At 44.1% G+C, this 126,370-nt stretch overlaps 4 protein-coding genes across 14 annotated transcripts in view; 1 reads left to right on the plus strand and 3 right to left on the minus strand.

The window, feature by feature from the left end:
- sema4d (sema domain, immunoglobulin domain (Ig), transmembrane domain (TM) and short cytoplasmic domain, (semaphorin) 4D) overlaps positions 1 to 14,651 on the minus strand; it is an 82,685-nt gene extending 68,034 nt beyond the window's left edge. For 5 of the 11 annotated variants that reach the window (XM_036936874.1, XM_036936876.1, XM_036936875.1 and 2 more), the window contains exon 1: positions 14,398 to 14,651. The gene's annotated coding sequence lies outside the window, so the exon portion shown is untranslated. Of the gene's footprint in view, positions 1 to 3,233; positions 3,639 to 3,718; positions 3,740 to 14,397 lie in introns of those variants that run through there. The other 6 variants (XM_036936873.1, XM_036936869.1, XM_036936867.1 and 3 more) reach the window with 6 other exon arrangements.
- A 5,460-nt stretch (positions 14,652 to 20,111) lies between these two features.
- On the minus strand, positions 20,112 to 26,373 carry zgc:86839 (CDC28 protein kinase regulatory subunit 2). Its single transcript, NM_001165235.2, is given in 3 exon segments — positions 20,112 to 21,020; positions 22,884 to 23,011; positions 26,192 to 26,373. Coding segments are annotated over 3 exon segments (264 nt in total). The 5' UTR covers positions 26,284 to 26,373; the 3' UTR covers positions 20,112 to 20,976.
- Positions 26,374 to 51,101: 24,728 nt separating this feature from the next.
- shc3 (SHC (Src homology 2 domain containing) transforming protein 3) lies at positions 51,102 to 111,244 on the plus strand. The gene is made up of 12 exons (XM_036936877.1): positions 51,102 to 53,550; positions 76,596 to 76,666; positions 81,340 to 81,403; positions 83,605 to 83,724; positions 83,848 to 83,913; positions 84,501 to 84,552; positions 84,636 to 84,765; positions 95,432 to 95,573; positions 96,967 to 97,069; positions 101,612 to 101,809; positions 106,802 to 107,097; positions 107,859 to 111,244. The coding sequence occupies exons 1-12, from the start codon at positions 52,831 to 52,833 to the stop codon at positions 107,985 to 107,987; spliced, it is 2,091 nt and encodes a 696-aa protein (XP_036792772.1). The 5' UTR covers positions 51,102 to 52,830; the 3' UTR covers positions 107,988 to 111,244.
- Positions 111,245 to 114,789: 3,545 nt separating this feature from the next.
- LOC110536942 (sphingosine 1-phosphate receptor 3) lies at positions 114,790 to 120,990 on the minus strand. Its single transcript, XM_036936878.1, has 2 exons — positions 119,481 to 120,990; positions 114,790 to 115,971 (listed from the first exon to the last, which is right to left on the minus strand). The coding sequence occupies exons 1-2, from the start codon at positions 120,125 to 120,127 to the stop codon at positions 115,482 to 115,484; spliced, it is 1,137 nt and encodes a 378-aa protein (XP_036792773.1). The 5' UTR covers positions 120,128 to 120,990; the 3' UTR covers positions 114,790 to 115,481.
- Positions 120,991 to 126,370: the final 5,380 nt, after the last annotated feature.

Consider the following 126,370-nt stretch of genomic DNA (forward strand, 5'->3'; position numbering starts at 1 on the left):
GCATATGGTTAGCAGTGTGGTTAAGATACATTTTAAAATCTGATTTTAAGAAAATAAAATGTAGAAATAGGCAGGTTTAGCCATAATTAATGAGATTGATTGATGTGTGGGAAGTTCCTTCTCAATATTAAAAGTTCTCACCTCCAAGTCCCACTGTAGAACAATACAGTGAATTCAGAAAGTTCTCAGACCTGGACTTTTCCCACTTTGTTACGTTAAAGCCTGATTCTATTTTATCTTTTTAAATACAAACATCTACACACAATACACCATACTGATCAAGTGAAAACTGGTTTTTAATAACTCATTTACTTAAGTATTCAGACCCTTTGCTATGAGACTTGAAATTTAGTTTAATTGATCATCCTTGAGATGTTTCTACAACTTGATTGGAGTCCACATGTGGTACACATTCAATTGATTGGACATTATTTGGAAAGGCACACCTGTCCGTATAAGGTCCCACAGTTGACAGTGCAAAAACCAAGCCAAGAGGTCTAAAAACATTGTCCGTAGAGCTCCGAGAGAGGATTGTGTCGAGGCACAGATCTGGGGAAGGGTACCAAACAATTTCTGCAGCATTGGAAGGTCCCCATGAACAGTGGCCTCCATCATTCTTAAATGGAAGAAGTTTGGAACCACCAAGATTCTTCCTAGATCTGGCCAAACTGAGGGACTGGCCAAACTGAGGGAGGAAGTCTCTGAAAGTCCTTGAGGACCAGCCAGAGCCCGAACCCGATGGACATATCAGGAGAGACCTGAAAAATATCTGTGCAGAGACACTCCCCATCCAACCTCACAGAGCTCGAGAGGATCTGCAGAGAAGAATGGGAGAAACTCTCCAAATACAGGTGTGCCAAGCTTGTAGCGTCATACCCAAGACTTGAGGCTGTAGTCGCTGCCAAAAGATGAAAAAATGTCTAAAAACCCATTTTTGCTTTGTCATTATGGGGTAGTTTGTGTAGATTGGAGGGGGGGACTATTTAATCCATTTCACAATAAGGCTGTAAGGTAACAAAATGTGGAAAAAGTCAATGCGCTGTAAATCCATATTGTCCACACCATATTTTGCACCTCTGAGAAACAGGGCAGGATCAACTAGAAAATCATCATGTAAATGTGAGCACCCACATCCTGGGGTTGAGGATGAACTGAATGAAAGATCTGGGACAAGAAAACATTTATTAGGGAAATATGTGGGCAAGTCCAAGTTGTTACGATTTTAGAGGTTGTGTATGCCCAGTATAAAAAGCAAAACAGATCCTACTCAGAGGCTTGATAAATACAGACCCAGACAGCCTCTAGCTGTGGAACCTGGAGCTAATGACTGGTTCTCAGGGGAGGAGAACCAGCCTGGCTGGGTTGCCTGGCTGTCATCTAGTGTTCCTGTCTGCCTCCGTCCACCTCGTTAGTGAGTTTAGGATTTCTGGTGCAGTCTGCCTGCCCTGGGACATGGCTTGAGATTAGATTCCTATGGCGTTCCAAATTAACAGCCATGTCTTAGGGCAAGTGGTCTGCCTCCAGTCCCCTCGGTGCTCCTCCCCGTCAAGACAGGCCCTCTCTTTACAATAACATAAGGCAGCAGAATGGCTGACATTCTTCAACTAGGTCTATGCTCCTGGTCCTACCTCTAACTCAGTAAAGCTCAAATCTTCTCAGCTATAGACAGGCCTCCCTTTTGTCTTTACGTCCAACCCAGCCCCTCCCCATAAGCAATTAAGCATTCAATTCTTCTGTTAAAAAAACAAAAAACATGTAAGAAAAGAAACTGTGCCTGCCAACATTTGTATGGGTCTCTTGGGCAGGCAGATTAGACTACCCCAGAACGTGTGGGGCGATAAAATGTGCGGCAACCACTATTTTCTCCAGTCAATTTCCTACTGCCCATCATGGAAAAGTTTGAAATATGCAGAGATAGCAGAGGGTTTTCCACAATGCAGTTGTTCATGAACCAATTGTCAAAGTGCTCAGTGCTGCAGACACTAATGAAAAAAGGCCAACGCTGCAGTTTGCCTTGCGGAGAGGAAACTCCATTAAAGAATGCCCAAGGGGGGAAAAGCAACTTAAAAGGGTAGGCCTGTGGAATTTTAACAATATATCTTGAAATCTGCATAGATGGAATGCGTAAATTAGTTTCAGGTATCAAAGAGCTTCCAAGGAAACTCTGCAGACGTTGAAGTCAATTCCGTTGTTTTCCTCTACCTTAGTTCAACCATCATCTAGGTGATTGATAATGTTCTATTTTATAAAGATCTGTCCAATAGAATTCATGGAGGCTCGTCAAGAAATGTGAATTTCACTACCACAGCAGGAATTCAAAAGGAGCATCTATCTATCTATATCTATCTATATCTATATCTATATAATTAATTAACAAAAGAGGGGAACCAACCTACATCTCTGATAAACAGACATCCACACAAAAAAAAGATGCAAATAAAAATTGACATTTTCCACTCTGTACAATGTAGGATTAAATGGAAAAGAATGATGTGGTGTCAAATCACACATCACTTGATCCTTGTGATGTTTAAAGATGGCACATGAATGACAAAAGGCTGCATGGCTATCTGCTCTGTGCTACCACTGCTATTGTGGGGAATTGAGAGCTCCGAGGCACGAGCCCAGAGTCTTTGAAGTGCGGCGATAGCACTTGAAAAGACGTTAACTGGCTTTGATCTTGTGAAGCAAGGCAACACTGACTGGGCTGGCTGCTGCCAACGAAGAGTATCCCCCCATACCGAATAATGAGGTGGAAAAGAAGCATCTCTACAGGGAGAGACCAAAAAAATACCAGCTTCCTTGTCAGGGTAAAATAATAAACACACAGCAAGTAGCTTCACAACTTTTTCCATGTCCTGCCGTAACAAAACCTCAAATAGGAATAGGTCACTTTAGAAAATAAATCACATCTGTATAGCCTGGTAGAGGAAAGACAGAACGGCTGTTTCCTTTTAGATCCTGTACAAATGTACCCCTTGCAGATCTAACTACCGGTAAATCAACAGTCAATAAGCTCATTTAAAAAAAGGCATAAATATTATTGTAACTAAAGAGTATAAGAATCATGTGGAATACCTCAACACCGATAGATAGTACAGTAGTGCTAAACAGTTTGAAAAATCACATGCAGGCACCAGATTTCATTAGAAACAAAAACACTGAATAATTCAAAATCCAGACAGAGAAAATATGTTTTAAAAAAAATACTAAAACCATATGCATAAGCTTACTTCGAATGTGGAGCGTAGTAGTCGACTTCCAAAGACAAACTGATCATGTTCTCAACAAAGAGTTATTGGTCACGTTATGCTGCTTCCGTTCAGTGTCTGTTGTCCCATGCAAGTCCTGGTAGTATTTATGATAAGGGACTCTTACCAAGCTCTGTAGCCCAGTCAGAAGCTCCTCCAGCTGGGGAGAGTAGCAGTTGGAGGTGGCTCCACTCTTCACAATCCCCTACCAAGATGTTAGCATGACCAGTGACAACACTGCTGACCATGACAAAGAGAAAACAAATACAAGCATCCACCAAAGGCAGTAGCCACCTCTATCTAGAGACGGTAGTCACCTCCTCTTTCCAGACATACCGCTCCTTCCTTCTCACCAGCAACAATAAATTATTCAACCCAGTCTGTCCAAAAAATGCGACAGAAATAAGAATAGGAGAGAAAACCCCTCTCATCCAACACACCGAGATGTGCCTCTTTGGCAGCCCTACCTTAACAATAGGAGTATCTAGTGGACTTGCCTGCCTTCTCTCTGTCAAGGCAGTCAAGCGGTGCACGTTGTGGAGCGATAGCGCTGAAATCTCTCTCGCCTCTGGAATGCACACAATTTCAGGAGGAGGAGGGGGAAGGGGGGTTTCTCTGAGTGAGTGTCTATTGTTTAAAAGGGTCGTTTCTGCGATCCTTAGCAGGCAGGGTGAATAGGGATCAGTATTCCAGCTGCCCTCTTTCAGCAGTAAATCCTATTGTAACCCAAGGTGCTCTGGTGCTGCCACAGTGAGGGAAACAGGAGGGGGTTATATCGGAGCATAATTTAACAGAGGTTAGTGTCCACCCACATGTGTAGAGCACTTGTTATAGGTTAAAGATTGACATGTTGTATGACAACGGTGTGGACTTCAGCTGCAAAGAGAGGTGGACATGCCAGTGACGGAATGTAGTGTACGTACACAACTCCACTTCTTTCAGCCCCACTGGAACCTTTTCAAAACAGTGTCAACAGTACTGTGCTTCACTGAGCTTTGGTTTCTCTCCCCTACCCTCAGTGATATCCATCCTCTTGGCTTCAGCCGTTGGATCTCGGAGACTTTTCAATTTCGGAGTTCTGTTTTCCTTCGGGAAGGGGGCCAGGAGTTGCCAGGACAACCATAAATACTCTTGGAAATGGAAACCATTGTTACACCGACTGAAGGCATTTGTAAGACTGAATGTTGCGATAATGGCCATAAAGTATAACACATGACAGTTGGGTTTCCTTCGCACATTTGCATCAAGCGGTTTTACACTGGATATAGGCTCTTACGTTAACTCAACGGTATTCACAGCATTTAAGTTTGATCCCCCTTGGCTTATACCTATAGGCTCAATGTAGACTAATAACCTCATACCTATAGGCTCAATGTAGACTAATAACCTCATACCTATAGGCTCAATGTAGGCTAATAACCTCATACCTATAGGCTCAATGTAAACTAATAACCTCTTGCTGTCCCCTCCGCTTCAATCAATCTGATGAGCATAACGCCTAAACCACCATAATGTTGTTTTGATGCTTCATTGATCCTGGACAATTCATGTCACATGCATGGAAGTCACTGAGGGGATTTCATAGAAATATTTCAGATTTTCTAAAAGTTGCCAAAACATATCAATTTGACAAGTGAATTTGAGCCTAGATGAAAAATAAATAAATAAATAAATAGGGAGTCGCGGTGCTGAAATGAGTTCTGCCGCAACTCCACAGAGCAACTTCTCAAATAAAAGTAGTCGTACATACAACATACTGTGTCAATATGAGAGCTCCACGCCAATGTTTTTTTGGCTGTGCAGGAAACCGAGATCAATCTTCAATATCTAGCTTCTTATCATTTGATATGAAATCATATTTCTGCTAAATAGCAAGACAAACATTAAAACGGAATATTGAAGGATTCTGGAATGCAACGCAACACACTCTTCCCCGAAGGCTCCGACAACAATGTAATTGTGTCTGTTGCAAGGAGCAGATGCTCCTCATGTTTGTGCCAATAGGAAATTATTCAAGCCTGGGGATGTTGGGTTTTGTGGGTGTGGCGGGGGTAGTTCTGCTTCTTCCAGAAGATTCTTCCAGAATCTTGTTGGAATGCAACATATTACCTAGAAATAGCTACAGTAAGTTATCCTGTTGCTCAGGTCCTTGAGTGCCAGGGGAACAGAGGTAATGCATATGCAAATAGGTGTGTATGATGACTTCATAGCACCGTTTACAGTGGCCTCCACAGCTGGGGGTTGAGGGCAGCTCACAACTGCTCTGGCTATTGCCAGTCTAGCCTGGAATTCAAACTGATATGAAACTGCATATTTTGGTCCGCAAACCCAGCAGACCCAGTCCATTAAATGACCTGATGCAGGTCGACTTACTGCAGCAGGAAAGCTTGCGAAACACAAACCTGTGATCCAACTTGGCCGTGTTAAGTACCAAGCAGAAGAAAATACTAAAACCTGAACTTGTCCAATAAGACCCTTGTTTCTGTTTTCCATTGCAAAATGTTTAAAAGTGATTTCAGTCTTGTACCCTAATAAACATGACCTTGTCCTCTGATTTTGAGGTAATTACATTATTGCGGTTTGCCTCACTGGTAGCAGTGACATAGAAAACCCTTGTGTGCCAATGGCATATCCATGCAACCCTGCACAAGCCCTCTGTCAGAGGCAATTTGAGCACTCATAAGTTCTGACAAATAGTCTGGTCTCACAGACAAGGAATACATAACTCCTAACAAGCAAAAACAAACGCCATTTTTTCCCCCACATTTGTCTAGTTGGAACTAAGATGTTTTTGAGTGATATAGAGCATTCCATTTCAGTCTTATTCCAACTAGCCGTAAATCAATTACCGGTGAAAAGTCCCTGAAGTCTGGGTCGCGTGCTTCAATAGAATACTTTTGCTTGTGAATAGAACCTACGTAATTCGATCAACTCGTTTGCGAGTCCTGTGCTTCCAATGATGTTGTTAACAACGTTAACCTCAAAGTCAAGACAACACACTAGAGGTCGACCGATTTTGATTTTTCAACGCCGATACCGATAATTGGAGGACCAAAAATGCCGATACCGATTAATCGGCAGATTTATTTTTTATTTGTAATAATGACAATTACAACAATACTGAATGAACACTTAAGTTAACTTAAGTTAATACATCAATAAAATCAATTTAGCCTCAAGTAAATAATGAAACATGTTCAATTTGGTTTAAATAATGCAAAAACAAAGTGTTGGAAAATAAAGTAAATGTGCAATATGTGCTATGTAAGAAAGCTAACGTTTCAGTTCCTTGCTCAGAACATGAGAACATATGAAAGCTGGTGGTTTTAACATGAGTCTTCAATATTCCCAGGTAAGAAAGTTTAGGTTGTAGTTATTATAGGACTATTTCCCTCTATACCATTTGTATTTCATTAACCTTTGACTATTGTATGTTCTTATAGGTACTATAGTATTGCCAGTGTAACAGTATGCTTCCGTCCCTCCTCCCTGGGCTCGAACCAGCAACACAACGACAACAGCCACCATCGAAGCAGCGTTACCCATGCAGAGCAAGGGGAACAACTACTAGAAGGCTCAGAGCAGGTGACGTTTGAAACGCTATTAGTACGCGCTAACTAGCTAGCCATTTCACTTCGGTTACACAAGCCTCATCTTGGGAGTTGATAGGCTTGAAGTCATAAACAGCGCAATGCTTGACGCACAACGAAGAGCTGCTGGCAAAACGCACGAAAGTGCTGTTTGAATGCCTACCACCGCTCAGTCAGATACTTAGATACTTGTATGCTCAGTCAGATTATATGCACCGCAGGACACGCTAGATAATATCTAGTAATATCATCAACCATGTGTAGTTAACTAGTGATTATGATTGTTTTTTATAAGATAAGTTTAATGCTAGCTAGCAACTTACCTTGGCTAACTGCATTTGCGTAACAGGCAGTCAGTCTCCTTGTGGAGTGCAACGAGAGAAAGGCAGGTCGTTGTTGCGTTGGCCTAGTTAACTGCAAGGTTGCAAGATTGGATCCCCCGAGCTGACAAGGTTAAAATCTGTCGTTCTGCCCCTGAACAAGGCAGTAAACCCACCGTTCCTATGCAGTCATTGAAAATAGTGTTCTTAACTGACTTGCCTAGTTAAATAAAAGGTATATAAAAATGTTTTAAAAAATACAATATATATATTAATTAAATAAATAATAATCTGCAAATCGGCGCCCAAAAATATCGATTTCCGATTGTTATGAAAACTTGAAATCTGCCCCAATTAAATCGGCCATTCCGATTAATCGGTCGACCTCCACAACACGCAGATGTTTAGTCAATGAAAGGATTGCAAGCGTTCAAAACATCATCAGCGTGTTTGAATTAAGGAGTCACTGAATAAACCAAAACAACCTACTACAATGAAGACCCAGAATAACCTTTCCTGACCTTTACTCTGAAATAACAAGACCTCGGGAAAGCAACTTGATATTGGAATTCAAGAAGTGAAACAAAATATTAAAGCAACTTATTTGTGCATCAATGTTCTTGCATGACTTCTTCACTGCAGTGAATTACCAATGTAATATAGCCGAAATCCATTTATTGATCCATCATTTGATGACTACGTGCGTGTTGTTTTGAAGTAGCCTCTCGAGTCTAGATAATTTACCAGCATGCATTTCAATGTTAAAGCGGCATTCAGCCTCTTCTCCCGCTGGGAGGATTAAAGTAGAAGTTCACACACATAATGTTGCGGATACAGTTCGGAATTACACAATATCGTGTGTACAACATCTAAAAAACCTGAACCACTATACGGAGAGATTAGATGTTTCTAAAATTACATCTGTTCTTGGAGTCTTTGATCATCCGTGGCCGCCATACTGCAGAACAAGCTATGAGGAAGTCTACTGTTGGTGGGATAAATTTCCCAAACCCAAGTGAAAAAAAATTAGATTTGATTCAAATCAGGAGAACTTCTCCTTTAAAATGGCAGCACTGTATTCTGATGGAGGCAGAGCCCAGTAAGAGACTCTTCTCTTCCCTGGAGTACCTGACACTATTGATGAGCTCTGAAAGAACTTGGCACACACAAGTTGGCAGGAGTCAACACAGCCCTTATGTCACTAGTTTGTCTGTTGACAGACAGGGTCCTACATTGTCTAGTTGGGTTCACCGGGTGTGCTGAGAATCATAAGTCGTCATCGATATTCTAGATGTTTGAGTAGACAGTTCCCCATTCAAACCAAAGTTACCAAAAGCTATCATATACTGTCCATAACCAGCTGATTAGTCTGTTTTCCAATGCCTTAGACTTGGCTCGTCAGATGTTGGTTTCGTGTACAGTACCAGTCAAAAGTAGACACCTACTCATTCAAGAGTTTATTTTTACTATTTTCTATATTGTAGAATAGTGAAGACATCACAACTCTGAAATAACACATATGGACTCATGTAGTCTTTTTTTTTTTAAGTGTTAAAAATCTAAATATTTTTTTATATTTGAGATTCTTCAAAGTAGCTACCCTTTGCCTTGATGACAGCTTAGCACACTCCTGGCACTCTCAACCTGCTGCAAGAGGAATAGTTTTCCAACAGTCTTTCCAGTTCTCACATATGCTGAGCACTTGTTGGCTGCTTTTCCTTTAATCTGAGGTCAATTTGGTTGAGGTCGGGTGATTGTGGAGGCCAGGCCATCTGTTGCAGCACTCAATCACTCTTCTTCTTGATCAAATAGCTCTTACACAGCCTGGAGGTGTGTTGGGTTATTGCCCTGTTGAAAAACACATGATCATCCCATCTGGTTCGCTCTCAGTGGGACTGCATATCGCTGCAGAATGCTGTGGTAGCCATGCTGGTTAAGTGTGCCTCAAGTTTTAAATCACTGGCAGTGTCACCAGCAATGCACCACCACACCTCCTCCATGCTTCACGGTGGGAACCACACAAGCTGAGACCTACTCTGCATCTCACAGACAGAGGTTAGAACCAAAAATCTTCAATTTGGACTCATCAGACCAAAGGACAGATTTCCACCAGACTAATGTCCATTGCTCGTGTTTCTTGGCCAAAGCCAATCTATTCTTCTTATTGGTGTCCTTTAGTAGTGGTTTCTTTGCAGCAATTCAACCATGAAGGCCTGATTCATGCAGTCTCCTCTGAACAGTTGATGTTGACATGTGTTGGTTACTTGAACTATGTGAAGCATTTATTGGGACTGCAATCTGAGGTGCAGTTAAATAACATGTCACATACGCCGAATACAACAGGAGTAGACCTTAGCGTGAACCGCTTACTTACAAGCCCTTAACCAACAATGAAATTCAAGAAATAGAATTAAGAAAATATTTACTAAATAAATTAAAGTGAGAAGAAACATTTTATATCTAAAAGTAACAAGAAAATTACATAACGAGGCTATATACAGGGGCTACCGGTACCGAGTCAATGTGGGAGTACAGGTTAGTCAAGGTAATTTGTAAAGTAAAGTTTTAGGGTAACGGAGGTTGGATTAGGAACGTTGTTTGAAGTGTTTGGACCAAGTTTACAGGTAACTTATTAGATACTTTGTAGGCATGTTGGGCGAGTTGAAACCGGTGTATTTCTGAATCAAATGTGCCAAATAAATGGACATTTTTGGGACATAAAGGACATTATCAAACAAAAGTACCATTTGTGATGTATCTGGGACCTTTTGGAGTGCCAACAGAAGATCAAAGGTAAGGCATTAATTATATCGCTATTTCTGACTTTTGTGGCACACCTGCCTGGTTGAAATATGTTTTTCATGTGTTTGTATGCGGGGTGCTGTCCTCAGATAATCGCATGGTTTGCTTTCGCCGTAAAGCCTTTTTGAAATCTGATAGCGGCTGGATTAACAAGAAGTTAAGCTTTATTTTGATGTATAACACATATTTTCAAGGTTCAATATTTGGTATTTTCACCGGATGTTGGCCAGGTCCCGCTGCCGTCCCACCTGCCCATAAGAAGTTAAGACATGGGGCGGCAGCCTAGTGGTTAGAGCGTTGGGCTAGTAACTGAAAGGTTGCAAGTTTGAATCCCAGAGCTGGCAAGGTACAAATCTGTCATTCTGCCCCTGAACAGGGCAGTTAACCCACTAGGCAGTCATTGAAAATAAGAATTTGTTCTTAACCGACTTGCCTAGTTAAATAAAGGTAAAATAAAATTTAAAAAATCATGAAGGTCAATGATACTCATTTCTCTTTGTTTATTTGAGCGGTTCTTGACATAAGTTCTTAGTCTTTTACCAAATAAGGGAGATATACAGAAGACAACCAGCAAGGTAGGGCTAAGTGTGCCTTGAACTCTAAATAAGATCACTGACAATGTCAACAGCAAAGCATCCCCAAACCATCACACTTCACTTTCCTGTGGCGGTCCTCATGAGAGACAGTTTCATCATAGCGCTTGATGGTTTTTGCGACTGCACTTAAACTTTTTTTAAGTTCTTGAAATTTACCGCATTGACCGACCTTCATGTCTTAAAGTAAACGGACTGTCATTTTGATTTGCTTATTTGAGCCGTTCTTGCCATAATATGGGCTTTGTCTGTTACCAAATAGTGCTATCTTCTGTATACCACCCCTACCTTGTCACAACATAACTGATTGGCTCAAACACATTAAGGAAAGAAATTCCACAAATTAACAAGGCACACCTGTTAATTTCAATGCATTCCAGGTGGCTACCTCATTAAGCTGGTTGAGAGAATGCCAAGAGTTTGCAAAGATGTGATCAAGGCAAAGGGTGGCTACTTTGAAGAATCTCAAATATAAAATATATTTTGATTTGTTTAACACTTTTGGTTACTACATGATTCCATGTGTTATTTCATAGTTTGGATGTCTTCACTATTATTCTACAATGTAGAAAATAGTAAAAAAAAGAGAAAAACCCTTGAATGAGTAGGTGTGTCCAAACTTTTGACTGGTATTATACCTCCACTGTTTATGAACAGCTATACACATACAGCTTTACTGAACATTAATACTACCACCTCAGAAACTGTTTTATGATTGTCTGCTGGCTGGTAAATGTTCACAGCAATTTCCGGTCCTGCTCTAACAAAGAGCCAGAGGCACAGGGCCAGAGGGACAACCAGAGTGAAGTGCGAGTCCACCATTATATTGACAAGGTCCGGGTGGCTGCCATGCCTCACATGACCCAACACAGGACTGGGATCTAATTTGATGAGGCAGAATAACTACTATATTGAGGCCTCAGGGGAGGACTTCCAAACAGACAGGCAGAGCATAGCATTCCGTCAGTGGGTCTTCAAGCATTATAAATCAATGTTCAGAGTAATGAACCTTTGATGTATAAAATAATAATTTAGTGAAACATGAAATTAATTAGGTACATAACAGATGTGTTCATACAACAAAAGCATTTAGCTGCGTATCTGTCCTCAATGCAAGGATGCATTTCTCACACTTGATAGCTCATCCACAAGGTAGGTTACCTTCTGGATGTCATATAGGCCTAACATTCTGTATGACTATTTGTATTTGGCAGAGAGTGGCCAATGTTATCTACTATCAATATCTCCACAGGCTTCACATTTGACAAGAAGCTAAGAGCAACACAGTCAACTGGGTGGCATGTAGCCTAGTGGTTAACAGCGTTGTGCCAGTAACCGAAGGTTTGCTGGTTTATATTCCCGGGCTGGCTAGGTGAGAGAGAGAGAAAAAAAAACTGTAGATGTTCCCTTGAGCAAGACACTTATCCAGAGTAACTTACAAGAGCAATTAGGGTTAAGAGTATCTGCTAAATTACAATAATTTAACTAACACATTTTCCTAAATTTGCTGGCAGGCTCCTGGACAAGCAACCAGGGGTGCTTAATCTATCCATCGGTACTTGGAATGCACCCGGGGGGTACTACGGGCAGAGCAAAATTCAGTTGGTGGTACAGTAAGCAAAAAAGGTTGGGAACTACTGCTATAGAGGACATTAATTTTAATGGCTTTGCATTGATATGTCTGAACTGGATAAGTTCCTCTCTTTGTACTACTTCTCTACATATCACCCAGGAGATCTGCTGAACGAGTTACAAGATCAAGCCTTCCCAGTAATAAAAATGACTATCATTAAGAGAACTATGATTGATGTGTGTGTCACAGCAACACGATATACAGGTAACGAACGCAGTGTTCTCTGTTTGAGAGTATTCCAACGCGTATGCTCTTTGGTTTGACCCTAGCCTGACAATGACATTCAATGAATTCTACACCGGGCATTAATACGTATTTGGATCACAACCTCTACAAACCAGAAAGTTCAATAAAATTACATTTGAACTTTACTGGTTGTCAATGTGGTTGGTCCTTTTGCAGGTAAGAATGTAAGACAACAGGAAAGTATAATTACGTCAAGGGGCAGGATACCTGACAGTCCTTCTGCCTGCTCAGGTCAGAGCCTCCTCAGTCTCTCCAAGTGGACAAGAGAGTAGTAGTTGATGCTATGTGTTACAGTCCTTTAATTAGGCCACCATCTCCTTATACAGTCAACATTATTATTGCTCTTGTGCTAGTTCTCATTAAGTCTCATGCTGTTTATTATGGACAGTATATGAATTCACACAATTTCTCTGTAAAGATACACATCCATCTCATAGATCCTCTGGGAGTTGCCTTATTCCTGCCAGTGAGTCCCTGGAGCACCGCTCTCTTTTACAGGTAGTGCGTTCAGATCGCTGTCGCCTGAAGCATGGCCAACATGAAAATACCTACATGAGACTCATGAATACTTGCAGAGTTCGTGCACGTGTTTACATGGTTCTGCGCATGCTTCAAGTGATATAAATCTGAACTCAATACCTGCTGTAAAGTAAGTTAAAATATTATTGTATTCAACATTCTGGCTTGTAGAGGTTGTGAGAGGAAACGTTCCTGATCCAACCGCTAATTTATGCCAGGCATTGAATTCAATACAATTCAACGCCGGGTCTCCAGGCTAGTTCAACCAATTATGTACATAAACCCTGGATTGCTGATGCTATGTATTGGCCATTGTGAGGCTTTGAAGACACCGGTTGGCCATATTGGCACTCCACAGGAGCAGTCCTCCATAGGAATTAATGGAATTTTACAGCATTTCAATTAAATGTCTCAATGACAAAATTGTAATTTTTTGTATACTTTAAAATGAATTTATGTGTTTTTCACATATAATTCAAAAGTATGCATTAATGAGTCTTTAATAGAATAAACGTGGCAAAAACGAATGTAGGCATTAATAAATGCACTTCTGTAGCTTCCAAGATGTTTTACAATGGTGATGGGTGCCAAGATGGAGGCACGGTAGCTTCAACACAGCCCCCCCCCCCCCCCCCCCCCCCCCCCCCCCCCCCCTAGTGTATCTATTTATATAAAATCATTCAATTCAACCACTGTAATCTCAAACTGTTACGTGGATAGGCTTTCATTTTTCTCCCATTTCAATACAAATATTTTGTTGTTCAAATGAATGAGCGCCCTTCATTTATACGTGCATCGCTAGCAACCCCGGAATGACCCTGAGAACTCATTAAACATGGAGATATTTTAATCTTTAAAAGTCTCTTGACTAAATAATAATTCTCTAACTGAAACTATTTTACGCCAACTTTGTCATTTATATGAGGTGAGACGCTGCTATGGCTACAGTAACAAACGTGTATTTGCAAAAGTTTTTATATAAAAAAAAAAAGCACGAAATAAAATGTACAAGCCTTCCTTTGAAATTATTTAGGTGGTGATGACAACCTACACACAATTTTAGTCTGGTAAAAAGGCAAGTCAACAAAAAGTGCACTTTTATTTTACAGGAAAATCGATCTTTAAGAAACTTATTAACGTAACTAGATCGCAAACTTCAAAATAAACATAGTAAAGCTGTAGTAAATTCCTTACAAAATAAACAACCTGTTGTAACAAGTGTAAGGCGAACTAAAAGCTCCAACCCCTCAAATACAGACATTTATCCAACCCTACTCACTGAGTGAGCAGCATGCATGACCGCAAGGCAAGCTCAGATACCAGATAGACAGCCATGCAACAACCCACAGCAGATAAGTTTCTCAACAAATGTTCAAGAAAAAATATCCGTATCACGAATTAAACGGTGCATTGACCTAAACATAAAATCAATCTTTGACTTACTTGGTGAAAAAAATATCCTCTTTGTCTGGGTCGTTAAAATAGTTGACCGTGGTTGCCGGAGCTTGTCAAGTTTGTCGCTGTGGCTCACAGCATGGCGGGTGTGACCTGTGTGTGCTGCTGCGAATTCAAAAATCCTTTCTCAGCAGTGATATCAGTCGAGATAGAGAGGGGGGTGGGACAGAGAAAAGCAATATGCAAACAAGCAAGGTAGGTCTCCAGAGGGCACTGATGGCGCTTGTGTGAGAGAGTGGCACAAAGCCCGCTGTTGTTACCCATTTTATACAGTCTATATGGTATTTACAAATAATATTATCTTTGAAAGTTATTATGATACATAGGCCTAGCAGATAATGCAGTTTATTTAACACCTTTATAAAAAGATAATTGAGGACAGGCAGAGGAATTTAAATGTTTTGGCACACTCAATTTATAATAGAATAGAACAGACTCAAACCTCCAAATGGACTCACTAATGTCTAGACTTTACTTTTGACCAAAACTTTGTGTGTGTGTGTGTGGGGGGGGGGGGGGGGGGGGTCCTTGGACATCTACTCACAGACATTCTACTGAAGGGGTTGGAAAGGTCATTGTTATGGGTCAAAGGTTATGCAACATTTCCTCAAATGGAGCAGTGAATCAAAAACACAGTAAAGCCAGACAAACCATCCCTTGTCTTATGGTCCAATGAAGGGGGTGGAAAGGGCAGAGTGCCGGGGGTTCCAACCCCAGACTCCTTCAAGTGGTGGCTCGGGCTAAACACAATCACATCTTTCAGCCGTGGACCTTCTCTAGTCTTGATGAAATGTGGTTGTGAAGTGTGAACAAAGTACTGTTGAAATATATCCATTATTCCAATAGCCTATCTAAATGAATGATGATTTTTCCCTCGTCCCTTAGTCTAACTTCAATTCCATGCACTCCATCTGTATAATGGCATAGTATTCCTACATATCTTTTAGTTTAATGGTCAGAATATACAGTACATGTTTTCCTTCTACATTGATTTTTCAGCTATATCTTCACGACATACATCTAAACGTAAATGTCACTTTATCTTTCTTCACCTTTATCTTTCAGACTTAGGTCCTTGAAGATAATTGTAGTACGTTGTAGTATGTTGTTGGTAAGATGTAACCCTTCTGTTACACACTATCATTGAGATATACAGTAAGTCATAGAACCTAGTCCAATCACAGTCCTATCAGCCCCTGTAGTATCTAGAGCAGAGGAAGCTGGTGGGAGGAGCTATAGGAGGATGGGATCATTGTAATGGCTGGAATGGAATAAATGGATAAGTATCAAACACATCAAACACATGAATCAAGTTTGACTCCATTCCACGTATCCCATTTCAGCCATTACAATGAGCCCATCCTCCTATAGCTCCTCTCACCAGCCTCCTCTGATCTTGCGCTTACTTTAAATGACTCCCTGTGTTAGTGGTACCGTGAGTGCTGCCCAAAATGAATATAAAAAGCAGCTGTGGTAATCTTCATTCACTATGTGACATGTGTTGGTTAAGAGAAAACAGGTGACTATGGAATGTTTGTTGGAACAAGTCCCCAAATGCAATTAGGAGTCTGCTGATTTGTACAGATGTGCATTCTAGAATCTAGATCCCTCCCATTGCATTCTAGATCCCTCCCTGTGCATTCTAGATCTCTCCCTGTGCATTCTAGATTCCTCCCTGTGCATTCTAGATCCCTCCCATTGCCTTCTAGATTCCTCCCTGTGCATTCTAGATCCCTCCCATTGCCTTCTAGATTCCTCCCTGTGCATTCTAGATCCCTCCCATTGCCTTCTAGATTCCTCCCTGTGCATTCTAGATCCCTCCCTGTGCATTCTAGATCCCTCCCTGTGCATTCTAGATCTCTCCCTGTAGATTCTAGGTCTATCCTCCACATATAATAATAATAATTTATTCAACTTTCATAGCGTTATTCATTACATAAAGAACCTCAAAGAGCTTTAAAACAACCAAAAAATGGTTGGAAAGTCCATGGCTTTGAGTAATCATCGGAGGGAGGGGATCAAATGGGAGAGCAAGCACGTCCAGGGGAAGGCAGGCAGCACGGTGTCATCAAGGTGGTGTCTGGAGCAAGTCCAGGGGAAGGCAGGCAGCACGGTGTCATCAAGGTGGTGTCTGGAGCAAGTCCAGGGGAAGGCAGGCAGCACGGTGTCATCAAGGTGGTGTCTGGAGCAAGTCCAGGGGAAGGCAGGCAGCACGGTGTCATCAAGGTGGTGTCTGGAGCAAGTCCAGGGGAAGGCAGGCAGCACGGTGTCATCAATGTGGTGTCTGGAGCAAGTCCAGGGGAAGGCAGGCAGCACGGTGTCATCAAGGTGGTGTCTGGAGCAAGTCCAGGGGAAGGCAGGCAGCACGGTGTCATCAAGGTGGTGTCTGGAGCATGTCCAGGGGAAGGCAGGCAGCACGGTGTCATCAATGTGGTGTCTGGAGCAAGTCCAGGGGAAGGCAGGCAGCACGGTGTCATCAAGGTGGTGTCTGGAGCAAGTCCAGGGGAAGGCAGGCAGCACGGTGTCATCAAGGTGGTGTCTCGAGCAAGTCCAGGGGAAGACAGGCAGCACGGTGTCATCAAGGTGTCTCGCTGTCCTTGCCGTCTGTGTGGCTTCTCCATAGAAGGACTTTGATTAATTTGTAGCTCAGCCACTGCAGTTCATGGACTCCGTAGTAGGTGTAGCCAGCTAGCTGGTCCTTTACTACTACCAAAATGATGCACCCACGGGTGAAGATATGGCAGTCACGTGGCCAGAAAGCACACCACATTTCAATAATTAAAGGAGATGTATCATCTGCTTGGATAGGATGCTTTTATGGGAATATTTTTTATTTATTTCTCTCTCTGTCAATTAGGTTAGTATTGTGGATTAACTACAATGTTGTTGATCCATCCTCAGTTTTCTCCTATCACAGCCATTAATTTAAACTCTGTAACTCTTTTAAGTCACCATTGGTGAAATCCCTGAGCGGTTTCCTTCCTCATCGGCAACTGAGTTAGGAAGGACGCCTCTATCTCTGTAGTGACTGGGTGCATTGATACATACAGTGCCTTCGGAATGTATTCAGACCCCTTGAATTTTTCCACATTTTGTTAAGTTACAGCCTTATTCTATAATGGATTACATGTTTTTCCTCAGCTATCTACACACAATACCCATAATGACAAAGTGAAAACAGGTTTTAAGATTATTATTTTTTTATGTATAAAAAAGAAAAGAGTATTCAGACCCTTTACTATGAGACTCGAAATTGACCAAGAACGCGATGGTCACTTTAATAGATCTCTAGAGTTCCTCTGTGGAGATGGGAGAAGCTTCCAGAAGGATAACCATCTCTGCAGCACTCCACCAATCAGGCCTTTATAGGTAGAGTTGCCAAACGGAAGCCACTCCTCAGTCAAAGGCACATGACAGCCCGCTTGGAATTTGCCAAAAGGCAACGAAAGACTCTCAGACCATGAGAAATAAGATTCTCTGGCTTGATGAAACCAAGATTGAACTATTTGGCCTGAATGCCAAGTTTCACGTCTGGAGGAAACCTGGCACCATCCCTATGGTGAAGCATGATGGTGGCAGCATCATGCTGTGGGGATGTTTTTCAGCACCAGGGACTGGGAGACTCGTCAGGATCGAGGCAAAGATGAACGGGGCAGAATACAGAGGGATCCTTGATGAAAACCTGCTCCTGAGCGCTCAGGACCTCAGATTGGGGCGAAGGTTCACCTTCCAACAGGACAACAACCCTAAGCACACAGCCAAGAGTGTCTTCGGGACGAGTCTCTGAATGTTCTGGAGTGGCCCAGCCAGAGCCTGGACTTGAACCCGATCGAACATCTCTGGAGAGACCTGAAAATAGCTGTGTAGCAACGCTCCCCATCCAACCTGACAGAGCTTGAGAGGATCTGCAGAAAAGAATGGGAGAAACTCTCCAAATACAGGTGTGCCAAGCTTGTAGCGTCATACCCAATAAGACTCGAGGCTGTAATCACTGCCAAAGATGCTTCAACAAAGTACTGAGTAAAGGGCCTGAATACTAATGTAAATGTAATATTTAGTTTTAGTTTTTTAAATTGGCTAACATTTCTAAAAACCTGTTTCTTCTTTGTCATAACGGGGTATTGTGTGTAGATTGATGAGGAAAAAAACAATTGAATACATTTTAGAATAAGGCTGTAACGTAAAGAAATGTGGGAAAGAAATAACTTTGTGAATACTTTCTGAATGTACTGTGTATGAGTGATAAAGTAATGTCACCCTTCATTTGCTCTGTTAACCTTTGGAAATACTTCGATAGCAAGTGTGGGTGGGGGGTGGGGGTGTGATCTCCACGCCAGAGCCACACTCTTCAGATATGCCAGTGAACTAGGCAATATATAGTCTTGTTGGTGTGTCCATGCTGCAGAGCAGACAGATACATCACTGTAATAAACCCTACTGGAAGAAGTTGTTATGCAGGAAACAAAATGTGTCTGCATCATTATGTGCTGACTACAGACACACGTTACTGTCCTTCAGAGTTTTTATTGTGCTTCCACTTTTTAGAGAGACAACATTTAAGTCAACTGGTTTCAAAGTAAAGTGGTGGCAAAGACAAAAAAAAATGTCAGAAAGGTGTTTGTATCAGGGCATGTTTGTGGAAGTGTGACTATGTTAGTGTGTGACTATGTTAGTGTGTGACTATGTTTGTGTGTGACTATGTTTGTGTGTGACTATGTTAGTGTGTGACTATGTTTGTGTGTGACTATGTTAGTGTGTGGCTATGTTAGTGTGTGACTATGTTTGTGTGTGACTATGTTAGTGTGTGGCTATGTTAGTGTGTGACTATGTTTGTGTGTGACTATGTTAGTGTGTGACTATGTTAGTGTGTGACTATGTTTGTGTGTGACTATGTTTGTGTGTGACTATGTTGGGGCACCTTAGGGCAGACCAAGAGGTCACTGTGGGTGACGTGCTCTATTAATGGAATTGAACCTCAAAATTGTCTGGTGCAGAAAATGAGGTTAAATGTAGTGTGTGTGTGCAGTGCTTGTGTGTCAGAACGATATGATTAGTAGGTTATGATTATTCATACTGTAATGACAGGGTCCCTCTGAAAAAACTTGAAATTTTCTTAAAAATATTTTCCACTGTTTAAAAGACAGATCATATTATATATTTAATATAAATAGTTATTCTGCCACAGCCATCTGGGGTATTCCAGATATGAACTAGACACCATGCTAAATCTATGTTGCCTGCAGCCACGGCATGCCATCGCTCTCAATAACATGAGCACTGCACCCACAGAACAACAACAGTCACAACGTTCATAAGAAGCAAGACAATCAAAATGGCCTTGGTAGAGAGTAAATGATCAATCCAGTAAATATTTGACCTACTCAGGCACATAAGGGTATTGCACAATCTGCAGTTGACCTCTAACCACAAAGCATTGCCTACATACCTTATTTTGGTAAGCCATTTATTGTTAAGTAAAAGCTGTTTACTTCATAGATTACATTTTTTTTTGACTGTATTTCAATTATACCCCCCCTCGCACCAACCCTCAGTTTGTTTCTTTTTATGTGGGCCTACACCTCAATATTGGACAGGTATGTACCAATACATTTCCAGCTATGCCGATGCCCTACTTTAACATGTCCTATAGCGCCATCTCATGGCCAAAAGCTTACAACACAATTTCTGAAGGACCAAGTAACCAATTTCAAAATATATTTATTCTCATCAAAAGTAATGACATTCAAAAAAAGAGCCAACAGCCAAACAACCAAGAGTGACAAACTTCTTTCATACCATTGTGTATGTGGTGTAGACAAATCACAAATGATAAGTTTGTATTACAGACTGATGATATCCTCAGTGGTTCAGTAGCGGTGCAGTTTAGAGGCTGTACGGCTCTATCAACAGTTAATGATCACAAATACACGAGCCGAAAAAATAAACATGTTTGACTGGCCGCCGAAAGTGGCCTGGCTGGCTACTCGTCGTGCCACACGTGCTGGCTGCATGTCAGTGGACAGTAGATAGAAAACAGGTACTTTGGAGAACCCGGAACAAGTAAAGTATACAAGCAAACACCATCTTTACTGAGCTTTCAATCAGAGTTGACTTTTATGTACAAAAAGCTAGTCAATACCATCTGGTGCACCTACTTATAAATCCATTCAGTTAGAAAATAGAAAAACACAGTACATATCATTAGTCATAGAAAAGTGAGCACATGCAGCCGTTTGGGAAGGTTATACAACAATTATATTCAAGCGATAGGAAAAACAACATGTTATGTCAATAACATGTAACTCAATACTTTATTTCAACACTTGATCAAAGGGTGGATATTCATCGTAGGCACTTTGGTATTAGTGTAGTACTAGTAGCAACATATTGGTGATGTATGATATTCATTAAATGCCACAGTGACAGAACATTCACATCCTCCGTACAATCCGACTGAGCTTGGTTGCTGAGACAAATACAGCTTCATGCACAGCAGACAATATAACTTGTAGGGGAGCGAGTATTCAATGAATACCACGGAATGTTGACAGGAAGGAACGTTCCAGATCAGTTCTTCGGTAATGGTCGTCTAAACAGGAGAATGTGAGGCTCTGAAAGAAAATAAATAAATAAATAAATAAATATATATATATATATAATAAATATAATATACACTGCTCAAAAAAATATAAAGGGAACACTAAAATAACACATCCTAGATCTGAATGAAATATTCTTATTAAATACTTTTTTCTTTACATAGTTGAATGTGCTGACAACAAAATCACACAAAAATTATCAATGGAAATCAAATTTATCAACCCATGGAGGTCTGGATTTGGAGTAACACTCAAAATTAAAGTGGAAAACCACACTACAGGCTGATCCAACTTTGATGTAATGTCCTTAAAACAAGTCAAAATGAGGCTCAGTAGTGTGTGTGGCCTCCACGTGCCTGTATGACCTCCCTACAACGCCTGGGCATGCTCCTGATGAGGTGGCGGATGGTCTCCTGAGGGATCTCCTCCCAGACCTGGACTAACGCATCCGCCAACTCCTGGACAGTCTGTGGTGCAACGTGGCGTTGATGGATGGAGCGAGACATGATGTCCCAGATGTGCTCAATTGGATTCAGGTCTGGGGATCGGGCGGGCCAGTCCATAGCATCAATGCCTTCCTCTAGCAGGAACTGCTGACACACTCCAGCCACATGAGGTCTAGCATTGTCTTGCATTAGGAGGAACCCAGGGCCAACCGCACCTGCATATGGTCTCACAAGGGGTCTGAGGATCTCATCTTGGTACCTAATGGCAGTCAGGCTACATCTGGCGAGCACATGGAGGGCTGTGCGGCCCCCCAATGAAATGCCACACCATGACTGACCCATCGCCAAACCGGTCATGCTGGAGGATGTTGCAGGCAGCAGAACTTTCTCCACGGCGTCTCCAGACTGTCACATGTGCTCAGTGTGAACCTGCTTTCATCTGTGAAGAGCACAGGGCGCCAGTGGCGAATTTGCCAATCTTGGTGTTCTCTGGCAAATGCCAAAAGTCCTGCACGGTGTTGGGCTGTAAGCACAACCCCCACCTGTGGACGTCGGGCCCTCATACCACCCTCATGGAGTCTGTTTCTGACCGTTTGAGCAGACACATGCACATTTGTGGCCTGCTGGAGGTCATTTTGCAGGGCTCTGGCAGTGCTCCTCCTGCTCCTCCTTGCACAAAGGCGGGGGTAGCGGTCCTGCTGCTGGGTTGTTGTCCTCCTACGGCCTCCTCCACGTCTCCTGATGTACTGGCCTGTCTCCTGGTAGCGCCTCCATGCTCTGGACACTACGCTGACAGACACAGCAAACCTTCGTGCCACATCTCGCATTGATGTGCCATCCTGGATGAGCTGCACTACCTGAGCCACTTGTGTGGGTTGTAGACTCCGTCTTATGCTACCACTAGAGTGAAAGCACCGCCAGCATTCAAAAGTGACCAAAACATCAGCCAGGAAGCATAGGAACTGAGAAGTGGTCTGTGGTCCCCACCTGCAGAACCACTCCTTTATTGGGGGTGTCTTGCTAAATGCCTATAATTTCCACCTGTTGTCTATTCCATTTGCACAACAGCATGTGAAATGTATTGTCAATCAGTGTTGCTTCCTAAGTGGACAGTTTGATTTCACAGAAGTGTGATTGACTTGGAGTTACATTGTGTTGTTTAAGTGTTCCCTTTATTTTTTTTGAGCAGTATATATATATAAAAAGAAGAAGAATTGACTTACAAATTACAAACCCTTCACATATAGTCTACACTTAGCCTGGTCCCAGATCTGTTTGTGCCGTCTTGCCAAGTCCTTTGGGTCACTCACTGTCATGCCAAGCATGACAACAGAAAATTGGCAACAACAAAAAAAACAAGCCCTGGGACCAGGCTATTTGCCTTGAGACATGATTGATGTGGTGTAGACAAAGAATATATGGTACAAACCAGGTTCATGGATCATATAGTGCACCCATCCAAGAGACTGCTGCACTCCCATTCGCCTCCACTCATCCTCAGACATCAGGTGGGATTTGGGGACTTGTTTCACCATCTCCCGCGGCAAAACAACATGCCTGTTGGAAGAGCAAGTAGAGCAACAATAAACATATTTTTTACTGTAGTAAATAATGTTTTCAAAATCTATTTAGTTTGAATATTTTCTAAAAGTACTGGTTAGTGGTTATGTACTTTATAACCTAAAACCAGTGCGTGTTCATCTTTAGACTGTCGCTAGCTAGGCCTATCCAACTGAACGGAACAATAAAAGAGGCTAAGATTCAACGTTAGATATCGGTAGGTAACAGTTAAAGCAGCTAGCCAATTCCAATCATCATGAACTGGTTATCAATGGAATTATCAATTGAAAGCTGAAACTTCAACTTTCATCAAAGACTGTATGAATTGACAAAGCCATCGATCACGTGACACCATTCTTTCATTATGTGAAGACTCAATAGCTCATTTGAAGCATCTCAGGTGGGAGATTTATGTAGACATAAAATTATTAGTTTGAGCTACTCGAATAGCGCAGCGGTCTAAGCGATGCAGTGCCTTAGACCGCTGCGTCACTAGACACCCTGGTTCGAATCCAGGCGGTGTCACAACCGGCCGTAATTGGGATTCCCATAGGGCGGCGCACAATTGGCCCAGCTTCGCCTGGATTTGGCCGGCGTAGGCCGTCATTGTAAATAAGAATGTGTTCTTAACTGACTTGCCTAGTTAAATAAAAGGTTAAATACTCCAGGAAATGTTGCAGCCTAGCTCAGTGCTGCCCCCTCTCATTGAGTGTCTCAAGTTAAAGGCTGACTGGGGTGCTGCCGTTAGCTACTAAATTATCCTTAACTTTTTTCTGTGATTTTAAAATAATCAGGACATACATCTGGTGTAATAGAAGCAATTATTGGTTTTGTGATTGTCTTCTAAATTGTTATTTACACCAAGACTGACCACAAAGATTTCCCTTCACTAGAATGGGGGATCCCGTTTTCTGCAATGCCCACATAACCGCAGTCGGCCTTGAACTTTGTGACTTCAACGAGGGGGGGGGCAGTCATTTACCCCTAACTTACACCAAGGGTAAGCAGTAGCTCTATCACTAGGGTCCCAATATCTAGGTCCAAAGATGATAATAAAGAGAATGGGAAGGAAGGCAGAGTGATTGAGGCCAAAAGGTTGACCAGTAGGAAAGAGGGTCAAACTAGTGAAAGCCAATCAGTGTTGCTGAGGGTTGAGAAGGTTTTGCCTGGAAAAGTACACATAGGATTCCTTAGTTTCAATGTATGAGAATTTGTCCCATCCCCATTGTGGTGTTTTAGATGCCAAAGAATGGGACATGTAGCTGTTCAATGTAAAGAAAGGAAAGATGTGCCAAGTGTGGAAGGGAACATGGTTATGGTGAATGTGGGAGCAATGTGAAGGTTATTTGTTCTAATTGTGTGTGGGGGGGGGGACATAGTGCAACAATTTGGTAGATGCCAAGTACAGAGAGAGGCTCAGAGATATAGAATCAGTCATGCTATATCATATGCAGGGGCTTTAAGACAGATTGGTGGAACTACAGTGTGGAAATGATGGCTCTTCCATGGCTACTCCTGTACTACCTAATGTCGGGGCTGGTGTTTCTGCTGATTCTGGCATGGTTTCGAGGCATGTTCAGAAATCTTGCGCTCATGAATGTGCAGTGTCAAATGACACTTTGATAATGAATAAAGTTGACCTAATAGCTGTTATTGGTAAGGTTATCAAAAAAATGACTTTGGGTTGTGCAAAGCAGAAATGGCAGGTTGAAGGTTATGGTGGAGATGGCAAAAGAGATATTGGGGTAACAGATGTAACTGTTGAAATGGTTGTTGACATGCTGAACAATCATAAGGGTGGAGTGTTTCAGCATGATATAGATTAAGTTTAATAGGGTAGAGGGGGGGGGGGGGGGGGGTGGTAGAAGTTAGTAGGAATTTATTTGTTTTGTTTTTTAAATTTTATTTTCATGGTAGTACAGAATTGGACAGATCATGCATGAGTGGTCGTACATTCCAGCACAGTAGGTGGCGGAATGCACTTAAACGATTGTTGCTACCGCCATATCATAGAAGCTGTAGCTCTGGTGCAGGGCGTCGTTCTGCAGCGCGCCAATCCACCCGCATGCTTTGAAGTGCAGATCTGACGCATGCGCATGGATATGGCGGTAAGCAAAGTGCTCATACATCTCATTTTGTATTTTGAAGAATTGACACCAGGAATATAGATAAATGTTTGTCTCTACTCTAGCGACATCATCTTAACATTGGCTACTTACGAAAGTATATTGAAGTTAGTCATTAAACACATTTCCCTCAATGGGAGAATAGTGAGTATGCACCTGAACAACGTCCTGGACCAGAGCTAACAAAGTAGTAGCACAGAACAATGTGACAGATATTTCACCGGATGTATAAGTGTGAAGCATCCGGTTGGGATCTCCACTCACCAAATATGGTGGTGAGAGGAAGCTCTTTGGCCAGCATTGGGAGAAGATGGATTTTGGCCGATATTCTGCTTATTCTCTTAATAAAACATTTGCTCTCAACAGTTTTCTGTTTCTAAAACTAGAATATGTTACACAGAGTGGTCACATTTTTGTAGACTTTACCCTTTGCCAAAGGGGAAAAAAAGAGGACAAAAAGCGTTGTTTAGAAGGGAGTTCAAGAGCAAATTGAGATGTTGCACACGCGCACTTTAGAGTAGGCGTTCCCTAACGGAAATATGCTAATAAATATTAGAATGGGCCAATAGGCTCTCGCTAGCTCGTACTTGCCTCTGCCCACTATGATTAATACCATATACTACTATATATGGTAGTATTACTAGTAGCAGCAAAGATGGAAGTAGTCTACTTAACTCAATGTTAACTACCTAGCTAGATATTAACAGTTCACTGGAGTAATTTTAAATATAAAAAAGGACGAACGACAGTCGTTGGTAGCTACGCCATTTTCGGCACAGAGAATATAAAGTTGGCTAGCTAGTTATTCGTGTGGTTTGCGTATTGCTGCCTTTCACAATTCGGAAAGTGAATTAGCTACATTTTGTCCACTTTTTTTTTTTAATGGGGGAGAGAAATTGCCTCACCATCTAACTGTAGATATATAACTCGTCCCACTACTTTGGTCCTTACAGATCCTGGCTAGTTAGTTAAACCACACACGCTAATAGTAGCTACCAGCTAACGTTAGCTAGCGAGCCAAGTTAATAACAGGATCAGGAAGCGAACATACCTGTATTCATAGTGTTCGTCGTTATATTTGTCTGAGTAGTAGATTTGTTTGTGTGACATATTTCCAATAAACAACTTTGACAGTATACACATGCAATTCCACTGCACTTTGTTAGAAAGTATTCCACGAACGTCCCCACTGCTAGCTTCGTTGCAACACGTTTGGCTAACCGATTCAAACCTATGGGAGGAAAAAAAAAAGCCTTACCAAGCCACTTATTGGATAAAAAGGGATCACATGACAATAACTAAGTATGTGCACGTCCAATGAGGGGAAAATGTCCACACTAGGCAAATCAAGTGCCTAAATTACACCATTCACAACAATATATTTACGTTTCATCAAATAATTGTGATAGTTTTTATAGCTATGTTTTCATACACTTTGCAGCTGCGTCCTGCAACATTGTAACGAATGATGGAACGTACGACTTCAGCAGAACTCTGATAGCACCTAGCAGTAATAGCTATATTCTATCATCAGAGAGGAAGAGACAAAGGTAGAGGGTTTACTCCGCCAAAGACATAGATATGGTGACAATATACATATTTCTCCGTCCTAACAATGGGAGTCGTTGTCCACAAAGCGGCAGCCCACCGTGAAACCATTCACTTCAGAAAAAGGTGTGATATTAATAAAGTTTCCTTTCATTATGTGTTATCGCTGTAAGACACTGATGCCCTTTGCAACCACGTACCTATGTGAGAGTGGATTCTCGGCCCTCACTAACATGAAAACTAAATACAGACACAGACTGTGTGGAAAATTATTTAAGACTGAGACTCTCCAATACAACCCGACACTGCAGAGTTATGTGCATGCTTTCAAGCACACCCTTAACCTATTTCACCATAAGATGGTTAAATGATTGATTATTGTTATTTGTGCCCTGGTCCTGTAAGAGGTCTTTGTCACTTCCCACAAGCCGGGTTGTGACAAAAACTCACACTCATTCATATGTTTAATAAATGTATTGTATAGTGAGTGTGTAGGCAGGCTTACAATGATGGCAACAACAAAAAAAACATTTGAGAGTGCGCTGAACCTGATGCTAGGAGTATGCACCTGGTAGTTGAATATTTGAAGGGTTACGGGACTATAAAAAGTTTGGGAACCACTGATGTAACTGTAACAGTTTTGCTTCCGTTACTCTCCTCCCCCTATTTGGCTCAAACCAGGGACCCTCTGCACACATCAACTACTGACACCCTTGAAGCATCCTTACCTATCGCTCCACAAAAACCGCGGCCCTTGGAGAACAAGGAAAATGACTACTTCAAGGCCTCAGAGCGAGTGACGTCACTGATTTAACCGCTATTAGCTCGCACCCGCTAACTAGCTAGCCATTTCACACCGGTTACATAGACTATACGTGCGTTAGCCAACAGAGCGCAGATAGTGCTGTTGGCTAGAGCGCACTTGCAAATACCAGAGTGGGCACACTTGTTAAATAACACAATATTGAGTTGCGAGAACCATCAGTAGAGTGTAAAATGCGATGGAAACCCATTTAACTTAAATATATATATATTTATTCGCTACATGCTAATTTTTTACCTCAATGTATTTTTATGTGCACTACATCATCACGCACCTCCTTTTATCTGCAACAAGTCAATTTGATGCAAACACATCTCTGGTGGTAAAATGCGCATATTATTTATATGCAGATTTTAGAATATTCATGAAAATCTGTCTCCAATTGGATGGAAATCTAGCTACTGTAGGTATTATGTAGGTGGATCAGTGCAGTGTGGAGTGCAATTGAGATTGCATCGTCTATGGATCTGTTGGGGCGCTAGTCATTGTGGCATGAAGCCTTAGAGTTCTTGCGAAGGAATGATGGTGATCAGTTTTAGACGTGGGATTACAGACTGGGACAAGGAGAGGTTGAAGATGACAGTGAATGTGCTTGCCAGCTGTTCTGTCCATAGTTGCGGTTAGGTTGTTGCAAATGCACCGATATACAGTGGGGAGAACAAGTATTTGATACACTGCCGATTTTGCAGGTTTTCCTACTTACAAAGCATGTAGAGGTCTGTAATTTTTATCATAGGTACACTTCAACTGTGAGAGACAGAATCTAAAACAAAAATCCAGAAAATCACATTGTATGATTTTTAAGTAATTAATTAGCATTTAATTGCATGACATAAGTATTTGATCACCTACCAACCAGTAAGAATTCCGGCTCTCACAGACCTGTTAGTTTTTCTTTAAGAAGCCCTCCTGTTCTCCACACCTGTATTAACTGCACCTGTTTGAACTCGTTACCTGTATAAAAGACACCAGTCCACACACTCAATCAAACAGACTCCAACCTCTCCACAATGGCCAAGACCAGAGAGCTGTGTAAGGACATCAGGGTTAAAATTGTTGACCTGCACAAGGCTGGGATGGGCTACAGGACAATAGGCAAGCAGCTTGGTGAGAAGGCAACAACTGTTGGCGCAATTATTAGAAAATGGAAGAAGTTCAAGATGACGGTCAATCACCCTCGGTCTGGGGCTCCATGCAAGATCTCACCTCGTGGGGCATCAATGATCATGAGGAAGGTGAGGGATCAGCCCAGAACTACACGGCAGGACCTGGTCAATGACCTGAAGAGAGCTGGGACCACAGTCTCAAAGAAAACCATTAGTAACACAATACGCCGTCATGGATTAAAATCCTGCAGTGCACGCAAGATCCCCCTGCTCAAGCCAGCACATGTCCAGGCCCGTCTGAAGTTTGCCAATGACCATCTGGATGATCCAGAGGAGGAATGGGAGATGGTCATGTGGTCTGATGAGACAAAAATATAGCTTTTTGGTCTAAACTCCACTCGCCGTGTTTGGAGGAAGAAGAAGGATGAGTACAACCCCAAGAACACCATCCCAACTGTGAAGCATGGAGGTGGAAACATAATTTTTTGGGGATGCTTTTCTGCAAAGGGGACAGGACGACTACACCGTATTGAGGGGAGGATGGATGGGGCCATGTATCGTGAGATCTTGGCCAACAACCTCCTTCCCTCAGTAAGAGCATTGAAGATGGGTCGTGGCTGGATCTTCCAGCATGACAACGATCCGAAACACACAGCCAGGGCAACTAAGGAGTGGCTCCGTAAGAAGTATCTCAAGGTCCTGCAGTGGCCTAGCCAGTCTCCATACCTGAACCCAATAGAACATTTTTGGAGGGAGCTGAAAGTCCATATTGCCCAGCGACAGCCCCGAAACCTGAAGGATCTGGAGAAGGTCTGTATGGAGGACTGGGCCAGAATCCCTGCTGCAGTGTGTGCAAACCTGGTCAAGAACTACAGGAAACGTATGATCTCTGTAATTGCAAACAAAGGTTTCTGTACCAAATAATAAGTTCTGCTTTTCTGATGTATCAAATTCTTATGTCATGCAATAAAATGCAAATGAACTACTTAAAAATCATACAATGTGATTTTCTGGATTTTTGTTTTAGATTCTGTCTCTCACAGTTGAAGTGTACCTATGATAAAAATTACAGACCTCTACATGCTTTGTAAGTAGGAAAACCTGCAAAATCAGCAGTGTATCAAATACTTGTTCTCCCCACTAAGTGGACACATGGCATTTCAGCAATTTTGAAACCCACTTTATATCGGAGTGGTGCCTCTTGCTCACACGTGTAGCTGCCCTCTCATTAGCTAGAATGGTCCCGTCTGACACTTTCCATTGTTAGTGCGGTCACTCTACTATTTTGTCCATAAAATAGAAAATCTTTGATAATATTCATTGTCATTAACAGCAGTATCAGTGGCTGTTTGCCTGCCTATCGCCATGCACCAGATAATTTCCAGATGTATACATCAATGATGTCGCTCTTGCTGCTGGTGATTCTCTGATCCACCTCTACGCAGATGACCCCATTCTGTGTAGCTCTGGCCATTCTTTGGACACTGTGTTAACTAACCTCCTGACGAGCTTCAATGACATACAACTCTCCTTCCGTGGCCTCCAACTGCTCTTAAATGCAAGTAAAACTAAATGCATGCTCTTCAACCGATCGCTGCCCGCACCTACCTGCCCATCCAGCATCACTACTCTGGACGGTTCTGACTTAGAATATGTGGACAACTACAAATACCTAGGTGCCTGGCTAGACTGTAAACTCTCCTTCCAGACTCACATCTCCAATCCAAAATTAAATCTAGAATCAGCTTCCTATTTCGTAACAAAGCATCCTTTACTCATGCTGCCAAACATACCCTCGTAAAACTGACCATCCTACCGATCCTCTGCATCTGTACATAGCCCATCTGTAAATAGCCCATCTAACTACCCATCCTCATCCCCATACTGTATTTATTTATCTTGCTCCTTTGCACCCCAGTATCTCCACTTGCACATTCATCTTCTGCACATCTATCATTCCAGTGATTAATTGGTATATTGTAATTATTTTGCCACCATGGCCTATTTATTACCATACCTCCATTATCTTACCTCATTTGCACACACTGTATATAGACTTTTTCTACTGTATTATTGACTGTATGTTTGTTTATTCCATGCGTAACTCTGTGTTGTTGAATGTGTCGAACTGCTTTACTTTATCTTGTCCAGGTCACAGTTGTAAATGAGAACTTGTTCTCAACCAGCCTACCTGGTTAAATAAAGGTGTTCTCAACTAGCCTACCTGGTTAAATAAAGGTGTTCTCAACTAACCTACCTGGTTAAATAAAGGTGTTCTCAACTAGCCTACCTGGTTAAATAAAGGTGTTCTCAACTAGCCTACCTGGTTAAATAAAGGTGTTCTCAACTAACCTACCTGGTTAAATAAAGGTGAAATACATGTCAGTGGTACTACAAGGCCAAAACAAAAAGAAAATCCAGGTAGGCCCATGGTCCGTATATCTTTTGATATTTTGAATTCCCGAGGCAAAACAGAGAGTGGAAAAACAGAAAACGGCTCTTTTTTTTATTTCTGAAATCTGCAGTCTTGTTTTCCCATTTATTGTGTCCAAATTGGACATGGTATAACGGAAAAATAAATAACAACATTTATAATTGGTTCGATTTGTGTTTTTCCTTTTGTTCATACCCGGATGTACTATTCCCCTTATATAATATTCACAGAATTAGAGGGGAGGGGTGTTTACATCTTAGGTTGGCAGCACAAAGAAAGGATTAGACTGTGAGTGTGACTGGAAGATAAAAGTACTCATGCTAAGATGCATAACTTATTATGTAGTTAACATGCCAATAGAACAAACTCAACAACTGAACAAAGTTAGCTTGCACTAGCTAGCTAAATATAACTAACTGGCTGGCTACTGACTAGCTAGCAGGCTCATTAGCTAGCTCTACCTTGTTACTGGCTATAATCATGCTAGCTAGTAGTAGCTAGTGGACATAAGTTAGTCCCACAATCTGCTTTTATGTGCCCCCAACCCGATTGTGTTTCTTTGTTTGTTTATTTGCATTGTTTGTAACTTGTTTTTTTTACTTGTGCATAATGTTGCCGTTACCATCTCTTGTGACCGAAAATAACTTCTGGACATCAGGACTGCGATTACTCACCACGGACTGGCAGAATCCTTTTTTTATTTAACGAGTCTGACGAGGCCGAAGCGAACGACATACTGCTTTCTTGGGAACAGGCCCAGATCCCTGTGATTTGCTTGAAGAGGACGAGGAGAAAAAAGGGACGGATGGGATGCCTTCTGGGATGCCTTCTGAGAATTCGTAGGTTATTGAATAAACCCCCACTTTCTTCCATTCTGCTAGCAAACTTGCAATCTTTGGAGAATAAAATTGATGACTTACGCAGAAGATTAAACTACCAACGGGACATTCAAAACTGTAATATCTTATGCTTCACGGAGACATGGCTGAACGACGACACTATCAACATACAGCTGGCTGGTTATACGCTGTACCGGCAGGATAGAACAGCGGCGTCTGGTAAGACAAGGGGCGGCAGACTATGTATTTTTGTAAATAACAGCTGGTGCACGATATCTAAGGAAGTCTCAAGCTATTGCTCGCCTGAGGTAGAGAATCGCATGATAAACTGTTGTCCACAATACCTACCTAGAGAGTTTTCATCTGTATTTTTCATAGCTGTTTACACACCACCACAGCCAGAGGCTGGCACTAAGACAGCATTGAATGAGCTGTATTCCGCCGTAAGCAAACAAGAAAATGCTCACCCAGAGGCGGCGCTCCTAGTAGTCGGGGACTTTAATGCAGGGAAACTTAAATCTGTTTTACCAAATTTCCATCAGCATGTTAAATGTGCAACCAGAGGGAAAAAAACCTCTGGACCACCATTACTCCACACACAGAGACGCATACAAAGCTCTCCTTCGCCCTCCATTTGGAAAATCTGACCGTAATTCTATCCTCCTGATTCCTGCTTACAAGCAAAAATTAAAGCAGGAAGCACCAGTGACTAGATCAATAAAAAAGTGGTCAGATGACGCAGATGCTAAGCTACATGACTGTTTTGCACAGACTGGAAAATGTTCCGGGATTCCTCCGATGGCATTGAGGAGTACACCACATCAGTCACTGGCTTCATCAATAAGTGCATTGATGACGTCGTCCCCACAGTGACCGTATGTACATACCCCAACAAGAAACCATGGATTATAGGCAACATCCGCACTGAGCTAAAGGCTAGAGCTGCTGCTTTCAAGGAGTGGGACTCTAACCTGGAAGCTTATAAGAAATCCCATTATGCCCTCCGATGAACCATCAAACAGGCAATCAAACAGGCAAAGCGTCAACACAGGACTAAGATCGAATCGTACTACACCGGCTCTGACGCTCGTCGGATGTGGCAGGGCTTGCAAACCACTACATACAACAAAGGGAAGCACAGCCGAGAGCTGCCCAGTGACACGAGCCTACCAGACGAGCTAAACTACTTCTATGCTCGCTTCAAGGCAAATAACACTGAAACATGCATGTCAGCACCAGCTGTTCTGGAAGACTGTGTGATCACGCTCTCCACAGCCGATGTGAGTAAGACTTTTAAACAGGTCAACATTCACAAGGCCGCAGGGCCAGATGGATTACCAGGACGTGTATTGCGAGCATGCGCTGACCAACTGGCAAGTGTCTTCACTGACATTTTCAACCTCTCCCTGTCCGAGTCTGTAATACCAACATGTTTTAAGCAGACCACAATAGTGCCTGTGCCCAAGAACACAAAGTTAACTTGCCTAAAAGACTACCGACCTGTAGCACTCACATCTGCAGCCATGAAGTGCTTCGAAAGGCTGGTCATGGCTCACATCACCAACATTATTCCAGAAACCCTAGACCCACTCCAATTTGCATACCGCCCCAGGTACCGGCAGGTAACAACACATCCGCCATGTTGATCCTCAACACAGGGGCCCCTCAGGGGTGCTTGCTCAGTCCCCTCCTGTACTCCCTGTTCACTCATGACTGCACGGCCAGGCACGACTCCAACACCATCATTAATTTTGCCGATGACACAACAGTGGTAGGCCTGATCACCGACAATGACGAGACAGCCTATAGGGAGGAGGTCAGAGACCTGGCCATGTGGTGCCAGGACAACAACCTCTCCCTCAACGTGATTAAGACAAAGGAGATGATTGGGGACTACAGGAAAAAGAGGACTAAGCACGCCCCCATTCTCATCGATGGGGCTGCAGTGGAGTAGGTTGAGAGCTTCAAGTTCCTTGGTGTCCACATCACCAACAAACTAACATGGTCCAAGCACACCAAGACAGTCGCAAAGAGGGCACGACAAAACCCATATTCCCCCTCGGGAGACTGAAAAGATTTGTCATGGGTCCTCAGATCCTCAAAAGGTTCTACAGCTGCACCATCGAGAGCAGGTTGCATCACCGCCTGGTATGGCAACTGCTCGGCTTCCGACCGCAAGGCACTACAGAGGGTAGTGCGAACGGCCCAGTACATCACTGGGGCTAAGCTTCCTGCCATCCAGGAACTCTATACCAGGCGGTGTCAGAGGAAGGCCCTAAAAATTGTCAAAGACTCCAGCCACTCTCTGCTACCGCACGGCAAGCGGTACCGGAGCGCCAAGTCTAGGTCCAAGAGGCTTCTAAACAGCTTCTATCCCCAAGCCATAAGACTCCTGAACACCTAATCAAAAGGCTCCCCAAACTATTTGCATTTCCCCCCCTCTTTTACACCGCTGCTACTCTCTGTTGTTATCATCTAGGCATAGTCACTTTAATAACTCTACCTACATGTACATATTACCTCAATAATAAGAATCACAGTAGTTGTCGAGGGTGCAGCAAGTCAGCACATATAAATGTCAGTTGGCTTTTCATAGCCGATCATTAGGAGTATCTCTACCGCTCCTGCTGTCTCTAGAGAGTTGAAAACAGCAGGTCTGGGACAAGGTAGCACGTCCAGTGAACAGGTCAGGGTTCCATAGCCTCAGACAGAACAGTTGAAACTGGAGCAGCATCACGGCCAGGTGGACTGGGGACAGCAAGGAGTTATCATGCCAGGTAGTCCTGAGGCATGGTCCTAGGGCTCAGGTCCTCCGAGAGAGAGAAAGAAAGAATTAGAGAGAGCATACTTAAATTCACACAGGACACCGGATAAGACAGGAGAAGTACTCCAGATATAACAAACTGACTCTAGCCCCCCGACACATAAACTTCTGCAGCATAAATATTGGAGGCTGGGTCAGGAGACACTGTGGCCCCATCCGATGATACCGGACAGGGCCAAACAGGAAGGATATAACCCCACTCACTTTGACAAAGCACAGCCCCCACACCACTGGAGGGATATCTTCAACCACCAACTTAACATCCGGCAACAAGGCCGAGTATAGCCCACAAAGATCTCTGCCACGGCACAACCCAAGGGGGGTTATGACAGACAAAATGAGAAAAAAAAATCCAGAAAATCACATTGTAGGATTTTTTATGAATTTATTTGCAAATCATGGTGGAAAATAAGTATTTGGTCAATAACAAAAGTTTATCTCAATACTTTGTTATATACCCTTTGTTGGCAATGATAGAGGTCAAACGTTTTCTGTAAGTCTTCACAAGGTTTTCACACAATGTTGCTGGTATTTTGGCCCATTCCTCCATGCAGATCTCCTCTAGAGCAGTGATGTTTTGGAGCTGTTGCTGGGCAACACGGATTTTCAACTCCCTCCAAAGATGTTCTATGCGGGGTTGAGATCTGGAGACTGGCTAGGCCACTCCAGGACCTTGAAATGCTTCTTACGAGCAATAACTCATCTCATTTTGTCTGTCATAGTTGAAGTGTACCTATGATGAAAATTACAGGCCTCTCTCATATTTTTAAGTGTGAGAACTTGCACAATTGGTGGCTGACTAAATACTTTTTTGCCCCACTGTATGTACGGCAGGACCAAATCGGAAAGATAGGTAGGAGCAAGCCCATGTAATGCTTTGTAGGTTAGCAGTAAAACCTTGAAATCAGCCCTTGCCTTAACAGGAAGCCAGTGTAGGGAGGCTAGCACTGGAATAATATGATCAGGATTCTAGCAGCCATATTTAGCACTAACTGAAGTTTATTTAGTGCATTATCCTGGTAGCCGGAAAGTAGAGCATTGCAGTAGTCTAACCTAGAAGTAACAAAAGCATGAATACATTTTTCTGCATCATTTTTGGAGAGAAAGTTTCTGATTTTTGCAATGTTACGTAGATGGATAAAAGCTGTCCTTGAAACAGTCTTGATATGTTCGTCAATAGAGAGATCAGTTCAGAGTAACACCGAGGTCCTTCACAGTTTTATTTGAGACGACTGTACAACCATCAAGATTAATTGTCAGATTCAACAGAAGATCTCTTTGTTTCTTGGGACCTAGAACAAGCATCTCTGTTTTGTCCGAGTTTAAAAGTACAAAGTTTGCAGCCATCCACTTCCTTATGTCTGAAACACAGGCTTCTAGCGAGGGCAATTTTGGGGCTTCACCATGTTTCATTGAAATGTACAGCTGTATGTCATCTGCATAGCAGTGAATGTTAACATGTTTTCGAATGACATCCCCAAGAGGTAAAATATATAGTGAAAACAATAGTGGTCCTAAAACGGAACCTTGAGGAACACCGAAATTTACTGTTGATTTGTCAGAGGACAAACCATTCACAGAGACAAACTGATATCTTTCCGACAGATAAGATCTAAACCAGGCCAGAACTTGTACGTGTAGACCAATTTGGGTTTCCAATCTCTCCAAAAGAATGTGGTGATCGATGGTCTATCTAATATAACTCAAAGGGTTTCTTTAATGGAAGCTTATCTAATGTCAAGCATGTAAAGTGTGGTATACCGCAGGGCAGCTCTCTAGGCCCTCTACTCTTTCCTATTTTTTACCAATGACCTGCCACTGTCATTAAACAAAGCATGTGTGTCCTTGTATGCTGATGATTCAACTATATATTCATCACAACCACAGCTAATGAAGTCACTGAAACCCTTATCCTCTCTGGGATATGTGGGACGCTAGCGTCCCACCTAGCCAAAAGCCAGTAAAAATGCAGAGCGCCAAATTCAAATAAATTACTATAAAAATCAAACTTTCATGAAATCACACATGTAAGATACCAAATTAAAGCTACACTTGTGAATCCAGCCAACGTGCCAGATTTCAAAAAGGCTTTTCGGCGAAAGCAAACGATAATATTAACTGAGGATAGCACCTCCGTAAACAAAGAGAGAAAGCATATTTCAACCCTGCAGGCGTGACACAAAACGCAGAAATAAAAATATAAATCATGGCTTACCTTTGACAAGCTTCTTCTGTTGGCACTCCAATATGTCCCATAAACATCACAAATGGTCATTTTGTTAGATTAATTCCGTCGATAAATATCCAAAATGTCCATATATTTGGCGCGTTTGATCCAGAAAAACACCGGTTCCAACTTGCGCAACGTGACTACAAAATATCTCAAAAGTTACCTGTAAACTTTGCCAAAACATTTCAAACTACTTTTGTAATACAGATTTAGTTATTTTTTAAAGTAAATAATCGATCAAATTGAAGATGGGATGATCTGTGTTCAATACAGGAAGAAAACAAACTGACGCTACTTTTCTTTTTACGCGCCTCTATCTAACAGCACACTTGAAGTGACCCTCGTTTTGAACAGGGCTACTTCTTCATTACACAAAGAAAAAACCTCAACCAATTTCTAAAGACTGGTGACATCCGGTGGAAGTGGTTGGAACTGCAAGAAGGTCCCTTAGACATCTGGATTCCCAATGAAAACCCATTGAAAAGTCAGTGACCTAAAAAAAAATCTGAATGGTTTGTCCTCTGGGTTTCGAGCTGGCACAAGACGTGCAGGGCTGGGGAGGCGCACAGGAGGCCTGGTGCGTGGGGCTGGCACAGTCTTCACCAGACGGCTAGCACGCACCTCAGGACAAGTATGGAGAGCTGACTCAGGTGACATCAAACCGAGGACACGCTTCGCTCCATTCGCTCCCATCCAATTTCACCCCGACAGGCTCTGGTTCCATCCTCGGCTCTGCCGACCGTCCCGTGTGCCTCCCCCAAAAAATGGTTTTGGAGGGCTGCCTCTCCTGGCCTCGCTGCTTGGTCCTTTGGTGGTGGGTAGTTCTGTCACGGCCGTCAAAAAATCCCTAGTTGAGCTGCAACTGTCCCAGAACAGAGCAGCACACTTTCCTCTTCATTGTAATCAGAGGGCTAATGTAAATACTATGCATGCCAGTCTCTCTTGGCTAAGAGTTGAGGAGAGACTGACTGCATCACTTCTTCTTTTTATGTGTTGGAAATCCCAAATTGTTTGCATAGTCAACTTACACACAGCTCTGGCATACACACTTCTCCCACCAGACATGCCACCAGGGGTCTTTTCACATTCCCCAAATCCAGATCAAATTCAAGAAAACGTACAGTATTATATAGAGCCCTTATTGCATGGAACTTCCTTCCATCTCATATTGCTCAAATACACAGCAAACCTGGTTACAAAAAACAGATAAAGCAACACCTCTCGGAACAACGCCTCTCCCCTATTTGACCTAGATAGTTTGTGTGTATGTATTGATATGTAGGCGTGTGCCTTTAAAAAAATATATGTACTGTAGTTCTGTCCTTGAGCTGTTCTTGTCTATTGATGTCCTGTGTTATGTCATTCTGTATTATGTTTCATGTTTTGTGTGGACCCCAGGAAGAGTAGCTGCTGCTTTTGCAACAGCTAATGGGGATCCTAATAAAATATAAACTACCTTCCTGACCAGTCTACCTCCCTGACAAGTCTCTTCATGACCAGTCTACCGTCCTGACCAGTCTATTCACGACCGGTCTACCTTCCTGAGTCTACCTTCCTGACAAGTCTCTTCATGACCAGTCTACCGTCCTGACCAGTCTATTCATGACCGGTCTTACCTTCCTGATGATGATTATTATTATTGCTAGCCACATGCTCTAAGTCCTCTCTGGTCCACCAAGGTGTTTTAATGGGCTGATGTGAGTCATGCTAATACAGAAAGAACCATTGTACATGTATTTTATCATATTTAAAACTTGTGTTTACCACTTCAATGCCCTTGAAGCATATAAAAAAATGGTATCATTATATTACATATTCAACAAAATAACATTTATATTGCCTTTAATAGAAGGAACTATGAATTCTGCTCTGTATCAGAGACTTCTACAGGAGAATGTCAGACCATCTGTCTGTGAGCTGAAGCTGAAGTGCAGCTGGGTCATGCAGCAAGATCCAAAATACACAATCAAGTCTACATTGAAATGGTTAAAAAGCAACATATCTGAGGTTTTGGACTGGCCTAGTCAAAGTCCAGACCTAATCTAATCCCAATTGAGATGTTGTGGCAGGACTTAAAATGAGTAGTTCATGCTTGAAAACCCACAAATGTCGCTGAGTTACAGCAGTTCTGCATGGAAGAGAGGGACAAAATTCCTCCACAGAGACGTGAGATCAACAACTACAGGAACTGTTTGGTTGGAGTCGTTGCAGCTAAAGGAGTCACAACCAGTTATTGACTGTAAAGTGGCAATGACTTTTTTTCACACAGAAGCATTGGGTGTTGCTTAACTTTTATGAAATAAATTAAATAAGTATGTAATTGTGTTATTTGTTCACTCGGGTTCCCTTTATCTAATGTTAGGTTTAGGTTGAAGGTCAGACTAGTGGGTTGTAACCTCAGGCCGTTGCTTCTTAATTCTCTGACTCCTGCCCTCTCTTCCAATGAGCCAGGGCCTGAGTATTTAACATATGTCTGTGGACAATCTTTATTTTATGAGTAAAATTCATCTTTATTTTATACCAGAGAGAACAAATGGGAACGACGCTGGGCCAATTGTGCGCTGCCCTATGGGACTCCCAATCACAGCTGGTTGTGATACAGCTGGGAATCAAACCAGAGTCTGAAGTGACGCCTCTAGCACTGAGATGTAGTGCCTTAGACCGCTGCGCCACTCGGGAGCTCAAAGACTTGACTCAGGATTAATAATAGTAACTTCAACCCATATCAGATTTAAGAATATTGGATAGCTTATTGTACGTACAGTACAAACACATAAATAACCACAATAATACATCCTGTGTCACATTTATGACACTTCATCCAAAGTGCTTTACCTTAAAATCTTAAAACTAAAAACAGGGAATGCTGGCATAAGTGGACGATGACTACGTTTGGGCAGTAGTGAAAAGATGTGTAAAGACAAATTAATATCATGCAATCTTATTTTGACTTAGCTTCTCACTTATAAAATATTCAATTTTATTTGATTTTGGATGACAGGGTAAAATGTTGCAATTACATTACATTTTAGGGGGAGGGGGTAGGGGAAGAGGGAATTTCTTCAACCAAACCCATCTACACCCATCTATCCACACTCTCCACCCACATCCTTCCAGACAAGTGCCATCTGTCAACTCTCAGTAAAAAAAACACACTTGATGCTTATTTATAAAACCCTCTTAGGCCTCACTCCCCCTATCTGAGACACCTACTGCAGCCCTCATCCTCCACATTCAACACCCATTCTGCCAGTCACATTATGTTAAAAGTCCCCAAAGCACGCACATCCCTGGGTCGCTCCTCTTTTCAGTTCGCTGCAGCTAGTGCCTGGAACGAGCTGAAAAAAAAAAAACACTCAAACTGGGCCGTTTTATCTCCATCTCTTCTTTCAAAGACTCAATCATGAACACTCTTACGGACAGTTCTGGCTGCTTCGCATGATGTATTATTGTCTCTACCTTCTTGCCTGTTGTGCTGTTGTCTGTGCCCAATAATATTTGTACCATGTTTTGTGCTGCTACCTTGTTGTGCTGCTGCCATGTTGTGTTGCTACCATGTTGTTTTTTTGTGTTGTGTTGCTACCATGCTGGGTTTTCATGTGTTGCTGCCATGCTATGTTGTTGTCTTAGGTCTCTCTTTATGTAGTGTCTCAACGTCTCAATGTCTAAAGTGAAGAGGTGCCTCCGGGATGTTGACCTTTTAGGCAGAGTTCCTCTGTCCAGTGTCTGTGTTCTTCTGCCCATCTTAATATTTTATTTTTATTGGCCAGTCTGAGATATGGCTTTTTCTGTGCAACTCTGCCTAGAAGGCCAGCATCCCGGAGTCACCTCTTCACTGTTGACGTTGAGACTGGTGTTTTGCGGGTATTATTTAATGAAGCTGCCAGTTGAGGACTTGTGATGTACTTGTCCTCTGCACACACCATTCATTTTCAAGGATTTTCATTGCTGACCAAAAATGAGCTATAACTGGGGAAATAAAGATCTAAACTCCCAATGAATATCAACAAATGTGTACAAGCGGCTAGACCCGCTTTGATCTCAAAAACACATCTTGTGACTGCATGATTGAAAGGCTGCTTGTGGCTGTCAACGCAGGCCTACAATAATTATACTTCGATTGGGAGGACAGTGAGCAACACATCGCATCCTGGGACACTTTGATCCAATTCTGATCATAATAGCCTAAAAGGATTTTGATGTCGTGATTTTTTCGGACAACTTAAATCTAGAGTTTGCTTGTCTGGCTTTTTAAAAACTTGCTCAGGTCAAGCGAAAAACAGTTAATGTCGAGCCCTCTGCTAACAGTTAACCCTCTCTTTCCTTGAAAGACGGGAAAGGAGAGGAGGGTCTCAGCTGAAGTCCAACAATTCTGATATGTTGTGTCCAGTTATCCCTCAAACAGCCATGCAGGTACCATCAACCACTCGCTCTGTGAGTGAACTTTGATTGTCAAGAGATATAGATAGATATAGAGAGCGAGATCGAGAGAAAGAGAGGCTTAACTGTTAATTTGTGATAGTTTATTCCCCTTGCTTTGGCAATGTTAACGTACACCGAGTGCACAAAACATTAGGAACACCTTCCAGAACTTAATGTAAGGAAGAAAGGGGTTATTGTCTTTATTTTGAACATATATTTTGAACATGTCTCCCAATCTCCAACGACAAGGTTTGCGTAATTTGAGCCTACTGCTTGCTGTGCCTTTGGTTTGTAGGTAGAATTTCTCATCAAACTTGAAATTGTAATTTGTAAGTACCAAGTTCAACAGCTCCGACAGAAAGTCATTAGGCAGATTCACTGATTCACATGACTTTAGGAATTTGGCAATCGATTGTAGACCTTCAGCATGGGGAATTATATATATATATATTTTACCTTTATTTAACCAAATTCTTATTTTCAATGACGGCCTAGTGGGTTAACTGCCTGTTCAGGGGCAGAACGACAGATTTGTACCATGTCAGCTCGGGGGTTTGAACTTGCAACCTTCCGGTTGTTCACCGCTCTAACCACTAGGCTACTCTGCCGCCCCATGCAGGTGTACAGACTGGCCACATCTAGTGTAATGAGCAGTACATCTGATTCAGGTTGACAGTCATTTAAGCAGTTGAGTAAATCTTTTGTGTCTTTTAAAATGGACGGCGACTTAAAAAAGGAAATCTTTCACAAAAAAAACTATTCATTTCTAAAGGGGCTCTATGACTGATCATATGCCACCGACAATAGGTCTGGGTGGAGGCTGAGTAGGGTTCTCATGCACTTTCGGAAGGGAAAAAATGACTGAGGCGAGGCATGTTGTAACAAGCTATCAATTTCTGATTTTATATAGTTATATAGGCAAATTGGTCACTTTGCAAAAGTCGATAGGGACAGTACAGGTTCAGTGTCACGCCCTGACCATAGAGAGCCTTTTTATTCTCTATTTTGGTTAGGTCGGGGTGTGACTAGGGGGGGTGTTCCTATCTAGGTTGTTTGTTTCTATGTTGACCTGGTATGGTTCCCAATCAGAGGCAGTTGTTTATCGTTGTCTCTGATTAGGTATGATATTTAGGCAGCCATTTCCCCACTGTGTTTTGTGGGATCTTGTTTTTGTGTTGTTGCCTTTGAGCACTTCATTGACATCACGTTTCGTTGTTTCTTTATTTTCCCTTATTCAAAGTGTCGCTTCAATAAATATGTGAAACCCAGATCACGCTGCGCTTTGGTCCGATTATGCTTCCGACGACGATCGTGACAGAAGATGTTTTTCAATATCAGAATTGTAATAGTTCATGTCCATAACAACTATTGCCCTACCTTTATCCGCAGGTTTTATGATGATGTCTTTATTCTCCTTAGTGCTCGTCTTTCGGGCTGGAGGAAGAGTGTGACATTGGGGTCCAATTCCTTTTCAACCAGTCTGCCAAACGTGGTGACAACTGGGCTTGAAAGGTATGGGGTGATGAACGATGAGGGTTTTGGAAAAAGTGCGGGGGACCGTGGAGGGGACGCTGGATTGGTGTTCCTCGTTCTTTGTAGGGTCTTCAATACGTAGCTTGTGCTGGATCTATTTAGAGTGGAAAATAAACATTTCAGGTGAAGTTGTCGCATGAATTTGTAGGTATCCACTTTCAATTTGAAAACATTTTGAGTGGTAGAGAAAAATACTTCCTTACTTAGTATAGACTCCTGCGTCAGTGTCAGGGATATTTTGGAGAGGTTCAGGACAGGAACTTGCACGTCCTTGGTGACCGCCTTGGTGGGCCCCATGCTCTGTCTGCCTCTCCTGGTTTTGGTAGCGCTACATTGATGACCTAATTTTATTTTGGGGTTCATCTAAAGACAATCTTGATGACTTTGTCTGTGACCTGAACAACTCAATGACTTTCCTTCAATTCACTGTTGAAAGTGACTCCAACAGTATCAACTTCCTAGATCTCAAAATATTCAAAACTACTATCTATCGGAACCCAAAAGAGAGGAATTACTGTCCTCCACTTCAACAGTAATCATCGGCGACATCTCAAAACCAGTATCAATCATCCTCTGGGTCAAAAACCTGAACACAAGTGTCTATCTATTCACCGCAGAGCTTAATTATCCCACAATGTAAACATTCCACTTCCGGCATCCGCCATTGTTCATTCGAACCCCCCCCCCCCCCCCCCCCCCCCCCCCAGTACCAGTATGGCCAGTTTCTACGCCTGAGACGCATCTACTCTACACTCAAAGAGTTTGATGCTCAGGCAAAGGACATGCCACATACAGTGCATTCGGGAGGGTGTTCAAACCCTATTAACGTTTTCTACATGTTGTTATGTTACAGGCTTATTCTAAAATGGTTTAGAATAGTTTAGATAAAATATTTTTCCCCTCTGATCAATCTACACACAATACCCCATAATGACAAAGCAAAGAGATTTTAGCTAAATTTCGAGTCCCATAGCAAAGGGTCTGAATACTTCTGTAAACAAACTCATTTTGTTTTTATTTTTAATTCATTTGTAAAAATGTCTAAAAACCTGTTTTTGCTTTGTCATCATGGGGTATTGTGTGTAGATTAAAAATATTTAATCAATTTTAGAGTAAGGCTGTAATGTAACAAAATGTGGGAAATGTCAAGGTGTCTGAATACTTTCTGAATGTACTGTTTATTGCAACAATTGTTGGATCACTAATGTTTTTATTACCACTATGGACCACCCTCACACAGGTGTAGGCAATTGTAATTATCATGCCGAAATGCATTACGAAATGCACTGCCGGACCGAAAATTAAAAGGTGAAATGAAATGTATTTTTTAAAACTTTTTTGGCGTGCTGCCGTTTCCCAATGTTTCTTGAACTTCATATTTCATTTGATGAGTGTTTTTATCTTTCTGTCACACTCACACAGTCTAATCCTTTTTTTTGTGCTGCCAACCTAGGCTGTAACCCCCCCCCCAGGCCCTGTGAATATTCTATGAGGGGCCTTGTACTTCTGGGTATGAACAAAACTAAAAAGTTAAAAATTGTTTGTTGTTATTTGTTGTTATTTATTTTGTGTAGTTCCAAGTCCAATTTTAACACAATAAATTAGAAAACAAGTTGATTACTGATTTTCATTTTTCAAATTCAGAAACGAAAAACAAGTCATTTTTACCTTTTTTCCACTCTCCATTTTGACTCTGAAATCTAAATAAAACTACAAGGACATTGAATTAGTAATTAACACTATTCTTGATTCATTTTTGCACAAATGTAAGTTTTGCAACATAGTTTTGCAACTCATTTTCAGTGAATAAAACATTTTGTACAAAAAGGTCAAGTTAATGTCAAGGGAAAATACAGTCAAGAAGAAATATGCCCCAGGAATACCTGACATGATGACTCCTTGCTGTCCCCAGTCCACCTGACTGTGCTGCTGCTCCAGTTTCAACTATTCTGCCTTATTATTATTGGACCATGCTGGTCATTTATGAACATTTGAACATCTTGACCATGTTTTGTTATAATCTCCACCCGGCACAGCCAGAAGAGGACTGGCCACCCCACATAGCCTGGTTCCTCTCTAGGTTTCTTCCTAGGTTTTGGCCTTTCTAGGGAGTTTTTCCTAGCCACCGTGCTTCTACACCTGCATTGCTTGCTGTTTGGGGTTTTAGGCTGGGTTTCTGTACAGCACTTTGAGATATCAGCTGATGTACGAAGGGCTATATAAATAAATTTGATTCGATTTGATTTGAAATACTGTAAAGTTTAAACACGATTGAAAATATCGTGCACATTTTGCTTCAGTAAATGTTTTAATTAATACTAAATCGTCATACGACAATATTAAAATAACCATGTAGTAACATTATCCTCCAAATGCATACACCAAATTCCCCCTACCCTACTACAACTCATTTGTCAATGTGACATTTGTGATGGCATGTGTGCACAGGCATGGCCTCCCCATCCCTGCCAGTATACAGTGGAGCATCTCTCCCCTCACAAATACAACTCACCGCCAGGCAGGCAGCCATGGCATTTGCTGGATTAGAGCTGTCAGTCTCTTTAGCCAGCCCCCTCACCCCATTCTTGTTGCTATGCTGTCTTTGAAACTATGGTTACGGCAAAGGTGCCTTTAGGGAGTGATCATCCTGTGCTGACTTACCTCGTTTATATGGCCAATCATGGTTGACTGACTATCTGACTGACTGGCTGTTTCAATACGAAAACAAATAAACTGTTATTTTATGACTGTTAGGTATGGGGCTAGGAAAATGATTTAATCCAAATCTAATTCTTCTTCTTTGACTAGCAGATAGATGATGACCTTGTAACTGTGTCCGGATAGCACTGCGTTTACAAAAGCAGAGAACATATACAGTACCTGAGAAATAAATAATTATTGTGTTTTTAAAATGTGTGTTATTATGATTCCTATAAAATGAATTTGTTAAAATAACAAATGAAAAGCTTTTCTAAATACCATGTTCCATCTTGAATTAATTGAATGTCATTACAACTGTAACATACACAGTATTTCACATGGATGAAATCAACCACAATTGTATTGTCTGTTTCTCCATCGTAAGTTGATATGGATATTTTAACTCTGCATGCGCTCCTGGTTTAGAGGACAATTCCCCAGCCTATCTTCCACACACACACACACACACACACACACACACACACACAGCCTCGATTTCCTCTCCTCCACTTCCTGTTGCTCCTGTCTTAATGAACCAGTCTGAGAGAGGGCTTGACACACTCGAGTCATGATTATGGAGATGATCTGTCAGGGTTGTGTGGATTATTATAGTCAACAGGAAATTATTCTCTTTCTCTCTCTCTCTCTCTCTCTCTCTCTCTCTCTCTCTCTCTCTCTCTCTTGCTCTCTCTCTTTTTTTTCTTTTTTTTCTCTCTCGTTTTCTCTCTCTCTCTCTCCCTCTTTCACTCTTCCTCTTTCACTCTCTCACTCTCTCTCTGTTTCTCTCACTCTCTTACTCTCTCTTTCTCTCTCATGCTCTCTCTTTCACTCTCTCTCTCTCTGAGTAGTGGCCATTGAATGGTCTCTGTGTTTGCCATTTTCCAGTCCAGTTTTGTAACAACATAACAAAACAACATACAGTTTATTATTCTGTATGGATTGACTGGGACCGCAGTCGTTTAGATTACTAGGTTCTGTGTGAAATCTCATGGCACACAAACTAAACACAAGCTTAACAGCTTTTCCCCCATTTCAACTAACATTAGGTATCATTATATTATATGTAACTTCTATATTACTTTATTGTCTTGTTTCTGTAGCTAAACCATAATGGACAAATTTACTCAGGGCCTTCAGCTGATGATGTGAGTTTTACTCCATAATCAAAACAACAACAACAACAACACATTGTACTGTACACAGTCCAGACACTATAATAAGGCACAGACGTCCCTGAATTATTACAATTACTGTTAAAAATCTAATAAACTTGCAGTCCACATATGGTATTTTTCTGAATGCCAACACGTGTGAACATATGAGTCATCATCTACTGTCACACCCTGATTGTCTCCACCCCCCTCCAGTTGTCGCCCATCTTCCCCATTATCCCCTGTGTATTTATACCTGTGTTCTCTGTTTGTCTGTTGCCAGTTTGTTTTGTTCGTCGAAACAACCAGCATTTTCCCCTTTTGCTCCTGTCTTGTCTAAGTACCTGTTTTCTAGTTTTTCCCGGCTTTGACTCTTCTACCTGCCCTGAACCCGAGCCTGCCTGTCATCCTGTACCCTGCCCCACTACTCTGGATTACCGACCTCTGCCTGACCTGAACCTGAGCCTGCCTGCCATCCTGTACCCTGCCCCACTACTCTGGATTACCAACCTCTGCCTGACCCTCAGCCTGCCTGCCGTCCTGTACCTTTGCCCCACTACTCTGGATTACCAACCTCTGCCTGACCTGAACCTGAGCCTGCCATCCTGTACCTTTACCCCACTACTCTGGATTACCAACCTCTGCCTGACCTGAACCTGAGCCTGCCTGCCGTCCTGTACCTTTGCCCCACTGCTCTGGATTACCGACCTCTGCCTGACCTGAACCTGAGCCTGCCTGCCGTCCTGTACCTTTGCCCCACTACTCTGGATTACCGACCTCTGCCTGACCTGGACCTGAGCCTGCCTGCCATCCTGTACCTTTGCCCCACTACTCTGGATTACCAACTTCTGCCTGACCCTCAGCCTGCCTGCCATCCTGTACCTTTACCCCACTACTCTGGATTACCAACTTCTGCCTGACCTGAACCTGAGCCTGCCATCCTGTACCTTTGCCCGTGTTTTTGTAATAAACATTGTTACTTCGACACAGTCTGCATCTGGGTTTTACCTTAAACGTGATAGCACAAACTGTCCATGACTGACCCAGCAGACTCAGACCAGCTCCGCAACGCCCTCTCCTCCCAAGTAGCCACCATTTGTAGGCACGAGGAGTTTCTTTGTGGTCTTATGGAAGGGCTCCAGACCTTTGCCGAACGCCACGACCAAGCATTGAACACGTTGCTGGAGCAATTCCTTGGGTTGTCTACTATGCAGCATACTACTAAGGTAACGTCCCAGCCCCTCAATAACCCGGCTGTTAGCAGCGCCGTCACCCCGGTTTCCCGGGAACATCACTTACCTCCCCCTAAACGTTTTGATGGAGAGTCCTTAACCTGTCGGGCGTTCCTCACTCAGTGTTCTCTCATCATCAAGCTGCAGCCTTCCTCCTTCCCCTCAGACCGCTCGAAGATAGCGTACCTCATCACGCTGATACCCAGGAGGGCACTCGCCTGGGCTACGGCCATTTGAGAACAGCAGTATGCTTCAGTCTGGAGGAATTTGTTGCAGAGGTGGAAAAAGTTTTCGAGGCCCTGTTGTCCGGAAGAGAGGCTGCCTGGAAGTTATCAGCTTTGGCAGAACTCCCCCAGTGTAGCAGAATATGCTGTGGATTTCCGCATGCTAGCAGAGGAGGGTGCCTGGAACACAGAAGTCTACGTCCCCAAGAAGATCCGAGCTTACCCGAGTTCCTCCAAGAGCCCCCGAAGACTGCCGATTCACCTCTTCCCGAGCTGATGCAGCTCAGCAGGGCTAGGCTGCCTTCAGCCAAATGGGCATGCAGACTGAACACCCAGAGTTGTCTGTATTGCACTACTGTCGGTCATTACGTGTCTACCTGTCCTTTCAAGAGAACCAGCTCATTTGTAGGAGTGAGTATTCTGGTGGGTCTTAAGGATCATTTTGCTTCTCCCCTTACTCACCCCCCTCTCCATGCCATTCTGCTATGGGGCAACCAGTCCAAGTCTCTCCAGATACTCATCAACTCAGGAGCCAATATGAGTCTTATGGACGTGAGCTGGGCATCCCCACTCAACCCCTCTTCATTCCCATGGATTTTAGAGAGCGCTGGATGGGCGCTTTATAGGCCGGGTCATCCACCATCAAACTACGAGTGTCGGGGAACCACAGCGAGACGATCCAATTCCTGCTAATTGAGTCTCCGCAGGTTCACGTGGTATTGGGATTATCTTTGCTCCAGCAACACAATTCCTCTATTGACTGGTTTACTGCTGCCCTTGTGGGCTGGAGCCCATTTGGCCACACTCATTGCCTGAAGTCAGCTCTGTCTGCCCCGGGGTGTCTTCCTGGGGGCTTGGAAATTGCTTCGGACCTCTCCGCCATTCCCGTGGAGTACCAGGACCTCCGGGAGGGGTGCAGTAAGGCCCGGGCCACTTCGCTTCCGCAGCACCGACCGGTACCCTAGAATGTCAAGCCTGATGCGCTGGCACGCTGGTATTGCCCCATGGCTACACCTCCGGAAGTAGAGACCATTCTCCCCTGCTCCAAGATCATTATACCCTCTGCTATTCGTCCTCTGTTGCCCCGTACCCTCCGAATACTTCCTACTTTTCATGTGTCCAGAGTTAAATCCATGTCTCACAGCCCTTTGTCTCCTGTTTCCTGGCACCCCCTCTCCCCCATCTCATCGACTGCCAACCGGCGAGGAGGAGAGGTGCTGGGTCCCCGCCAGGGACATCCTAGACCCATGCCTCATCATGGATTTCCAATGCCGACACCCCTGTTAACCAGGTATGCGCCCAGGTAGGACGCCAGGTGGCGTCCCTAGAGGGGGGGGGGGGGGGTACTGTCACACCCTGATCTGTTTCACCTGTCTCTGTGATTGTCTCCACCCCTCTCCAGGTGTCGCCCATCGTCCCCATTATCCCCTGTGTATTTATACCTGTGTTCTCTGTTTGTCTGTTGCCAGTTAGTTTTGTTTGTTGAACCTACCAGCATTTTTTCCCATTGCTCCTGTCTTGTCAAAGTTCCTGTTTTCTAGTTTTTCCCGGCTTTTTACCCTTCTGCCTGCCCTGACCCTGAGCCTGCCTGCCGTCCTGTACCTTTGCCACCCCACTCTGGATTACCGACCTCTGCATGCCCTGACCCTGTGCCTGCCTTCCGTCCTGTACCTTTGCCCCTGTTGTTGTAATAAACATTGTTACTTCGACACAGTCTGGGTCTTACCTTAAACGTGATAATCTACCACCAGCCATTACATTACATTGACATTCTAGTCATTTAGCAGACGCTCTTATTCAGAGCGACTTAAAGTAATAAGCGCATACATTTTCATACTTTTTTTTGTACTGGTCCCCCGTGGGAATCGAACCCACAACCATGGCGTTGCAAGGCCTTTCAACTGAGCTACAGAGGACTATTATAGCAATTTATTATAATAGAATACATGTCTACATTATTACATTTAGACAGAAACACAATAATACATGTTCATTTTGCAGTAGTTTCCGTTTGACATATTAACTGAATGTGCAGCTGACCACCATTCATATGCATGTAGAAAAATAGCCCTTGGTGACAAATCATCTCAAAAGAGAAGGGGGGTACATTTTCTTTTGTAAAAATGTATATTTCAAATTCCTTTCATGTTATTCAAAATTAGCATTGCAAAATTAGCATTGCACCATGTATATCAATATTTACATATAAATTATAACATACCTCACTGTTCACATTTTTTACAGTGTTATTATAACCGGAAGAATCGGCACCTGCGTTCAGAATGGATTCTTCCACTATTCTGCAAGCCTACCCTGAATGAGTCATCCAGCTCGTCTCTTATTGGATAAGACCATTCCATCCCGAGGGACTGCCTTCCTTGCAGAGAGAGAGATAGAAAGGCCTTGCTCCATTCACAGAAACATTGGTATGTGAGCCTAGCTGTTTCATTCACATAAAGACTAAATAATATTTGCCTTCATCGTTCTGATTCTTCTATCGTCTTCTTTCTCTTGTCCTCTCTGATTTAAGAGAAGCTTCTTGTATCTCTCCTTCCTTTTTTGTTTGCTTTTGTTTCTGAGGAGAAAGCAAACGTGCTTTCCTTTTTTTATGTATTCGTCAGGCAGGAAGACGAGAGAGAGCGAGAGAGCGAGAGAGAGAGATAGATAGACAGAGACAGAGAGAGAGAGAGAGAGAGATAGACAGAGAGAGAGAGAGAGAGATAGACAGAGACAGAGAGAGAGAGAGAGAGCGAGAGAGAGAGAGAGAGAGAGATAGATAGACAGAGACAGAGAGAGAGAGAGAGAAAGAGAGATAGAGAGAGAGCGAGAGAGCGAGAGAGAGAGATAGATAGAGCGAGAGAGAGAGATAGATAGACAGAGAGAGAGAGAGAGAGAGAGAGAGAGAGAGAGAGATAGATAGACAGAGAGAGAGAGAGAGATGTTGGGAGGGACTGCAGTGCAGTGCGAAATCTGCAGCAGCAGGATAAGAGAGAGCGGAAGCTTATGAATGACTGTCAGTCTTCTTAGTTGTGTCGCTCCTGTGGACATTTTACATGAATGGTTTTTGGCTTCATGTAGAAAGACTGCTGATCTAGACTGCTGTTCTACTGATGCCTTGCCTTGCTGTTTGGATGAGCCTGTCTTCTTGTGTTTCTGTTCTGCGCTGAGTCAGTGTTATCTGTTTAATTAGAAAACGTGTTTTTATTCTGTTTATGAATTATTCACTGGGATAATTCAGGACAGGCAGGTTGTTATCAGAGAGGTGAAGTATCATTCTACTGATCCTTTGTCTCAGAATGTAAATAGAATAGTGATAATGCAAATTCAACAGAGGAAGGAAAATATCTATTCTACGTTGTTCAATATTTTTTGAATGATAGAATTATCATGAAGTGTACTGATGCGTTCAAATACATAGATGTGTTATCTAGATGTATTTTAATATAAGATTAGGGTCTATTTTTGCATTTGTTTAACATATTTGTATTAATCTCATGCATGTGTCATCATCATGGTAGAATATAATATTCACCTTTATGATGTTATAGAAGATATGTATTGATGTCCTTGTCCGTGTCATTGCAAAAAAAAAATTGCACGCTGCAATGAGAACAGTATGTTAATGTAACAGTCAACTTGTACATTTTGTTGCAAATACAGATACTAGGAAGATTGTCCTCTTCTTCTGAAGTACTGTGGACATGGAATAGATTCATTGCCAGCTGCATGCCTATCACTCACATCAATGTTATTTTTCCTTGTTTCCTATTGATTTTTCATCACCTGTCATCAGTAGGCTATATTCAGCATCAATTACTTAGATTTTCCCCTTCACAGGAACATAATCCCAGTCTGTAGAGGAGTATGTTCTAACCAGATAATGTGTGAAGGGGGTATGAAGGGAGACAAGTTGATAATCATTTATTATCTTTTATCATCAGGATATATTTTTCTCTTTGCGATTCTCTTTCCCTTTTTCCCACAACCGACCGTACCACAGAATAAAATTGAAAAGCATTCCTGCGGTGAAGAGGAAATATCCGTCTGGGAAATTTGAGAATTGATTGGTTCTAGTGTGCTGTAAGTGGGAGGATTTTTTTTTTTTTGTAACAGGAAGTGATTTTCAGTGTTCAGTGAGCCTTTTGTTGAGAAGGTCTCTGTTCAGATCTGTGAGTCATGCTTCTGCTTTGAGCCGGTAGGCAACAGTGAGAGGAGAGCAGCAGCGCAATAAAACTATATCCTCCTCTACCACGTCCATCTCTCTCTCTGCATTCTGGAAGCTTCTGGAACCTTTTTTTTCACCTTTCCTCCATGTTCTATTTCCATGGATTGTGTTCTTCTTTTCTGTTTATTTTCTACCAACGGATTGGATCATCGCGGCGTTGGATTTTCCTAACAGCAACCTCAGCCTCAGCATCAATAACAGCAGTAGCAGCAGCACTAACCCAGCTCTCTGACTTCCTCAGCAGCAGAGAAAATTCTAGTCAACCATCATACAGGGCCTGCTGGGGTTACTATAAGGCATTTGCTATGTTTAAGGAGAGAAGGATAATTTACTTGGCGGCGTTACACCTGCCGGTGCGTTTGTAAGGCAGAGGAGGGGGCAGAGGCAGAGAAGAGGGGAATGCTTCACCGTACCAAATACAACAGATTCAGGAATGAGTCGGTGACGTCCGTCGATGATCTACACGGCCTCACCATGAACCCCAAGGTCTCGGCAGCCCCTGCGTCCTCCGCCGAGCCCCCGTACACCCCTCCTGCAGCGCCATCCGAGGGCGGCGTGAACCACCACCACCACCCCGCTGCCGACCCCTCAGACGATGGAACCACCACCCTGTGCACCCTCATCAACAAAGTGTCCAACCTGAAATTCACCAACTCAGGCTCCAGCCTGCTGGGTATCAAGAGCCTCCCCTCCCACGTCAAGGACCTGACCCTCTCCAAGTTGCAAGGTGCTGGAGGCTCCGGTGGTGGATCCAGCTGCATTGGTAGCGGCTCTGGCCCCAGTGTGTCGTTGGCAGCCTCCGGTGGCGGTAACGGTGGTGGTGGTAACGGCTCCTCCTGTGGCTCAGCCTCCAGCATCTCCCACCACCACCACCCTCCCTGCTCCCACTCCCACTCCTCCCAGCAAGAGCCAGGCACCATGAGCAACGCAGGGGGAAAGAAGGGCAGCAGGTTGGGGCTGGAAGAGAGGGAGGCTGGGCAGAGACAGGGACATGGAGGGGAGGACTGGGGACCTAGTGGAGGAGGAGGTAACAGTGGACTGGTGAATAAACCCTGTTCCAGGGGATGGCTGCATTCCAGTGAGAAGATCTCTGGACCCGGAGTGACGTACATTGTAAAGGTTGGTGTTGATTCTTGGTTTTCCTCTCTCTCTCTCTCTCTCTCTCTCCCTTCATCCGTACATTTTTTTTCCTTTTTCTCTCTCCTCTCCCCCCATTCTCTCTTTTCCTTCAATGACTGAAAAGGAGAAAATGTACGGTAGCCTAACCGCCAGATCGTGATCATCATCTTGCCCTAGTGTGGGCGTAGATAGAAACAGCAGGGATTATTGTGAAGAGAAAGACCAGCAAATAATCATTGAATAATTCAGACAAACAGAGAAGGTCATCATTGATAAAACCAGAGAAAACCCTTTGATGCCGTAACAAAAGGCCATGTAGCCATGCCTCCACCGTCCGGATGCTTTTATGTTTATCAACGTGTTTATGCTTTTATGTTTATGATCATCTTCATCATCTTCATCCTTTCATTTTTGTATTTTCTTTTCCTTTCCTCCTTTTTTGCCTTTATATGTTTTGGCGCAGGTTAGGTTAAAACATGTTTGCCCGTACTGTATATGTACTGTATTGAATATGTACTGTATTGAATATGTACTGTACTGTATATGTACTGTATATGTATTGTATATGTATATGTATTGTATATGTACTGTACTGTATATGTATTGTATATGTACTGTATATGTATTGTATATGTACTGTACTGTATCTGTATTGTATATGTATATGTACTGTACTGTATATGTATTGTATATGTATATGTACTGTACTGTATATGTATATGTATATGTACTGTACTGTATATGTATTGTATATGTACTGTACTGTATATGTATATGTATATGTACTGTACTGTATATGTATTGTATATGTACTGTATATGTATTGTATATGTACTGTACTGTATATGTATTGTATATGTATATGTACTGTACTGTATATGTATTGTATATGTATATGTATATGTACTGTATATGTACTGTATATGTATTGTATATGTACTGTACTGTATCTGTATTGTATATGTATATGTACTGTACTGTATATGTATTGTATATGTATATGTACTGTATATGTACTGTATATGTATTGTATATGTACTGTACTGTATCTGTATTGTATATGTATATGTACTGTATATGTACTGTACTGTATATGTATTGCATATGTACTGTATATGTACTGTACTGTATATGTACTGTACTGTATATGTATTGTATTGAATATGTACTGTACTGTATATGTACTGTATATGTACTGTACTGTATATGTATTGTATATGTACTGTACTGTATATGTACTGTACTGTATATGTATTGTATTGAATATATACTGTACTGTATATGTACTGTATATGTACTGTACTGTATATGTATTGTATATGTACTGTACTGTATATGTACTGTATATGTACTGTATATATACTGTACTGTATATGTACTGTATATGTACTGTACTGTATATGTATTGTATATGTACTGTACTGTATATGTACTGTATATGTACTGTATATATACTGTACTGTATATGTACTGTACTGTATATGTACTGTACTGTATATGTATTGTATATGTATATGTACTGTATATGTACTGTACTGTATATGTACTGTACTGTATATGTACTGTACTGTATATGTATTGTACAGTTGAAGTCGGAAGTTTACATACACTTAGGTTGGAGTCATTTAAACTTGTTTTTCAACCATTCCACAAATTTCTTGTTAACAAACTATAATTTTGGCAAGTTGGTTAGGACATCTACTGTATGACACAAGTAATTTTTCCAACAATTATTTACAGACAGATTATTTCACTTATAATTCACTGTATCACAATTCCAGTGAGTCAGAACATACACTAAGTTGACTGTGCCTTTAAACAGCAGAAAATTCCAGAAAATGATGTCATGGCTTTAGAATCTTCTGTTAGGCTAATTGACGTAATTTGAGTCAATTGGAGGTGTACCTGTCAATGTATTTCAAGGCCTACCTTCAAACTCAGTGCCTTTTTGCTTGACATCATGGGAAAAAAATGAAATCAGCCAAGACCTCAGGATTTTTTTTGTAGACCTCCACATGTCTGGTTCATCCTTGGGAGTAATTTCCAAGTGCCTGAAGGTACCACGTTCATCTGTACAAACAATAGTATGCAAGTATAAACACCATGGGATTCTGCATTCTGTCTCCTAGAGATGAACGTACTTTGATGCAAAAAGTGCAAATCAATCCCAGAACAACAGCAAAGGACCATGTGAAGATGCTGGAGGAAACAGGTACAAAAGTATCTCTATCCACAGTAAAAAAGAGTCCTATATCGACATGACCTGAAAGGCTGCTCAGCACGGAAGAAGCCACTGCTCCAAAACCGCCATAAAAAAGCCAGACTACGGTTTGCAACTGCACATGGGGACATACTTTTTTGAGAAATGTTCTCTGGTCTGATGAAACAAAAATAGAACTGTTTGGCCGTAATGACCATCGTTATGTTTGGAGGAAAAAGGGGGAGGCTTGCAAGCCGAAGAACACCATCCTAACCATGAAACACATGGGTGGCAGCATCATTTTGTGGGGGTGCTTTGCTGCAGGAGTGACTTGTGCACTTCACAAAATAGATGGCATCATGAGGAAGGAAAATTATGTGGATATATTGAAGCAACATCTCAAGACATCAGTCAGGAAGTTAGGAAGCTTGGTCACAAATGGGTCTTCCAAATGGACAATGACCCCAAGCATACTTCCAAAGTTGTGGCAAAATGGCTTAAGGACAACAAAGTCAAGGTATTGGAGTGCCATCACAAAGCCCTGACCTCAATCCTATAGAACATTTGTGGGCAGAACTGGAAAAGTGTGTGCGAGCAAGGAGGCCTACAAACCTGACTCAGTTACACCAGCTCTGTCAGGAGGAATGGGCCAAAGTTCACCCAACTTACTGTAGGAAGCTTGTGGAAGGCTACCCGAAACGTTTGACCCAAGTTAATCAATTTAAAGGCAATGCTACCAAATACTAATTGAGTGTATGTAAACTTCTGACCCACTGGGAATGTGATTAAAGAAATAAAAGCTGAAATAAATAATTATCTCTACCATTATTCTGACATTTCACATTCTTAAAATAAAATGGTGATCCTAACTGACCTAAGATGGAATTTTTACTAGGATTAAATGTCAGGAATTGTAAAAAACTGAGTTTAAATGTATTTGGCTAAGGTGCATGTAAACATCCGACTTCAACTGTATATGTATATGTACTGTATTGTATATGTACTGTATTGTATATGTACTGTACTGTATATGTACTGTATATGTACTGTATTGTATATGTACTGTACTGTATATGTACTGTATTGTATACGTACTGTACTGTATATGTACTGTATTGTATATGTACTGTATATGTACTGTACTGTATTGACTGTTTATGTACTGTGCTGTGTATGTACTGTACTGTATATGTACTGTGTTGTATATGTATATGTACTGTATATGTACTGTATTGTATATATATATATATGTACTGTATTGTATATGTACTGTACCGTATATGTACTGTATTGTATATGTACTGTATTGTACTGTACTGTATATGTACTGTATTGTATATGTACTGTACTGTATATGTACTGTACTGTATATGTACTGTATATGTACTGTATTGTATATGTACTGTACTGTATATGTACTGTATTGTATACGTACTGTACTGTATATGTACTGTATTGTATATGTACTGTATATGTACTGTACTGTATTGACTGTTTATGTACTGTGCTGTGTATGTACTGTACTGTATATGTACTGTGTTGTATATGTATATGTACTGTATATGTACTGTATTGTATATATATATATATGTACTGTATTGTATATGTACTGTACCGTATATGTACTGTATTGTATATGTACTGTATTGTACTGTACTGTATATGTACTGTATTGTATATGTACTGTACTGTATATGTACTGTACTGTATATGTACTGTATTGTATATGTGGAGACTGAATACTGCTGTGGCTCTAGCTAGTGATACAAGGAAGAGAATCAGACAGGCAGCAAAATGCTTGTCCTCACCTACTGTTCTCAGACCATATCAATGTACCTGCACAAGTGTATTCAGTCACCAAGAATTTAAACCGTTTAGGCAATACAGATTTACACAAAGTTTAACCAAATGTAGGCTATCGTTGTTGTAAGTAACAGATTATGAAAATGAATGGAGGAAATATGAATGAAGAGGACCTGTACAAGATGTGGTTGGAACAACTAAAACCCACAACAGAATCTGCAGATTCTTTCCAATACAATAATTAGCAATGCTGATCCCTGGGAATCTATATAGCACTTTCTCCTGTACATTAAATGAATACATATCTGCTCATTTCTACGTTTGAATTGATTTTGAGAAATGCAGCGTAACAGTTTGTCAGGTGAAAGAACAAGAAAGAAAACACATAATGTATGATCAGAATTTCATAGAGTCTGACATGTCTGAATCAGGCATGTTCATGTCCCATGACACATTTCCTGTCTGGTGTTAGTCCAGTAACAAATAGGCAACAGTGGGGTCAGAGTGAGTTAGTTTGACCGACACACACAGCCAGTTGAATCAATACATTGAAAGTGTCCACAGAGGGGAAAGGGGAAATAGGTCTCTCTCATCTCCCCCATGCACTTTTCCCCGGTCTTAATGCGTTCCCAATGGAACCCTATTCCCTATATAGTGCACTATTTTTGACCAGAGCCCTATGTACTATATAGGGGATAGGGTGCAATTTGGGATGCAAACCCCTATCTGCTGTGCCTGTTTATTGAGTTATTGGTGCTATTCTGCTCTTGGGCCTTTTTAATTAATGTCATGTGGTCGTGGTTACACACCATGCTCCATTAGGTTAACAGAGCAGTGGTTGGCATTGACACACAGCCGGGGTTTTGACTGACACTTATTCTTGACATAGTCGTGTTGCCGTGGTGAACATCCTAGACACAGAAGTCTATTTTAACGCTACACTAGTAGATCATTTTCTCATGTCTGTTGATCGTGTATTGTATTATGATGCTATGTAGTGTCTTTCATGTGTATTGTTACTGACACATAGGCTATGCTAACCGTGTTCTGGACGCAACTCGGAAACATTTATTGTTATATACTGGTATGACCAGTTTAGTTTGGTTGATAATGTGTAATAACAATGAAAAATATATATTTATTAGAAATTGCACTTTGAATTCAGTTTACGAGCAACCGAACCCAGTAATCCTTTAACACGCTGTTCTCCATACTTCTCGGTAACCATAGCAATCCTCCTCGTGTCTCTCCCTGGCCAAGTTAGTGTTTGATTCTTGACAAAAGGTGTAGCTACATATTAAATGCAATTTCCGTAGCTCACAACACAGTGAATAGGATATTCATATAAAGCTTCAGGTGTGGTCTAGTGAGGATAGCCAGTGGGTACATGTAGGTTGGGCTATAATATACCAGATATGCCTTGATTGATAAAGAGTGTAGGATGTTGCATTTTTGTTATTCTTGCTAAAATATTCTGATTACATTTGCTACTGTGTCTCTGGTGAGTTCAGTAGTTGCTTGGTATTACAGTCTTTCTCTTTCTGTTGATACTTTGCCTGCAACATGCAATGATGGTTCAGTGTCAGATTAGATTGAAATAGGATTAGCTCTCTGCACCTGCCTTTGTTTCTGTTATGTATAATAAATGCAGTAATTTGATAAACAGTGATGCATACATTGGAAATGCACTGTAAAGAATGGGGCCTCTGGTTGAAATATTGTAGGCCCATTGCATTGTGAGCTATATTTATAGCTATTTATATGTCCTGGCTAGCTATATATTATTTAGACTATATTTTAGAGTTCTCCCCTCTCTCCACTCATCCCTCTCTCCACTCATCTCTCTCTCTCTCTACTCATCTCTCTCTCTCCACTCATCTCTCTCCACACATCTTTCTCTCCACTCATCTCTCTCTCTCTCCACTCATCTCTCTCTCCACTGCCTGAAGTAAGTTGGACTTTGTTCCCTTTCACTCTCTCCATGATACAAAAAACATGGTTTGTTATTTACAGGTATTGTTATTTACCGGCAAAACATGGCATTTAAACAGTATAGCAACACTGCAGGTCCCGTAGCTTGTATCCACCCCTTCACGACCCTCTACTGTTGATTTACCTTCCACCACATTTATATGGTCCTGCATTGTGGTTACAAAACCTCATACATTGACAGACACCTCACTTGATCAACTGTGGGTACTCACTTTAAGGTACTCTGAAAGCAAAAACATGTACTTTCAATGCAAATCGATAAATAAAGACGTGTTTCTATTATATTCCAGCTCTAAATATCATAGTTTCTGTGCACGTAATATATCCATAGCATTCTGTATCACCCGTGACCAAAAGGCTACAGAGGTTAACCAACCAACCAGGAAACACGCGGCACTGTGCATGATTATTATGAAGTGTTTTTCATTCACTTCCTCCTTTTTGCCCTGTTTTGTTTAGAGCCACTTCTTTATGAGTCTGTCTGAGTGAAGAGGAGGAGAGAAACTCCATCTTGCTCTTTTTTTTTTATCCTAGGGACAAAATGTTCCTTGCCAGTGGCATTAGCCAGCTAGAAGAGAGGAGGGTATGTGGGTGGATGTTATACTGAATGGGATTGGGAGACAATTACATTCATTGGATCATACTGCACTAACAGGTGTCTCTCCGTGAGAGGAAATTAGTCCCCTGGATAGTGTAGGTCACCGTGCTTACAGACACTAACCATCCCTGGCCTGCTCTCATAGCTCAGACAGACACTAACCTGGCCTGCTGCTATAGCTCAGAGAGACACTAACCTAACCTGGCCTGCTGCTATAGCTCAGACAGACACTGACCTGGCCTGCTGCTATAGATCAGACAGACACTAACCTGGCCTGCTGCTATATCTCAGACAGACACTAACCTGGCCTGCTGCTATATCTCAGACATACACTAACCGCCCTGGCCTGCTGCTATAGCTCAGACATACACTAACCTGGCCTGCTGCTATATCTCAGACATACACTAACCGCCCTGGCCTGCTGCTATAGATCAGACAGACACTAACCTGGCCTGCTGCTATAGATCAGACAGACACTAACCTGGCCTGCTGCTATAGATCAGACAGACACTAACCTGGCCTGCTGCTATAGCTCAGACAGACACTAACCTGGCCTGCTGCTATAACTCAGACAGACACTAACCTGGCCTGCTGCTATAGCTGAGACAGACACTAACCTGGCCTGCTGCTATAGCTCAGCCAGACACTAACCTGGCCTGCTGCTATAGCTCAGACAGACACTAACCTGGCCTGCTGCTATAGCTCAGACAGACACTAACCTGGCCTGCTGCTATAGCTGAGACAGACACTAACCTGGCCTGCTGCTATAGATCAGACATACACTAACCTGGCCTGCAGCTATATCTCAGACATACACTAACCGCCCTGGCCTGCTGCTATAGATCAGACAGACACTAACCTGGCCTGCTGCTATAGATCAGAGAGACACTAACCTGGCCTGCTGCTATAGATCAGACAGACACTAACCTGGCCTGCTGCTATAGCTCAGACAGACACTAACCTGGCCTGCTGCTATATCTCAGACATACACTAACCGCCCTGGCCTGCTGCTATAGATCAGACAGACACTAACCTGGCCTGCTGCTATAGCTCAGACAGACACTAACCTGGCTTGCTGATAAATCTCAGACAGACACTAACCTGGCCTGATGTTATAGCTCAGACAGATACTAACCCTCACTGGCCTGCTGTTATAGCTCAGACAGACACAAACCTGGCCTGCTGCTATAGCTGAGACAGGCACTAACCTGGCCTGCTGCTATAGATCAGACAGACACAAACCTGGCCTGCTGCTATAGATCAGACAGACACAAACCTGACCTGCTGCTATAGCTCAGACAGACACTAACCTGGCTTGCTGATAAATCTCAGACAGACACAAACCTGGCCTGCTGCTATATCTCAGACATACACTAACCGCCCTGGCCTGCTGCTATAGATCAGACAGACACTAACCTGGCCTGCTGCTATAGATCAGACAGACACTAACCTGGCCTGCTGCTATAGATCAGACAGACACTAACCTGGCCTGCTGCTATATCTCAGACAGACACTAACCTGGCCTGCTGCTATATCTCAGACAGACACAAACCTGGCCTGCTGCTATAGCTCAGCTGGACACTAACCTTCCCTGGCCTGCTACTATAGCTGAGACAGGCACAAACCTGGCCTGCTGTTATAGCTCAGACAGACACAAACCTGGCCTGCTGCTATATCTCAGACAGACACTAACCTGGCCTGCTGATACATCTCAGACAGACACAAACCTGGCCTGCTGCTATAGCTCAGCTGGACACTAACCTCCCCTGGCCTGCTGCTATAGCTCAGCTGGACACTAACCTTCCCTGACCTGCTGTTATAGCTGAGACAGACACAAACCTGGCCAACTGTAATAGCTCAGACAGACACAAACTTGGCCTGCTGTTATAGCTCAGACAGACACAAACCTGGCCTGCTGCTATAGCTCAGACAGACACAAACCTGGCCTGCTGCTATAGCTCAGACAGACACTAACCTGAAATGCTGCTATATCTCAGACAGACACAAACCTGGCCTGCTGCTATAGATCAGACAGACACTAACCTGGCCTGCTGCTATAGCTCAGACAGACACTAACCTGGCCTGCTGCTATAGCTCAGACAGACACTAACCTGGCCTGCTGCTATAGCTCAGACAGACACTAACTTGGCCTGCTGCTATAGCTGAGACAGACACTAACCTAGCCTGCTGTTATAGCTCAGACAGACACAAACCTGGCCTGCTGCTATAGCTCTGACAGACACAAACCTGGCCTGCTGCTGTTGCTCAGGCAGACACTAACCTGAAATGCTGCTATATCTCAGACAGACACTAACCTGGCCTGCTGCTATAGCTCAGACAGACGGTAACCTCCCGTGGCCTGCTGCTATAGCAAAGCTGGACACTAACCTGACCTGGCCTGCTGCTATTGCTCAGACGGACACAAACCTGGCCTGCTGTTATAGCTCAGACAGACACAAACCTGGCCTGATGTTATAGCTCAGACAGATACTAACCCTCACTGGCCTGCTGTTATAGCTCAGACAGACACTAACCTGGCCTGCTGTTATAGCTCAGACAGACACAAACCTGGCCTGCTGCTGTAGCTGAGACAGACACTAACCTGGCCTGCTGCTATAGATCAGACAGACACAAACCTGGCTTGCTGCTATAGCTCAGACAGACACTAACCTGACCTGCTGCTATAGATCAGACAGACACTAACCTGACCTGCTGCTATAGCTCAGACAGACACTAACCTGGCCTGTTACTATAGATCAGACAGACACTAACCTGGCCTGCTGCTACAGATCAGAGAGACACAAACCTGGCCTGCTGCTATAGCTCTGACAGACACTAACCTGGCTTGCTGATAAATCTCAGACAGACACAAACCTGGCCTGCTGCTATAGCTCAGACAGACACAAACCTGGCCTGCTGATAAATCTCAGACAGACACAAACCTGGCCTGCTGCTATAGCTGCGACAGACACAAACCTGGCCTGCTGTTATAGCTCAGACAGACACAAACCTGGCCTGCTGCTATAGCTCAGACAGACACAAACCTGGCCTGCTGCTATAGCTCAGCTGGACACTAACCTTCCCTGGCCTGCTGCTATAGCTGAGACAGACACAAACCTGGCCTGCTGTTATAGCTCAGACAGACACAAACCTGGCCTGCTGCTATATCTCAGACAGACACTAACCTGGCCTGCTGATACATCTCAGACAGACACAAACCTGGCCTGCTGCTATAGCTCAGCTGGACACTAACCTCCCCTGGCCTGCTGCTATAGCTCAGCTGGACACTAACCTGACCTGTCCTGCTGCTATAGCTCAGCTGGACACTAACCTTCCCTGGCCTGCTGCTATAGCTGAGACAGACACAAACCTGGCCTGCTGTTATAGCTCAGACAGACACTAAACTAACCTGCTGTTATAGCTCAGACAGACTCAAACCTGGCCTGCTGCTATAGCTCAGACAGACACAAACCTGGCCTGCTGCTGTAGCTCAGACAGACACTAACCTGGCTTGCTGATAAATCTCAGACAGACACAAACCTGGCCTGCTGCTATAGCTCAGACAGACACTAACCTGACCTGCTGCTATATCTCAGACAGACACAAATCTGGCCTGCTGATAAATCTCAGACAGACACAACCCTGGCCTTCTGCTATAGCTGCGACAGACACAAACCTGGCCTGCTGTTATAGCTCAGACAGACACAAACCTGGCCTGCTGCTATAGCTCAGACAGACACAAACCTGGCCTGCTGCTATAGCTGAGACAGACACAAACCTGGCCTGCTGCTATAGCTCAGCTGGACACTAACCTTCCCTGGCCTGCTGCTATAGCTCAGCTGGACACTAACCTTCCCTGGCCTGCTACTATAGCTGAGACAGACACAAACCTGACCTGCTGTTATAGCTCAGACAGACACAAACCTGGCCTGCTGCTATATCTCAGACAGACACTAACCTGGCCTGCTGATACATCTCAGACAGACACAAACCTGGCCTGCTGCTATAGCCCAGACAGACACTAACCTGGCCTGCTGCTGTTGCTCAGACAGACACTAACCTGGCCTGCTGTAATAGCTCAGACAGACACAAACCTGGCCTGCTGCTATATCTCCGACAGACACTAACCTGGCCTGCTGATACATCTCAGACAGACACAAACCTGGCCTGCTGCTATAGCTCAGACAGACACTAACCTGGCCTGCTGCTGTTGCTCAGGCACACAGTTTCCTGCCTTGGCCTGCTGCTTTAGCTGAGACAGACACTAACCTGGCCTGCTGTTATAGCTCAGACAGACACAAACCTGGCCTGCTGCTATATCTCAGACAGACACTAACCTGGCCTGCTGCTATAGCTCAGACAGACGGTAACCTCCCGTGGCCTGCTGCTATAGCTCAGCTGGACACTAACCTTCCCTGGCCTGCTGTTATAGCTCAGACAGACACAAACCTGGCCTGATGTTATAGCTCAGACAGATACTAACCCTCACTGGCCTGCTGTTATAGCTCAGACAGACACTAACCTGGCCTGCTGTTATAGGTCAGACAGACACAAACCTGGCCTGCTGCTATAGCTGAGACAGACACTAACCTGGCCTGCTGCTATAGATCAGACAGATACAAACCTGGCTTGCTGCTATAGCTCAGACAGACACAAACCTGACCTGCTGCTATAGATCAGACAGACACTAACCTGACCTGCTGCTATAGCTCAGACAGACACTAACCTGGCCTGTTCCTATAGATCAGACAGACACTAACCTGGCCTGCTGCTACAGATCAGAGAGACACAAACCTGGCCTGCTGCTATAGCTCAGACAGACACTAACCTGGCTTGCTGATAAATATCAGACAGACACAAACCTGGCCTGCTGCTATAGCTCAGACAGACACAAACCTGGCCTGCTGATAAATCTCAGACAGACACAAACCTGGCCTGCTGCTATAGCTGCGACAGACACAAACCTGGCCTGCTGCTATAGCTCAGACAGACACAAACCTGGCCTGCTGCTATAGCTGAGACAGACACAAACCTGGCCTGCTGTTATAGCTCAGACAGACACAAACCTGGCCTGCTGCTATATCTCAGACAGACACTAACCTGGCCTGCTGATACATCTCAGACAGACACAAACCTGGCCTGCTGCTATAGCTCAGCTGGACACTAACCTCCCCTGGCCTGCTGCTATAGCTCAGCTGGACACTAACCTGACCTGGCCTGCTGCTATAGCTCAGCTGGACACTAACCTTCCCTGGCCTGCTGCTATAGCTCAGACAGACACAAACCTGGCCTGCTGATAAATCTCAGACAGACACAAACCTGGCCTGCTGCTATAGCTCAGACAGACACTAACCTGACCTGCTGCTATATCTCAGACAGACACAAATCTGGCCTGCTGATAAATCTCAGACAGACACAAACCTGGCCTTCTGCTATAGCTGCGACAGACACAAACCTGGCCTGCTGTTATAGCTCAGACAGACACAAACCTGGCCTGCTGCTATAGCTCAGACAGACACAAACCTGGCCTGCTGCTATAGCTGCGACAGACACAAACCTGGCCTGCTGCTATGGCTCAGCTGGACACTAACCTTCCCTGGCCTGCTGCTATAGCTCAGCTGGACACTAACCGTCCTTGGCCTGCTGCTGCTAACAGACACAAACCTGGCCTGCTGCTATAGCTCAGACAGACACAAACCTGGCCTGCTGCTATATCTCAGACAGACACTAACCTGGCCTGCTGATAAATCTCAGACAGACACAAACCTGGCCTGCTGCTATAGCTCAGACAGACACTAACCTGAAATGCTGCTATGTCTCAGACAGACACAAACCTGGCCTGCTGCTAAATCTCAGACGGACACTAACCTGGCCTGCTGTTATAGCTCAGACAGACACAAACCTGGCCTGCTGCTAAATCTCAGACGGACACTAACAAACCACTAACCTGTTATATCTCAGACAGACACTAACCTGGCCTGCTGCTAAATCTCAGACGGACACTAACCTGACCTGCTGCTATATCTCAGACAGACACTAACCTGGCCTGCTGCTATATTTCAGACAGATACTAATCTGCCCCGGCCTGCTACTATAGCTTGGATAGTCACTAACCTGGCCTGCTGCTATGTCTGAGACAGACACTAACCTGACCTGCTGCTATGTCTGAGACAGACACTAACCTGGCCTGCTGCTATAGCTTGGATAGTCACTAACCTGGCCTGCTGCTATGTCTGAGACAGACACTAATCTGACCTGTTGCTATAGCTTGGATAGTCACTAACCTGGCCTGCTGCTATGTCTGAGACAGACACTAACCTGACCTGCTGCTATGTCTGAGACAGACACTAACCTGACCTGCTGCTATGTCTGAGACAGACACTAACCTGACCTGCTGCTATGTCTGAGACAGACACTAACCTGGCCTGCTGCTATATCTCAGACAGACACTAACCTGGCCTGCTCCTATATCTCAGACAGACACTAACCTGACCTGCTGCTATATCTCAGACAGACACTAACCTGACCTGCTGCTATATCTCAGACAGACACTAACGTGACCTGCTGCTATATCTCAGACAGACACTAACCTGGCCTGCTGCTATATCTCAGACAGACACTAACATGAACTGTCCTGCTGCTATATCTCAGACAGACACTAACCTGGCCTGCTGCTATAGCTCAGACAGACACTAACCGCCCTGGCCTGCTGCTATAGATCAGACAGACACAAACCTGCCTTGATGCTATAGTTTAGACAGACACTAACCTGCCTTGATGCTATAGTTTAGACAGACACTAACCTGCCTTGATGCTATAGCTCAGACAGACACTAACCTGGCCTGCTGCTATATCTCAGACAGACACTAACCTGGCCTGCTGCTATATCTCAGACAGACACTAACCTGGCCTGCTGCTATATCTCAGACAGACACTAACCTGACCTGCTGCTATATCTCAGACAGACACTAACCTGGCCTGCTGCTATATCTCAGACAGACACTAACCTGGCCTGCTGCTATATCTCAGACAGACACTAACCTGACCTGCTGCTATATCTCAGACAGACACAAACCTGCCTTGATGCTATAGTTTAGACAGACACTAACCTGCCTTGATGCTATAGTTTAGACAGACACTAACCTGCCTTGATGCTATAGCTCAGACAGACACTAACCTGACCTGCTGCTATATCTCAGACAGACACTAACCTGGCCTGCTGCTATATCTCAGACAGACACTAACCTGGCCTGCTGTTATAGCTCAGACAGACACAAACCTGGCCTGCTGCTATAGCTCAGACAGACACAAACCTGGCCTGCTGCTATAGCTCAGCTGGACACTAACCTACCCTGGCTTGCTGCTATAGCTGAGACAGACACACACCTGGCCTGCTGTTATAGCTCAGACAGACACAAACCTGGCCTGCTGATAAATCTCAGACAGACACAAACCTGGCCTGCTGCTATAGCTCAGACAGACACAAACCTGGCCTGCTGATAAATCTCAGACAGACACAAACCTGGCCTGCTGCTATTGCTGCGACAGACACTAACCTGTCCTGCTGTTATAGCTCAGACAGACACTAACCTGGCCTGCTGCTATAGCTCAGATAGACACAAACCTGGCCTGCTGCTATAGCTGCGACAGACACAAACCTGGCCTGCTGCAATAGCTCAGACAGACACAAACCTGGCCTGCTGCTATAGCTCAGACAGACACTAACCTTCCCTGATCTGCTGCTATAGCTCAGCTGCACACTAACCTTCCCTGGCCTGCTGCTATAGCTGAGACAGACACAAACCTGGCCTGCTGTTATAGCTCAGACAGACACAAACCTGGCCTGCTGCTATATCTCAGACAGACACTAACCTGGCCTGCTGATACATCTCAGACCGACACAAACCTGGCCTGCTGCTATAGCTCAGCTGGACACTAACCTCCCCTGGCCTGCTGCTATAGCTCAGCTGGACACTAACCTTCCCTGGCCTGCTGCTATAGCTGAGACAGACACAAACCTGGCCTGCTCTTATAGCTCAGACAGACACTAACCTGGCCTGCTGTTATAGCTCAGACAGACACAAACCTGGCCTGCTGCTATAGCTCAGACAGACACAAACCTGGCCTGCTGCTATAGCTCAGACAGACACTAACCTGAAATGCTGCTATATCTCAGACAGACACAAACCTGGCCTGCTGCTATAGATCAGACAGACACTAACCTGGCCTGCTGCTATAGCTCAGACAGACACTTACCTGGCCTGCTGCTATAGCTCAGACAGACACTAACCTGGCCTGCTGCTATAGCTCATACTGACACTAACCTGGCCTGCTGCTATAGCTCAGACAGACACTAACCTGGCCTGCCTCTGTTGCTCAGGCACACAGTTAACTGCCTTGGCCTGCTGCTTTAGCTGAGACAGACACTAACCTGGCCTGCTGATATAGCTCAGACAGACATTAACCTGGCCTGCTGATATAGCTCAGACAGACGGTAACCTCCCGTGGCCTGCTGCTATAGCTCAGCTGGACACTAACCTTCCCTGGCCTGCTGCTATTGCTCAGACGGACACAAACCTGGCCTGCTGTTATAGCTCAGACAGACACAAACCTGGCCTGATGTTATAGCTCAGACAGATACTAACCCTCACTGGCCTGCTGTTATAGCTCAGACAGACACTAACCTGGCCTGCTGTTATAGCTCAGACAGACACAAACCTGGCCTGCTGCTAAAGCTGAGACAGACACTAACCTGGCCTGCCGCTAGAGATCAGACAGACACAAACCTGGCTTACTGCTATCAGACAGACACTAACCTGGCCTGCTGTTATAGCTCAGACAGACACAAACCTGGCCTGCTGCTATAGCTGAGACAGACACTAACCTGGCCTGCTGCTATAGATCAGACAGAAAACAAACCTGGCTTGCTGCTATAGCTCAGACAGACACTAACCTGACCTGCTGCTATAGATCAGACAGACACTAACCTGACCTGCTGCTATAGCTCAGACAGACACAAACCTGGCCTGCTCCTATAGATCAGACGGACACTAACCTGGCCTGCTGCTATAGATCAGACAGACACAAACCAGGCCTGCTGCTATAGCTCAGACAGACACTAACCTGGCTTGCTGATAAATCTCAGACAGACACAAACCTGGCCAGCTGCTATAGCTCAGACAGACACAAACCTGGCCTGCTCATAAATCTCAGACAGACACAAACCTGGCCTGCTGCTATAGCTGCGACAGACACAAACCTGGCCTGCTGTTATAGCTCAGACAGATACTAACCCTCACTGGCCTGCTGTTATAGCTCAGACAGACACTAACCTGGCCTGCTGTTATAGCTCAGACAGACACAAACCTGGCTTTCTGCTATAGCTCAGACAGGCACTAACCTGACCTGCTGCTATAGATCAGACAGACACTAACCTGGCCTGCTGATAAATCTCAGACAGACACAAACCTGGCCTGCTGCTATAGCTCAGACAGACACTAACCTGAAATGCTGCTATGTCTCAGACAGACACAAACCTGGCCTGCTGCTATAGATCAGACAGACACTAACCTGGCCTGCTGCTATAGCTCAGACAGACACTTACCTGGCCTGCTGCTATAGCTCAGACAGACACTAACCTGGCCTGCTGCTATAGCTCATACTGACACTAACCTGGCCTGCTGCTATAGCTCAGACAGACACTAACCTGGCCTGCTGCTATAGCTCAGACAGACACTAACCTGGCCTGCTGCTATAGCTGAGACAGACACTAACCTGGCCTGCTGCTATAGCTCAGACAGACACTTACCTGGCCTGCTGCTATAGCTCAGACAGACACTAACCTGGCCTGCTGCTATAGCTCATACTGACACTAACCTGGCCTGCTGCTATAGCTCAGACAGACACTAACCTGACCTGCTGCTATAGCTCAGACAGACACAAACCTGGCCTGCTCCTATAGATCAGACGGACACTAACCTGGCCTGCTGCTATAGATCAGACAGACACAAACCAGGCCTGCTGCTATAGCTCAGACAGACACTAACCTGGCTTGCTGATAAATCTCAGACAGACACAAACCTGGCCAGCTGCTATAGCTCAGACAGACACAAACCTGGCCTGCTCATAAATCTCAGACAGACACAAACCTGGCCTGCTGCTATAGCTGCGACAGACACAAACCTGGCCTGCTGTTATAGCTCAGACAGATACTAACCCTCACTGGCCTGCTGTTATAGCTCAGACAGACACTAACCTGGCCTGCTGTTATAGCTCAGACAGACACAAACCTGGCTTTCTGCTATAGCTCAGACAGGCACTAACCTGACCTGCTGCTATAGATCAGACAGACACTAACCTGGCCTGCTGATAAATCTCAGACAGACACAAACCTGGCCTGCTGCTATAGCTCAGACAGACACTAACCTGAAATGCTGCTATGTCTCAGACAGACACAAACCTGGCCTGCTGCTATAGATCAGACAGACACTAACCTGGCCTGCTGCTATAGCTCAGACAGACACTTACCTGGCCTGCTGCTATAGCTCAGACAGACACTAACCTGGCCTGCTGCTATAGCTCATACTGACACTAACCTGGCCTGCTGCTATAGCTCAGACAGACACTAACCTGGCCTGCCTCTGTTGCTCAGGCACACAGTTAACTGCCTTGGCCTGCTGCTTTAGCTGAGACAGACACTAACCTGGCCTGCTGATATAGCTCAGACAGACATTAACCTGGCCTGCTGATATAGCTCAGACAGACGGTAACCTCCCGTGGCCTGCTGCTATAGCTCACCTGGACACTAACCTTCCCTGGCCTGCTGCTATTGCTCAGACGGACACAAACCTGGCCTGCTGTTATAGCTCAGACAGACACAAACCTGGCCTGATGTTATAGCTCAGACAGATACTAACCCTCACTGGCCTGCTGTTATAGCTCAGACAGACACTAACCTGGCCTGCTGTTATAGCTCAGACAGACACAAACCTGGCCTGCTGCTAAAGCTGAGATAGACACTAACCTGGCCTGCCGCTAGAGATCAGACAGACACAAACCTGGCTTACTGCTATCAGACAGACACTAACCTGGCCTGCTGTTATAGCTCAGACAGACACAAACCTGGCCTGCTGCTATAGCTGAGACAGACACTAACCTGGCCTGCTGCTATAGATCAGACAGAAAACAAACCTGGCTTGCTGCTATAGCTCAGACAGACACTAACCTGACCTGCTGCTATAGATCAGACAGACACTAACCTGACCTGCTGCTATAGCTCAGACAGACACAAACCTGGCCTGCTCCTATAGATCAGACGGACACTAACCTGGCCTGCTGCTATAGATCAGACAGACACAAATCTGGCCTGCTGCTATAGCTCAGACAGACACTAACCTGGCTTGCTGATAAATCTCAGACTGACACAAACCTGGCCAGCTGCTATAGCTCAGACAGACACAAACCTGGCCTGCTCATAAATCTCAGACAGACACAAACCTGGCCTGCTGCTATAGCTGCGACAGACACAAACCTGGCCTGCTGTTATAGCTCAGACAGATACTAACCCTCACTGGCCTGCTGTTATAGCTCAGACAGACACTAACCTGGCCTGCTGTTATAGCTCAGACAGACACAAACCTGGCTTTCTGCTATAGCTCAGACAGGCACTAACCTGACCTGCTGCTATAGATCAGACAGACACTAACCTGACCTGCTGCTATAGCTCAGACAGACACACACCTGGCCTGCTCCTATAGATCAGACAGACACTAACCTGGCCTGCTGCTATAGATCAGACAGACACAAACCTGGCCTGCTGCTATAGCTCAGACAGACACTAACCTGGCTTGCTGATAAATCTCAGACAGACAAACCTGGCCTGCTGCTATAGCTCAGACAGACACAAACCTGGCTTGCTGCTATATCTCAGACAGACACTAACCTGGCCTGCTGATAAATCTCAGACAGACACAAACCTGGCCTGCTGCTATAGCTCAGACAGACACTAACCTGAAATGCTGCTATGTCTCAGACAGACACAAACCTGGCCTGCTGCTAAATCTCAGACGGACACTAACCTGGCCTGCTGTTATATCTCAGACAGACACTAACCTGGCCTGCTGCTAAATCTCAGACGGACACAAACCTGGCCTGCTGCTATAGCTCAGACAGACACTAACCTGAAATGGTGCTATGTCTCAGACAGACACAAACCTGGCCTGCTGCTAAATCTCAGACGGACACTAACCTGGCCTGCTGTTATAGCTCAGACAGACACAAACCTGGCCTGCTGCTAAATCTCAGACGGACACTAACAAACCACTAACCTGTTATATCTCAGACAGACTCTAACCTGGCCTGCTGCTAAATCTGAGACGGACACTAACCTGACCTGCTGCTATATCTCAGACAGACACTAACCTGGCCTGCTGCTATATCTCAGACAGACACTAACATGAACTGTCCTGCTCCTATTGCTCAGACAGACACTAATCTGACCTGTTGCTATAGCTCAGACAGACACAAACCTGCCTTGATGCTATAGCTCAGACAGACACTAACCTGGCCCGCTGCAATATCTCAGACAGACACTAACCTTGCCTGGCCTGCTGCTATTGCTCAGACAGACACAAACCTGGCCTGGCCAGATGCTCCAGCTCACACTAACACTAACCTGGCCTGCTGCAATAGCTCAGACTGACACTAACCTGGCCAGCTGCAATAGCTCAGAAAGTCACTAACCTGGCCCTACCCTGCTGCTATAGCTCAGACATACACAAACCTACTCTGGCCTGCCGCTATTGCTCAACCAGACACTAACCTGTCCTGCTGCTTTATCTCAGACAGACAATAACCTGTCCAGCTGCTATTTCTCAGCCAGACACTAACCTGGCCTGCTGCTATATCTCAGACAGACACTAACCTGGCCTGCTGTTATAGCTCAGACAGACACAAACCTGGCCTGCTGCTATAGCTCAGACAGACACAAACCTGGCCTGCTGCTATAGCTCAGCTGGACACTAACCTTCCCTGGCCTGCTGCTATAGCTGAGACAGACACACACCTGGCCTGCTGTTATAGCTCAGACAGACACAAACCTGGCCTGCTGCTATAGCTCAGACAGACACTAACCTGGCCTGCTGATACATCTCAGACAGACACAAACCTGGCCTTCTGCTATAGCTCAGCTGGACACTAACCTCCCCTGGCCTGCTGCTATAGCTCAGCTGGACACTAACCTGACTTGGCCTGCTGCTATAGCTCAGCTGGACACTAACCTTCCCTGGCCTGCTGCTATAGCTGAGACAGACACAAACCTGGCCTGCTGTTACAGCTCAGACAGACACTAACCTGGCCTGCTGATATAGCTCAGACAGACACAAACCTGGCCTGCTGCTATAGCTCAGACAGACACTAACCTGGCCTGCTGATAAATCTCAGACAGACACAAACCTGGCCTGCTGCTATAGCTCAGACAGACACTAACCTGAAATGCTGCTATATCTCAGACAGACACTAACCTGACCTGCTGCTATATCTCAGACAGACACTAACCTGACCTGCTGCTATATCTCAGACAGACACTAACCTGGCCTGCTGCTATATCTCAGACAGACATTATCCTGGCCTGCTGCTATATCTCAGACAGACATTATCCTGGCCTGCTGCTATATCGCAGACAGACACTCCCCTGGCCTGCTGCTGTAGCTCAGACAGACACTCACCTGGCCTGCTGCTATAGCTCAGACAGACACTAACTTGCCCTGTCCTGCTGCTATATCTCAGACAGACACTAACTTGCCCTGTCCTGCTGCTATATCTCAGACAGACACTAACTTGCCCTGTCCTGCTGCTTTACTGTAGCTCTGCTGTTGTACTTGTTGTTTGAGTCACAACGAGTCTGAGACTGGAATTCTGATCCAGGATTAGTTTTTCCTTCATCATCATATGGAATAATATATGAATTTATGATGAAGTGTCTCAAAGTAATAGTGTGTATCTAGTTTCAGTGCCCAGATTCCCCAAACACTTATTTCGCAAGAACTTAAGAAGGTTCTTAAGAACAAAAATGAAGACTACATAAGATGGTTCTTATGCAATTCCTCAACAATATCTTAAGACTTAATGATTTTCTTACGAACTTCTGAAATATCTTCTTACAAATCTTCGTAAGATGTTTGTTGCTAGGCAACCATTTTTAGCTACCTCTCTAGCTAGCTAATAAAACACACTATAATTAAACACACTACAATAAAACACACTACAATAAAACACACTATAATACACATCATTAAACATATTTAAGAAAAGCAATCACATTCTGTAACATATAAGTCTCCAATCAATAATGTTAAATGCCTGAAAGGAATACTGTTATTTTTCCACACATAAGGGGCAAAAAAAACCTAACCAGATTTCCCCAATTCTGTGGAGACCAAAGGGATCTCCAGAGTTATCTATCCCTTAGAACGGGTTTGGTCATTTGTACATCTAAAATTAATCAATGAAGTAATGTACAGAGGAAGTTTCTGCAAGACTACTGTGTAAATACATAAGAGCTCTCTTCGTACAGACAGAGAGGTCCAGTGATGATTTTAGCATGTAAATCTTGGTGGGGAAAAACAAAAAAAATTGGGATGTATGCCAGCAAAGACACCACACAACACTAAACAATACATTAATTGCATTATAACGGTGACAAACGGTGCCAACAAACTGTTAGGGCCTACAGTACATAAAGCTGTTCCAACAGCAGAGTCCCAACAGCAGTACCAACACCTTACCACTGCTCCACATGGCTATCAGTGAAGCCTTGTCTGGCAGTGAAACAGTTAATTCAGCCTCATTTACTGCCATTAAAAAAAACATAGCTGATATGGCTGACTTGTTTAAACAAATGTGGTTTCTAATGACAATTGAGATTTACAAACTATGGCATAAGGGGACGACGACAAGCGGATAATTGGCAATCCGTAATTTAGATTAAGACATCAATGAGCGAGCTAGGACGGACGTAGTGAATATAACTATTTGTTCAGCACTTTTGAAATGTACAGCCACAGAATTCAGAATATGGGCCATTCTTCCAGTGTTCTCCCTGTACACCAAGTCAGAACCGTAGGATAAATAAAGGAGGCATATAAAGCAGACAATGATAGCTCTTACAATATTTGATGATTACATTTCTCTAATACAGGGGCCCCACCAAGTCAGAGCAGTAGGTAAAATTAAAAGGTGAAAATAGACCAAATAATTAGGGTGAAGCACATGGGCTACTAACAGCTTACTACACAACATCCACTTAGTATTATTAATATTACAATATTAACTCTCTTAGCTACTGTATACATATCTCCCTGGCATATTACAGCATACAAAACATTTTTGCACTCACCTCACCTCACCTTTTTGGACTCACTTGAAAAGGAAGGTAGCGCGGCGGTCCTTCGTGGATTTTTGGTGCCTTCAAGTCAAAACATTGAATCATGATGACATCACGGATCTTCAGGTCGTAGCTCTCGAGTTGGGTGAAAGTTAAAAACGTATTTTCACAGTCATAGTTTGATTTTCCCAGTTGTCTTGAACTCACTGAAGTCAGATTTTGCAGTTCCGAGTTAACAGTTGTTTTGAGCGCGGCACAAATCATGCTTCATTGACAGCATGGCCAATGTTGAATGTTTATAATTTCAAGCTAGGAAAAGAGACCCTTAATCTTAGACTTGGTACCTCACAGCCACTCCACTGAATAGCAAGCTAATGATAGCTTTGCGATGCTTGCAGTTAGCCACTTATTCCTTCCAAACCACTCATTGTTGAATTTGCGATTTCCAACTTGTTGTGTAATGTTTATGTCCAGTGGCCGATGAGCACCGATTTAACATCCGTAAGTGATTTTTGGATTGAGTCAATATCATGCTGAAGGTCACAAATGGCCTGCTGCACTGAAGAGGCACAGGAATAAACAACTGTGTCATCTGTGCCCTTGTCCTCTTTCTCAGACTACAATGGCAGCGACTCCTGTGGCGGGCGGGGCGCAGTGCACGCTAACCAAGGTTGCCAGGTGCACAGTGTTTCCTCCGACACATTGGTGCGGCTGGCTTCCACATTGGTGCGGCTGGCTTCCGGGTTGGATGCGCGCTGTGTTAAGAAGCAGTGCGGCTTGGTTGGGGACGCATGACTTTCAACCTTCGTGTCTCCCGAGTCCGTACGGGAGTTGTAGCGATGAGACAAGATAGTAGCTACTAAACAATTGGATGCCACGAAATTGGGGAGAAAACGGGGTACATTTCAAAAAAATAAAAAAATACAAAAAATAGAATGGCTGCTTATATTATAAGAGGTAGAATTGCAAATATCCTGGGTGTTAAAGTCACATTGTTTTGACATAATTAAATGCTTCACATTTTAACATTCATCCATTAACTAATTGAATCTCTTCTCTCTCTCTTCTAGTATTTGGGTTGCATTGAAGTCCTTCGGTCGATGAAATCACTGGATTTCAACACGAGATCGCAAATAACAAGGTAAGAGATTCATGTATTTTGTTGAAGGAAATGGATACTATGTGGGAGCAATTTATTATGTGTTGTGTAATCCATTTCACCCACATCTTACCCATACTTTATCCCTGTTTTACCCAAATGTACCCCTATTTTACTCATGTTTTACCCCGGTTTTGCCCCTGTTTTACCAATGTTTTTATTTTACCCATATCTTACCCATATTTTATCCCTGTTTTACCCCCATTTTATCCCATGTTTTACCCCCATTTTATCCCTATTTGAGCCCATGTTTTACCCATATTTTATCCATATTAACCTGTTTTACCCCCATTTTATCCCTATTTGACCCCATGTTTTACCCATATTTTATCCCTATTTGACCCAATGTTTTATCCCCATTTTATCCCTATTTGACCCCATATCTTACCCATATTTTATCCCTGTTTTACCCCCATTTTATCCCTATTTGACCCCACATTTTATCCTTATTTGACCCCATGTTTTACCCCCATTTTATCCCTATTTTTGACCCCATGTTTTACCCCCATTTTATCCCTATTTGAGCCCATGTTTTACCCATATTTTATCCATATTAACCTGTTTTACCCCCATTTTATCCCTATTTGACCCCATGTTTTACCCATATTTTATCCCTATTTGACCCAATGTTTTATCCCCATTTTATCCCTATTTGACCCCATATCTTACCCATATTTTATCCCTGTTTTACCCCCATTTTATCCCTATTTGACCCCACATTTTATCCTTATTTGACCCCATGTTTTACCCCCATTTTATCCCTATTTTTGACCCCATGTTTTACCCCCATTTTATCCCTATTTGACCCCATGTTTTACCCATATTTTATCCCTATTTTTGACCCCATGTTTTACCCCCATTTTATCCCTATTTGACCCCATATCTTACCCATATTTTATCCCTGTTTTACCCCCATTTTATCCCTATTTGACCCCACATTTTATCCCTATTTGACCCCATGTTTTACCCCCATTTTATCCCTATTTGAGCCCATGTTTTACCCATATCTTATCCATATTACCTGTTTTACCCCCATTGCATTCGGAAAGTATTCAGACTGACTTTTTCCACATTTTGGTACGTTACAGCCTTATTGTAAAATGTTTTCAATTGTCCCCCCCACCCCCCCCATCAATCTACACATAATACCCCATAATGACAAAGCAAAAACAGGTTTATAAAAAATAAAAACTGATATATCACATTTACATAAGTATTCAGACCCTTTATTCAGTACTTGGTTGAAGCACACCTGTATTTGGAGAGCTTCTCCCTCCCCCCTCTCATTTGCTAGCATTTAAAAAAATCTGTTTTCGCTTTGTCATTATAGGGTGTGTAGATTAATCATTTGTTTTATTTAATGCATTTTAGAATCAGGCTGTAACGTAACAAAATGTGGAAAAAGTCAAGTGGTCTGAATACTTTCTGAAGGCACTGTACCTCTTATACTCACCTAACTGACCCCCTTTATTTAAATTAATCTCCACTGTCCCCAACAAATAGAAACATTAGAAGAAGCCTGTATTTTCTATGGTTGTTTATTGAATGACAAGGCCATGGCTGCCAGTAGAGCTGTGTCTGTGAGAGACGTGGGGCCTGTACTGTGAATATGGCATGTCTGTGTCACGTTCACTTTTCTGCTTGAGTTCATGGAGTCAGCTAGCTGGTTTAAACCAGAGTGAAAGCTGTGCTCAGAGCCACTCTTCATTGTGCGCCTAGCATTCTGTCTGGTTTAACCAGCAGCGTTCACACTACTGCAGGGCAAGGACCACATGATATTGTACCATCCATTTATGAGAGAGAGAGAGAGAGAGAGAGAGAGAGAGAGAGAGAGAGAGAGAGAGAGAGATGGAAAGGGGGAGGGAGAAAGGTAGAGAGAGAGAAATAGAGAGAGAGAAATAGAGAGAGAGAGTGTGTGTGAGAGAGAGAGGGCGAGATAGATAGGGAGAGATGGAGAGAGGGGGAGAGAGAGAGAGAGAGAGAGGGAGGGAGAGAGAGAGAGAGATGGAGAGAGAGAGAGAGAGAGCGGGAGAGAGGGAGGGAGTGGGAGAGATGGAAAGGGGGAGGGAGAAAGGTAGAGAGAGTGAGTGAGAGTGAGTGAGAGAGAGAGATGGCGAGATAGATAGGGAGAGAGAGGGAGAGATGGAGAGATGGGGAGAGAGAGAGATAGGGGGAGAGAGAGAGAGAGAGATAGGGAGAGAGAGAGAGAGAGAGACCCTTAATCATTTGTTGTTTTCAAACTTATGTATGTATAATGTTTACTGTTAATTTTTATTGTTTATTTCACTTTTGTATATTATCCACCTCACTTGCTTTGGCAATGTTAACACATGTTTCCCATGCCAATAAATCCCCTTGAATTGAATTGAATTGCGAGAGAGAGAGAGAGAGAGAGAGAGAGATGGAGAGGGGGGGAGGAAGAAAGGTAGAGAGAAAGAGAGAGGGAGAGGGAGTGGGAGAGATGGAGAGGGGGAGGGAGAAAGGTAGAGAGAGAGTCAACTTTTGGTATACTATAAATAGACTTCCTATTCTAAAATAATTGAGAGCATGTATTTAAAGACGGTGATAAAAATAAAATAAACACATTTCAATAAAGACATTACAAATAAACACATTTCTCTCTCATCACCACCAAAGCTACTGCTATAAATGTACTGTAGCATAACCCTGTTCTTTTGTTTCTTATTGTATTATTAGGTGCATTATCATCATACCACTCTAGAATCTAGAAGGAAGCTGTCTTCAAACAGAGGGCCAGGATTCAAACACGTATTTCCCTTGTCTCTATCTGTTGTAGAAGAATGCAGGTAGCCTAGCGGTTAGGAGTGTTGGGCCAGTAACCTAAATCTGTCGATGTGCTGTTGAGCAAGGCACTTAACCCTCATTGCTCCTGTAAGTCAGTGTCTGCTAAATGATTAAAATGTGAAATGCTACCGTTTGTTAACCGGCTGTCCTCTAGGTCCTCCAGAATCCATAGACATACAGTGCCTTCGGAAAGTATTCAGACCCCTTGACTTTTTCCACATTTTGTTACGTTACAGCCTTGTACTAAAATGGATGAAATAAAACACATTCTTCAGCAGTCTACACACAAAAACACATAATGACAAAGTGAAAACAGGTTTTTAGAAATTTTAGCAAATGTATTACAAATAAAACAGAAATACCTTATTTACATAAGTTTTCAGACCCTTTGCTATGGAACTCGAAATTGAGCTCAGGTGCATCCTGTTTCCATCTAACATCCTTGAGATGTTTCTACAACTTGATTGGAGTCCATCTGTGGTAAATTTCATTGATGGGACATGATAACACTCTAGAATCTAGGAGGAAGCTGTCTTATAGCAGAGGGCCAGGATTCAAATACATATTTCCCTTGCCTCTATCTGTTGTAGAAGAATGCAGGTGGTCTAGCGGTTAGGAGTGTTGGGCCAGAATGGCCTTGGTCAGGGAGGTGACCAAGAACGCGATGGTCACTCTGACAGAGATCCAGATTTCCTCTGTGGAGATGGGAGAACCATCCAGAAGGACAACCATCTCTGCAGCACTCCACCAATCAGGCCTTTATGGTAGAGTGGCCAGACGGAAGCTACTCCTCAGTAAAAGGTACATGACAGCCTGCTGGAGTTTGCCAAAAGGCACCTAAAGGACTTTCAGACCATGAGAAATAAGATTCTTTGGTCTGATGAAACCAAGATTGAACTCTTTGGCCTGAATGCCAAGCGTCACGTCTGGAAGAAACCTGGCACTATGCCTACGGTGAAGCATGGTGGTGGCAGCATCATGCTGTGGGGAAACCTGGCACTATGCCTACGGTGAAGCATGGTGGTGGCAGCATCATGCTGTGGGGAAACCTGGCACTATGCCTACAGTGAAACATAGTGGTGGCAGCATCATGCAGGGGAATGTTTTTCAGCAGCAGGGCCTGGGAGACTATTCAGGATCGAGGGAAAGATGAACGGAGCAAAGTACAACGAGATCCTTGATGAAAACCTGCTCAGGAGTTCAGACTGGGGCGAGGGTTCATCCTCCAACAGGACAACGACCCAACGACCCTAAGCACACTCTCTCTGGAGAGAACTGAAAATAGCTGTGCAGCAACGTTCCTCATCCAACCTGACAGAAGATCTACAAAGATGAATAGGAGAACCTCCCAAAATACAGGTGTGCCAAGCTTGTAGCGTCATAGCTATGAAGACTCGAGGCTGTCGTCGCTGCGAAAGGTGCTTCTACAAAGTACTGAGTATTTTTAAAAAATATATATATGTATTTTTTAACCTTTATTTAACTAGGCAAGTCAGTTAGGAACAAATTCTTATTTTACAATGACGGCCTACCCCGGCCAAACCCTCCCCTAACCTGGGTGACGCTGGGCCAATTGTGTGCCGCCCTATGGGACTCCCGATCACAGCCGGTTGTGATACAGCCCGGGATCGAACCAGGGTAGTGACACCTCTAGCACTGAGATGTATTGCCTTAGACAGCTACGCTACCTAGGAGCGAAGGGTTTGAATACTTATGTAAGACACTGTATTTCTCTTGCATCTATAAGACTGATGATTGCTAAGCTTACCCGTTGTTTTACCAGCTCTATTTTCTGTGGCATGGAAGAGTCACCATCCTGTCCTTGTGTCCTTCTATCTCTCTACCACCAGAGAGGCCATCAGCTTGGTGTGTGAGGCAGTCCCGGGGGCCAAGGGAGCACTGCGGAAGAGAAAGGTACCCCCGAACTTACTCCCCATATCTGGGCAGGGAGGGAGAGAGCGAGAGAGTGAGAAAGAGATTGAGAGGGAGTGTGTGTGTGTGTGTGTGTGAGTGTGTGTGTGTGTGAGAGAGTGAGAAAGAGATTGAGAGGGAGTGTGTGTGTGTGTGTGTGTGTGTGTGTGTGTGTGTGTGTGTGTGAGAGAGAGGGGAAGGGATGGGGGTGTGGGACTGTGTTCTCTGTGTGCGTGGGCATAGATCCAGCCCACGATGAACAGTGAGTGTTCAGCTATGGTCAGCTCTGCTCAGTGACTCATGTAGAGCAGAATATCACTAATCAGGAGGCTGAGCTGGAGATGGGGAGCCATGCAATGTGTCTGTATCCTCGTAGTGTGGGGTGTTGATCCATGCCATGTGTTTGACCTGAAGATGGAGAGCCATTCTACGTGTGTTACTGTGTGGATCCATGTTTCTGTCTTAGAGAAGCTTGCCCTCATACTATGGGGTATGTGTCATTGTGGTGTTGTGTGTGTGTGTGTGTGTGGGGGGGGGGGGGGGGGGGGGGGGGGGGGTATTAATGAGATGGATATGGGGAGCCATGCTAGCTAGCTATGTGCCTGAGAGAAGCGTGTCCTCTTACAATACATTTAATCAGAGCAATATTCAGGTTGGATTCCATGCTAGCCTTTCCAATGTATATATGTGTCTAACACATATCACAACTGGCTCTGCCTGAAATAATATAATAATATAACAATATGATGCCCTTAAACTGTAGACCAGCGGTCACCAACAGGTTGTCGATCTCCAAGACATTTCTAGTCGATCGCCAAACATTTCTGTAAAAAACAACAACGACAAAGCCTTGTGTTCCTATAGTTTTATTAGTCTCGGGCTGTTGGTGGTAGGTGCAGCCAATTCAGCTGCCCTGCGCGCCGGGTAGGAAAACTGTTGCCATTTCATGTGTCTGAAGGTACAAACTCTGCCTTCCCGGTGGGCGTGGAGAGGAAATCAAGTGCACTACGCCATCTCTGGCCTATCAGATTGCTCAGATGACCGAGTCTGCAGTAACGTAGCAGGCATACAAGAAAGCTACGGCAAAATTGATACTGTGAGATTTCAAAACGTTTAAATCCATATGAATAGAGAGACTGTCAACGAAGACAGCAAAGAGCTGCTGTTTTTGTGAGTTCATGTTTAATTTCTTACTCAGCACTGTCAACACTTTGTTTTCAACACTTTTATAGGCCATAAAATGCACGTTCTCCCTACTTCCACTCAGCGCTACAACCAGCACTGCAGCTGTAATGAATGAGTAGGAAAGTGTCTCTATAGGCTTGCGTTGTTATTATTAGCGGCTTGGGTCTTTTTTAATATCGAGGAATATTTCACTCTCTCTGTTCATAGGAGAAACAACATGAACTTGCGCATTAATGCGGTGCGACTCAAGTTTCTCTATCAGCTGGATGACCATGTCCCTTTTTGGTCAGTGTCAGTGGAGGAAAGGGAGAGCGGAGGGATGTTGAGAGACTGACCCTCAGTTTGCTGCTCTCTCCCTCTGCTGAGATTGACCCTCAGTCTGCTGCTCTCTCCCTCTGCTGAGACTGACCCTCAGTCTGCTGCTCTCTCCCTCTGCTGAGACTGACCCTCAGTCTGCTGCTCTCTCCCTCCACTGAGACTGACCATCAGATGCAGGCACCATCAGCCCAGTAAAATAAAAAGCGGATTATTTAAACGTATGCTCACTCAGCTGTGCCTCACAAGTAATACAACAATGGATCTATTACCGGTATGATCATATAGCCTACCTCAAAATGTTATTTTTTTTTTTTTATAAATGTCCCGAACAACAATGCATTGGTAGGTGAATTCAGGCAAAGCCAGTATGGTGATAATGTATTGGCCTATAGCTTACTGAACAAACCTCATTGCTACAGTACTGTTTTTAATTGGTTAATGTTACATTTTTTAAGTCATAGTAATAAAAAATCAGAGCGGGTAGATCTCGACATGCATTTTGACTCAGAAAGTGATCTTGACTCAGAAAAGGTTGGTGACAACTGCTGTAGACTATCAGAGTATATCAGCTGCTTCAGTGTCCTGGCACTTTGGGTTTCTGAATAAAAGGACCAAACAAAATGTATTATTCATATTATTATTGCTCTATTTGTGTATGATGTACAACTCATCTCCTACCTGCCTCTCTTCTCTCCCCCCAGCCTCCATCTAAAGCCCTGTCCAGCATCTTGGGGAAGAGTAACCTTCAGTTTGCTGGGATGAGCATCAATTTGAATATCTCCACTAGCAGCCTCAACCTGATGACCCCAGACTCCAAACAGGTCAGTTTACAAACAATGCAAAGTTCCCTTTCGTGAAGAAAATATCTTTCTGTAAGAGATGTCAAGAACAGTTAGGCCTACAGTGTTATTTGATTTCCTGATCAATGTGTGTGCCTCTGCCAGATCATAGCCAATCATCATATGCAGTCCATTTCCTTTGCATCAGGAGGAGATCCAGTGAGTGATCCAGTAAGAACCATTTTTTTTTATTTGAACCTTTATTTGAACCGTTATTTAACTAGGCAAGTCAGTTAAGAACAAATTATTATTTACAATGGGAAATGTGGTTCACAAACACAAGGGGAAAAACAGGAAGATTTATGGAGCCACGTTTTATCTGTTGAATGAATCTGACTGTAGATTATGGCTATAGACAATCCTGAGACTCATCCAAGTCTCTAATATGGGCAGATCGATGTTTAGTTTTTATATTTAACTAGGCAAGTCAGATAAGAACAAATTCTTATTTACAGTGATGGGCCTACCGGGGAACAGTGTGTTAACTGCCTTGTTCAGGGGGCAGAACGACAGCTCGGGGATTCAATCCAGCCACCTTTCTGTTACTGGCCCAATGCTCTAACCACGAGGCTACCGGACCCCACATCGGTTTATTTTGTTTATCACTCATGTCAATCCAGTGTATTAACACATCCATACATTAGTATGCAGACTCTCCTTAGGACTGCTGTAGATGTCGATGTATGAATGCCTTCTTGGTTGACTTTCCCTTTGGCGTCTCTGTTCACCATTCACTAATTTTCCTTTCCTTGGTCCAGGACACGACTCATTATGTTGCCTATGTAGCAAAAGATCCTGTCAACCGAAGAGGTAGGCCCTACCTGTATTTCCCTTCTTCTTCTTCACCTTTCTCCTGCTGGTAGTTGACCTCTGCACCTCTTCTCCTATTCTAGCGTGTCATATTCTGGAGTGTTGTGATGGTCTGGCCCAGGATGTGATCAGCACCATTGGCCAGGCCTTTGACCTCCGTTTCCAGCAGTACCTCCAGTGTCCCTCCAGCAAGATGACCTCTGTACACGACAGGTGAGCCCGTCTGCCATCATAGGCGACAGTGACATTATTTCCTATGTTTTGTGTGTGTGTGTGTGTGTGTGTGTGCCCTGCTAGACATATGTTGTACGTCCTTCCCATCCTTCCTGCTAGACATATGTTGTACGTCCTTCCCATCCTCCCTGCTAGACATACAGTTGAAGTCAGAAGTTTACATACTTGGAGTCATTAAAACTCACTTTTCAACCACTCCACAAATTTCTTGTTAAAAAACTATAGTTTTAGCAAGTCGGTTAGGACATCTACTTTGTGCATGACACAAGTAATGTTTCCAAAAATAGTTTGCTGACAGATTATTTAACTTATAATTCACTGTATCACAATTCCAGTGGGTCAGATGTTTACATACACTAAATTGACTTTACACAGCTTGGAAAATTCCAGAAAATGATGTCATGACTTTAGAAGCTTCTGTTAAGATAATTGACATAATTTGAGTCAATTAGAAGTGTACCTGTGGATGTATTTCAAGGCCTACCTTGCCTGTTTGCTTGACATCATGGGGAAATGAAAATAAATCAGCCAAAAATTGTGACCTCCACAAGTCTGGTTCATCCTTGGGAGCAATTTCTAAACGCCTGAAGGTATCACATTCATCTGTACAAACAATAGTACGCAAGTATAAACACCACACAGCTGTCATACCGCTCAGGAAGGAGACGCGTTCTGTTTCCTAGAGATGAATGTACTTTGGTGCGAAAAGTGCAAATCGATCCCAGAACAACAGCAAAGGACCTTGTGAAGATGCTGGAGGAAACATTTACAAAAGTATCTACAGTGCCTTGCGAAAGTATTCGGCCCCCTTGAACTTTGCGACCTATTGCCACATTTCAGGCTTCAAACATAAAGATATAAAACTGTACTTTTTTGTGAAGAATCAACAACAAGTGGGACACAATCATGAAGTGGAACAACATTTATTGGATATTTCAAACTTTTTTAACAAATCAAAAACTGAAAAATTGGGCGTGCAAAATTATTCAGCCCCTTTACTTTCAGTGCAGCAAACTCTCTCCAGAAGTTCAGTGAGGATCTCTGAATGATCCAATGTTGACCTAAATGACTAATGATGATAAATACAATCCACCTGTGTGTAATCAAGTCTCCGTATAAATGCACCTGCACTGTGATAGTCTCAGAGGTCCGTTAAAAGCGCAGAGAGCATCATGAAGAACAAGGAACACACCAGGCAGGTCCGAGATACTGTTGTGAAGAAGTTTAAAGCCAGATTTGGATACAAAAAGATTTCCCAAGCTTTAAACATCCCAAGGAGCACTGTGCAAGTGATAATATTGAAATGGAAGGAGTATCAGACCACTGCAAATCTACCAAGACCTGCAGCTCATACAAGGAGAAGACTGATCAGAGATGCAGCCAAGAGGCCCATGATCACTCTGGATGAACTGCAGAGATCTACAGCTGAGGTGGGAGACTCTGTCCATAGGACAACAATCAGTCATATATTGCACAAATCTGGCCTTTATGGAAGAGTGGCAAGAAGAAAGCCATTTCTTAAAGATAGCCATAAAAAGTGTTGTTTAAAGTTTGCCACAAGCCACCTGGGAGACACAGCAAACATGTGGAAGAAGGTGCTCTGGTCAGATGAAACCAAAATTGAACTTTTTGGCAACAATGCAAAATGTTATGTTTGGCGTAAAAGCAACACAGCTCATCACCCAGAACACACCATCCCCACTGTCAAACATGGTGGTGGCAGCATCATGGTTTGGGCCTGCTTTTCTTCAGCAGGGACAGGGAAGATGGTTCAAATTGATGGGAAGATGGATGGAGCCAAATACAGGACCATTCTGGAAGAAAACCTGATGGAGTCTGCAAAAGACTTGAGACTGGGACGAAGATTTGTCTTCCAACAAGACAATGATCCAAAACATAAAGCAAAATCTACAATGGGAATGGTTCAAAAATAAACATATCCAGGTGTTAGAATGGCCAAGTCAAAGTCCAGACCTGAATCCAATCGAGAATCTGTGGAAAGAACTGAAAACTGCTGTTCACAAATGCTCTCCATCCAACCTCACTGAGCTCAAGCTGTTTTGCAAGGAGGAATGGGAAAAAATTTCAGTCTCTCGATGTGCAAAACTGATAGAGACATACCCCAAGCGACTTACAGCTGTAATCGCAGTAAAAGGTGGCGCTACAAAGTATTAACTTAAGGGGGCTGAATAATTTTGCACGGACAATTTTTCAGTTTTTGATTTGTTAAAAAAGTTTGAAATATCCAATAAATGTCGTTCCACTTCATGATTGTGTCCCACTTGTTGTTGATTCTTCACAAAAAAATACAGTTTTATATCTTTATGTTTGAAACCTGAAATGTGGCAAAAGGTCGCAAAGTTCAAGGGGGCCGAATACTTTCGCAAGGCACTGTATATCCACAATAATATGAGTCCTATATTAACATGACCTGAAAGCCGCTCAGCAAGGAAGAAGCCACTGCTCCAAAACCCCCATAAAAAGAGAAATGTCCTCTGGTCTGATGAAACAAAAATAGAACTGTTTGGCCATAATGACCATCGTTATGTCTGGAGGAAAAAGGGGGAGGCTTGTGTCGAGTCTTTACTATCATTAACTGAAGACTGATAGTTTTTATCAAAGATTCTCTGTAATTAGTTATTACGCGATTAGACTGATTAATCATGTAACCGTAATTACTAGGAAGTCGGGGCACCAAGGAAAAATATTCAGATTACAAAGTTAACATTTCCTAAAAGAACTTTTCTGATATTTTATCTGATTTATTAGTATTCGAATTTTTGAATTATTTACTTTACCTCACGTTAGTCTCATTCCAAACATCGTAAATTGTTGGTTATCTGCACGAACCCAGTCTTCACTATAAGTCATCCATACATCAATTGTCTTAAATCATTTATTTATTACTAACTAAGTAATTCACAGAAATGCATAAACAAACAAACAAACAAGGTAAATGTGGTTACATGAAATGATAGGAGAATGTGCCCTAGAGGGCTAAACCGGCATGGCGGCTTGTTAGACAAAAGGGGAACCTAATGATAATTATAACAATTGAAATGCTAATCCTTTACACATGAACGCTCACTCATTCGGGATCAATTGCGATCAATATATATATATTTGCGCTCAGTGTGTCGTCGGGATCTCTGTTGAAAAGTTCATTTCTGTTGGAGAGTTTGTCTGCTCTCTCTCTCTCTCTGTCGTATTTAGAATGGATAGTTCAGAGTGACATTCATCGTTATAGAATGGTGTTTCGGTGGTTGTCGTTCTTCGTGTTCAATGATACCAAATTCCTAGCTGAAGACTAGTAATTAATATCAAAGACTTGTTCTTATTCTGTCGGTATCGATAGTCTAAGAGTTTAACCACGTGGTTTGGTTAAAAGATTCAGCAATTATCTACAACCTTTGTCCTCCTAATGGAGAAAAACATGGTCTGCAACCTTTAGCCATCTCGTAATTGAGGTAAGCTCGGTCTGCTGATCGAAAACCAGAGTGGGGGTTTTGTCATGTACTGTCATGTTGTGTCTTGTCTCTGTCCTTTCCCTTCACCCTGTCTCCCTCTGCTGGTCGTTGTTAGGTTACCTTTTCTCCCCCGCTTTCCCCCAGCTGTTCCTTGTCTCCTCTAACTACCCATTCACCCCGTTTCCCACCTGTTCCCTTTTTCCCTCTGATTAGGTCCCTATATCTCTCTCTGTTTCTGTTCCTGTCCTTGTCGGATTCTTGTTTGTTGTGTTTCATGCCTGAGCCAGACTATCGTCATGTTTGCTGTAACCTTGTCCTGTCCTGTCGGAATCTGCCGGTCTATCTGAGCCTACCTATGTTTGGTTATTAAAGAAGCTCTGTTTAAGTTAGTTCGCTTTTGGGTCCTCATTCACTCACCATAACAGAAGAATCCGACCAAGAATGGACCCAGCGACTTCGGATCTTCTCCACTCAGCCGTCGGGATCCAGGGAGCGATGCTAGGCAGACACGAGCAGGAAGTGTCTGCTGCTCGACATGCCGTTGAGACCCTGGCCACCCAAGTCTCCAACCTCACAGAACAGGTTCACCATCTCCGCCTCGATCCACCGGCCACTTCCAGGGCTTTCGAATCTCCGGAGCCCAGAATCAATAACCCGCCGTGTTACTCTGGGGAGCCCACTGAATGCCGCTCGTTCCTCACCCAGTGTGATATTGTGTTTTCTCTCCAGCCCAACACTTACTCCAGGAGCACTGCTCGTGTCGCCTACGTCATATCTCTCCTTATTGGACGGGCTCGTGAGTGGGGCACGGCAATCTGGGAGGCAAGGGCTGAGTGTACTAACCAGTATCAAGACTTTAAGGAGGAGATGATACGGGTTTTTGATCGATCTGTTTTTGGGGAGGAGGCTTCCAGGGCCCTGTCTTCCCTATGTCAAGGCAATCGATCCATAACAGACTACTCTATTGAGTTTCGCACTCTTGCTGTCTCCAGTGGCTGGAACGAGCCGGCCTTGCTCGCTCGTCTTCTGGAGGGTTTCCGCGCAGAGGTAAAGGATGAGATTCTCTCCCGGGAGGTTCCTTCCAGCGTGGATTCCTTGATTGAACTCGCTATTCGCATTGAGCGACGGGTTGATCTTCGTCACCGAGCTCGTGGAAAGGAGCTCGCGCTCTCCGTCGCCTCCCTCTCCGCATCACTACCATCTTCCTCTGCCGGCTCGGGTGCTGAGCCCATGCAGCTGGGAGGTATCCGCATCTCGACTAAGGAGAGGGAACGGAGAATCACCAACCGCCTCTGTCTCTATTGCGGTTCCGCTGGTCATTTTGTCACTTCATGTCCAGTAAAAGGCCAGAGCTCGTCAGTAAGCGGAGGGCTACTGGTGAGCGCTACTACTCCTGTCTCTCCTTCAAGATCCTGCACTACCTTGTCGGTCCATCTACGCTGGACCGGTTCGTCAGCTTCCTGCAGTGCCTTAATAGACTCTGGGGCGGAGGGCTGTTTTATGGACGAGACCTGGGCTCGGGAACATGACATTCCTCTCAGACAGTTAAAGGAGCCCACGGCCTTGTTCGCTCTGGATGGTAGTCCTCTCCCCAGGATTCAGCGTGAGACGCTACCTTTAACCCTCACTGTTTCTGGTAATCATAGTGAAACCATTTCTTTTTTAATTTTTCGTTCACCTTTTACACCTGTTGTTTTGGGCCATCCCTGGCTAGTTTGTCATAATCCTTCCATTAATTGGTCTAGTAATTCTATCCTCTCCTGGAACGTTTCTTGTCATGTGAAATGTTTAATGTCTGCTATCCCTCCTGTTTCCTCTGTCTCTTCTTCACAGGAGGAGCCTGGTGATTTGACAGGGGTGCCGGAGGAATATCACGATCTGCGCACGGTGTTCAGTCGGTCCAGGGCCACCTCTCTTCCTCCACACCGGTCGTATGATTGTAGTATTGATCTCCTTCCGGGAACCACCCCCCCCCCGGGGTAGACTATACTCTCTGTCGGCTCCCGAACGTAAGGCTCTCGAAGATTATTTGTCTGTAGCTCTTGACGCCGGTACCATAGTCCCCTCCTCCTCTCCCGCCGGAGCGGGGTTTTTTTTTTGTCAAGAAGAAGGACGGGTCTCTGCGCCCCTGCATAGATTATCGAGGGCTGAATGACATAACAGTGAAGAATCGTTATCCGCTTCCTCTTATGTCTTCAGCCTTCGAGATCCTGCAGGGAGCCAGGTTTTTCACTAAGTTGGACCTTCGTAACGCTTACCATCTCGTGCGCATCAGGGAGGGGGACGAGTGGAAGACGGCGTTTAACACTCCGTTAGGGCACTTTGAATACCGGGTTCTTCCTTTCGGCCTCGCTAACGCTCCAGCTGTCTTTCAGGCATTAGTCAATGATGTCCTGAGAGACATGCTGAACATCTTTGTTTTCGTTTACCTTGACGATATCCTGATTTTTTCACCGTCACTCCAGATTCATGTTCAGCACGTTCGACGTGTCCTCCAGCGCCTTTTAGAGAATTGTCTTTTTGTGAAGGCTGAGAAGTGCACTTTTCATGCCTCCTCCGTCACATTTCTCGGTTCTGTTATTTCCGCTGAAGGCATTAAGATGGATCCCGCTAAGGTCCAAGCTGTCATTGATTGGCCCGTCCCTAAGTCACGCGTCGAGCTGCAGCGCTTTCTCGGCTTCGCGAACTTCTATCGTCGTTTCATCCGTAATTTCGGTCAGGTGGCAGCTCCTCTCACAGCCCTTACTTCTGTCAAGACGTGCTTTAAGTGGTCCGTTTCCGCCCAGGGAGCTTTTGATCTCCTCAAGAATCGTTTTACATCCGCTCCTATCCTTGTTACACCTGACGTCTCTAGACAGTTCGTTGTCGAGGTTGACGCGTCAGAGGTGGGCGTGGGAGCCATCCTTTCTCAGCGCTCCCTCTCTGACGACAAGGTCCACCCATGCGCGTATTTTTCTCATCGCCTGTCGCCGTCGGAACGTAACTATGATGTGGGTAACCGCGAACTGCTCGCCATCCGGTTAGCCCTAGGCGAATGGCGACAGTGGTTGGAGGGGGCGACCGTTCCTTTTGTCGTTTGGACTGACCATAGGAACCTTGAGTACATCCGTTCTGCCAAACGACTTAATGCGCGTCAGGCGCGTTGGGCGCTGTTTTTCGCTCGTTTCGAGTTCGTGATTTCTTATCGTCCGGGCTCTAAGAACACCAAGCCTGATGCTTTGTCTCGTCTCTTCAGTTCTTCAGTAGCCTCCACTGACCCCGAGGGGATTCTCCCTGAGGGGCGTGTTGTCGGGTTGACTGTCTGGGGAATTGAGAGGCAGGTAAAACAAGCGCTCACTCACACTCCGTCGCCGCGCGCTTGTCCTAGGAACCTTCTTTTCGTTCCCGTTCCTACTCGTCTGGCCGTTCTTCAGTGGGCTCACTCTGCCAAGTTAGCCGGCCACCCTGGCGTTCGGGGTACGCTTGCTTCCATTCGCCAGCGTTTTTGGTGGCCCACCCGGGAGCATGACACGCGTCGTTTCGTGGCTGCTTGTTCGGTCTGCGCGCAGACTAAGTCCGGTAACTCTCCTCCTGCCGGCCGTCTCAGGCCGCTTCCTATTCCCTCTCGACCGTGGTCTCACATCGCCTTAGATTTTGTCACCGGACTGCCTTCGTCAGCGGGGAAGACTGTTATTCTTACGGTTGTCGATAGGTTCTCTAAGGCGGCTCATTTCATTCCCCTTGCTAAGCTTCCTTCTGCTAAAGAGACGGCACAAATCATCATCGAGAATGTTTTCAGAATTCATGGCCTTCCGTCAGACGTCGTTTCGGACAGAGGTCCGCAATTCACGTCTCAATTTTGGAGGGAGTTTTGCCGTTTGATTGGGGCTTCCGTCAGTCTCTCTTCCGGCTTTCACCCCCAGTCTAACGGTCAAGCAGAACGGGCCAATCAGACTATTGGTCGCATCTTACGCAGTCTTTCTTTTCGTAACCCTGCGTCTTGGTCAGAACAGCTCCCCTGGGCAGAATACGCCCACAACTCGCTTCCTTCGTCTGCGACCGGGCTATCTCCTTTTCAGAGTAGCCTCGGGTACCAGCCTCCGCTGTTCTCATCTCAGTTCGCCGAGTCCAGCGTCCCCTCCGCTCAGGCTTTTGTCCAACGTTGCGAGCGCACCTGGAAGAGGGTCAGGTCTGCACTTTGCCGTTATAGGACGCAGACTGTGAGGGCTGCTAATAAGCGTAGAACTAAGAGTCCTAGATATTGTCGCGGTCAGAGAGTTTGGCTCTCCACTCAGAACCTTCCCCTTAAGACGGCTTCTCGCAAGTTGACCCCGCGGTTCATTGGTCCGTTCCGTATTTCTCGGGTCATTAATCCTGTCGCAGTTCGACTTCTTCTTCCGCGATACCTTCGTCGCGTCCACCCGGTCTTCCATGTCTCCTGCATCAAGCCCGTCCTTCGCGCCCCCGCTCGTCTTCCCCGCCCCCCCCCCATCCTTGTCGAGGGCGCACCCATCTACAGGGTCCGTAGAATTTTGGACATGCGTCCTCGGGGCCGTGGTCACCAGTACCTCGTAGATTGGGAGGGGTACGGTCCTGAGGAGAGGAGTTGGGTTCCCTCTCGGGACGTGCTGGACCGTGCGCTGATCGAGGATTTCCTCCGTTGCCGCCAGGTTTCCTCCTCGAGTGCGCCAGGAGGCGCTCGGTGAGTGGGGGGGTACTGTCATGTACTGTCATGTTGTGTCTTGTCTCTGTCCTTTCCCTTCACCCTGTCTCCCTCTGCTGGTCGTTGTTAGGTTACCTTTTCTCCCCCGCTTTCCCCCAGCTGTTCCTTGTCTCCTCTAACTACCCATTCACCCCGTTTCCCACCTGTTCCCTTTTTCCCTCTGATTAGGTCCCTATATCTCTCTCTGTTTCTGTTCCTGTCCTTGTCGGATTCTTGTTTGTTGTGTTTCATGCCTGAGCCAGACTATCGTCATGTTTGCTGTAACCTTGTCCTGTCCTGTCGGAATCTGCCGGTCTATCTGAGCCTACCTATGTTTGGTTATTAAAGAAGCTCTGTTTAAGTTAGTTCGCTTTTGGGTCCTCATTCACTCACCATAACAGGTTTTATTCGGAAGGGCCGAAAAAGGTCTGTCCCAGGAGGCCTGACCCTAACTGGGCTCAGGGGCGGTCCCAGGAGGCCTGACCCTAACTGGGCTCAGGGGCAGTCCTCTGATTTAGTTCAAATCAAAAGGGAATTGTATTTTTCTTCATTAAACAGTCCAAAATCATATTACACAATTATACAAACAGTATCATCCTCACTCATTCATCTTATACTACAATTAGATGTAAACCTCATATCTGAGGCTATTATATAAACAGCGTTAAGGTTATGTGGCCACACCGTATCCCATGAGCTTCCCCAAGTTGTGACAAATGGACCAGTTTGTAGCTGGATTCTTCACCGATTTTTCATACTTTCTTTGGAACATGAAATTTGTTCGCACCTCAAGTTCTGTGAGGTGGAAGGATTTCCTTTGTTCTCTATGAAAATGTACCCTCTCTATATACTGTGTGTCCATGAGGAGATCCTCAGGAATTTACGGCGTCTCTCTGACCACAGCAACCTAGTTGAAGGAGGAAGGGGGGGGGCAGGGAGAGGGGGATGGGGCTTGCTATACCCAAAGAGGCCAACGTCATGACACTTGCAAGCCGAAGAACACCATCCCAACCGAGAAGCTTGGGGGTGGCAGCATCATCATGTGGGAGTGCTTTGCTGCAGGAGGGACTGGTGCACTTCACAAAATTGATGGCATCATGAGCAGGAAAATTATGTGGATATATTGAAGCAACATCTCAAGACATCAGTCAGGAAGTTAAAGCTTGGTCGCAAATGGGTCTTCCAAAATGACAATGACCCCAAGCGTACTTCAAAAGTTGCGGTAAAATGGCTTAAGGATAACAAAGTCAAGGCATTGGAATGGCCATCACAAACCCCTGACCTCAATCCTATAGAACATTTGTGGGCAGAACTGGAAAAGCGTGTGCGAGCAAGGAGGCCTACAAACCTGACTCAGTTACACCAGCTCTTGCCAGGAGGAATGGGCCAAAATTCACCCAACTTATTGTGGGACGCTTGTGAAAGGCTACCCGTAACGTTTGACCCAAGTTAAGCAATTTAAAGGCAATGCTACCAAATACTAATTGAGTGTTTGTAAACTTTGTAAACCCACTGAGAATGTGATGAAAGAAATAAAAGTTGAAATAAATAATTCTCTCTACTGTTATTCTGACATTTCACATTCTTAAAATAAAGTGGTGATCCTAACTGACCTAAGACAGGGAATGTTTACTAGGATTAAATGTCAGGATTTGTGAAATACTGAGTTTAAATGTATTTGGCTAAGGTATATGTAAACTCCTGACTTCAACTGTATGTTGTACGTCCTTCCCATCCACCCTGCTAGACATATATTGTACATCCTTCCCATCCACCCTGCTAGACATATATTGTACGTCCTTCCCATCCATCCTGCTAGACATATATTGTACGTCCTTCCCATCCACCCTGTTAGACATAAGTTGGTACATCCTTCCCATCCACCCTGCTAGACATATGTTGGTACATCCATCCCATCCACCCTGCTAGACATATGTTGGTACATCCTTCCCATCCACCCTGCTAGACATATGTTGGTACATCCTTCCCATCCACCCTGCTAGACATATATTGTACGTCCTTCCCATCCACCCTGCTAGACATATGTTGGTACATCCTTCCCATCCACCCTGCTAGACATATATTGTACATCCTTCCCATCCACCCTGCTAGACATATGTTGGTACATCCTTCCCATCCACCCTGCTAGACATATGTTGGTACATCCTTCCCATCCACCCTGCTAGACATATGTTGGTACATCCTTCCCATCCACCCTGCTAGACATATGTTGGTACATCCTTCCCATCCACCCTGCTAGACATATGTTGGTACATCCTTCCCATCCACCCTGCTAGACATATGTTGGTACATCCTTCCCATCCACCCTGCTAGACATATGTTGGTACATCCTTCCCATCCACCCTGCTAGACATATGTTGGTACATCCTTCCCATCCACCCTGCTAGACATATGCTGTAGCTTCACGATGCACATATTAATCCTGCTTTCTAGTGAGCAGAAGTTCACAGCTGATCGACCCTCTGTGTGATGACAGGGTTCTGAATATGGAGTCAGTCTGGACAGAGGAGGAGGAGGAGGAGCCTGCCGAACATCCGTACTACAACAATATCCCCGGGAAGATGCCACCACCTGGAGGATTCATAGACACCCGGCTAGGCCAGAGCATCCAGGCTGAGGTACAGGACAGTTCCCTCGCACATCTCACCCCACATCTCACCATATGCAGCAGCAACAGCCAGTACAGAGTACTACACTTTAGGGCTCCCGAGTGGCACAGCGGTCTAAGGCACTGCGTCTTAGTGCAAGAGGTGTCACTACAGTCCCTGGTTTGAATCCAGGCTGTATCACATCCAGCCGTGATTGGGAGTCCCATAGGGCGCTGCACAATTGTCCCAGGATTGGCCGGGGTAGGCCATCATTGTAAATAAGAATTTGTTCTGAACTGACTTGCCGAGTTAAATAAATATATATATATAAAATTCTGCAAAGAGTTCAACACAGTTTTGAACAGTGACTACATACATGTTTTATGTGATCACTGCGGGACATGAACCCACTATCTTGGCTTCGCTGGCGTTGCACTAACTGAGCCACACAGTACCACAAATCAACATGATGTGTAGGTACGTCATCACCAGTTAGAAATATAATTCCCAGGATGTCCATTCCACACTTACCCCATCTACACCAACCTCATCCATCCTTCCTCATCCACACCTACCTCATCCATCCAACCTCATCCACACCTACCTCATCCATCCTTCTTCATCCACACCTACCTCATCCATCCAACCTCATCCACACCTACCTCATCCATCCAACGTCATCTAATCCAACCTCATCCACACCTACATCATCCACACCTACCTCATCCATCCAACCTCACCTACACCAACCTCATCCATCCAACCTCATCCACACCTACCTAATCCATCCTACCTCATCCACACTTACCTCATCTATCCTACCTCATCCATCCTACCTCATCCACACCTACCTAATCCATCCTACCGCATCCACACCAACCTCATCCTCACTTGGTAATCTCATCCACACCTACCTCATCCATACCAACCTCACCCACACCAACCTAATCCATCCTACCTCATCCACACCAACCTCATCCATCTTACCTCATCTAGAGTCTACCTCATCCATCCTACCTCATCTACATCAACCTCATCCACACCTACCTCATCCACATCTACCTTATCCATCCTACCTCATCGACATCTACCTCATCCTCACCTACCTCATCCATCCTACCTCATCCACACCTACCTCATCCATTATACCTCAGCCACACCAACCTCATCCATCCTACCTTATCTTTCCTACCTCATCCATGCTACCTCTTCCTAAGGCACCCAGGGCCTACATACGTCACCACAGTCTAGAAATACATCCTGTTAGCCTCTGGGATTTGATTTGCTTCCCAATCATGAATGAGATGGATCCTGCTGACAGAGGAAGGAAGGAATACAGACCTTGCAGAAGAGTTGCTGTTTTTTTATCTTTATTTTTCTCTGACTCATTCTGTTGTTTTTCCTGTGTCTGTCCCTCGAGCAGCAGGCCCCAGGGGCTGGGGTGGACCAGACTTACTACCAGGGTAGACACTGTGGCGAGATCTGGGGGGCGGACAGGAGGCCTACTGGGATACTCGTCCAACAGGGTAAAATAGGATCTATCTGTCTCTGGTCTCTCTCTCTCTCTCTCTCTCTCTCTCTCTCTCGCTCTCTCTCTTTGGATATCTTTCTGGACGTGTCACAATCTCTCTCTTTTTTTCTGTTTGTCTCTAGCTTTCTCTCTCTGTCTGTCGTTCTCTGTCTCTTACTCTCTCTCCGTCTCACCGTCTCTCTCGCTCACCATTACGATTGACCATTACGTATCGGTCCCAGTCAAATTGAACGAAACATAATCTTAGGACCAAAATAGCTTTTTACCACCTGAGGAACATTGCCAAGGTACGGTCAGATTTTGGCTAGGCTACTTTGAAGCAAGGTAAGACATGCCTCACAATATGTAATTAAAACTTTCAGGTTTCAAACCGTTAAGTATCTGTTTTCAAAATGAATACTGCCTCCAGCTCATTGCAAAGTGGTGTGTGCCTTTGCATTTTGCATTTGCTGTTTGAGATGTTGTAGCAGCAGCTCTCGTGTTGTCTGACAGATTTTACGCTCAAAGACTGTATATACTGTACACGAGTGCCGAATTAAGTACACTCAATTATGCAAATGAACCTATAGACGGATAAGCATGACTGGTGAAATGTATTTCCATCAATGAAGAGGCTAAAAAGCGTTACTTCACAATGGTGTTTTTTCTTCTTTCCCGGACAATTGGCCTGCTGCAATTTTATTTATCAGCTTTTCTATTTTTTTTATTGGTCAAAAGCCGGCTATTACCGGCTAAGGGAAACGTTGACACACACACACACACACACACACACACACACACACACACACACACACACACACACACACACGTCAGCTCAGACAGATCCAGCTCAGAGAGGCACAGCTCAGAGAGGCCCAGCTCAGAGGCCCAGCTCAGAGGCCCAGCTCAGAGGCCCAGCTCAGACAGATCCAGCTCAGAGAGGCCCAGCTCAGAGGCCCAGCTCAGAGGCCCAGCTCAGAGAGGCCCAGCTCAGAGAGGCCCAGCTCAGAGGCCCAGCTCAGAGGCCCAGCTCAGAGAGGCCCAGCTCAGAGAGGCCCAGCTCAGAGAGGCCCAGCTCAGAGGCCCAGCTCAGAGGCCCAGCTCAGACAGATCCAGCTCAGAGAGACCCCGCTCAGAGAGGCCCAGCTCAGACAGATCCAGCTCAGACAGATCCAGCTCAGAGAGGCCCAGCTCAGACAGATCCAGCTCAGAGAGGCCCAGCTCAGAGAGGCCCAGCTCAGAGAGGCCCAGCTCCCAGAGGCCCAGCTCAGAGAGGCCCAGCTCAGAGGCCCAGCTCAGAGAGGCCCAGCTCAGAGAGGCCCAGCTCAGAGTGGCCCAGCTCAGAGAGGCCCAGCTCAGAGAGGCCCAGCTCAGAGGCCCAGCTCAGAGAGGCCCAGCTCAGAGACCCAGCTCAGAGAGGCCCAGCTCAGAGAGGCCCAGCTCAGAGGCCCAGCTCAGAGAGGCCCAGCTCAGAGAGGCCCAGCTCAGAGACCCAGCTCAGAGAGGCCCCGCTCAGAGAGGCCCAGCTCAGAGGCCCCGCTCAGAGAGGCCCAGCTCAGAGAGGCCCAGCTCAGAGAGGCCCAGCTCCCAGAGGCCCAGCTCAGAGAGGCCCAGCTCAGAGAGGCCCCGCTCAGAGAGGCCCAGCTCAGAGAGGCCCAGCTCAGAGAGGCCCAGCTCAGAGGCCCAGCTCAGAGAGGCCCAGCTCAGAGAGGCCCAGCTCAGAGAGGCCCAGCTCAGACAGATCCAGCTCAGACAGATCCAGCTCAGACAGATCCAGCTCAGAGAGGCCCAGCTCAGACAGATCCAGCTCAGAGAGGCCCAGCTCAGAGAGGCCCCGCTCAGAGAGGCCCAGCTCAGAGAGGCTCAGCTCAGAGGCCCCGCTCAGAGAGGCCCAGCTCAGAGAGGCCCAGCTCAGAGAGGCCCAGCTCAGAGGCCCAGCTCAGAGAGGCCCAGCTCAGAGAGGCCCAGCTCAGAGGCCCAGCTCATGAGCTCCATCAGCAGCAGATTTTCATTTAGAATGGAAAATGAATGTGTTTATTCAATAAATGTGTGCATTGCATCGTATCGCATCGAACCAAATCGCTTCGTTACTCTAAACAAATAGAATCGGCACCAAATCGTTTCAAACTAAAACGTGTCGTTCATGTATCGTATCGGATCCCATGCATCTAAACATCTAAAAGAAGCGTCCTCTCACTGTCACCTGCGTTTATTTTCAGCAAACTTAACGTGTAAATATTTGTATGAACATAACAAGATTTAACAACTGAGACATAAACTGAACAAGTTCCACAGACATGTTGTCACAATCGTCGATGGGAACGGACCAAGGCGCAGAATGAGTTCCATATACTTTATTACACAGTGAAACTATCAAAAACAATAAACAACACGAACGTGAAAGCCGTAGTGCACAAAACACTAACACAAACAATATCCCACAAAACAATGGAACAATGGAAAACTTAAGTATGATCCCCAATTAGAGACAACGATAATCAGCTGCCTCTAATTGGGAACCATACTAAAACACCAACATAGAAATATAACGACTAGAACACCCCCCCGAGTCACGCCCTGACCTAAAACACCATAGAGAACCCAGAGGGCTCTCTATGGTCAAGACGTGAGACATGTGATGAACAGAAAGGGAATCATGTTTCCCTGAACAAAGGGTGGTCAAAATCAAAAGGAACAGTCAGTATCTGGTGTGGCCACCAGCTGCATTAAGTACTACAGTGCATCTCCTCCTCATGGACTGCACCAGATTTGCCAGTTCTTGCTGTGATATATTACCCCACTCTTCCACCAAGGCACCTGCAAGTTCCCGGATATTTCTGGGGGGAATGGCCCTAGCCCTCACCCTCCGATCCAACAGGTCCCAAATGTGCTCAATGGGATTGAGATCCAGGCTCTTCGCTGGCCATGGCAGAACACTGACATTCCTGTCTTGCAGGAAATCACGCACAAAACGACTAGTATGGCTGGTGGCATTGTCATGCTGGAAGGTCATGTCAGGATGAGCCTGCAGGATGGGTACCACATGGGGGAGGAGGATGTCTTCCCTGTAACGCACAGCGTTGAGATTGCCTGCAATGACAACAAGCTCAGTCCGATGATGCTGTGACACACCGCCCCAGACCATGACAGACCCTCAACCTCCAAATCGATCCCACTCCAGAGTACAGGCCTCGGTGTAAGGCTCATTCCTTCAATGATAAACACAAATCTGACCATCACCCCATGTGAGACAAAACCGAGACTCGTCAGTGAAGACTAGTCCTGTCTGCCAGTCCTGTCTGGTTCAGCGATGGTGGGTTTGTGCCCATAGGCGACGTTGTTGCCGGTGATGTCTGGTGAGGACCTGCCTTACAACAGGCCTACAAGCCTTCAGTTCAGTCTATTGCGGACAGTCTGAGCATGATTGAGGGACTGTGCGTTCCTGGTGTAACCCGGGCAGTTGTTGTTGCCATCCTGTACCTGTCTCGCAGGTGTGATGTTCGGATGTACCGATCCTGTGCAGGTGTTGTTACATGTGGTCTGCCACTGCAAGGACGATCAGCTGCCGTCCTGTCTCCCTGTAGCTCTGTCTTAGGCGTCTCACATTACGGACATTGCAATTTATTGCCCTGGCCACATCTGCAGTCCTCATGCCTCCTTGCAGCATGCCTAAGGCACGTTCACGCAGATGAGCAGGACCCTGGGCATCTTTCATTTGGTGTTTTTCAGAGTCAGTAGAAAGGCCTCTTTAGTGTCCTAAGTTTTCATAACTGTGACCTTAATTTCCTACCGTCTGTAAGCTGTTAGTGTCTTAACGACCGTTCCACAGGTGCATGTTAATTCATTCTTTATGGTTCATTGAACAAGCATGGGGAAACAGTGTTTAAACCCTTTACAATGAAGATCTGTGAAGTTATTTGGATTTTTAAAAGACAGGGTCCTGAAAAGGGACGTTTCTTTTTTTTGATGAGTTCAGATACGTATCATTCCTGTATTTTGTCAGAGCCCATAGATACGTATCATTCCTGTATTGTATTTGAGCCCATGTATCTAGTAGATACGTATCGTTCCTGTATTGTGTCAGAGCCCATAGATACGTATCATTCCTGTATTGTATTTGAGCCCATGTATCTAGTAGATACGTATCGTTCCTGTATTGTGTCAGAGCCCATAGATACGTATCATTCCTGTATTGTATTTGAGCCCATGTATCTAGTAGATACGTATCGTTCCTGTATTGTGTCAGAGCCCATAGATACGTATCGTTCCTGTATTGTGTCAGAGCCCATAGATATGTATCATTCCTGTATTGTATTTGAGCCCATGTATCTAGTAGATACGTATCGTTCCTGTATTGTGTCAGAGCCCATAGATACGTATCTAATCGTCTTGAAGGTGAAAGATATGCATCCCTCGTTTATATTAACCCTCGTTTCTATTAACTCATAACCCCCCCCCCAGGTAAGAAGAGAGAGACTCTTTATTGTCTATTTTATTTTCAGATGACAGAAAATATAAATGAGTCTTTCTTGCTTTTAACTTTTGCTTTGATGTCTAGGATCATGTGACATCTACAGTCTGCCCGAGGGGAAGAGTACAGTACCAAAAACGGGGGATGTGCCTACGTACGTGAACACCCAGCAGATCGACGCCCAGGTGCTGGCAGTCCTGCAGGCTGAACAGGACAGCATGGCAGCAGAAGGGGCAGCGGGCACAGCAGCCAAAGATAGTCCAAGGAAAGACCTGTTCGACATGAGTAAGAATATCTACCTCTAACTGCTTATTGCTAACAGTAACGAGAGAGAAATAGATATGTTTGCCTGTAAGCAATGTTCACATTATTGTACAGCATGGCAGAGGGGGCAGCAGGCGTAGCAAAATACAGTCCCAGGAAAGACCTGTCTGACATGAGTAAGAAGAACTAACCCAACGCTGACATGGCTAATGCTAATAACTAATAGCATATTCCTATTCAACATCTATGAGAAGAAGGAACTAACCGCGGATCGCTAATTACACTAGAATATTCCCATTCAACATCGACAAGAAGAAGAAACTAACTGCCTAACGCTAATTGCTGTAAACACTAGCATAATCCTATCCAATGATCCGGTCCTATTACGATTTCTACCCCTCCCCTTGGCCCTAGCCCTTCAATGTTTACAGATCTGTAGCTTTACCACTACTCTGCTTATACTTATCCTTAGACATATTAACATAGAGGTGTAAGGGAACAAGGGGGATGGATAGGGAGTGATTTAGGACCGGCTGAACATACTTCAACCTTACTGCTAAAATGTTTATGCTAATAACACTAGTATAATTCCTATTGAACCTGTATAAGAATAACCTTACCACTAATCGCTAATTGTTAACAGTAATAACACTCGTCCAACCACGAGACATGATTATAATTATAGAGGTGATCTGGCTATTGTTTCCAGGGGGTTGCTTTGGGCTATAATTACATTGTGTCAGGTCCAAAACAAAAGGGAGATATCGCTGTAGACCACAGGAGGCTTGCGGAACCTTAATTTGGGAGGATGGGCTCGTGGTGTCTGGGTATCTGGTATCTGGGTTGCCATGGCGCCGACAGAGATGGCCGCCTCGCTTCGCGTTCCTAGGAAACTATGCAGTTTTTTGTTTTTTTACGTGTTATTTCTTACATTGGTACCCCAGGTCATCTGAGGTTTCATTACACACAGTCGAGAAGAACTACTGAATATAAGATCAGCGTCAACTCACCATCAGTACAACCAAGAATATGATTTTCGCGAAGCGGATCCTGTGTTCTGCCTTTCAACCAGGACAACGGAATGGATCCCAGCCGGCGACCCAAAAAAACGACTCCGTAAAAGAGGGAAACGAGGCGGTCTTCTGGTCAGACTCCGGAGACCGGCACATCGTGCACCACTCCCTAGCATTCTTCTCGCCAAAGTCTAGTCTCTTGACAAGAAGGTTGATGAAATCCGAGCAAGGGTAGCATTCCAGAGGGACATCAGAGACTGTAATGTTCTTTGCTTCACGGAAACATGGCTCACTGGAGAGACACTATCGGAGGCGGTGCAGCCAGCGGGTTTCTCCACGCATCGCGCCGACAGAAACAAACATCTTTCTGGTAAGAAGAGGGGCGGGGGCGTATGCCTTATGGCTAACGAGACGTGGTGTGATCACAGAAACATACAGGAACTCAAATCCTTCTGTTCACCTGATTTAGAATTCCTCACAATCAAATGTCGACCGCATTATCTACCAAGAGAATTCTCTTCGATTATAATCACAGCCGTATATATTCCCCCCCAAGCAGACACATCGATGGCTCTGAACAAACTTTATTTGACTCTTTGCAAACTGGAATCCATACATCCTGAGGCTGCATTCATTGTAGCTGGGGATTTTAACAAGGCTAATCTGAAAACAAGACTCCCTAAATTGTATCAACATATCGATTGCGCAACCAGGGCTGGAAAAACCTTGGATCATTGTTATTCTAACTTCCGCGATGCATATAAGGCCCTGCCCCGCCCTCCTTTCGGAAAAGCTGACCACAACTCCATTTTGCTGATCCCTGCCTACAGACAGAAACTAAAACAAGAAGCTCCCACGCTGAGGTCTGTCCAACGCTGGTCCGACCAATCTGATTCCACACTCCAAGACTGCTTCCATCACGTGGACTGGGATATGTTTCGTATTGCGTCAGATAACAACATTGACGAATACGCTGATTCGGTGTGCGAGTTCATTAGAACAAGCGTTGAAGATGTCGGTCCCATAGCAACGATTAAAACATTCCCTAACCAGAAACCGTGGATTGATGGCAGCATTCGCGTGAAACTGAAAGCGCGAACCACTGCTTTTAATCAGGGCAAGGTGACTGGTAACATGACCGAATACAAACAGTGCAGCTATTCCCTCCGCAAGGCTATCAAACAAGCTAAGCGTCAGTATAGAGACAAAGTAGAATCTCAATTCAACGGCTCAGACACAAGAGGTATGTGGCAGGGTCTACAGTCAATCACGGACTACAAGAAGAAAACCAGCCCAGTCACGGACCAGGATGTCTTGCTCCCAGGCAGACTAAATAACTTTTTTGCCCGCTTTGAGGACAATATAGTGCCACTGACACGGCCTGCAACGAAAACATGCGGACTCTCCTTCACTGCAGCCGACTTGAGCAAAACATTTAAACGTGTTAACCCTCGCAAGGCTGCAGGCCCAGACGGCATCCCCAGCCGCGCCCTCAGAGCATGCGCAGACCAGCTGGCCGGTGTGTTTATGGACATATTCAATCAATCCCTATACCAGTCTGCTGTTCCCACATGCTTCAAGACGGCCACCATTGTTCCTGTTCCCAAGAAAGCTAAGGTAACTGAGCTAAACGACTACCGCCCCGTAGCACTCACTTCCGTCATCATGAAGTGCTTTGAGAGACTAGTCAAGGACTATATCACCTCCACCCTACCTGACACCCTAGACCCACTCCAATTTGCTTACCGCCCAAATAGGTCCACAGACGATGCAATCTCAACCACACTGCACACTGCCCTAACCCATCTGGACAAGAGGAATACCTATGTGAGAATGCTGTTCATCGACTACAGCTCGGCATTCAACACCATAGTACCCTCCAAGCTCGTCATCAAGCTCGAGACCCTGGGTCTCGACCCCGCCCTGTGCAACTGGGTACTGGACTTCCTGACGGGCCGCCCCCAGGTGGTGAGGGTAGTCAACTACATCTCCACCCCGCTGATCCTCAATACTGGGGCCCCACAAGGGTGCGTTCTGAGCCCTCTCCTGTACTCCCTGTTCACCCACGAATGCGTGGCCACGCACGCCTCCAACTCAATCATCAAGTTTGCGGACGACACAACAGTGGTAGGCTTGATTGCCAACAACGACGAGACGGCCTACAGGGAGGAGGTGAGGGCCCTCGGAGTGTGGTGTCAGGAAAATAACCTCACACTCAACGTCAACAAAACTAAGGAGATGATTGTGGACTTCAGGAAACAGCAGAGGGAACACCCCCCTATCCACATCAATGGAACAGTAGTGGAGAGGGTAGTAAGTTTTAAGTTCCTCGGCATACACATCACAGACAAACTGAATTGGTCCACTCACACAGACAGCATCGTGAAGAAGGCGCAGCAGCGCCTCTTCAACCTCAGGAGGCTGAAGAAATTCGGCTTGTCACCAAAAGCACTCACAAACTTCTACAGATGCACAATCGAGAGCATCCTGTCGGGCTGTATCACCGCCTGGTACGGCAACTGCTCCGCCCACAACCGTAAGGCTCTCCAGAGGGTAGTAAGGTCTGCACAACGCATCACCGGGGGCAAACTACCTGCCCTCCGGGACACCTACACCACCCGATGTTACAGGAAGGCCATAAAGATCATCAAGGACAACAACCACCCGAGCCACTGCCTGTTCACCCCGCTATCATCCAGAAGGCGAGGTCAGTACAGGTGCATCAAAGCTGGGACAGAGAGGCTAAAAAACAGCTTCTATCTCAAGGCCATCAGACTGTTAAACAGCCACCACTAACATTGAGTGGCTGCTGCCAACACACTGACTCAACTCCAGCCACTTTAATAATGGGAATTGATTGGAAATGATGTAAAATATATCACTAGCCACTTTAAACAATGCTACCTAATATAATGTTTACATACCCTACATTATTCATCTCATATGTATACGTATATACCGTACTCTATATCATCTACTGCATCCTTATGTAATACATGTATCACTAGCCACTTTAACTATGCCACTTTGTTTACATACTCATCTCATATGTATATACTGTACTCGATACCATCTACTGCATCTTGCCTATGCTGCTCTGTACCATCACTCATTCATATATCTTTATGTACATATTCTTTATCCCCTTACACTGTGTATAAGACAGTAGTTTTGGAATTGTTAGTTAGATTACTTGTTGGTTATTACTGCATTGTCGGAACTAGAAGCACAAGCATTTCGCTACCCTCGCAGTAACATCTGCCAACCATGTGTATGTGACAAATATATATATATATATATTTTTTTTTTTGTGATTTTTTTGGTAATGGCTGGGACAGAATAAGTGGAGTGTTAACATACACATGGTTTCCATGGTTTCCATGTATTTGATGCCATTCCATTAACTCTGTTCTTGTCGTAATTATGAGCCGTCCTCCCCTCAGCAGCCTCCTGTGCTGTAGACACTATGATTGTCGTGGCTTCCCACCACCTCCCCACAACTTGAGGTTAACATGTAAACTGCATGTTATTCAGATATAGGTGATATATCTGTCAAACAAATGACATGTATACCACGTTGCTCCTTATGAATATAGTGTAGAGGTGAATGAAGAACCATGTGTGTCTTAATGGAGGCGGGTTCCACGACGCGTTGGTGTCCTTTAGTAGCGATGTCTTTGCAGCAATTGGACCATGAAGGCCTGATTTACACAGTCTCCTCTGAACAGTTGATGTTGAGATGTGTCTGTTACTTGAACTTCGTCTCGGGCCTAACAACACCCATGCCAATATATCCACCAAACACTGGCTTCTTCTTCACTTAAATAATGCATGCTATAGAATGCTTTTCAAGCCAATCAGAAACTAGTATTCAACGATGCAATGGTGTAACATACATTACACAACTTACATTGTCCATCCTCCCCTTTGTACCTGCATAGGCCTATTTTCACCATATTGTGTTCCCTGATTACATACATTCTTTATCCCACCACCACAGAGCCTTTTGAGGATGCCATCCTGACCCAGTCAGCGGTCCCTGCCCTTCACAAGGCTGGATCTGTGGATAACTCCAGCCCCTTGTTGGTGCGCTCTGCTGCCTTCAAGGCCCAGGAGGAGCTGGAAGGCCAGGCCTGGTACCACGGCGAGATGAGCCGACGAGACGCAGAGAAACTACTGGTAGTTGACGGAGACTTCCTGGTTAGGAAGAGCACCACCAACCCTGGGTCGTACGTTCTGACGGGCATGCACAATGGACTGGCCAAACACCTACTGCTGGTGAATCCTGAGGGCACGGTGAGCAGGGAGGGAGAAGCAGGGGGGAGAGAGTTACACTAGTGTGAAAAGGCGAATAAGAGAAAGGGTGAGTGATTAAGTGAATACCCACTGGGCACAGAGGTCAATTCAACGTCTATTCCTCATTGGCTCAATGTAATTTTGTTGAAACGTGGAAACAGCGTCAATTCAACTAGTGTGTGTGTGTGTGTGTGTGTGTGTGTGTGTGTGTGTGTGTGTGTGTGTGAGAGAGAGAGAGAGAGAGAGAGAGAGAGAGAGAGAGAGAGAGAGAGAGAGAGACAGTATGCTAGAGATATTGAGAGAGAGAGACAGTATGCTAGAGAGAGAGAGAGAGAGAGACAGTATGCTAGAGAGAGAGAGAGAGAGGGAGACAGTATGCTAGAGAGAGAGAGAGAGAGAGAGACAGTATGCTAGAGAGAGAGAGAGAGAGAGACAGTATGCTAGAGAGAGAGAGAGAGAGAGAGACAGTATGCTAGAGAGAGAGAAAGAGAGACAGTATGCTAGAGAGAGAGAGAGAGAGAGACAGTATGCTAGAGAGAGAGAGAGAGAGAGACAGTATGCTAGAGAGAGGGAGACAGTATGCTAGAGAGAGAGAGACAGTATGCTAGAGAGAGAGAGATAGTATGCTAGAGAGAGAGATACAGTATGCTAGAGAGAGAAATATGTTTACCTGTAATAATAATAATAATATTAATATCTCCCATGTCACTCACTTTTAAACTTTTTTTATTTTTTTTTACATCTTTGTATCTTTTGAAAAGGTGCGGACAAAAGATCACATATTTGACAGCATCAGTCACCTGATAGGCCATCACCGTGACAACAGCTTGCCCATAGTGTCAGCAGGAAGTGAACTTTGTCTGAAGCAGCCTGTGGGCAACAGGAAATAGTGACGATCCACTCACTAAACCTGCTGGGAGATGGAGTTCTGAAACTTAAACCTCCAATCCCTCCTGAAAACCTGAAACTTGAAGATGAAAATAGAGAATATATTATTGTTGAAAAAAAAGGTGACTTAACGATGATGACAGTGTCTTGGTCTGTGGCTGAGCAAACTCCCGGGCCACAAAAAAAGGAGGATGAGAAAGAAGAAGGTTTGCTGATATAAAAAATATTTATAGAACTGTTATTATTTTCTGGTGATGATTGAAATGCTATATTTTTGAGAAGACATATAGGTGCATTTGGGACATGTTGATTTGGTGTTCTAAAGACAAAGAAAAACAACTGTTAGTAGTTTAGATGACGAAGCGCAAATCGACATCAGAGGGGAAAGAAAATAGTATTTTCGAATAAAACCCTGAATTTGAGTTTTGTCTATCAAGCACAACCAGATTTACACAGTCATTGGTAAGTAGGATTTACATAGAGGAGAACAACTATTTGAAAATGCTGTTGTTTATATTGAAACTATTTTAGGATTATTTGTCCTTTATCGCAGCTATAGCGCGACGACATCTTCCCTTGGGGTTACTAATTCATCTATCCTGGTCCCAGACCTGTTTGTGATGTCTTGCCAACACCTGAGGGTGGGACAATGACCATAGCCCATAGGAGTTGGTAAGACAGCACACATGGGTCTGTGACCAGGCTAAAAATGAATCTGCTTTATAAGAACTAAAGACGTGAATGTGTTTTGCTTTACAGTAGTCACAGTGTGTTGGGGTCAGGGGTCGCAACCTTTGGCCCCTCATAGTGCTGTCAACATGGCTTTAAAGATACAGGGTGAATCTCAGTTGTACTCCCTTGATTCCTTGCATCCTCTCTCCTTGCCCCCAAAACCTTCCATTAGCCTTATGAAACCAGACTGATCTAACTGTAAGTCTCTCTGGATAAGACCGTCTGCTAAATGACTCAAATGTCAATTTAAAAATGTGACAATGTCACATTCTGTTTCACTTCACAAAATGTAAGCTCAGCGGTCAGTCTGGTTTCATGAGGTTATATAGATCCGAGGGGAGGACCCTCACATCTTCTGCTCCAATGTGCTTTGAGAAGGAAACAAGGAGGGAGGGGCATGAGGAATCAAGTTATCACTATTGAGATTGACCCACTGACATTTTTTTTAATAATGAAGTACTCTTCTTGTGTCACTGCAGTCGCATGACTTGACAAATCTAACTGTTCCTGTGGACATTGTTCATAGACCTTGAACCCCCTTGGGAGTTACTTGTGTAATGCTAACACTGTAAAAAAAAGAGAAAAAAATAAGAAAAAAAACTATTTATTGCTTTTCAAAATATTATTTCATAATTGGTTTCTGGATCCTTCTTTAAACTGGGTGTGTAGTAAGTCAACTAGTTTGGAGCTTCGATCATGCAAATGAATATTCTTCACATCATTTCTAGTGTTTATGGCTCTATAGTGGATTTTTAAAAGTGTATTATTTGACAAAATTATTATCACAAATGTATAGCACAATCAGAAGTTTAAAAGATGATCTGTGTTAATTGTATTGAGAACAATTCACCAACGTGTTTTAACCTAAATCACTATACCGACGGGGAGGTTTAGAAAAATCCTCTCGATTTCACCTAGCGCACTCTTAATTAGATAATAAGGATATGACATCACTTTCTCTTGTGTAACAATATTGACTATAAATTCATTCTCATTTCTCAATGTATGGATTTCGATAGGTCTATTGACATCACAGAATGGTCAGAAGAACTGACTGATGGAACATTTAAATTGGCCTTTTACCTATGCATTTAGACTGAATTTACATAACTAGGAATAGTTCAATTATATTTATCATGTTATATAGCATATGTTACATATTTGTTATAACTATTGAAATTACATTGTAATAAAATTAAAATAATGAATATTGGAGTTGTATTTAAATTCAACCACTTGAAATCTATACATTAAATCATTTACAAATTCATATTTAGAACTTTTTTTTTTTTTTTACAGTAATTGCATAGGTAAAACAGCCATTTGGAGGAGAAGCTGAAAATATGTTTTAGCCTCACGTTCATGCATAAGTACAGAAACTAAATATTATGACCATTAACAAAAACCTGTGACACAAACGGGACACTGATGCATTTCACTGTTAGATAACGATGTGTATTTAGGATTGAACCAAAACAGAACCTGTGTTTCCAGTTCATTTGTTTGACAAGAAGACAGTTATTTACGATACTGTAGGATACCTGTATTTTGCAGCAAGAGGAAGTGTACGTGAATCTACTCCAACAACTGTCTTTTAAATAAGTCTTACTCTGATTTTTAAAGGGGATCAAGGCAATGTTATGATATGATAACCTCCCCATCAAGATATGATACAGTTGCTGTCTAGCCTGAAGCAGCTTCATGTCATTTTAGTCTAGATTGTTTACATTTCCAGACAGCCCACTGCTTTTGTGGCAGTTTATGAACAGACAAAAGAGAATGGTAATACATTTGGTTTGGCAGATCTGTACAGTGACTTTTTTGGAAAGGACCATAACTGAAGAATAGATTCCCCAGAACTCCTAGGGACAAATCCTGGAGGTCCACGCATGCTATTCAAACGTTTAAACAAATAATCAAACGATCTTACACCATTACAGTACTTAGCTTGGCATAAATAATGTTACGTTAGCTCAACAAAGAACTGTGAGTCAACTCAACATCCCCATGTATACAGTAGGGAGTCACACTAGAACATGGCTTTTTCAGATTTCTGTTGATGAAAATGTGCCTTTTCTTTGTACCAATGGTGTTTTTCTTCTTCAAAGTGCAATAGCTGGAACTTCTTCATGGGCATGCCCTGCCGTTCATTAGCGTGCGTCCCATTGGCACCCTAATCCTTATATAAAGCACTACTTTTGACCAGGGGGCCCTGGTTAAAAGTAGTGCACTATAGAGAATAGGGTGCCATTTGGGACGCATTCTAAGAGTTGTGTTTCGCAGTACTGCTTGAGTGTTGCTGCTTGAGATTCAACATTTTTCTCTCTCTCTCTCTCTCTCTCTCTAGTTTCCAAATTCTGAATATGATGAGTCTTTTTGTCAGAAGGACCACAAAAACACATTTTGGAACAAGTAAAAAAAAAATAAAAACAAAGAAATGAGTCCAAACAATGTTTACAGATTTAGTCTTTGGTTGTATGAGTTATCATCATTCTGTATGACTGTTGGCAATAAAACCGTGAATGTCCTTTTTTTTTGTTTGATGAACAGTCATACTCTTCTCCATGCAGTTCCACTGACTCCCTTTAAGCAGCTGTATATGTGCCTCAATGCACAGCAAACGTATGTAGTGATAACATCAGGGATAACATCAGGGATAACATCAATTGATTGTTTTATATCAAATGCTGTTTTCTACATACATACATTCCGATTAATTGCATTCCAACTGAACCACTCAATGTGTAAAATGTACTGTATTTGTCTTATTTGAGAAGTTTATGTTTATATTTGTCAGCTGAAGAGATGAACTGAAAGTCTCTTTAGTTCAGTGGTCGATCTCCAAGGCATTCATAGTCGATCACCAAACATTTCTGTTAAAAACAATGATAAAGTCTTCATCCTTATTTCATTTGTTTGTTTAGCGCTGTTGGTGGTAGGTGCACATGATTCCGCAGCCCTAGCGCCGGAAAGGAAAAGTGTTTCAATCTTGAACCGTTTCATGTGTCTGAAGGTGGAACTCCACGTACCCAGCAGGCCCAGAGACCAAATCAAGTGCCCCTATAGGCCTACCGCTGGCCAATCAGATAGCTCAGCTTACCGTGTCTGCAGTTTCCTCGAGCCATAGGCTGTAAAAAGAAGCCTCGAACGCGCTAAGTTGATACTGTGAGATTTCAAAACACTTAAAACCATGACTCGAGAGACTCGCTGAACACAGCAAAGAGCTGCTGTTTTTACTAACTAAGTTCATGTTGAAGTCGTTATTCAGCAACGGCAACACTTTGTTCAACACTTTTATAAAGCATAAAATGCGCTTTCTCCCTACTTCCACTCACCCTACAACCAGCACTGCAGCTGTAATGTATAGTACTACTTCCACTCACCCTACAACCAGCACTGCAGCTGTAATGTATAGTACTACTTCCACTCACCCTACAACCAGCACTGCAGCTGTAATGTATAGTACTACTTCCACTCACCCTACAACCAGCACTGCAGCTGTAATGTATAGTACTACTTCCACTCACCCTACAACCAGCACTGCAGCTGTAATGTATAGTACTACTTCCACTCACCCTACAACCAGCACTGCAGCTGTAATGTATAGTACTACTTCCACTCACCCTACAACCAGCACTGCAGCTGTAATGTATAGTACTACTTCCACTCACCCTACAACCAGCACTACAGCTGTAATGTATAGTACTACTTCCACTCACCCTACAACCAGCACTGCAGCTGTAATGTATAGTACTACTTCCACTCACCCTACAACCAGCACTGCAGCTGTAATGTATAGTACTACTTCCACTCACCCTACAACCAGCACTGCAGCTGTAATGTATAGTACTACTTCCACTCACCCTACAACCAGCACTGCAGCTGTAATGAATGAGTAGCAAAGGGTTTTAATAAGCTTGAGTTGTTATTTTTAGCAGCTTGTGTCTTTTTCAATATCAAGGAATATTTCACTTTCTCTGGTCATGGGAGTAACAACATGAACTGGTGCATGAGGCAGAAATGTCTATGTCTACGTCCCCTTATCTTAGCAGAGGGATGGTGTGTTAGGTGAGAGCCAGCCTCACGGCTGCTCCCTCCCTCCCCTCAGACTGACCATCAGATGCAGGACATCAGTACAGTAAAAAAAGTATATATAATTATTATGTCACTCAGCTGTGCCTCTCAAGTAACACATCAAATTAGCTATTACCAGTCTGATCATATACCTAAAATGTTGAAATATAATTTTAGAGTCTCCTGTTGAAAAACAACATTGGCAGGGCAATTCAAGCCTAGCCAATATACAGTGATAGTGTATTGGGCCTATAGCTTACTGCACAAACCTCATTACTACAGTACTGTTTTTAATTGGTTGATGTTGCATAGGCTTACATTTTTTAAGTCATGTAAATAAAAACTCTGAGCGGTTTCCTTTCCCTTTTTGACCACTGCTTTAGTACATAGCAGCAGAGGGTGGTGCCCTGCAACCTCCAGTCAACACTTCAACCGGGTTTAGCACTGCTACAAAGAAGCTTCACTTCAACCGGGTTTAGCACTGCTACAAGGAAGCTTCACTTCAACCGGGTTTAGCACTGCTACAGGGAAGCTTCACTTCAACCTGGTTTAGCACTGCTACAAGGAAGCTTCACTTCAACCGGGTTTAGCACTGCTACAGGGAAGCTTCACTTCAACCGGGTTTAGCACTGCTACAAGGAAGCTTCACTTCAACCTGGTTTAGCACTGCTACAGGAAAGCTTCACTTCAACCGGGTTTAGCACTGCTACAAGGAAGCTTCACTTCAACCTGGTTTAGCACTGCTACAGGGAAGCTTCACTTCACCCGGGTTTAGCACTGCTACAGGGAAGCTTCACTTCAACCGGGTTTAGCACTGCTACAAGGGAGCTTCACTTCAACCTGGTTTAGCACTGCTACAGGGAAGCTTCACTTCAACCGGGTTTAGCACTGCTACAAGGAAGCTTCCATGAGCTCAGAGACATATTAACAGTTAAATGATGCTACAGTACAGGTAGTAGCATAATGTTGAGCAAATCATCTGGTTAAATACAATCGTTTTACACAATAAAACAAATAGCATGCTACCATTGTATAATTAAGCAATAAGGCCCGAGGGGGTGTGGTATATGGTCAATATACCACAGCTAAGGGCTGTTCTTAGGCACGACGAGTGCCTGGATACAGCCCTTAGCCGTGGTATATTGACCATATACCACAAACCCCCAAGGTGCCTTATTGCTATTATAAACTGGTTACCAACTTAATTAGAGCAGTAAAAATAAATGTTTTGTCATACCCGTGGTATACGGTCTGATATACCACGGCTGTCGGACCAATCAGCATTCAGAGCTCGAACCACACAGTTTATAATGTAGAGTAACAGTATTTAGAAAAGCTGTACACATATGTCAAAGTAGGACAAACTAAAAAATAATAAATAGCTTTTTTCAAGAGTTACATTTACAATTCATGTAAAATAGCCATCTGTTTACCATCCCAGCCCACCATGCGTGCTTTACAGGGCCTACAGTATAGTGGCAGTCTATGATGCAGTCTCTGTGAATGCAGAAAACTTCACCTTTAAAAGGTGCCAAATTTAATCTAGCCCTATATCTCGATGGCACAGTCTGTATCTGGTCTGGACAGTTTCTGGACCCTCTACCCTCACAGAGAGGGAGAGCCAAGTGCTTGTTTGTGGTTATGAAGTAATTTGGCTAAATATACTGAACAAAAATAGAAACGCATCATACATACTGCCATATTCTCTATGACGACGTTGGAGGCGGCTTATGGTAGAGAAATTAACATTAAACTGTCTGGTAACAACTCTGGTGGACATTCCTGCAGTCAGCATGCCAATTGCACACTACCCTCAAAAGTTGAGACATCTGTGGCATTGTGTTGTGTGACAAAACTGCACATTTTAGAGTGGCCTTTTAGTGTCCCCAGCACAAGGTGCACCTGTGTAATGATCATGCTGTTTAATCAGCTTCTTGATATGCCACACCTGTTAGGTGGATGGATTATCTTGGCAAAGGATAAATGTTCACTAACAGGGATGTAAACACATTGGTGTGCAAAATTTAAGAGAAATAAGCTTTTTGTGCACATGGAAAATTTTGGGCCTCTTATTTCAGCTCATGAAACATGGGGCCAACACTATACATGTTGCGTTTATATATTTTTTCAGTATAGTTACATTATAGGCCTTCAATGTCTCTCCATCCTATGCACAGCATAGGGCTACAATGTCTCGCGTTGCCACACTTCATAGTCTCTTGTGTTCACTCAGAAGGATTCAGATATGGAGGTTCAGGGCCCAGCAGAAAACCTTAACCCATTGGCCACATTGGCGCACAATGATGTTGGACTCTTTATCAAGGTCTGTGCCACTATAATATTCAGACTACTGTCCATGTCCTTCTGCTGCTCATCTGCCCTGCTGTGGTTGTTAGGATTATTATGGGCTGTGCTCCTGCTGTGCTCCCGCTGTGGTTGTTAGGATTATTATGGGCTGTGCTCCTGCTGTGCTCCTGCTGCGCTCCTGCTGTGGTTGTTAGGATTATTATGGGCTGTGCTCCTGCTGTGCTCCTGCTGTGCTCCTGCTGCGCTCCTGCTGTGGTTGTTAGGATTATTATGGGCTGTGCTCCTGCTGTGCTCCTGCTGCGCTCCTGCTGTGGTTGTTAGGATTATTATGGCTGTGCTCCTGCTGTGCTCCTGCTGTGCTCCTGCTGTGGTTGTTAGGATTATTATGGGCTGTGCTCCTGCTGTGCTCCTGCTGCGCTCCTGCTGTGGTTGTTAGGATTATTATGGCTGTGCTCCTGCTGTGCTCCTGCTGTGCTCCTGCTGTGGTTGTTAGGATTATTATGGCTGTGCTCCTGCTGTGCTCCTGCTGTGCTCCTGCTGTGCTCCAGGTTATTGGGCTTATTGGGCTCACCACTGCTGGAGACATTCCCCTTCATCAGACAGCCACAGACCAAGCTAAAGAAGGCTCTCCTCATCTCCCTGCTGGCCAAGGTGTAGATAACAGGGTTCATGGCAGAGTTGAGCACGGCCAGGGCTATGAAGTAGTCGGCCTTGTAGAGAATGGGACAGCAGCGGTGCTCGCAGGCCACATCGATGAGGAGGAGGACGAAGACGGGCATCCAGCATGCAATGAAGACGCCGACCACGATGATGACAGTACGGAGGAGGGTCATGGAGTGCTCTGAGTTGGAATGTTTGGTCACCTTCCGACTGCTGGATAGATAGAACGACAGAGTGATAAATAAAACCACATAGACACCGGCCACCCATTCATCCAAGACAGAATACAAAAATATATAGAGAGCATCAATACACACCTGGTCCTCACCAACATATAGATAGCATCAATACACACCTGGTCCTCACCAACATATAGATAGCATCAATACACACCTGGTCCTCACCAACATGTAGATAGCATCAATACACACCTGGTCCTCACCAACATATAGATAGCATCAATACACACCTGGTCCTCACCAACATGTAGATAGCATCAATACACACCTGGTCCTCACCAACATATAGATAGCATCAATACACACCTGGTCCTCACCAACATGTAGATAGCATCAATACACACCTGGTCCTCACCAACATATAGATAGCATCAATACACACCTGGTCCACACCAACATATAGATAGCATCAATACACACCTGGTCCTCACCAACATGTAGATAGCATCAATACACACCTGGTCCTCACCAACATATAGAGAGCACCAATACACACCTGGTCCTCACCAACATATAGATAGCATCAATACACACCTGGTCCTCACCAACATGTAGATAGCATCAATACTCACCTGGTCCTCACCAACATATAGAGAGCACCAATACACACCTGGTCCTCACCAACATATAGATAGCATCAATACACACCTGGTCCTCACCAACATGTAGATAGCATCAATACACACCTGGTCCTCACCAACATATAGATAGCATCAATACACACCTGGTCCTCACCAACATGTAGATAGCATCAATACACACCTGGTCCACACCAACATATAGATAGCATCAATACACACCTGGTCCTCACCAACATATAGATAGCATCAATACACACCTGGTCCTCACCAACATGTAGATAGCATCAATACACACCTGGTCCACACCACCATATAGATAGCATCAATACACACCTGGTCCTCACCAACATATAGATAGCATCAATACACACCTGGTCCTCACCAACATATAGATAGCATCAATACACACCTGGTCCTCACCAACATATAGATAGCATCAATACACACCTGGTCCTCACCAACATATAGATAGCATCAATACACACCTGGTCCTCACCAACATGTAGATAGCATCAATACACACCTGGTCCTCACCAACATGTAGATAGCATCAATACACACCTGGTCCACACCAACATATAGATAGCATCAATACACACCTGGTCCTCACCAACATATAGATAGCATCAATACACACCTGGTCCTCACCAACATGTAGATAGCATCAATACACACCTGGTCCACACCACCATATAGATAGCATCAATACACACCTGGTCCTCACCAACATATAGATAGCATCAATACACACCTGGTCCTCACCAACATATAGATAGCATCAATACACACCTGGTCCTCACCAACATATAGATAGCATCAATACACACCTGGTCCTCACCAACATATAGATAGCATCAATACACACCTGGTCCTCACCAACATATAGATAGCATCAATACACACCTGGTCCTCACCAACATATAGATAGCATCAATACACACCTGGTCCTCACCAACATATAGATAGCATCAATACACACCTGGTCCTCACCAACATATAGAGAGCATCAATACACACCTGGTCCTCACCAACATATAGATAGCATCAATACACACCTGGTCCTCACCAACATGTAGATAGCATCAATACACACCTGGTCCTCACCAACATGTAGATAGCATCAATACTCACCTGGTCCTCACCAACATATAGATAGCATCAATACACACCTGGTCCTCACCAACATGTATAGTGCCTTGCAAAAGTATTCATCCCCTTGTCATTTTTCCTATTTTGTTGCAATACAACCTGTAATTTAAATAGATTTCTATTTGGATTTCATGTAATGGACATACACAAAATAGTCCAAATTGGTGAAGTGAAATGAAAAAAATGACTTGTTTCAAAAAATTGGGGAAAAAAACCAACTGAAAAGTGGTGTGTACAGATGTATTCACCCCCTTTGCTATGAAGCCCCTAAATAAGATCTGGTGCAGCCAATTACCTTCATAAGTCACATAATTACTTAAATAAAGTCCACCTGTGTGCAATTTAAGTGTCACATGATCTCAGTATATATACACCTGTTCTGAATTTGTAACACCACTAAGCAAGGGGCACCACCAAGCAAGCAGCACCATGAAGACCAAGGAGTTCCCCAAACAGGTCAGGGACAAAGTTGTGGAGAAGTACAGATAACGGGTTTGGTTATAAAAAAATCTGAAACTTTGAACATCCCACGGAGCGCCATTAAATCCATTATAAAAAAAATGGAAAGAATATGGCACCACAATAAACCTGCCAAGAGAGGGCCGCCCAACAAAACTCACGGACCAGGCAAGGAGGGCATTAATCAGAGAGGCAACAAAGAGACCAAAGATAACCTTGAAGGAGCTGCAAAGCTCCACAGCGGAGATTGGAGTATCTGTCCATAGGACCACTTTAAGCTGTACACTCCACAGAGCTGGGCTTTACAGAAGAGTGGCCAGAAAAAAAATGAGCAAACATGTTTGTTGTTCGCCAAAAGGCATGTGGGAGTCTCCCCAAACATATAGAAGAAGGTACTCTGGTCAGATGAGACTAAAATTGAGCTTTTTGGCCATCAAGGAAAACGCTCTCATCACCAGAGAACAAAATCCCAAGCATGGTGGTGACAGCATCATGCTGTGGGGATGTTTCTCATTGGCAGGGACTGGTAAACTGGTCAGAATTGAAGGAATGATGGATGGCGCTAAATACAGGGAAATTCTTGCGGGAAACCTGTTTCAGTCTTCCAGATATTTGAGACTGGGATGGAGGTTCACCTTCCAGTGGGACAATGACCCTAAGTATACTGCTAAAGCAACACTCAAGTGGTTTAAGGGGAAACATTTACATGTCTTGGAATGGTCTAGTCAAAGCCCAGACCTCAATCCAATTGAGAATCTGTGGTATGACTTAAAGATTGCTGTACACCAGCGGAACCCATCCAACTTGAAGGAGCTGGAGCAGTTTGGCCTTGAAGAATGAGCAAAATCCCAGTGGCTAGATCTACCAAGCTTATAGAGACTTATTACCCCAAGAGACTTGCAGCTGTAATTGCTGCAAAGGGTGGCTCTACAAAGTATTGACTTTTGGGAGGTGAATAGTTATGCATGCTCAAGTTCTGTTTATTGTCTTATGTCTTGTACGTTTCACAATAAAAAAGATTTTGCAACTTCAAAGTGGTAGGCATGTTGTGTAAATCAAATGATTCAAACCCACCCCCCCCAAAAAAATCGATTTTAATTCCAGGTTGTAAGGCAACAAAATAGGAAAAATACCAGGGGGGTGAGTACTTTCGCAGGCCACTGTAGACAGACAGACAGACAGACAGGCAGGCAGGCAGACAGGCAGGCAGACAGACAGACAGGCAGACAGGCAGGCAGGACCGGACCGGACCCGATCGATCGATCGATCACCATAAGATAGCATCAATGCATACCTGGTCCTCACCAACATGTAGATGCGTATGTACAGGACGGACATGGCCAGCAGCAAGGCCATGAAGATGATGATGCAGAAGGCCACGTACTTCTTGGTATAGAGCGGTAGGACTGTGGAGCAGTCAGGGAGGTTGTCCAAGCAGTTCCACCCCAGGATGGGCAATGCTCCCAGGGATATCGCTATGAGCCAGCAGGTCCCTATGAGCAAGAACACCCTGTAATTCTTATTGGCGTCGTAGGGCCTCATTTTAATCATGGTCAGATGTCTCTCTATAGCTATAGCCAGGAGACTGAATGTGGAAGCCCCCAGAGCTACAAACATGCTCCCTTCCCTTACAAACCACAACACTGGGGACAGGTGAAGGGTCTTCTCCCCTGACATGAGGAGGTTGACGATATAAGCCACCCCAGCCAGAAGGTCACACAACGCCAGGTTGGCTATGAAGAAGTACATGCGGTTGTGGAACTTATGGTTTTTCCATATTGCTACAAGAACAATCAGGTTCTCCAGGATTATGAAGCAACAGATGATGAGGAACACGATGGTTTTAGCATCCAAGGTGACGCCACCACCTGTGATTTTTCCATTCTGACGGTTTTCCAGCTTCCCTGTGTAGTTATAGTGGATATATATCTGCTTGTTCATCGTCTCTGGTTGTCAAGATGTTATTCCACGAATGTCCAGCAGAGATCAGTAAAGAGGCGTATTAAAAGTCCTGTTTAGAGTGAGATCGACGAATATCCCACCTTTTACAGCTGAGTTGAAAGTGATGGACCAGCTAGATTTTTTTCTAAAGTTGATTATTAACACTTTAGTTTTTTTTTGATCCCTCTCTCTTGATCGAAAATTAATGAATGCATCTGGGTAGCATCTATCCGGAATTGAGACGTTAATTATCCAGAGTTGCTGCTCTAGAAAAACATTTGATTTCGTCTATGATTGAAGTATACTGTAATTTAAATCTTAGTGTCAATTCAAAGGGTCTCGACAAGCACACCCTTTGTTCTTAATGTGTTTAACCACAAAATAACTTACAACCAGAAAAAATACAATTAATCTAATTAATGTAATATCACAGAATTATGTTACATTTCAAATAAAGATACAAATACAATGTGATTTTAAGATTATCTATAGTTTATACCGGCGACTACAGCCAACAAAATATATGTTTAATCATAGTTTTTAATATAGACTATTGAAACGAATTAGAATCCCGTACAGCTATATATGTAAATAGTAAAGACTCGCCGTAAGATGCTCTAGTCTAGAGCCGATTTCAGAGATCCTTTCCAGCGGCGCGCGACAGTTACTCGACTTCATCCAAGCTTCTTTTATATAATTTCATAGTTGTACATTTCTTCAAGTGGTGATGATAAATCCTCTTCATTTAGTAATAATACGAGTCTGCAACGTTATTCCTTCACCCCCAAGTTCTTCTTGCAGAAGTTTCACTATTTTTCTTTACACATTTCTCTACATGTGTAATGAAGTAGCCTATCCCTCTGTCTCCCATTTCTGACTAATGGCTGAAGGCACACCCCTCCCTTCCAGAGAGAGACTGACGGGAAAACTTGGGAGGGCTGTATTGACAAGAAGACTGCAGACATTATTAAAGACATGCATTACTCAAAGTAATTTGGATCAATACTGAGTCCAGTATTTTGATCATGGTAGGATACAGATACCATGATACAATTTAGGCGTCTTTGTAAATAAGAATTTGTTCTAGTTATTGCCTAGTTATAATGAAGATTACACTGTTAAAGCTCTCACATGGTTAAAGCTTGTTCTAGTTATTGCCTAGTTATAATGAAGATTACACTGTTAAAGCTCTCACATGGCTAAAGCTTGTTCTAGTTATTGCCTAGTTATAATGAAGATTACACTGTTAAAGCTCTCACATGGTTAAAGCTTGTTCTAGTTATTGCCTAGTTATAATGAAGATTACACTGTTAAAGCTCTCACATGGTTAAAGCTTGTTCTAGTTATTGCCTAGTTATAATGAAGATTACACTGTTAAAGCTCTCACATGGTTAAAGCTTGTTCTAGTTATTGCCTAGTTATAATGAAGATTACACTGTTAAAGCTCTCACACGGTTAAAGCTTGTTCTAGTTATTGCCTAGTTATAATGAAGATTACACTGTTAAAGCTCTCACACGGTTAAAGCTCGCAATTCACCGCTTTATTGACAACTTTAAATCCAAAACAGATCTTCATCAGGTATAAACAAAACACAGCTCAAACCATTGTTTCTAAAGTAGTAAGTGGTCACGTTGTATAAAGGATTGGAGACAGGCGCAGGAATAGGTCATTGGTGGTTTTAATACTCCACCCAAAAATACAACATGCCATGAAAGACACAGGGAGGAAGCCCAAAACAAACACGTATACAACAACAGGGATGAGGGAAGTAAAACCTCTAATAAATACACGGGACGAGACCCGTAATAACAAGTGAGTAACAATACACGGGAGGAGACCCGTAACAACAATACACGGGAGGAGACCCGTAACAACAATACACGGGACGAGACCCGTAACAACAATACACGGGACGAGACCCGTAACAACAATACACGGGAGGAGACCCGTAACAACAATACACGGGAGGAGACCCGTAACAACAATACACGGGACGAGACCCGTAACAACAAGTGAGTAACAATACACGGGAGGAGACCCGTAACAACAATACACGGGACGAGACCCGTAACAACAATACACGGGAGGAGACCCGTAACAACAATACACGGGACGAGACCCGTAACAACAATACACGGGACGAGACCCGTAATAACAAGTGAGTAACAATACACGGGAGGAGACCCGTAATAACAAGTGAGTAACAATACACGGGACGAGACCCGTAATAACAAGTGAGTAACAATACACGGGACGAGACCCGTAATAACAAGTGAGTAACAATACATGGGACGAGACCCGTAATAACAAGTGAGTAACAATACACGGGAGGAGACCCGTAACAACAATACACGGGACGAGACCCGTAACAACAATACACGGGAGGAGACCCGTAACAACAATACACGGGACGAGACCCGTAATAACAAGTGAGTAACAATACACGGGAGGAGACTCGTAATAACAAGTGAGTAACAATACACGGGAGGAGACCCGTAACAACAATACACGGGATGAGACCCGTAATAACAAGTGAGTAACAATACACGGGAGGAGACCCGTAATAACAAGTGCGTAACAATACACGGGAGGAGACCCGTAACAACAATACACGGGATGAGACCCGTAATAACAAGTGAGTAACAATACACAGGAGGAGACCCGTAACAACAATACACGGGATGAGACCCGTAATAACAAGTGAGTAACAATACACTGGAGGAGACCCGTAATAACAAGTGAGTAACAATACACGGGACGAGACCCGTAATAACAAGTGAGTAACAATACACGGGACGAGACCCGTAATAACAAGTGAGTAACAATACATGGGACGAGACCCGTAATAACAAGTGAGTAACAATACACGGGACGAGACCCGTAACAACAATACACGGGAGGAGACCCGTAACAACAATACACGGGACGAGACCCGTAATAACAATACACGGGACGAGACCCGTAACAACAATACACTGGATGAGACCCGTAATAACGACACACGGGATGAGACCCGTAATAACAATACACGGGATGAGACCCGTAATAACGACACACGGGATGAGACCCGTAATAACAATACACGGGATGAGACCCGTAATAACAACACACGGGATGAGACCCGTAATAACAATACACGGGATGAGACCGGTAATAACGACACACGGGATGAGACCCGTAATAACAATACACGGGATGAGACCCGTAATAACAATACACGGGATGAGACCCGTAACAACAATACACGGGATGAGACCTGTAACAACAATACACTGGATGAGACCCGTAATAACAAGTGAGCAACAATACACGGGATGAGACCCGTAACAACAATACACGGGACGAGACCCGTAACAACAATACACTGGATGAGACCCGTAATAACAAGTGAGCAACAATACACGGGACGAGACCCGTAACAACAATACACGGGACGAGACCCGTAACAACAATACACGGGACGAGACCCGTAACAACAATACACGGGACGAGACCCGTAACAACAATACACGGGACGAGACCTGTAACAACAATACACGGGACGAGACCCGTAACAACAATACACGGGACGAGACCCGTAATAACAATGCACGGGACGAGACCCGTAACAACAATACACGGGACGAGACCTGTAATAACAATACACGGGACGAGACCTGTAACAACAATACACGGGACGAGACCCGTAACAACAATACACGGGACGAGACCCGTAACAACAATACACGGGACGAGACCTGTAACAACAATACACGGGACGAGACCCGTAACAACAATACACGGGACGAGACCCGTAATAACAATGCACGGGACGAGACCCGTAACAACAATACACGGGACGAGACCTGTAACAACAATACACGGGATGAGACCCGTAATAACAACATACGGGACGAGACCCGTAATAACAGTACACGGGAGGAGACCTGTAACAACAATACACGGGACGAGACCCGTAATAACAGTACACGGGAGGAGAACCGTAATAACAATACACGGGACGAGACCAGTAACAACAATACACAGGATGAGACCCTAATAAGAATTGCACAATACATGCAGCACACAAGCTGGAACAACAAAGCACAGGTACTCACAAGAACAATGGACATGGGAACAACAACCAACAAGACAATGATGAACAGAGGGCACATATAGAAAATTACTAATCAGGGGAATTGGAATCAGGTGTGCATAATGAGACAGTTCAGTGACGCCTAGAGCGGGAATCCGTGACAGTAGACTACAATATAGGTGACCAAGCACCACTTTTCACAGCCTGGTCTCATAGACTAGACGTAACATATTGAATGTCATTTCGGGAAACTCAAATTAGTATGATAAGTTAATTAGCAACTTTGCAACTACTTAGTATGTTAGCTAACCCAAACCGTAAACCTTTAACCTAACTCCTAACCCTAACCTTAACTCCAAACCATAACCCCTAACAGTAGTGTTAGCCACCTCAGCCAGATTATAAACTCTCTAGAATCATAACTGATTATAAACTCTCCAAAATTTCAATTGAAAATAACGTCTTACATGACTCTTAGATGACCTACTCACTTTCAACTATTTGATAACTTACAACCCTGTTATAAGTGTTTTATAATTAATGTTCCTGAACCCAGAACAGCTGCAACTGTTTTACCAAACAGAGAAAACTAGAGAAGACCCACAAAGGCCTGTTCTAAAGACTTCCACACCAAACCAATGTTATAAACATCATATGGTGTGACTTTAAAATAGCCCTCTCACTGTGCTGCAACAGCAGGTTCTGCTCTGCCTTGTGGTAAAGGCGTGTACCTTTGGCAAAGGGGAGGAGGGCTATGGCATGCTAAGAGAGGGGGGAGACAGGCAGATAAAGAGACAGAGAGAGAGAGAGAGAGAGAGAGAGAGAGAGAGAGAGAGAGAGAGAGAGAGAGAGAGAGAGAGAGAGAGAGAGAGAGAAAGAAAGAAGGAAAGAAGGAAAGAAAGAAAGAAAAATAAAGAAATTGAGGGAAACAGAGAGAGAGAGATATCTGTCAGGCGAAATACAGTGTGCAGTAATAGCAGCAAGATGTGTGGCCCGTTGCCATGAGAAAAGGGCAACCAGTGGAGAACAAACAACATTGTAAATGCAACCTATATTTATCTGTTTATTTATTTTCCCTTTCATACTTCAACTACTTGCACATTGTTACAGCACCTGTACATAGCCAACAATAATACATTTCAAATGTCTATATTATTTAAAAACTTTTGAGAGTGTAATGTTTAGTCAAGTTTCACTTCTTTATTTCCCTTTTGTTTATTGTCTATTCCGTTCGCTTTGGCAATGCAAACATATGTTTCCCATGCCAATAAAGCCCCTTTGAATTTAATTGAGAGCGAGAGAGAGCAGAGAGAGAGAAAGAGAGAGATAGAGCCCATTGCCCTTTATGGTTGCGAGGTCTGGGGTCCGCTCACCAACCAAGACTTCACAAAATGGGACAAACACCAAATTGAGACTCTGCATGCAGAATTCTGCAAAAATATCCTCCGTGTACAACGTAGAACACCAAATAATGCATGCAGAGCAGAATTAGGCCGATACCCACTAATTATCAAAATCCAGAAAAGTGCTGTTAAATTCTACAACCACCTAAAAGGAAGCGATTCCCAAACCTTCAATAACAAAGCCATCACCTACAGAGAGATGAACCTGGAGAAGAGTCCCCTAAGCAAGCTGGTCCTGGGGCTCTGTTCACAAACACAAACACACCCCACAGAGCCCCAGGACAGCAGCACAATTAGACCCAACCAAATCATGAGAAAACAAAAAGATAATTACTTGACACATTGGAAAGAATTAACAAAAAACAGAGCAAACTAGAATGCTATTTGGCCCTAAACAGAGAGTACACCACGGCAGAATACCTGACCACTGTGACTAACCCAAACTTAAGGAAAGCTTTGACTATGTACAGACTCAGTGAACATAGCCTTGCTAATGAGAAAGGCCGCCGTAGGCAGACATGGCTCTCAAGAGAAGACAGGCTATGTGCTCACTGCCCACAAAATGAGGTGGAAACTGAGCTGCACTTCCTAACCTCCTGCCCAATGTATGACCATATTAGAGAGACATATTTCCCTCAGATTACACAGATCCACAAAGAATTCGAAAACAAATCCAATTTTGATAAACTCCCATATCTACTGGGTGAAATTCCACAGTGTGCCATCACAGCAGCAAGATTTGTGACCTGTTGCCACGAGAAAAG

The sequence above is a fragment of the Oncorhynchus mykiss genome, chromosome 12 (assembly GCF_013265735.2).
Source record: "Oncorhynchus mykiss isolate Arlee chromosome 12, USDA_OmykA_1.1, whole genome shotgun sequence".
In the NCBI taxonomy this organism is placed as follows: Eukaryota; Metazoa; Chordata; class Actinopteri; order Salmoniformes; family Salmonidae; genus Oncorhynchus; species Oncorhynchus mykiss.

Excerpts from the sequence above, each read along its gene's own strand:
- shc3 (XM_036936877.1), top strand. The coding sequence starts at position 52,831 with ATGCTTCACCGTACCAAATACAACAGATTCAGGAATGAGTCGGTGACG. Across the intron at positions 95,574-96,966 it reads GCCAGAGCATCCAGGCTGAG|CAGGCCCCAGGGGCTGGGGT; the intron begins GTACAGGACAGT and ends TCCCTCGAGCAG. Across the intron at positions 101,810-106,801 it reads GAAAGACCTGTTCGACATGA|AGCCTTTTGAGGATGCCATC; the intron begins GTAAGAATATCT and ends CCACCACCACAG.
- LOC110536942 (XM_036936878.1), bottom strand. The coding sequence starts at position 120,127 with ATGAACAAGCAGATATATATCCACTATAACTACACAGGGAAGCTGGAA. Across the intron at positions 115,972-119,480 it reads TACATGTTGGTGAGGACCAG|CAGTCGGAAGGTGACCAAAC; the intron begins GTATGCATTGAT and ends CTATCTATCCAG.